Below are 144179 nucleotides of genomic sequence, written 5' to 3'. Positions count from 1 at the left end.
GAAATGTCACCAGTTAAATATGGAGATATGTGAGATACCTTCTCCACCTCTTGTAGGCCTTTCAACATAAACCCATAATGGCGGATAGTAGCTCCGAGGAAGCTTGACACCAGACAGAAGCACACACACAGAGGGACCCTCACTTTGTTAGCCAGTTTCTGAGCAAATATCAGAGCCCAGTTATCTGTAGTGTGTGTTTTATTAGAGTCGCAAATTTTTAGCTCACCTTGTACGCGCTGGTCTCTTGACATCCAGTAAAGCACTGGGCCTTTAAACGGTTCAATATGCATATCATTTAACTGTCTACAGCGCGTTATATTGAAATCCTCCACCGTAGTCCAACTCGCCAGTGATGTAGCGGGCTTCTTAGCACTACCTGCTGAAGTGTCCTCGAGCTTGCGCTTGCGGCTCATCTCAATGTCAAGTCGCTGTGCCTAGTTACTAGCGCATGGGCTAAAACATTTTAAAGTTACATAACCTCAGATCATAGATTATTGGTTAGGTGGCTTGGCAAAAAAATGTGGACACAACTGACAAGAGTACCAATTTTCTTCTGTGAGTTCCTTACCACATTAGATTAAAAAATTTTATAGGATACACCTAAGGTATGCATGCTGGGAAGCCATCCAAGGCTCGGAAATATGCCTTTTTGCAATTTTGGTGTTTTAATTAGTAATTTGAAACTTCAGAATAACCTAGAGTATTTCAAGTGGCATTAAATTATAAATTATGTCATTAAATTATTAAATATTTATCAACACATGTCTATGTTTTTAAGCTTTATTCACAATTACTCTATTAGAGCAGTCGGGCAGTCCTGTAACACAAAGATAAGCACATCTCCACACTGCATTTTACATTCACTTGAACCACAATCACTTAAAACATGCAATAATCCACCAGACCACCACAAGTAGCTATCCCTACGCTGTGTTGTGCACCAATGTGCAGTGCATGTGCACTCTCCTCAAGTATGTACGTATTCTGACAGGTAGAATCTTTAGATTAGCTTGCTCTGAAAGTGTACAATTTCCAGCCTAGGGGCCCAGATCTAGGAGTGATTATCCCCTCAAAAGTTCAACCATGTACTTGCTTATAGGAGAAGCCAGTAGAGTACATTTCATCACTTGTTTACTTATGATACAACAAGCGTACCATAACAGAAAGATAAAAACAGCAAGGAAAAGAACTAAACTCTTCTGAAAACTAATCAGTGCTGCATGGTCAAAATTATATTTGCAGGACTAATTTATTGAATAAATAATACAGAACAGTCATCTATAAAGTTCTGCTACACAGTAATAAATTACCATGACTGCTGTGCTAGTTGAATTCTTCTTTGCATGTGATTTCAGCACAGCTATCTTACCCAATATTGTATGCATCCAATTGTGCCAAACATGTCATAGTTGAAATTCTACACTTTTGATTAACTGATCGATGAAATATTGCAATTCTGTGTTCTTTACATCCTATTCTAGCATGTCAAAGTTAACTATGCGTAATTTTCAGCTGCTAAGTTTCACGGTAATGGTGAATGCAAACATGTTACACTAAAAGTTATTTTTCACTGCTAAACTATAGCATTTGATATATATACATACCTGCATGTCCAGTCAAGCTCTGGTAGCAAGGCAATTATATTTACATGTACGTAGTTAGTCATTTATACTCTACCTTTGCTCAATGAAAGCTGTTTGGAGATTCATGAAAAAAATCCATGGTGACTGCATCCCATGGTTATACTGTACTTAAACCACACTTTGCTCTCACAAACCCTGGTGAAATCCTATACATTACATATCCACTCCTACAAATATACACTTTTAGCATTAATTCAACTTGAGACTTGAGTAAAGGAATTTATCTTACGTGGTGTACAGCTGTACTGCTGCATTAATGGTATGAAGGACCTTATTGTTGTGGTCATGCATGATTTTGTGTTTATGCTGAAGTCACATGCATGCATGCATGTGACTTCAGCATAAACACAAAATCATGCATGTAGCAATAACACATATTTTCATACTAAATAACAAGAGCTGGTGTAGTATAAGCTGGTAAGTTATCAAGCTACAGCTACTTCCCAAGCAAGCACAAAATGAATTCTGTATATGAGATGTGACATCTGAATGACTACAGTATTTAATTATTTATTTATTAAGGCTTTACAGCACAAGTGCTGAAGTTCTGTAGGACACCTGGTCCTATACAGCCTGTTTAAAGTTGTTACAGAAAGTATGTTTGAAAAGGTGAAAAAAGGAGAAAAAATCCATGACTGGTCCTGGGAGCCTCAAACCTGCAGCCATTCGATTAACGCTAGAACAGGCAGTAGGACCAGACCTTCAGCACTTGTGCTGCAAAGCATTAATAGATAAATAAATAAAAAGTATTATGTAAGAGATATTTCATTTATATATCACAAACTAATTACTGCAAATATTACAGTGTATATTCATTTCCATAGTGAGCAACTATAGAGAAATTTCTCTATACAGTTTGTGGATAATACAAGCTGTATACGCTGTAAACTATAGGCGACCGGATTTGCCACATTTTACATACCAGCAAACAAAATGATGTAACACTTGACTCCTCAAACTGATTAAATTGCTCTTAGAACCAGAATGCAGCCAGATACTGTAGTTGCACCCATGGAAAATTTCAGGCTATTACATACCATGATCAAAAGGTTATGAAGCTTTAAAATGGGTCAAATTTTGTGTGTGGAAAAGGTACCTTTTTGCGGATCCGGTTACAGTCAGTATGAATGAAAAAATTACTTGTCAGCATTGAATAAAGCTTGTGAGAGTAATATTATTGTTTATCAGCTCTTGGTTTCAACACTGCATAATTTTCTCTTGCATGAAATAGAACAAAACTAGCACTTATATGGCTTGCCGATGTTGAACACTTTTTAGTTACATGACTATAAATGCTTCTATGGGAAGGCTCTTTTGAGAATAAGATGGATCCTATCAAAAAATTAAAGTTAAGGTTGTACTACATATATGGAGAAAGTTTGGTGCTATTGTCACTTGTGTCCACGTTAGTTTTAAATTTGGCTTTAAGCAACCTAACTACATATAATATACTGGGTACGTAATCTATGTTCAGATGATATGGCTCAGACCCAGGTGTTTACTATAACTTGCAATCCAGACAAGTACCTAATTGAAGCTACAGAGCCTGGGATCACTTGTATAAGCCATCAACTTCAATAAAAGTGGTTATAGCTATAAAATATTAAAATATACAGATGATGATCATAATGACTGGCTGTGGTCACTGACTAACGAGTCACTACTAATGGAGTGTTGGTCATCAAAGTGTGTTTGACTAGCTGCAATGTGTTCTAATCTCTCATGTACTTCCTTTAGCTCCTTCCTGTGTTGTACTTCCTGTATAGTGACATCATCATTATTGTGTCATGCAAGCCTCATATACTCTTACCTGATTGGTTAGATTGACTAGGGGTGGGACAGTAAATAATGTGGACTCTCCTGGGAGGAATGGTTGTGTGTGGTCTTGATGTAAGAGGTAACGGAATTCCTTCTGTCTCCTCTGAATCTCCACGAACTTTCGTTTCATCTTCTCTTTCTCCACTTCTCGTAACTTCCTATTAGAAACACGACACCTCAAGAAGTGCGACAAAGAGGGACTCACTTCTCTGTGTCGCGTTCTAGCACAAGTTGCTCCTCTTTAGCTTCCAGCAACTCAATCTTCCTCTTCAGTTCTTGAGTCTTGTGTTTGTATAGTTTACGTTGCTAATAATGGTTAGTACATAGTAACAAGACATCTCAGTAACTTTAGGAACAAGGTTTTCCTCTTCCAGAGGTAAAAATGTATGAGACTAGACCTACTGGGACCAAAATCCTTGCCCTTATATGGAGGTGATATTCTGTTAATTTAGAAGAGAAGAATCATTGTACCTTTTTGTTAGACTCTTCTAAAGATGCCAGCTTGGCTTGACAAGATCGTTGCTTGTCCTTATAATCAGCAAGTCTTGATGTTAACTGAGTTCTCTCCTCTTCCCAGGATTTCCTTAACAGTATACAAGTAGTGAATTGTGTTGTAGTGTAGTATAGTGTGTACAGTAGTGTAGTGTTGTGTAGTGTGTACAGTAGTGTAGTGTAGTGTGTAGTGTAGTGTTGTAGTGTGTACAGTAGTGTAGTGTAGTGTAGTATGTACAGTAGTGTAGTGTAGTGTAGTGTACAGCAGTGTAGTGTAGTGAACAGTAGTGTGGTGTAGTGTACAGTAGTGTAATGTGTAGTGTAGTGTGTACAGTAGTGTAGTGTAGTGTTGTAGTGTGTACAGTAGTGTAGTGTAGTGTAGTATAGTGTGTACAGTAGTGTAGTGTAGTGTAGTGTAGTGAACAGTAGTGTGGTGTAGTGTACAGTAGTGTAATGCAGTGTAGTGTAGTGTAGTGTAGCGTAGTGTGGTGTAGTGTAGTGTAATGTGTACAGTAGTGTAGTGTGTCATACTTGTGTTGGTCTATGGTCAGGGCACACTCATATTGGCTCTTCTGTAACTCCATCTTCACCATACCTACCACATACATGTACACACAAAATACATACACAATGCAAAACCTTAGGCTGCTGTATACACAGTCATGCTTACCCTGTGTGCTACTCAGGTGCTACAAGTCAGTGCAGGCAAATCCTCCTGGGGTAGGACAGGAGACTGTACCATGTCTCACAGGTGAAGGTGTGGGCACCCAAAGTCCCAACAGTACTGTATAGCCTAAATATTTGAGGGAATTTTTTTTGCTGATTTCAAAGTTTTAGGGGGTTTAACAGCAAAAATTTTGTCCTTGAAATATTTAGACCTCCTAATATAGTCTTGGGATTGTTTGCAAATCTTAATTAGGTAATATTGTTCAACTTCAAAATTTTTGCCCCTTAAAATATTTAGGCTATACAGTACCTCATCCATTGTGTGAGACATAGACAATTGACTCCTATCTGAAATCACATCACAAACATAAAATTGCCACCAATAGTGGGGGGGGGGGGGGCTATAATACTTTCCAGTAGACGCCTATGGAGAAAATTTTTGATTGGTCATATTTCAGCTGAGAAAAAAAGATACGGAGCTACAGCCAACAGGCATGGTTATAAGACATCACAAAAAATTATTTAAGCATCTTTTTTAATCATAGATTTTGACTATAGTGTAAGTTCGTCTTTGTATTATTTATAACCATACCTGTTATTTAGAGCTCCGTATATTCTGAAATACGATCAATCAAAATTTTTCTCCATAAGTGCCTGTACTCGAAAGCATCACTACTGGTGGCCATTTTATGTTTGTGATGTCATTTTGGATATAGGTAATAGTATAATACTCTTGATATAGGTCATTGGCATTTTTTGCTTTCCTAGTTAATACCAATAACCATACTATCCCATATACTAAGACTATTAACTACACTCTACACACTACACTAACCTAACTGTTCTTCCAGTAGATGTGCCATACTTTGTAGCTTATCACATTGTGACTGTAACTGGTGTGACCTCTCCACCACACTACACACAACACACAGGTACTATCACTCCTTAACATGTAGTACTCACTTGTGGTGTTCAGTTTGTAATGTGTGGTACTTCTTGTGGCTGTCCTTCAGTGAGACCAACTCCTGTGGTAGTAGAAGTGACTAGTGTAACACTTTTTGGCCACTAACTGTTAAGTACTGTATTGTCTCATATTGTGGCTCAGACCTTAATTTCTGTTGTAATGTTTCTCTACCCCTCGTTGCTAAGGTGACCAGACATTTATAGGCCGTTCAAGGCAATACATTATATTAAGTCTCAGAGCAGTAAATCTCCCGCAGTTGAATAACTCATTATTCAAAATGCACTTGACTGTTACATTGTCTGGCCGGGATGTAGCAATTTTAATTAAGGGGGCTCAAAAGGTGATAATTTGTTGGTACAATCTACACACTTTGTGTACATGCACTCAGCTGCTGCATCTAGGATTTGGGGGCATCCTCTTAGTAGTTTTTGAAAAATCAGGGATTGAATTTGGTTTCTAGGTGTTTTCTTAAGTATTTGACTGCTCTATTAGAGTGGAGTAATCTCAATCTTAAAAGGTGGAGGGGCTGAAATATACACAGAACAACAATTGACCACCTCAGTAATGGCCTCTATCTGAAATGATGTCAGAGGAAATCATGACCATGCACAAATAAATACAGGTCAGTTTAATATAACATAAAACCATTGCTTGTATATAAAATGAACATATCCCGTAACGTAATACACAGTATAGGTTGCACACCCCTAATCAAACTACTCTAATTGAGCAGTCACTGTTAACAGACAATCACCTTACCTAGCCAGGAAATTGTTCCAGCAATTTTTTTTTTTTTTTTTTTGCAGAAACAGGAAAACATTATTTTGGATGACAGACAACCCTCAGTTAGGCTAATACTCAGTTTTATTTTCTTCTTGTCCAATAACTCAATATTACAACACAGAAGGTTATAGATATACAAACTGCATGACTAAAATAGCTACTGCACATTTACTACAATATTTTGAGTAGAGGCATCCATGAATAAGCTGTGATCACATTTCAGTCGTTATGCTTTCATAGCTTTCTCCTCCTGGTGAATTATAAATGTTAAGGCAACTGTATTTTAATTTTGAAAACCACTATATTTTTACCATATTGATAGCTCCAAGATGAGCTAACTAGAGATTAGGTGGTTGGTCCTCCCCCTCCCCCCCCAAAAAAAAAGTTGTCTTGCTACAAAAAAGTCTAACCCCTCATTAAAGCAGCTCACTTGTTGCACTCCCTTCAACTGGATAGATTGCTGATGATACTGTGACCTCATCTCATCAAGCTCCTCTTTGATGTTAGACTATAACAACAGGATCACATGATCTCCTAGTTACTGCATGGTTACCTTATCAGCTAGTACTTGTCTCATCTCATCTCGATGTTTATCAGCCATCACTTGCTGACTGGACAAGTAGGTAGCGTTGTGTTGTTGAACCTTAGTGAGGTCTTCTTCTAACTGTATCTTATCCTGTTGTAGGCTAGCTATCTTACTCCACTCTTGTTCCTTCACTTGTTGTACTCTCTGCTCTACCTCCCGACCCTGTGTGATGTCATATGACATGCATACATAATCCAACATTCTCAGCCATGTGAAGTGTTTGGATGACTAGAGCCCTGAACAATCGCTTAACATTGAGGTTTGAAGATTCCCATCACTGAGTAACCAGCCAGTGGACCCAGTGGTGGTGTATCACTAACATCTTGTAGGGAATGAGAACTACAGGCTTATCAGAATCCAGACCCTTACGTCTACCTTGATTTTCAACAACTCCATATAGCCAATGAGATCCATAGAAATTTGGTATAAGCATACACCTCAACATTTCCCTAGTGTACAGATGATGTAATGACATATTATTACCATGTTGGATAAAGATGCCTCTTGCTGTTGTATGGCTTGTTCCAACACTTCAATCCTTGACCTGCAAGAGTCTAACTCTGATAGTGCCGAGTCCTTCTGTCTGGTGATGTCACTGCATTCCTGTGAGTGTCTGTAATGATAACCCTCAGTGACAGTGAGAAATACATATATTATCCTCAGTGATGTAGTACATAACCCTCAAGGGCATGGTGTAGTAACCCTAAAAGATATGGGGTGTAAGTGACACAGTGTGTAACTCGCAGTGACACAGTGTATAACTATCAGTGACACAGTGTGTAACTCTCAGTGACACAGTATGTAACCTGTAGAATGTAACCCTCAGTGATATGGGGCAAAGCCCTCAGTGCAGTGACAGAGTGTAACACTCAGTAACACAACACACACATCACATATACACACTACCTCATTGTTAGTTCACTGATAGCAGTTTTGTGTGAGTGAGTCAACTCATCCATTTGTCTACCACAACACATGACAATAAACTCGTGTCTATATCATACAACACCATATCATTCTCCACCTCTGCAATGTGGTGTTCTCTCTCTGAGCATTCATCACTTCTTCACTAAGTGACAAGTGTTGTTTATGAGTCATTGCTATCTCATCTTGTAGTCTCTTGATGTGTTCCCGTAACGTACCAGCCTCTCTGTCCAGGGCAAGGTTAGTAGCCTCTAGTTCAGCTACCTTCCTGGACAGTGACCTATTAACCTATAGCAGCCGTTACACAACACCTCCCCAACAGCTTCCACACCAACCTGTTCATTGGTCATGTTAGATTGCTCCATTTTTCCTTCCTTCTCCTCCAACTCTGACAGCAAACTCTTAATCTTCTGCTCCAACTGTAGATCACTTGACCTGTAGTCAATGACAACTGGTAATGACTAACCTCTGTGTTCTCTCGTTGTAGTTGTCGTGTCTGTCTCACATTAGCGGGGATGTTTTGTTCTTGTTTGGAAAGCAGCTCCCTCCTCTCTTCTTGATACCGGCTGATCTGTAGTATACACTGTTAACAGGTTGGAATGGTCACCTGTGTGCTCACCTCTGCTTGATGTCTTGCTTGTAACTCCTCAACTATTGTCTGGTGTTTGCTCTGTAACAGCAGCATGAGATAAACAAAACACAACACACACACACACACACGTGCACTCTCTACACACCTTGAGATTTTCATGCTCTGTTTTAAGAAACGAGTAGTTGTATCTCATCTTGTTATAGTCACTGTAAAATAACAATCCCTTGTACAGTGTACACATATTGTTAGTGTGCAAAACCCATGTAGTTTACATAAATAAAAACTTAGTGTACTGCATGGTTTATACCTGCGAAATGTCTCCAGTTCATTCTCCATCACTTGTATATGCTAACACAACACAATATTATTGTACCGTCACAAAAGAGAGAATGTACCTTCCTGTATGGGCCTTCTATCTCCTCGGCTATTCTCAACTTTATCACCTCCAGCTTCTGTCCTGTTAAAACCTGCATATTTTGCTGTAAACAATTTACTGAGGAATGCACGTGATGCTAACCTGTGCCCTCACTTCCTCACACTCAGCAATCTTATCATCTCTCTCTTGTTGTAGTTGAGCAATGATCTCCTCACATTTGCTCTTCATTACTTCATACTGCTCCGACAGTCCCTTGTACTCTGACTGCAGTCCCGTGTGTTCCTGTTACACGAGTAGTAACACTACATGTAAACCTTTGACCAGCCAATGAACCTTCTGTAGTACGATGTGTTGAGCCTTCAGCGTCTCGTAGTTGGTGCGATGCTGCTCAGCTCGAAGTTTCTGGCTCATCAGAGTGGACTTGAGGTCGTTTTCGTTCACCAATAAACTCTCCTTCAACGGAGCAGCCATTGCAAACAACTAAGGTGCGCACTAATTGGAGTATGTAGCTATAGAAACAGCAAACAATTATGGGATGGTGTAACTAACGCTACATGCACACAGTGTACATGAAATATACACTTGTGGAAACAACATGAGGAATACCGGTAATGTATTGAGGCTTTCAAAGGTCAGTTTTAGAGTGCATTGTACTTCGCGCCACCAAAATAAATTAAGCTTGACCTTAACATAAAACGCCTGCAGAATTAATTAAAGTTTATGCGACTGAGTCAAAATGTGTTTCGCGTTGTGGACAGTGGTCACTCCGATCATTATCTTACTAGTATCACTAGTCGTAGTACAGTGGACCAACTACGTGGATGTGGAAAGTGAGTGAGTGCGTGTTCACATGGCTAGCTTTGCCAACTGTACAGGTGCAGCAGTGCAAGCCTTTGTACGAAAAACAACATTTATGTGATGTTATTATATTATGATTAAAGTACTTCGTAAAGGCAGAGCCTGTATACCAAAAGGCCTGTGGGACACATGGTCCCACTGTATCACTGGTGTATGTATTATACAAACACCCTCCAAGAATTTCTTACAGCAAGGATAGAGACAATACTCCAAAGTGGTAGTCTGGCGCCACCCGCCCCTTCGCAAAAAGTAAGGGTCTGGGGAAATACAAATACCAAATCATTTCAAAAGGAATTCAATTAGACAGCGCACTTGCTGCTTGTGATGTCAGATGATTGCCCTTCAATTCGAACAAACGCATTGCGTTGCCAAGGCGATTTATGTGTGAACATCATTGGCACACATTAATTGGCTACCGCCGAATCTGGGCAGTAGAAATGATTTAGTATTTCACCAGACCCTTACTTTTTGCGAAGGGGCGGGCAGCGCCAGACTACCAAAGTGGGTGGAAAAGTCATGTAGGGTGGCTGCCACACCCCATTTAGGAAGCATTTAAGAATCATCTTAGTGTGTGAAGCACACTGGCATTCAAAGGGTGCCAATACTAGGGGGCATGTCCCTACAGGAAATCTGAATGCTTTGAAATTCAATATTCTGAGAGCATTTTCGGTAGTGTGCACATGTATACTCAGATTATAATATTATTGCTAGCATTGAGCAATACTATAATTGCATTCAACTACCGAGTACAAATACCGTTGCATTTTTACAAATAACATTTGCAAATAGTGTTGAATTTTTGCAGTACTGTTAAAACTGAGTCCTGTAACTTTAAACAGCTTTCTTGCATTATGCCAGCTTAATATTTATTGTACACTAACTGGAGCATCAATGTATCAAAGCACCATTCAAAACGGAAAATGGATAAGTGAAGTACAGTAGTATGCAACTGATCCCAAAGAAAAAAGGTACAGACATACTATGGTCAAAGATGGCAGACTCACTAGCATCCAATATGAAAACTAGTGAGTCTATAACTTGCAGTTTACCGTGACTAGGACTATATAGTGAAATTTAAAAATTAATATTGTACCAAGCCAGAGTGCTGAAATCAATGTAAGTATATGCATGTATTGCAAATTATGCAATACTGCAATTGTACCACAATACAGGGGCGGATCCAGGGGGGGTTCAAAGGGTTCCATGGAACCCCCTTTTGAAAGAGCCTCCTTACTCGAGATACTCTAATAGAGCAGTCACAGTAGTCTTTTAAGGAGCAGTGTAGCAAGCTATGTATCTAGTTATAAATTAGGAAATATAGACATCTATGGTGAGGGGTAGCAATTATCAGCAGGTGACGGCCTTTTTTTTTTCTTTTTGTCTTCATCTTACAGCTAGGCTGAAATTGCAATTCCAAAGTGGAACCCCCCTTTTTAAAAATCTGGATCCGCCCCTGCAATACTAAGGTCAAACCTCTCTAATCTGATGCTCAATGGGAGCCATAAATTTTGCTGGATTAAGGAGGTTGTTGGATTATCAAGTCACCTCTGTGTATTTGTGCAATATCTAGAATTATGTCGGATTATGCAGTACACTGTAAATTATAGATAAAATGGATCACACAATATTTCTAACATGAATTAATTTTAGAATTTGCAAGTATTACAGCTTTTATAAAATTATTGTCAACTAATAAATGCTTTGGTTGCTCAAAGATTATTTTCTGTGATTGTTATCAATGCTGCTGTTGTTCTCTGTTGGATTAGAAACATCAAAAGTAATATATTTCCAAGTCGAGGGAATCAAATTTTGTGTCAGATTATGGAGTACAGAGGTGTCAGATTACAGAGGTTGTTTTCTATACAAAAGTGTTAGTAAATGACATTTTGGTCGGATTAGAGAGGATTCTAGATTACGCAGGTATTGGATTAGAGAGGTTTGTCTGTAAAAGAACCGTACCATTTAACAACACTAATTATGGCAATGAGTATTAGATACTGTACAAGTATAGCATCATCAGTATTTGAGATAGACTTGTGCACTTGATTACTTGTAGATACTACCAGAGCTAACTTTTATGTTTCCGCTGAATGTTCTATTAGAGTAGTTATAACTGTTCTATTGGAGTATCTTTCAATATTGTGCTACCAATACCGATTCACATATTTTGCTTTCTTTTTTGCCAGGCTAGATGGAATACCTGGGGGAAAAGGTGGTATTCCATTCTTGCATAACTTTTAGTACTAATTCTACTAAATCAAGGCAAATTAAGTTGGCTAATGAGTAAAAGGGTATAATAGTTGCTGTATTTTATCTGCTGAGCACTGGAAAAGTGAAGGGGCACTGCCCCTCCATGTGGTGCCCCCTCTCACCTATAGGCGTGTTTAACAAGAAGACGTGGTCATAAAATGCACTGCATGCACAAATTACCTGCCATTTTTGTAGGGCAAAAGAAATCGATGTCAACTGGAACTTATCGTTACTTTTCAGTAAGTTTTAGAAGGTAATTTAAATTTTGCATTTATAAACCAGCTACACAGAAAAGTGACCCCGTTATTCTTTTTCAGCAAATCCCGAGTATTGATAAAGTACGACTACCAGGTTTGTATTTCAGATAGTGATTGCTTCATGCAGTACTGCAGTGTGCAGAAACACTTTGAAAACGTTTGCCCTACAATGATTTCCCGATCCTTTTGCCCTACATAAATCCAGATTGCATTATGCGAAAATGATGTAATATAGTGACACATGTTTCGTTAAACCCATCTGTTTCTCCATCCATGGCTTACAGTGATGTTTTAATATCCTTTCATAGCTAATATATCCTGGCCATTCCTAGGAATGTGGGTATTGGTTTCCTACCTGCTACCAACGTCATCTAGACTCTCTATATGTTGACATGGCAAGTTCAGTGAACTCATGGTTTGTTTAGGTACCAAGAATCAACATGCACACTTATTTTGCTGCTTGTATTTTTGGCATTTCATTAATCATGTGTGCCAGGCTATGCTCACAACCAAATGTCTTCCACCCCACTAGGTACCTAAACAGGAAGCAGGCTTATGATAACAGACAGACAATGGACACAAATTCTCCATTTTTCGACCATACAGGATTTGGCAAGATATTGTGTCCTTTCAAAAGTGCAAGGGGAAGCCTTATTCTGAGCTATGCATTACTGTTTATTCTAACTACCATTTGGTTGCTAGGAGATGCTACATTCTTGCAACCCAAGGGAGGGACCACAAATACTGTATAGCCTAAATATTTTGAAGGGCAATATTTTCGAGGTTCAGCAATGTATGTAAAAATAAGATTTGCAAACATTCCCAGAATGTAGCAGACCATAATGGAGGTCTCAATATTGCAAGGATAAAATTTCCTCCAATACCTCAAGATCAATCCCTCAAAATATTTAGGCTATATGGTCAACCCCTCTCAGGCTCTGCTGTACTGAAACCCCATAAAAGTAGCTACCGTATAGCCTAAATATTTTGAAGGGAAAAATTTGCTGGTTTTGTGGTTTTGGGTGTTACCAATATTTTATCCTTGACCTCCATATAGTCTAATATATTTTGGGAGTGTTAGCAAATCTGCAAAAAAATTTTACTTTCAGCAACATTGCTTAACCTCAAAAAAATTTGCCCCTCAAAATATTTAGGCTATATGGTATACAACAGCTTTGTGGCTGTGACAAACAACACTCAGGCTACTTGGCAGCACAATTGGCAAAGTGCTATGCATTTGTGTCCATGCAGTGTATTGGTGTGTCCAGTAAGCTTCATGTTTATTCGACCAATTACAATTTTGTCGGGAACTTTGTTCTGGCACTTGACGGAGTAGTTAGAAACTTTACATTAAAACTGTTGAATGTAGAAATGCTCAAATCGTCAACAAATTTCTTCCTTGGTATATGTTATCAGGTTACTACAAGGACAAGAGGATTATACTAACTGGAGCATCAGAAGGTATTGGGAAGGATCTTGCTATTAGACTATCTCAGTTAGGAGCTAGGTATGGTTAGTGATTGTCCAGTAATGTGAAGTTGATGTCACTGTGTGTAGACTGGTGATAGCTGCTCGTACTGAGAGCAAGTTGAAAGATACTCAAAACCTATGTCAAAAATATTCACAAGATGTGTTTGTAGTGAGAGCAGATGTTGGGAAAGAGGAGGACAACAAGTGAAGATAATCATGTAGTAGTGATTTGTGTGTGTAGTGTGATATTTGTAGGTTACTAGTTAGTGAAGCTGTTAAACATTTGGGAGGGATTGACATCTTGATACTCAATGCTGCCTATTCTCCTCCTCTAACAATGTTCACAGATTACGAGGACCCGGTAAGACCACACCCACTTCATATCAGTTATATTGTATACTATACTGTAGGGTGAAACCTTCCTTGGTGTTTACAAGTAAGTGTGATTGCTGTAAGGATTTTAGTCTAAAATTTTTTTTGAAGGCTGAAGACATCAGTTAGTTAGTTAGGTAGTTAATAGAAAATTCAGTGGCGTGAGTGATACAACTTAGAAATGTGTGCAGCCATGTAATTAACTCATATTCTTGACTGGTGTGTGTGTTTGTACAGTTCCATCAGTATGGCACAGGTTGTAGAAGAGCATTTTTTGAAGAAATGAAAAGCATGCAAAATATGAAGTATCAATGATGCAGTGATGTGTGGTGAGGTCACTGACGTGAATTGCCACAATATAATTCCAAGTGTACAGAATAATTATACTCTAACAGGTTCGCTGACTATTCTATTAGAGCATTTGATAATGTGATGAAAGTAATATTAAAAGTGTCTCATAACTAGATGGAGCACCTCCTACTACAGAAGGATCATAATAATACGGTATCGCTAACTTATGGAACTGCTGGATTTTAATATCCCAAACATTTCACCAGTTGCTATGTAAACAAATGCTCTACATATACTTCTATACAGTACTATCGTACTGTATAGTAGGGAGACAAAGGTTTGGGTATGGTCTATAAAAAACATCACCCAAAGCCAGCCTCACTTTTCCCTGACGACAATGAGGCAGTATTGGTTAGGGAAAACTAAGGCCAAACAAGCCTTCAGATTGACGCGAAATGCTTTCAACAAGTTGCTATAGAGTTTTTTTAAAACAATTATTTAACAGAATTTTTAGTGACTGAGTGACTGACTGAGTAACTGATACCTTCAGACAAGCGTAACTCGATAACGGCTAAGATTACGGACTTGATTTTTTCATTGTTCAAAGTCGCTTCGACCCGAGAGGTGCCTTTTGTCATACCACAGTACATACAATGCATTCTTCATGGACTTACCAGTGTCTTCCTTTGTGCCCCAGTCATCTTTGCTTACAGCGAAAAGTGTTGATTTGGCAGTAGCACATGATGGCTTCCCTTTGTAGTGGAAATCGTCCATATTTTTCATAGTGGCTACTTTGATTGCAGATGTGCTTTTCGAACAGTTCTTGATTCGTACTGCTGTATAATGGATTGAACATAGCTGACAACGAAGCGTAATGGATCCTTCATTTTTCAGACGATAATTGATGCGCAGCATCATTTCATTTGATGTGGTATGCGTGGGTTCACCAGTCATAATAATTATTATTTACAAAAAAAAGTTAACAAACAAGTACACAAAAAAATTGGAATTTTCAACTAGAGTAGGGACCATAGAACATAGATAAAAAGTACTGAAACAAGTTGGAGTATTACATGATATTAAATCACAATAAAACAATAAGAAGTGTTATATCCCTACTGTGCTCAAGATACCATAATGGAAATGCACAGTAGAGATATAACACTTCTTATTGTTTCACTGTGCATGTACTACTCCAGCTTGTTTCAGTACTTTTTGTTGATGTGCTATGGTCCCTACTCTAGTTGAAAATTCCAAAATTTTTTGTGTACTTGTAGTTACAGGATGAGAAGTTACAAAATGCTTACCACAGAGTCAACCTTCTTCAAGGAGTCTACCTCACCAAGTTTTCAATAGATCACTTGAGGGAAAGTCATGGTACTATACTAGCTGTATCTTCTATGACAGGTAGACACTGCTCATAAAATAGTACAACTCTTACAATGTCACCTCAGGGTGGGTGGGGCTACCGATGATTGCACCCTACACTGCTAGTAAACATGCTCTACATGGTAACCATGACAACTTAGTGACTTATCATCATATACATTTTACAGGATATTTTAGTAGCCTCAATATGGAGTTTCAGTTGAGACAAGAGAACATCTTGGTTGTTATAATGCCATTACCTTTTGTGCACACTAATAGAGCTGTTTAGAACATGAAGGTTAAATCCAACTTGATGTTTGAACCAGGGATAACTTCTGAGGTGAGTAATACCAATAGCTGGTGAGCCCTTGAGGATGAGTGTCAATGAAACTATAAAAGATATTCTACAGCTACTGTGATTAACTAAATCATGGTTTCTGACTTCTGTGGTTTCCTGCGGTGTTTGCTTTTATCTCTGTTTTTGAGATAATAGTATCACCGGCTAGACTGTTGTTGTCCTGGTGATGATATGAAGGCTACTTAGCTAACTACCTGCCTGTTTCATTTGTGTTGAAAACTCTGATCACAATTACTGGGTGAATAAGCCAGTTACAAGCAGTGGCATTAAAACTTAAGGCAATATGTTATGTACAATACTGAATTAAGGCTGTATATAGCTGGTTATTCCTCAGACTGTAGTTAGCTAGCCATTTGGTACTCACATTCTGCTGCTAAATTATTTATTTGAACAGAAAGAAGTTGGCCAGTTGCATAAGGTTGTAGGTAAACAACTCCAGCATCAAATGAAACAATATGTGTCCATCAGGACTCCCCAATTAGCTGGCTTTCAAGGCTAAATTAGTACAGTATTAGAGATCATGGAGCTTTCTTCCCGACTGATTGATGAGGTTGATCGATTAATTGATTGATCTGTTTATACTCCACTGGCCGTTCCTCCATACCGGAGTGTTCACAAAACAATACAACTGAGAACTATAGTTAGCTATACAATATGCACAAAACAAACAGCACAACAACCACCTTACAAAAGAAACAAGTAACCTAACAACACAAACACAAATAGCTAACAACTGCAGAAATTAAATCAAATCCCCAATATATCCCCCAAAACCAGCCTCACTTCCTTCATGACAGCCTGGCAGACCCCAAAATGTCTTCAGACTAGACCCCCAAACCCTTCCAACAAGTTTCTAAAAAAATTTGATTTACCTGAATTTTGTACGAACTGACTCACTGACTGGATGGCTGGCTAGCTGACTGACTGACTTATTTTTTGTGTCTTCCTCTACGACTATTGTGCACATTCCCCACTTCTTTATATGCAAGTAAGTTCGTTGCCAATGACAGGAGTCCAAAATGTCTTTATAAACATGGTAGCCATGGATACAATGCTTCCCTCTCCTCTTCCAACACATCTAGTATTGAACATCAGTTGTTTTTTTTTGTGGAGAGCTGCATTTGTGTCGTGTTCTTAAGATTCGTATAGATGCAGTAAAACCAGCTATACAGTATTTTTATTATAAGAATGTAATGTATACAGTACAAATGTTCATGGTCTCTACTATACTGTACTGTATGATATGATGACAATGAGTAAATTATTTAATAGGATTGTGCAAAGAGGATGATCAGGGGATTGTCCTTAAAGAGTTTATACTACTACATCACATGGGACACTTATTTCATCAGTCACCTCTACTCTCTGTGTCCCTACTGGGTTGACTATTATGGTACGTATTTCATGCAGATGTTTTCTGATGCCATCAAGTGACCACCTCACTTTAGTAACTAGTATATGTGTATCATCATTGAATGAAATATTTTTATTATATGAATGAAATATTTTAAGTGTTATAATATTATATTTTCTAATTTGTTAATACAGCATCTGTCTACAAAGACAAACTGTGTGAACTGTATACACATTACACACCACACACACACCACACACACACACACACACACACACACACATACACACACACACACATACACACACACACACACACACACACACTATAATCTGGTACTGCCCGTTCCTTGCATAATGAAGTATTGTAATTTGCTTTTTTTTTTGTTGTAAAATAATCTTTTTATGCAATATTTGTATGGAAAATTCTTGCACAAAAATTTTTATACAAGATCAAACTACTCTTAGTATTCACGTAAATCATACAAAATGTTTTTACAGAAAAAAAATTTCTGAAATTTTTTGTGCAAAAATAAAGCGAATTGTGGTAATGAACATATGAAGTAGGCAAGAGGCTACCATATAATTATTATAGCCAAAAAATCTTTTTGAGGTTGAGCCAGATTTACAAATTTCCAGATTTACAAATTTCCAGATTAAAATATAGCAAGAAAGGTCTGTAAAGTAAAAGATGATAAAGTTTTCAGTTGGCTAAAAAAATTGGCTATTGCGTAATGATACCAAGAGTTCGTAATAAAAAAATATTATGCACTCTTGATGGTACTGTGAGGAAATATTTTGAAAACATATAATGTATAACTATATTATGGATTGTGATAGTATATAGTATACCACATTGGAACACAAGAGGTGTGGCTGAGAAAGATACAACATGGGTGACCATTAAATAAAAATTGATAGACGTGACATTTATAATAATATTATTTTATGCTTATTACATCACATGTGCACCCACCTGATCTAGTGGTCACAGCACTTAATATATAATATTAAAGCAAATAAATATTTTGGGGTGGAGACCGAGTAATGCATATAAAGATTTTGTGCATGATTTGCATTTTGCAAACAATCCCAAATGTAATGTGGAATATTTTTCACTGTCAGCTCCCAACTACTTTGAAAAAGCAAAAATTTAACCCCTCGATATCAGCTGTATACTGGTGAATGAACTTTACGTAATTAAATGCACAGTTGCACATGTACACCTAGCTAGGCCTGTTCTATTAGAGAATTAATGCCCTGTGTCTCAGCATGTATTCATTTTCCGCTATACAAACTAACCCCCAACAAACTGCATTATTGTGATCTATATAATAATATGTGGTATGCTTTTACCACACCGACACATTTATAACGATTACAATACTAGATCTAATGTTGTAAAATAAAATTCAGTTGCATAAAATATTTTTAGTCACTGAACCCAAATAAGACTCCTGGTCCTGATAATTTGCATCCTCGGCCATTGAAGAACTGTGCAAGAAGTCTTGTTTACATATTCCTTGAATAGTGGCACACTTCCTAATGAATGGGAAAAAGCAAACACTACTCTTATTTTTAAGAAAGGTTCCAAAACTAGCACGAACAATTATAGTTTGACATCACAGATAGTCAAAATCCTGGAATCCTTAATACGTTAAAAGATAATGCACTATTTAACAGACAATGACATAGTAACTCAATGCCAATATGGCTTTGTGACTAAAAAGTCATGTTTTACTAATTTGTTGGAGACATATGAGAACTGGACCCATGCAGTAGATGATGGTTATGGTATTGATGTCATTTACTTAGATTACAGAAAAGCTTTTGACTCAGTGCCTCACTGTAGGCTTGTTAGAAAACTATAGCTGGTTATGGATTTGGTGGCAAACTTTTGACGTGGTTGACAGCTTTAATCATTTACAAAGGGTAGTCATGAATGTAGAGAATTCAGAATGGCTTGAAGTAACAAGCGGGGTCCCACAGGGATCTGTACTTGGACCGTTTCTTTTAATTTTATTTTATTTTTACGTTTTGTAAACCTCGCTGTAGAAAAGTACAAGACATAGCTATATACACAGTTATTATAGAGTCATAATATATCTTTGTATGTTCTGTAAAACAGTCCGCCATCCATTTGTGTGACCTTCTAATAGAATATTTGGTGGAATTGAATCCCATAGGTCAACAACTGCTGCCTGCCAGCTGCAACGAAAACGGTCTAAAGTATGATAGTTGCATGGGATTATCCTGTATATTATAGTGGAAGTTATACAGTGTGACCTGGAAATTTTTGCTGATGATACAAAGTTATACTCAATTATTGAGACTATTCACAATATTGCTAAGTTTCAACAAGATTTGAATAACTTGCAGGACTGGTCTAGATCATTGCTCCTAAATTTGAATTTTGATAAATGCAAGGTTATGCACATTGGCAAAACGCCACACTCTATCATGTATCTGATACAACTACACTTGGGGGTTTTACAAACTTACATGATGTATCTTATGAGAAAGATCTTGGTGTATGGACTACAAACAAGGTGGAATCTAGCCTTCACTGTCAGAAAGCTGTCTCAAATGCTAATAGATTTCTCGGTATGGTAAGGAGAAGCATGTCTAAGGATCTTTTCATGTTTTTGTACAAAACTTATGTGAGGCCACATTTAGAATACTGTGTTCAGCTGTGGTGTCCTTACCTGGCTAAGGACATGGATTTGCTTGAAAAGGTGCAAATGAGAGCTACAAAGCTTGTCAAAGGAAACGGAAGACTTCCATACACAACTAGATTGCAAAAGTTAGGACTATCTATATTCATTGTATATTGTCGACGTCAACGAGGGGACCTTATAGAAACATAATAGATTTTGAAAGGATATTACAACATTGAATGGTCACAGTTATTTGTGTTGAACCAATTTCAGCCCACCAGAGGACACTCCACGAAGCTCTATAAAAACAGCCAAGAACAACACTACGCCATAATTTTTTCACTCAGAGTCATTAATTGTTGGAATTCACTTCCTGAATATGTGGTGTCTGCATCAAACATTTCTTTATTCAATTAGACTTTTACTGGGAACATGAGTTAGGATATGGATATGAACAAAGGCCTAGTGCCTAAACTATTTATAACATAGTTTATCCTGTGTTTGTATATCCATAAACAATAATGTTTAATAGCTCTACTTTACAGCTGTGGTAGCACCACTGAGGTTTCAAAGTGGGTAGCTAACATATTTGAGACATTTTAATGTTTTAGTATTATTTGTTTACTGACACTCTCAAGCATATATAGACTATGTATTATTATATTGTTGAATAAATAAATAACTACAATATATGTATATATATATATATATATATATATATCGGTATGATAAGTTAAACCTAGGTATTGCTACTAAATTGATAATGAAGACATCTATAACATTTCAAATAGTTCAAGGTAGTGGGGTGATCATTTGATGGCATCAGAAAACATTTGCATGAAATAAGTGGCAGAATAGTCAAACCAGTAGGGACACAGAGAGTAGAGGTGACCGATGAAGTATGCATCCCATGTGATGTAGCAGTATAGTCTCTTTAATGGTAGTGTTCTGATCATCCTCTCCACACAATCCTACCAAAGCAGCTCATGGTTATTGTACATAGCAACACAAAAATCAAGGTCTATAAGTGATACCAAATATTCTCTATCAGTTGTCCTACATGATACCATAAATATAAAGGGAGTTTTTACGGAGGGTGAATAACATGGATTTGATGCAGACTAAAGCAGACCCAAGCCCAATCAGAGAAATGGCAACCTGTAGTGGCTACAGAAACATGTGGGACAGTGTGGGTGAGGAGTTCAGCACTGAACAGCCCTACACATTAAGAAGTTTGTGGACATTTGCTATACTTTGTTCGTGGCCAGCTGGAACAGGCATTTCCTATTGTTAAAAAATGAAATTAATTATTGTGCACCGCCTGCCTGGTGTCTGTTTAGAACTTCTGGGAGTAACATGTGCTCTCTGTGAGCACAACGATACCCAATTCTGGTATGCCAAAGTGGCCTAAACCAACCCAGTGTAGCAAATTCCCCATAATACACTGATGCTCAATACAAAATGTAGCATTTCATGGCAGTAATAAATTACATAATAACCTGTGACTGGTATGCATGATTAGATTCCGGACTAGATTTGGAAAGAACAGTGAATGACGATTTAAATGAGCCAAAGGAAATCAGAGAACATTAAAGCTCATTATTGTAAGGTTGAAAATCACTTTCTTATTCTATGACAAATTGAATGGCCAATATTTGCTGAATGCTTTAATGGAATTCTGACACCTACTAAATCAGTGTTACAATGAAATAAAAGCACTGTGAATTAGCTCTGCAGATTAGTTAGTGAAATTTACTGTTTTTCCATGATTAAGTACAAAAATGTTGCAAACTTCTTCATAAGAACAGGGGCAACAGAGAATGGAGGGAAAGGAGGACTGTAGCCCCTGTGAAAAAAATTATGGTGGGTTATCTATAGCTGTAATGGAGAGCCTAGCTCAATAGCATCAACAATTCAATATACTCTAATAGAGCAGTCACAGTATTCTTTAGAGGAGAAGTGTAGAGATATAGTTGTTGGAGGGAAACTATTGCCAGCAGGTAGTGACCTTTTTTTTGTCTTCGATTTACAGCTAGGCCATGGCATTACCAAGCTAGAACCCCAGCCCCTTCTTGACACGAATTACATGCTCAAAGTTGCTGGCTGTTACAGTAAAGTTGTTTTATGTATCTGGCTGGCTTGGGTGCTTCGTACATACCTCAGTATCTGTAGTTATTAATGGCTACTACAGCCATCAATATTGCTCACCTCAGAAGTTATCCCTGGTTCAAACATCAACTTGGATTTAACCTTCATGTTCTCAACAGCTCTATTAGTGTACACAAAAGGTAATGGCATTATAACAACCGAGATGTTCTCTTGTCTCAACTGAAACTCCATATTTAGGCTACCAAAATATCCTGTATAACATAATCATGGTAAGTCACTAAGTTGCTATGGTTACCATGTAGAGCATGTTTACTAGCAGTGTAGGATGCAAACATTGGCAGCCCCAGCCATCCTAAATTACACAGTAAGTGTTGCAGCATTCACAAACAGTATCTACCTGACATTGAAGATACAGCTAGTATAGTACCATGACTTTCCCTCAAGTGATCTAATGAAAACTTGGTGAGGTAGACTCCTTGAAGAACATTCACTCTGTTATGTAACAATAACGATGTTTATACAAAGTGTGTGCTGTGTGATGAATGTATAACAGGGACTTCTACATGCGTTGGTCTGCAAAAGAGTAACTGTTCTATTAGCAAATCATTTGAATACTTCAATATTTAAATTGTTCCCATATCCCTTGATTTCCCAGAATTACAATTAAATTCAAAGTTTCGTTTTCCAGATCTCCCAGACACCTCATTGTGTATGCAGCTGATGGAGTGGACAGATACATGATATAATAGCATGACTGCTTGTGAGTACATGGCTGTACAGCATAAGAAAAGCCAGAGAAAAGTAATGTAGTTAATATTATAATTGTACGTACACTATTGTAGTTTACACAGCAGGACACATGTTGCTGGTAAAACACTGCAAAATTAAAACTTCAGCTGAAGTTGGCAAGTTTCTTCTGGCTATGCAGTACTGTCACTGAAAGTGGCTATGAACACTGGGAAATGTTTAGCTGAAATTTGAAAAAATTAGTTATGCCTGATGATTACAGTGGATATATTGATTTGCAATGAATATGGTTACTATTCAAAGTTTAAACATTTATAACTATACACTAAGCAATAACACTTACTTGTAAACACCGAGGAAGGTTTCACCCTACAGTATAGTATACAATATAACTGATATGAAGTGGGTGTGGTCTTACCGGGTCCTCGTAATCTGTGAACATTGTTGGAGGAGGAGAATAGGCAGCATTGAGTATCAAGATGTCAATCCCTCCCAAATGTTTAACAGCTTCACTAACTAGTAACCTACAAATATCACACTAGACACACAAATCACTACTACATGATTATCTTCACTTGTTGTCCTCCTCTTTCCCAACATCTGCTCTCACCACAAACACATCTTGTGAATATTTCTGACATAACTTTTGAGTATCCTTCAACTTGCTCTCAGTACGAGCAGCTATCACCAGTCTACACACAGTTACATCAACTTCACATTACTGGACAATCACTAACCATACCTAGCTCCTAACTGAGATAGTCTAATGGCAAGATCCTTCCCAATACCTTCTGATGCTCCAGTTAGTATAATCCTCTTGTCCTTGTAGTAACCTGTTAACATAAACTACCAATGTTGACATGTGCGGCACAAGAAATAACTACAGTGAAGTTAACTCTAAGTACTGTATTATAATGACAGTATTGAAATTACTTGGCTAAGATATTCATGATTCATGTTTTGAATCTAGTATCTTCCTCAAATTAGCAAACAAGCTGCAAACCCTATTTACTGAACATACAAGATCATTTTCAGAATGTGTCTCCAATGGGACACTCTAAAAATCATTATGGATTCTTTTGATTTATAATTCTTTCTAGCAATATTCTTTTTTATTTCCACCAATTATTCCTAGGAGCACCAGAGCGTGATGCTACATCGACTGCCTAAACATGTTTGGAAATTTTGAAAAATTATTGGTGTAGCTAGCTAGTAGAAAATCAAACAAACAAGTTGAGGAAAAAGAAGATATCTAATAGAGCAAAAAAAAAAAGAAAAGAGAGCAATCACTTAACACACATACATGTGTTTTATGCTCGGTTTTATGCCATAATATTTTGTATGAAAAAAATGCAAAAATATTTTATATAGCTACCCCCCTCCTCCAAATCACACAACCACACATATGGTTATTGTCACAATTTAAGGCTCAAGGTTTTCTTGTGTGGGTAACTATAAATATCTTGAAGAATTTTTCACTGATTCTGAGGTTTGGAGGTCAATAGTAAAATTTTATCCTTGAAATATTAAGACTTCCATATTTGAGATTGCTTGTAAATGCACAAAATTTTTGATTTTTACATTGCTCAACTCCGGAAATGTGGTGGCAGCTAACAAACGGCTGTAACAATGTTAATGCCAATAATGCAAATTGATTTTTTGATTTGCATTGCCTGCCTCCTTGCGTTTCACTACCTTTCCACCCAGGCTTTTGAAGGTTGCACTTTTTAAACAGCTTAGCTGTTTTTGCATAGACAACTAGTAACATTACCTCTCCCAGCCTAGACTCGCTCAATCCCGGGCGCCGCGAGACTACTCCCAGCCACGCCCCGTGTGTCAATGGCGGATCCAGGATGGGGCATTTGGGGCAAATTCCCCCCCTCTCCTCACCTTGTGGAAGGAACCATCCATACTCCAAATAAACTCATGAAAATATGCACATTTTAATTACAAATCCACTTGAAACTAAAGCGAACCAAAGCTAAAATAGCTCTGAAATTGTCACCCAGAACCTTCGTGCATACTAAGCACCACTAAAAATAATTATCGTGTTGCTGTTGTTTTATTATTATTATCTACTTTACCAGTTAAGCACTGGAGGGTGTACACAGAAGGCAGAGCCTGTTCGAGGTGTTTACCCATAGCCTAGGAGCCTAAGCGAAAATCTTTGAGCTAAATATCCTAAAGTGAAACGGGACAAATACCTAGAAGGGGTGAAAAAAAGCCAACCCCATCGTGACTTGATCCGCAGGCCACCCAGATTCCGGCCAAGTGTCACGCTCGGAGCCAACTTTGGGGAGGCCACCTAAGTAGGGAAATGTTTAAGACATTCAGAGCTTTTAAGACTTCACAACCACCTGAAAAGATCAAAATGGTAAAATCAACAGTGAGACACTACTAAGAGGTGATTATTTGCTGCTTCAAAAATGCAGCAACTGACAAGAGAACTTGATCTGGCTCTCCCCAACTTGGCATGTTTGTGCCCCTCCCCTTGCCAGCTCCTGGATCCACTCTAGTCTCGCGTGCCAGACGGTTTGTGTGGGGGCGGCAAATAAACCGCCCCCACACAAACCGTCTGGCACGCGAGACTAGATCCGCCCCTGCTGTGTTCCTTTAGGTATACTGTGGCAATGCTATCACTATATGTGAACCATAGTTAAAAGTGGCTCAGTTTGTTGCCTACTTCTTCACACATTGAGTGGGCGAGGGCAAATGAATACCGTACTCACTCACTTTCCACATCCACGTAGTTGATCCACTTTACTACAACTACTGATACTAGTAAAAGAATGATCGGAATGATCACCGTCCACAACGTGAAACGCATACCCCGCTAACACTAATTTATTCTCGTGGCGTGAAATTAAAGTGCGCTCTAATCTAGATAACCGCACAATAATCTATGGTTGGTATTATCATAGATAATATTAATAGACACCCCATATTATGGTATTATCTATGGTCAGTTCTATTTCCCTGTTTATATGTGCAATATCAATAGCTAAAGTTATTCACAAGTTCACAACTAACCTCGCACATAGCAGCTGATTTAAGCAGTAACAAAACTTAGCTCAGTCTGTTGTCCTGCATGTACATGTGTTAGTGCTATATACTTCTGCCCCCTGGCTTCAAGAGCTAGGTCTCAGGTCTACAACTACATCTTGTGACTGTTGCTTTGCAAATTCATGATAATGAGTATTCCATCTTAGCTAATGTCCAGAAACAGGTGCGTATCTGCCTTACCATCTGGTTTAATCCCTGTACCGTAAAGCCCAGCAAAAAAATTGCAATAAGTCTCAATGCGAAGAACACTGACTTGAAGACCTGATACTCTCTGTCCAATCCAAGTTTCAGGTATATAGCTCTGCTGAATTGGAAAGTTCTTGCAAGACCTGGAATAGACTTCTAGTAGGATTTCTCCCTGGTCAGCTAACTATTCTCCTATGAGCTGGCTCTGATACTTTACCCACCATGCTGTCAACCTTCAGAGATGGTCAATACAATGTAATCAATTCCAAGTGCTCATTATGTGCTTCCATGCATCCAACCCACAACAGCTCATGTCTTGAATGGTTGCCCTGTTTCATTGTCTCAGCAGCACTGCACTTATTGACTTATTGTCATAATCAGGTGCTCTCTATCCTAGCTACAATGTTCATTAAGGCTTTACTGATTATTCATTTGTTCATGTCTTTGTTGACTTATATAACTACCGGGCTTGTGAAGCACCTCAAGCTACCATCCCAACATCCATTCTGATAACTTCATATTGCCCTGATGTTGTATACAACTCACAAGTCCATTGTGTTGTTATGTTGGAATTGAGATGTCCATTACACTCTGATCATCATTTACAATCAACACAAAATGATAGGAAGCAATCAAAAGTTGAATATTTGCAATTATTAGCAGAATTTGATAGGTTGAGCATCCCCAGTTAAAATGAGACCATTGAAATTTCTGCACTTGATCATTACCAACCAACTTCCATTGGAAATTGTATCAAATTTTCCTACTCTAGCTACCGCAATTATCTCCAAGTTATCCATTAGAAAATGTTTAGATAATGCTGCCTACCAAAGCATCCCAGCCTCTGAGAGGATATTGGTGTAAAAAGTGGTTGGATCCAACTAATATTAACTAACGTTTATGTATTTGTCTATGTCAACTGCTGAGGCAAGCTGTTAATCCACCTCCTCATACCTCATTTGTGGTGATTTAATTATAGCAGTATTTATTGGGAGAATGTATGTTTAACTTCTATCAACCCTAGTACTCCAGTTACGTATTTATTGATACTGTACAAGACTGCCAACCAGGTATAGAGGGGAAAATACCCCTCACGTCCTTGACAAATGATGAGAATATGATTGACAATCTTACCTATCTTCCTGGGCTGGAGAATAGTAACCATGTGAGCATTTCTTTTGATCTTATAGCTACTTCCTTTTGTCATGTTATTGATTCGGATGACTTGCCTAAATACAATCTATATGGTGCTGATTTTGATAACATAATGTCACTCCTCAGTGCTGTTAATTGGGAAACTGACATGTTTGACCTGTCTGTTAATGACTGTTGGAATTATTTTTCTGAAACCTCTGATAGGATAATGAGAGCTTGTGCACCCCTTACTAAGCCAAAAAAGTGTAAAAATATTTACATGACAAAGGAAGCTATGAGGTTGAAAATTTTTAAAAATTGATTATGAAAGCGTTATACTGAGACTAAATCCCATGATAATTGGTCTGCATGCTAGAGATTCTTTGCGATCTCTTACCAGACGGCTGAGAAGTGACTTTGAGAAGAGCTTGCTCGTAACATCAAATATAATTCTAAATGTTTTCTGGAATATGTCAAATTGAAAATGCTTCAAGTTCAGTTACAACAGATATATTTATCACTATGGATGTGTGTATTTGTGTATGATGCAATGTGGACCATTGTTCTTTCCTTAAACTTATCCATATCAATACTGGAAGATAGAGGGTTGGGAAGACTGGAAAACTTCACTTATGATTCAGTTGAAATGGCAAATGTGTTCACTGAAGCTGTCGCTCTAATGTGTCATTTCAAGGAATATCGGTTAGTCCATAGTTATAGGAATAGCAGCCGTCACTTAAACTTGTCTCATCACAGGGACACGTCTCTCTAGAAGAGAATGGCAGTAGAGTGTACCCTTCAGTGGAGATACGCCAGTATAGAGGTAATATCATGTTTACTAACATTCTTAAAATATTGTTTATAATATATAGGTGGTGTTGCCATGCCAGTGCTAGAATACAATGGGAATGCTAACTTCTCATTGGACGTTTTACAATGGCAAGGTAATGTATACTGGTATATGATGAGTGTGTTGACTAACTACTGACACTTTAGGTGGTACATCACCTCCCAGAGATGCTCCTATTCCATCAGTTATAACAAGTAGTTTAGCAGAGTGTGTAATAGCTGGTGTTATGTCTTCTATTGGGATATTATCAGCAATATTCTTCTTCATCTTTAACCTCTATTACAACCAACACCGGTAAGTTGTGTTGTTTGATATCACTTCGTTACTAGCATTACTGAAAAAGTAATTAAAGTATGTTTATAATTTTAGGGTTGTGAAGTGGAGCAGCTCCTCACTAATTTTAGTAGCAGTTTTGATAGGGTCTGTTGGTACCCTCCTACATGTTATTAAACTAGATGATGATATGTCTGAAGTTGTCACTACAACAACTAAACTAAATCACTGATTGTATTATACAACTAAGTCTTCACATATTCATGATCTCTTATATGAAGAATCAACCCAAACTTATATCATGCATCAGCTGTAATCAACCTGACAACAATACTAGCTGCCTTGTTGTCCTCTGTTTGTCAAGCTATTTTGGTAGTTTTGAAATGAATGAAGTCCAAGAAGGAGTATTATTAGTGATTACACTTCGTGATTGTTTGGGGAGGTCTATTTCATTGTGAAGTCCACCTTTTCATCATAATTATAATGATATTCATTGTTACAGATCTATATAGAGTGTATTGTCAATCATTTACTGATGAAAGAACACGGTTGTGTCATTGTTTATCTGTGTAGCTAGTAATTCATTTTATAGTGGACATTAATCTTCATTGATGAACTGGATGATATCAAGATCATTTGTCCTCACACCTCTTCCCTCATTGTGGCTCACAATATGTACAAAAACTTAGTAAAGGACACCAAAACATTAACTTAGAATAGTGACCTTTAAAACTTGTGTATTCTGTGATGTTAGTTAACTTTGAGCATTGCCTCAACAACATTACATGACATTCAATGTTTATTGTACATCACTGAACTGTGGCATGTTGCCTGAAGGTGGGTAAACAATCTGACTTGTATATAATAGCTATATGAGTAGTCTGTAGTTACTCTGTTCAAAAGTGACTAATGATGATGTTGTCTATGCTACTATTATTGCTACTGGGACTGGGACAGACACAAGGCACTTGTGAAAGAAGTATCAACGACCTTCATGTGATTGGATACTTTCCTTGCGTTCATGTAAATGATACTAGAGGTATTAGAGTGGATAATTGTGATGGGATAGACAGAATACCCATTATGAAGTTAGCTCTAGAGGAGATCAATGAGAGATGTGACCTACTACCAGGATATCGACTAGTAGTCAACTATGCTAACTCTGGTGTAAGTTGTGATGTAAATAGGCTAAAATAGCTTAACAAATAGAACTATACATGTTAGACAGTATTTATACATCAAGTAGCAGGTAAGGCCCATATACAAAGCATATTATGTATACATATGCCTAGTTGTATTATGTAAAGAATTTCTGCTATTGTGCATTGTCATATATTGTATAGTGTTCATCAATTCCACCAGTGTATCACCTCATCCAACAAACTGATCCATCACAACCAACTAAACTAATGATCCTTGGAACTGCTTGTTCTGTAGCTACTCAACTGATGGGAGAAATTGCTCAAAGATTTTTACATATTTCACAGGTAGCTAACACCAAACCATGCACATATCCGATTGCGTACTTGCTACAATTATGTGACTGCTACTGTATGGATCTAGAAATTGCTTTGCTATATTTTCTGATTACGTGCAGTTAGAAATACACCAGCACAATAAAAACCATAGTAGGCTGGAGTGGTATGCCAGTGTAATGCTAGCATATTAGTCAAAGTATGGAGCTTAATTCCATGAAAATGGATTGATACTCCCTAATAAAGCAGTCAGTGGCAGTGCAAATTGTAATAGAGCATTCAAATGCATTGTACATAGTTCCTTAGATTGATACTCTCTAATTTGTAGTGAAATACTCTAATAGAGCTCTAATAGAGTTCTAATAGAGCATTCACTGATTAAAATGTTCGCTCAGCATAACAGCATAATAGGTGAAAGTTTTGGGAAAGCATTTTGGGCATATTTTGACTCAGGCATACATGCAGTCAAATAGACACATACGTATGTCAGCTGGTGCGTGTAGGTTCCTACATACTCATGAAACTAATTTTTGGGAGGAACATGTAAATTTTACACAGCTTTGTTGTGTGACTATATCTGTATCATGCTCACTGTTGAATGAGCTCATGTTAACAATGCTCCTGTCATAATCATGATACATGTTCAAAGGTAGACATGTTTACACTACCCACTATAACATTTCTTGCTCACATGTTGTACTTACATTGCTTACTGTTGATCGACACAGGTCTCTTATACTGCTTCTTCTTCACTGTTTGGAGAAGACAAGTTCAGCTATCCTAGATTTTACCGACTGGTGCCAATAACAGAACAAGTAGCTGATGGGTATGTGGCAGTTGTGAAGAAGTTACGGTGGAGAAGAGTTGCAGTAATATCACATGATAGTGAGCTACACCTCAGCGTAAGACATTCATACAAGATCACAGCGTAAATAACATGATACAATTACTCTAGGTTGGAAGATACACTGTTGATCGGTTAACCAATAATAGTATACATGTTTTGACACATGAAAGTTTTGGACATGATCCAACTCACGTCATCAAAAGTGTTAAGGTGGGTCTGTGCAGTTGTTAATGTCATCATTACTATTCCTCAGAGAGTCAATGCAAGGATTATAATAACTTGGATACCTCACACCGTAGCTGTACACTTCTGGTGTATGGTAGGTGATATGGAATGTGATTAGTATACAAACTATTGTGTGATATATTTTCTTCTGATATTCACTGGTATTTAGTTCTAATAACATCCACTGAATTCTCAGAGGGAAGTGTAATGAGCCAAGCTAATGTGGCATTTCTTTGCTATACAAACAGTTGTAAAGGTATAATAACTAAATAAGTTAGATTTGATAAACACCTCTTGAGCAGGGTATTGTAAGACAATATGGCACTCCATTGGCCTAGTGTCAGAACACAAAATCGCATGGATTCTGCTTTGTTTTTCTCAGTACTAGTTCAGCTCTATGTATAATACACTTCAAATTTGAGCTGATTGGCTCAGACTGGTGTGGAGCAGTATAGATGTGTGGGTTTGGTTCAGAGTCTAAATAATTGCTCTTGAGGTGAACCTCTGCAGTAGCTTGAAACGTAACTATTCAACTTGTCTAGCTACAAGTATTAAAGTATTATATGCTAAGTACTATTATTCCTTGATTATTAGCTAAGTCACATTTTATGCCGCCAGAAAATCATGTCATCTTCTGTTTCTTGAGTGGCGCAGCAATATACTATAATAGAACAAATATATTTCAGGTAGAAATACAGGATACCGTGGATACAGTGATTCAACTTTCATTTTGGGACTAATCTGAAGCACGTTCTGTATAATATATTCCAGTTAGCAGCAACCAGAAAGAAATGTAAAATGATACAGTAGTGCAGCTAATATTGTAGCTAAACTTTCTACACATCACTCACATCAAAAGTTGATGTCTGAAAATTTTGGCAAATTAATTTGACCAAGTACTTTGACAATAAATTGAATTATGTATAAGAGAATTGCAAAATTTTGATATGGAGGCTCCTGTTAATGATTGTTAATTTTTATTTTATTTTTTTGCTTTACAGTAATCAATCAATATATTCCCGCAGGTAATCAGGGAGAGGTTAGCAGGACCAGATTTTGTATGGTTTCTACCTGGATGGTTTAAAGCTAACTGGTGGAGTGCAGGAAATGACACTTCATGTTCTGCTAACAAAATAAAAGCTACTCTAGAGCACACTTTAGGAGGTCTTGGAAACAGTCTACCTGTAACTAACCTGTCTAGAATAATAGTCTCTGACCAGGTAGAGATGTTAATAGATATGATGTGGTACAATTTATTGCCTAGCTACACCATTCATTTAGAATGTGTCACAATTTGAGGAGGATTTGATTGAAATTGAAAATTCTTCAGGATCAGTCACAACAGATATATTTCTCAACTATGGTTATATATATGATGCAATGTGGACCATTGCTCTTGCCTTAAACTCATCCATATCAATACTGGAAGATAGAGGATTGGGAAGACTGGAAGACTTCACGTATGATTCAGTTGAAATGGCAAATGTGTTCACTGAAGCTGTTGCTAACGTGTCATTTGAGGGAATATCAGTTAGTAGATGTATAGCTACCATTGTGTATGCTAATGGTATAATATTACATACTTACTTGCAGGATGTGCATGAATACGCATGAGGGTGGTCTGTGCAGGGCCAAGAGTAAATACAACTATACCAATAATTATAGTAACCAAGATCTTCTATTTAACAAAGTTCTTATTTATTACTCTTCTCAGACATCACATTTAGGTCTGTTCATGATTCACAGCAAAACACTTCTCGCTAAAACAAATAGCTACATTATTGCAACTGTACCACATCAGTGCTTCTTTGTAGGGAACAGTGTCATTTCAAGGAAATGGGAACAGAAACAATCCTTCAGTCCATCTAATACAATACAGAGGTATATTGGATTACACACATGTGAGGATGATGACTACATGTGCTATAGATGGTGTGGCAGTACCTGTGATGATCTTTGACCCATCAAATGGTTTAGTTGAACTACCAGGACAAACTCTGACATGGCAAGGTAACCTGTACAGTACTACAATTAACACTTTAATATGCAGCTACACGTCCTGCAGGTGGATATACTCCCAAAGATGGTCCCAGTCCCATATTGCTACGCAGTCAGGCTGAAGTCATTGTTGTAGCAATCTTTACCACACCTGGAATACTGTCTGCATTTTGTTTCCTTCTGTTCACTGTCTACTACAGGAACCATCTGTATGTACAAAATCTATACTGGAACATTTGTATTACAGTACTTGTACATTACTATGTAACTGTAGTTCATGTGCTGGCTATACTGTAAAATGGTGATCATTATCTACATGTAGGGTTGTAAAGAGAAGCAGTCATCTCCTCAACTCTGTAATCTTAACAGCAGTTCTAGTAGGTTTCATTGGAGTTGTACTACACACCATCATTCTCACCCCTACAATGAGTACAGCTGCAACCACTGCTATTTGTAATGTGAGTACCGATAATATAATATGCTGTACTAGTAAATGATGTTGAATACTCAGATAAGATATTGGATGACAAAACTAGCTTTCTCAGTAGCTCTTGGCACAATTATCATAAAGATCTGGCAAAACTCTAGAAAAATCACAAGTATCTTGAATGCACTGGTTTACAGGGTAAGTGTTTGAATCATTCAAAGATGTGATAATTTAGTTTGCCCGTTTGTTCCATACAGAAACACCTTAGTGAAAAATATTTGCTTGTACTGATCATGGCAATAGTGTCACCGACTATCTTGGTGCTGATCATCCAAGCTATAACAAATACTATCACTTTACAATCTGAAACAAGTGTTGATGAGGTAATAGTCTTGTCCATTGCAACATAATAATTTTCTTCACAGTTAATTTAAGTGCCTAATGCACCCTCAACAAGAAATATGTGCCAAATTGATGACTGTTCTATTAGAGTATTTTGATCCTGGGTTTTGTCTTATAACTCTACAGCTGTTACTCTAATTTCTTCTAAACTGCAAATACCTTTACAGTGGTCCCTATATGTGCACACTGGGTTTAAAGTTGTTCTCATAATTCTGTAGCCATGATGAAAATTCTAGGCTGTACCAATACCAATATATCTATATGCATTGTTACTGATATCATACGGTGTATATCACCAATATTTCATCTGTGTAGTATAAGTACTGTCATAAGCCGTTGTTCTTCTAGTTATGTTCTCTATCAAGATCAAGAACTCTCCATTGTTACTGTTAGTGCTGTGCAGTAGATCTGCTATCTATCTATAACTTGCAAAAAGTGTCCTCCAGAATTTGGTGGCCATAATTGACACCATGTGACATGCAGCAAGTTATTGCTGCATATCTGGTGACACACTGCATAGCAATCATTTCTCTGACCATTTGCTAATCATTGATAATAATCTGACACTAAGGTACTTCAACCAATTATTGCAATGCAGCAATGCATCAGTCAATGTCAAATAACATTCTGTCACGTTTAAGCATCATTGGAGTGATATATATTGAGCTGAGTCTTTGTTGTGAGCTAGAATCATTGACCTGCGACAACATGCTTGCTTTCCCTGTGCCCCAGGCTGACAACTTGTTCATCACCCAGTTCAGTAGTAAAACATTCCAAATATTACTATACAGAGGCATATACATCTAGAGATATTCCGAGATAAGGATGGAGAAAGAGCTAGAATATTCAGGGTATAGTCCTTCAGCACTTGTGCTGTAAAACCATAATAAACAAAATAAAATATCATGCATCTTTCTCAAAGTCTCCTCACATAATTACAATCGGAGGCAAAGAAGCACCGAAAATATAGAGAGGGGAGGGGCTCAAGGCTACAAACATGTTTTTGGCATCATATAGCTGAGGTTGGGGAGGGTATACTTCCAGGTGAAAGATTTTGTGCGTAGTTAATTGTTTTATCTAGCATCTGACTGCTTTATTAGGGTACTGTATAGAGATTTTCTCAAGGTGCATATATATTCAATTATGTTGAATTTATTTTGACTAGATGATAATATCGACTGCTCGTAACAATGTAATATTCCATTACTGTAGGATGATCCTACTCATGTGAAGGTCCACTTTACTTGTAGAGGAAGTCATCAATATGTGTTTGATTCTGTACTGTTATTTGGAAGAAATATTTTGCTATATTCAAGTATTTTTTTGGCATACCAGGCAAAGATGTATTTTCCTGAGGATCGGAAATATGAGAAATACCACAAATTTGCTGTCATTAAGTTGATTACAATGCTAGCAATATTACCATCTTCATTGTGTGAAGTGATTGTCATCATTCTTGAGGTGAACAATGCACAGGTAGCTCTGCTAGTTATGGCACTTCGTGAATGGCTCTGGTTATACCCAATAACCTTTTTGTTATTTGCACCAAAGGTTAGCTAACATGTTATAACTATGTATACAGAGCATATGCAGTGGACTGTATAATCCATATATGTGTAGGTATGTATGTATGTTGTGTGCAGAATTCGTGTGTATGAATGTGTGTGCGCACACGCGTATGTGAGGCAGCATAGCCAAGTGACTTCATCATCAGCCTGGTAATCCAGGTTCAATTCCTGGTTATGCAAAATTGGTGTTGTTGCTGTTTCCTTGAGCGCAAAACTTTACTCACACAGCTCCAGTCTTCCCAGCTGTTAAAATGGGGACCTGGTGGCCTGGTGTCAACTGGAGAAGCAGCTCACCCAGCTGTAACATCAGTGGGTACCTGGTGTAAACTGGGGAAGTAACTGCTCAACTGTCCATGTCTCGCATAGTGGCCTGGGTGAAGGTCCAGGTGGGGCTTCGGGTGCCCACACCTTCAACTGTGGGACATGGTACAACCTCCTGCGGGAATTACCAGTCCTGCTACCAGGAGATTTGCCTGCAATGACTCCTAGGTGTCCCAGTGCTGGCTCACTGGGTGGGCGTGACAGTAACCAAAGGTTTTGCTTTGCTTGTGTGTGTAGTGTGTGTGTATGTGTAAGTACATACTGGGGTTAATCTTTGTGTAGTGTGTAGCACACCGCATGTGTGCACTCTATGTTGTTTACAATTAGTTTTGTATTTGTACAATATTATAATAGTTTAACAGGTAGAAATGGTGTCACACAAACATTCCAAGAGTACATACATGCATGCAAAGTCAAACATAGCTTTATGATGAGGGATATGTACATCATACTATCCACTGTACAGGTATACAGAGTCTACTGTGGGAAGCAGCTATCAGCCACTACACACAATGATGATACAACTAACAGTAAGCTGGCCACATGTTATCATGACATCATTGATGTTGATCACCAGATGATGGCCCTGATGAAGTGGTCACTAATGCTGAGATGGTGTTGGAGAGTGATATTGACCTCTAAATGAAGTGCTAAGAAATGTTAACAGACTACATATCCACTTGATGGTCTAATATTCTATATAATGCACATTGTAGAATTATGCACATAGCACCTGCAGTAGTATTATCACAAACATTTCAGTATCTAATGAATGGAATAGTCCAAATGTCATTGTGAGCACTTTGTTATCAGGTCATGTACTCTGTTGTCTCTCAATTGTACCTACTCTGCTAACAATCACTGTGAAAAAAGCTCAGAATAATAAGGTCTATAACAGTCTTATTATGTTAGTATTGGAATGAAATAGTACAGCATATATTAATAGATTAGGACTTTACTATAACAAGCTTATTGAATACATTTAAGACAGTCATATATTAGAGATTAAATCACTAGTATAGTGCGGTGTATTATCAGACTATACTAAGCCTATTTCAACCATATATTGGTTACTATACTACTGTACTTTTTTACTTTCCTATAATCTGTGGCTACCTTAATTAAATAATTTCTATAATTAGAATTTAATTCTGTAAATATGTTAAAACCACAATAGGTACAGCTAGTAAATCAATGTCTCCTTGGCCATGACAGTATCAAATCATTTATCAGTCTTTATCCAACTGCAGCAGGTAAGACAGTAAATACAATTCACAAGCTTCATTACAAATTACCTGTATTATCATCACTATGTAGAACTCTATGACAATCTGTTAGCCGTCTGGTAGAACTGTCCCACAGCTCTAATATAAAGATGGTAAATATAATGTTTATTCTGGACAATTGTTGGGACTTACAGTTTGTAACAATAAGAATCTCATAAAACCGAGTCCTTGTCTGGAAACCTAGCATTACCATGTAGAACGGCGGCTAGGTCCCACAACTCTATTAAAGATGGTAAATATAATGCATATACTGAACAATCATTGTACTTACAGTTTGTAACAATCTTTTAAAACTGAGACGGACAATCCATGTACAACTAAGACAAGTCTGATAAAACCAGGTCTCACAACCCTAAAAGGAGGCAAACATAATTCATATTCTGGATTACTTGGTGTACTTACAGGTGTTATCAGTGAGTCTAACCAGACATAAAACAGCCACTTAGTATGTGACTTTGTTGGGCTAATGTGTACGTAAGCTCACAAGAAGCATCTGATACACTGATAACCAAGTCCAAGAATCTTGTAATCACTAAGTACAACTGAAACAAGACTAAATATAATATAATTTGCATACTCTCAGTGAACTTACTTTTGTTAGCAATACGAGCATGGTCAGTGAAATAAGGACAAACAAGATGGAACAGGTTCTTGAAAGCACTCAACTCATTTACAGTGCCAGACGAGGTAGCAGCCGTCAGCTGTTGATGAAAAACATGAAGAAATGAGACCGGTTCCCAAAAGAAATGATCCACAAACCTAAACGAAGGTAAATATAAATTGTATACTGGACACTCTCAGTGTACTTACTTACAGATGTTAGCAACATGAAGAATCTCCTAGAACTGAGACCAAGTCTGTAATTCCTACCCTATTGAAAAGAAAATGAATAAAAACACAATCAGGCTTAATGCACTTACAGCTGTAAGTAATTAGAAGATGACGTTGAACAACTCCGTGAAAAAAGACCAAAAAGTCCACACATGGTCGCTACCAGATTCTTTAACGGAAGCAGCTGCCATTGAAGGAAACTAACACTGCAGATGTTGTACACTGACAGCCTGTAGAACCAAGAGGTTCGACAAGAAACTGTACCTCTGAAGAGATAATATGCAAAATCATAAGAGCAGACCATGCATACTCTTACCGTTGATGGCTGATGAACTGTGTCCACTCATCATCGGCCATAAGCTGAGATAACAGGATATAAAACATCTAATACGTACACAGCAACACCAAAGTTGAATCATTTGCAGGCCATTGTCATACAATACACAATAAACAATTTAATACGGCTAAACCTATCGTACAAGCTATCATTTTAGTCTAATACTTACTCATCTAGAGCTGTTTTTGATGGCTGCCATTGAAGGAATTGTCCACTTGACCGCGCCACTTCACCACTACTGTAACAGGCCAGCAGAGATGTACAGTTGTGGTCCATAACTATCATCGTGGTGATGGCGCCGATCGCGCACACTCTCTCCGCGAGATACACCGTCCGAGCACACCACCATATCACTCACATTTACAACCTATGATACAACAATAGCGACAAAGATGGCGACTTAATTGCATTTAATACGCATGCGCACACCACTGACCCCTTCAATTTTAGACAAGCATTACTACGAAGTTTTGCAGGTGTGCTAACTGTGCAAGAAAATCTAGATTTGTATGACTCTTAGATTGAATAATTAATTTTTCTGGTATTATATGCTTTGCCATATGAAAATGTGTGTGTATGAAATTATCACAACAAACTGAAGCTAGTTAGCTATAGATATAGTGATTAACAGAAGTGTAGCTACTTATTGTAAAATCATCATGACTTTGTTTGGTACAGTAAAAAAAATCTTAAGTCACATGGGATGGTGAAGCTATAAAAATAAGACAATAATGAGATCTGATGGTGAAGCTAAAAAGTTATTACATTTAGTTAAGTAAACAAAGCCATACGAAGAATGTGTATTAAACTAAAGTATAATCTGTTTCCCATAATATAAGATGGGGTTTATACTAAACTATAAGATAGTTAGTATAATGCAAGACTATACTGAGATTATTTGTATAGTTTAAGCCATTAGATATATCATCTTATATTCCTCTTTTTTCACAGTGAATACAGTGGAACCTGTGTATAACGGCCACCTTGGGACCAGACATTTCTTTATACAAGTGGTTGTTAGAGAAAAACCTGTAGTCAGCAGCATTGTAGTGGCTATGACCATTATAAAATGGTAATTAATTAAAAAGATGAGAATTAACAATCTTGACAATTCTATAGTTTTCTGACATAACATTAATATTATGTTGTAAACACTGTTAACACACTTTGATAGATGTACACACTAGTGTAAACAATTTAAAAAATATGGGTAATAGAGATTTTCTTGCAGGGATAGTATAAGCATTATGGTCACTATAACAGTGGCCATAGCAAGGTTTTGATAATTGAAAGCATAGATTGAGCCAGACGCGACCAGGAAGTACAATATAACACTTAAAGCATCGCCTTGCTTGTGTGTACGAAAAATACAGTACTCGGGGGTGTCTCAAGGTGAAAACAAAAGAAACCAGAGTCAAACAAGTCCTCATGTTAAATGTATGTGCGAATATTATATACATGTGCAGCTCTGTGATCAGTAGACACCTGGTCTGAATATACCGTGGTTAAAAGGTAATGATATTAGGTTTCCAAATGAACATGACTTAAATAGATTGAATATTTATTAACATATTGGGGTTCCGCTTGCAACAAGTAAGGCTTCACTCTTTAGATCAATGGCAAAGTGAACCTACAAGTAGCAAAATTGCTTGAGAATAAAATCAATGTCATTATGCACTATAATAGGTTATGGACATGAAGAACGACACACATAGGAAGGACAGCAATGCAGTGTTTATCCCTGTGAACAGATTTTCTGTATTGTCAGTGAAGAAAAAAATAACTAAATGATGGCAATTTCAAAAGTACATTTATTGGTTCCTTTTGACTCCATATAATTATATACTAAAAGGCCTATATTTCTTCCAAATTAATTTCTAAAGCTTCTTCTATGGTTGGGGGAGCTTTCTAAGGTGGTGTTTAGGTGAGTGTACGTGTGTTATAAGGATCATAGGAGGTTTCTATTATAATACTGCTACAAATGAAACTTACAATTGTCACCACTACCGATGAAGCTTTTGCGAATTTCGTGAGTAATGACAGCTTCGTGAAAATATAATCATGAAACGCTGAGATTGCATACAGCTATATATTACCAATGTGCAAAGGTTTTCTAGATTTTCGTGAATTAAAAAAAGTGAAAATTGGATTTTAATTTTGTGAAAGTTTCGTCCCTCATCTTATCACAAGGATAAATGAAGTATTACAGTTCATCCGGCAAACATGTTTCCCACAAAAATTTAGTGATGTCTCCCAAGCCCTCGTGTCCACCCTTGATGTTATTTCTATATAAACAATCTGTAAACACATAAGGTACAACATTACAGCCACTGCTTCAATCCTGCTATATGTGTGAAGTTTGGTCACTATAAGTTGGGTATGTGTACTATAAACATGGAGCTACCATACTTAGCTTTTTTTGTTGCAAAATAATTTTTGTATGCAAAACTTGTACAAAAATTTCTTACATGAATAAGATCGAACTACTCTAATAGAGCAGTCATTCACATAAATCTGAATCATATGAAAATATTTTTTACATGAAAATTTTTTGCATGAAAATAAAGTGAATTATGGTAAACAGTAATGCCATAAGGAGCCACCTTGTCCACACATGCCAAAACAATAGCAACAACCAAACATTTTTTCTCTTGGTATGGTATTCAAAATACATTCCTATGTTAATTCTCTGCAAGTGTCAGGTGTGTGCATATATCTACATGTTAACAAACTGCATGTCACTCTGAACACTAGAGTTTTTCATAGGTTTCAGAAAACATCTTTCCAAATATTGTGATGGCGTAGTCAAAGCAGTAAGGACACAGTGAGTAGAGGTGACCAATAATGAAACCATCCCATGTGACGTAGTAATATAAGTTCTTTAAGGGTAATCCCTTGAGCATCCTTTCTACACATTCCTATTAAAATATCACATCTCATTACAACCACAGATTTGCTGCTGTGGTGGAGCAGTACAATATCACCCTCCATCCTTACACATCATTAGCAAAGTAGTGGGTCATATTTAAATGTCTCACCTTAGAAGGTATCCCTGGCTCAAACATCAAACCTTTTTTAGGTTTCAAGTTGCCAATGGATCTGGCAGTGTGCACGAAAGGTAATGGCATTATAACAACCGAGACGTTCTCTTGTCTCAACTGAAACTCCATATTGAGGCTACTAAAATATCCTGTACAATATGTATATAATGGTAAATCACTAAGTTGTCATGGTTACCATGTAGAGCATGTTTGCTAGCGCTGTAGGGTGTCACAAACGGCGCCCCCAACCATCCTGAGGTGATGATGGTTGCTATGATTCATATTATATTATACAAGTGGTGTGTGTACCTGCCAAAGAAGATACAGCTAGTATAGTACCATGACTTTCCCTCAAGTGATCTATTGCAAACTTGGTGAGGTAGACTCCTTGAAGAACATTCACCCTAATGTGTTATAAGTGATATTTAGTGAACAATTAGCTTAAGCCACATAATACAAACACACATCCCTCCACATATAAAATTGACCAGACTTTGCACAATGGCATAGACACACTTTATAAATTGTCTATTTACAATTGTAAATCAGGGGTGTAGGAAGATGCTTAACTAATGGGTGTCATACTACTAACAAGATCAACTTGATTTTCTCTTCAAAGAATTTCTAGTTATAGCGGTACTGAAAAGTTAATCAGCAACTATCGGTATTAATTGTGATAAACGGTGAAATGTCTGCATATGATAACACTATACTCACTGTTTTATTAGAGTATATGACTGCTCTATTAGAGTATCTCAATCAAACTTGTATTCCATCGGGTTTCTATTATTTTAATACTGCACCTTTCTTCAAAGTCTGTGGACTATGGTTGAAGCCAGGTCAAGGCAGATGAAATCACTGACAATTTAGAAAGGAAGGGTGAGTGCTTTTGATTCTGGTTAGAAATATTTATTGGTGCCTAAGTATCCATGCTTGTACTGACCTTTCAAGTGATGCATAATATATGGGATATCACCTTAAACACGGCTGAAAAGTCCTTAGACAAAAACTTTAATATATATATAGCTTTTACCTGTTTCTTTCTACAGCCTGCTCTTTCGGTAGCTTATTGGTCATGTTACTTGAGTAATGATCACAGTATTGTTACTGGAATCAATACCAATGGTGGTGTGGACACCACCCAGACAACCAGCACCCACAAATACTTTAATGCATGCTCCTACCAAGAATTGCCTGGAAGTTGTAGGCTGTTGTAGCAGAGATTTTATAGTTCTAGACTATTTGATATGGTGTAGCACTATTCATTGTTTTCTCCAAGGACCTCTGGTAAGTTTACAGGCTTCTCATAGCTTTTAATGGATATTCAACAAGGAAATGGTAGTATACTTTAGTGGATACGTTTAGTATGTTTGAAGACATGGTGATTCGGTATTGAATCGGTAGCTTCTACAGAAAATCGGTTCAACCAATTTTGCTTTAATTGTGCAGATCGGCACCAATCTGATATTAGATCAGTACACCTCTACTGGTAACAACAACTGGACGCAACCAGACATGGAACATGCGACTGTGTGTGATCAGTATTTCAAAAGTTGATTTATTGAGCAAGGTGCATGGGATTTGTACTTAAAGTTGTAGAGAAATCTAATAGGATCATGAATACAGTAGATGGGATATACGAATGATGTTCCCATACAACACATATGTGAATGGGTCTGACAAAACCTGGTCTTATTGCCCATGATAGCAACTTTAAATTTTCACCACAAACACAAAGGTACATGGATACACCACCAAATATGATGGTGAAGAGTAAAGTTCTCTACCTCGATTTGCTAAACTTCCTAATCCAGTGGTGAGCATACAAATGGTTCATGAAGTCTTGGTGGACATGTTGCTGTACAGTTATGTGGTGTTGGATAAAATACCTGCGCTGTAAACTTTATTCCTCTTTCATTTTGAAAACAATGCCTTCCCAGCCACCCTCTGTCCACTACCCCTACTGAAGCTCACCTGATACAGCCAAACTGATGAAAAAAGCTATTAAAATGACAGGAAACGTGGATGCTCTGGAAGGTAAGGAATTGGTGTAAAATGTGTGACAATATTGCACATGTGGCAATAGCAATTGCTGAGCTACACCACTCTGAATAATTTGTTATAGCCAGCATTTCTTAATACTTGCAAATAGGCATTAAGACTGGTTTTCCCAGAGACAGTTATTTTAACACTTACTTGTACACATAAAGGAAGAGTTCCGCCTACAATACAAGATAATATAATGATATGATATGATAATAATTGTACCGGATCATCCCGATCAACAAATGCTTTAAAAGGAGGAGAATAACCAGCATTGAGTAACAAGATGTCAATCCCTCCCAAATGTTTAACAGTTTCACTAACTAGTAACCTACAAATATCACACTAGACACACAAATCACCACTACATGATTATCTTCACTTGTTGTCCTCCTCTTTCGTAACATCTGCTTGCACTGTAAACACATCTTGTGAATATTTCTGACATAACGTTTGAGTATCCTTCAACTTGCTCACATTACGAGCAGCTATCACCAGTCTACACACAGTGACATCAATTTCACATTACTGGACAATCACTAACCATACCTAGCTCCTAACTGAGATAGTCTAATAGCAAGATCCTTCCCAATACCATATGATGCTCCAGTTAGTAGAATCCTCTTGCCCTTGTAGTAACCTGATAGTATTTACATTACACACTATTATACCATATAGTAGGTTTCTATAGATAGACATTAATATTAGCGTGGGAATATTTGCTAAAATTTGTATTTAGACATTGTGATAAGTGTTACCATACCTTTAATCACTAAATTTTGCATAACAATAAAAGTAATGCCACAAATACACATACACAAAACGAACAGTTTATTTTAATGATTTAATGAACGGCTAGTGAACTAGAAAATATTACACCAGAATGACAGTAGCAAGTCCTAGTGATGTCATGGAACATATTCAGTGTGTCATATCTTTTCACACTGCAGTAGATCGGTATGTTAAAGTTTTTTGAATATAGTGATGCTACACAAAATTAAACCACATGATTTACTCTACTGCTACACTGGACCGACAAAAAGTTGTTTGCACAAGCATAGTCTACAAACTGTCTGTGGATCAAGTCACCACCTGGTCTGGGATTGTTTCTAGTTTTAGTAACATGTTTCTGACTCCCTGCTACACAGGCTTTTAGTAGCCTTCTTTGTAGGTCTCACATGCAGCCTACAGCACTTGCAAACTAAAGTTTCGTCCTTTAACTCATAACTTGGTGAAGGACCAGTTTTCACCATCTGCTTTGGCTGTCCTTTAACTATAAGGTAGTTGCAGTCCCATTTTTGTAGACCAAGTTCTGCACAGTAGATTGAGACCATGTAAAGTAGAAATTATTGACCACTGGTGATTGTATATTTTATAAATTATCGACCAGGTGTTAAAATGCACTAACTGAAAACTCTGCCCTTCCTCCCATAGATGATGTAATTCAGTCTGTAACAATGAAGATGCTCACCTCAATCATGTTATTGGAACATGAAGTATAGCCACAACCAGTTTAATAAAATCATTGATACAACAACAATGGAGCAGTTTGCTACATTACACATACTAAAGTCCTTGGAAGGCACCTGTAGTTTTTGTTCCTAAAAATTCAGGTTAGCTGATTACAGAGAAGTAACACTGCGTTCACATTAGCACGGTTCAGTTTGACTCAGTTCGGTACGGCCCAGTATTGCCTCTGTTCACACTATGCAGTCTCGCTCGCTAAGTCATCTGGTTTCCATAAGCGCACAATTAAATATTATTTAGTTTACTTACTAAAACTGGATGCAGTTCTTGCCCTTCAAGCCTCTTGTGCTGACATTCTTTCATTTCAACTAGATAGGTGGCCGTGTAGCTGAAACTGTGACTGCAGAAATCATGACGCGAATCAAAGTGAGTGAAACAGTAACTGCCACGACGACAAATAGTTTATAACTGTCGTTAGGGTTTCTTCCGTGCTGAATCTAGTGTCAAACAGTGTTCCTGAGCCCTTCTTCATTGCATGTTGAGTTTATAAAATAATTATTTTGTGCGCCTGGTGAGTAATAATCGTACCATACCGTGCTGACCTGGTTCAATCGGGTGGGCTGGCTCGGTTCGGTTGGGCCCGGTACGGATGGTGTTCACATTGCACTTTTTGTCGAGCCGTACCGTTCCGAACCGTGCTACTGGGCTAGTGTGAACAGGGTGTAACAAACGTACCCTTACAGGCTCATATACACTACCACTGCCAGACACAGGTCCATATCTTCTTAACCCTTAACTTGCACAGTCAATTTCTAGTAAATATAGTAGACAGCAGTCTTGCCAACCTTTTTTTGGACATTTGGTCAGGAAAAAAAGACATCTCCTGACCAAATGACAAAAGAAAAAATACAGGCTGGCTGGCGAGACTTAAGCACATGGGAAGAAAACAACTTTTAGCTTGGTCCTGGTATGGAACTAGGGAAATAAGTCGGTCATCAGCAATTGGCTGATACAGGTTTTTGCAATTGAATTTGTCACCTTTGCAATTGACTACGTCCCGTTTGCAGTAGAGTTTGTTGCTTTTTGTAGTAGAATTTGTCCAGTTTGCAAATGAATTCATCGGTTTTGCATTAGAATTTGTACAAGAATTTGCCACAAGATTGATAAACACGAAAACAAGATGTAGCAGCTGCTTCATGGTCTTACAACTGTTGTAAGCAACTCTTTATACAGTAAATTCTTCTGCTACAGCTTCTTCAACAGCACTCACAATTATGCTTCACCATTGGTGATGGTTGTAGTCACCCACACACGAACAATTAACTCAAATGGCTTCATGTATAACCAGCTCCAGTTACCCTGTAGTGTCTCAAGTAGTATATTCTCCATGGCGAAAATGATTCACCTTGTGAGGAGCGGTTGGATTATTGCAGTCAATGTAACTATGTCGAATTCTAATGCAAAAACTACGAACTCTACTGCAAATGGGATGAAGTCAATTACAAAGATGATGAATTCAATTGCAAAAACCAACAAGATTGTTGTCCATTTCATTTCTGTTCAGATTAACAAAGACAGATGGGATGCAATCTATTGTGTCTCACCACCTGTGTTTACATAGTCAATATAAAGCTATTTGTTGCTAGGTGATAAATTAGATTGCCCTAAAGTGACTTGAGGTCAACTGGGTTATTACTGACTGATATCTCCACTCCTGGGGACCACATGAATTTTACAGAATACCATAACAGGTGCTCCAAGCGTCCAATGGACAAGACTGTGGAGGGGTTGCCATTTGCCACCATGTATTCCAACCATGCAATAACATCTAAGGGTTATGTTCCAATGCATTAGAAATGCAGGGTTAATAATTAGAGGTGCTACCATGTCTAATGTATAATGCCATTTGGGAAATGTATTTTCTAAAGGTATGTGTACGTGTGCTGATCCCAAGACATTACCGACTAGCCAACTCCAACTAATATTTCTAGTATTGCTATGCTACTCTATGATGCAAGAGGATATGCCATTTTCATGGGATTTAAAACATGGAAAGGCCTTCCAAACTTTAAAACCCATTTAGTACAGGCCCCTGCTCTTGTTTTGACTCTATTGCTGAAGAATTTGTTCTACAAACTAGGGCTGAAATGATCGTGGACTTTTAGCTACTTGTAGTCATACCATGTGACATGTTTTATACTGGGTCTCATAGATGTAGAATCAGAGATTAAAGCAGCTGTGGAAGCTCAACTAGACCACTGGAGCAACTGTCTGTCCTTCCTACTCCCTTTTAAGCAAGCAGCACTAAGGCTGAGTCATGATGTGCCTTCAGCAGGCCATCAACGGATGGACAAAACCTTAGAGAAGTTGGACAAGAAGGATCAACGTGGCACAGTGTGTTGAACAATACTACACTACTTCTCAGCAGTCCAAATTTAGCATGCTACCATTCTGAACATCCCAATTAGTCAACCTTGGCAGATGGTCACTGTAGACATACCACAAGTTCCCTTTCAACCAATAACAACTATGCTGCAAGATTATTTACTAACTAGGCTGATCCAGTCACTCTAAAGTTTTTCTGCATGTATGGTCCACCACAGATGATTCATTATGAGCAAGGGCACAATTTTGAGAGCACTATTTTCACTCAGGTCCTGTAGGCATTAAATCCCACACCACCCCATATCACCCACAGGGTGGTAGAACGGTTGAACGTTTCAATAGGACATTGCTGCAACTACCAACAGCTTACAGAGTATGTTACCTCACTGGGAAACTTACTTACCCCAGGTGCTCTATAGGGGGATGGGTTGTCAAGTCAATAAAAAGTCTATAGAGATTTGTGATGACAAGTGAACTAAAGTCACATCATTGTGTTTGAGCCTTCGAGGCAAGGACACTGCCACCTAGGCTCAGCAAAGGGATGTTGCCAATGATGACTGGGAATCAAACATTTAGTTTTACCACCAGCTGAAGATTCCCTGGAATCAGTGTGCAATGCTACCCTTATAGACAACCAGGCAGATACCACCATGACGAGCCTTAATTGGGAGGGACAGGTGTAACATTACACACTAGACATAGTTCTGTAAACATGAATACATACAATAATTATAGTGTATCACATGATGGTAACTGTACATTTTTGTGGTGTGAACACGTGTATGAGTAGTTGTTCATCTGAGCCACATACTATTGTATGGAAAATTGTTACATATACTGGTCGGCGATACATACTGGTCGACAATACATACTGGTCGACAATACATACTGGTCGACAATACATACTGGTTGATAATCGGTTGCTTTCTTTGTGTGAGTGGTGGCAACTATTTAGCCTGAGAAAATAAAAAGCCATTTTCCCTAGTCTGTCCATTAATTAGAAATTAAGGGTCTGGTCTGTCTAGCATCACATACTTGTGTAGATGGAAGGCATTTGTTGAGAACACTTTTGCCAACCTCTTGACTGGGAAAGACCACAGATCTTATATTCTTCGAAGAATATACTATGGAAAGACATTCTATTGTGCGCTTGGCATTCACAATGGATATTTTGACATTGTCGCTATCATAATGCCGAGGGGTCCAACACCACCCAAAAATCGCATGCAAGATTCCGAGTCTCACCATTTATTTTTTGTTGCATTCCAAATTTTGAAATTTACATAGCTAGCTATACATGCTACAGTATCACTTTTTATGTACTCTTTCCAATTGGATCACTATAGTGATTGGATCACTATAGTGAGAGCAGAAATGTGTTATTGTCTGTACAGCCTGTAATTCAGGAAAATTTTGGCACAGAAAATTCTAGTCTATTAAAATTTCGACGCAACAAATTTTTGTCACTGGCATAATCGATGAAAATTGGAATAACTACATGTCAATATAAGTATGTGCAAAAATTTTCGTAGTTAAAAATAATTTTGTCATTTCAAATTTTGTCGATACAAAAATGTTTGACGACAAACTTTTCCCAATTTACGGTACACAGTGCTCATGAGACTAAACTGATTGCAAGACAACACGAGATAATTTACAGTATAATACCATACCTGTTTCAGTGCCCATACAAAAGTCTCAATAGTAGCAGTGAAATTTATCCCGTATTTCACTGGTAGCAGTGAAAAAGTTGTAATTGCAATTTCATTGGCTAGAATTTATGTTAACAATTAGTGTTGACACGTGTTTAGTACATAGTGACAAATTGCGTACATGGCAACGCTAATGCACAGCATGCGTACATGCAGCGAGTATGGTATTAACTGGGAATAGCATGGGTAGCAGTGAAATTTGGGATAAATACCACTCTTGTTGTATTGGAAATGGTAAATTTCACTCGGCTTCGCCTCGTGAAATTTATCCCCATTTCCAATACAACACTCGTGAAATTTATCCCAAATTTCACTGCTACCCATGCTATTACTAGTACTAATTAAACGGAAATAACAAAGATTCCACATTCCATTTTAGGATTCTAAGTGGTTTGTGTTGGATTCAAGTTGGTATAAGACCTCTCGCATAATGCGCAAGAAAGTTCATACGATTTCAAATCTGATTCGCGTTGCACCGTTCTCGCGAGTCGAACCTACGATTAGATTATCCATTTTTGTCAAAAGACATGGGTACGCAAATGTCAGACCCTCTAATCGAAAAGGCGGCTGCCCAAACTACCCTTTCCCTACGGCTTATAGAGATGCAATAAACTTTAAAATCAATGCCTCGACTGATTTTTGTTCAACCGTCACAGTCGGTCTACGCACTCACTCACTCACTTTCCACATCCACGTAGTTGATCCACTTTACTACAGCTATTGATACTAGTAAGATAATGATCGGAATAATCAACTTCTTCCACAACGCCATCTTCTAGAGGATTGCAGTCCCGTGCCCGAGGTGGCTCTCCTCTGTCAATTAACACTCTGATTGTTTACTTAACCATTCACGTGACTATATATAGTATAGCATTATGTAACTTACAGCCTAACAGCACACATGTGCAAATCACAGTTAATTATTGGTCTGCATGTTGAAGGCATTATTATAGTTGATTGGTACAAAGGAAAGACAAAGTTTTATAAAAACCAAGTACACAGGGGAGGATCCAGGAGCTGGCAGGGGGGGGGGGGGGGGGGGAGGGGGGCAAACAGGCTAAGTTGTAGGTGGTTGGGGAGAGCAGATTCTCTTGTTAGTTGCCGTATTTTTTAAGCAACAATGATCACTCCTCAGTAGGTTTATTTTTGTCATTATATCCTTTGCAGACAGCTGTGAAGCCTTAAAAGCTGCATGTTTAGCTAATAATCTATGGATTCTATATGTGTACAGCACTGATGATCAGTTAACTATATACCTAAATAAAATAAAATCTGCAGTTGTACAAAAACAAATCTAATTGTCTTAAAAATAAGTAGATTAATAAGGTGTGAATACAAGATCAGGGGGTGAAAGTGTTCCAATCGTTGAATGATTCTCTGTGAAAAACTATCTTGTAGCAAATTAGTCAAAAAGACTCAAATAGAGATTTTACTCAATGTAACCATGAATATTCCAGTAATCCTTTTTGTTTTGTGGGTTTTTTCAGCAATCCCTGTTCGCTATTTTAATTTTTAAATATATGTCTAGTTTTATAGTACAGTTTTAAAAATTCATCATTAGTATGGATTAGTGCTTTGCATAGATATAGAGGCTCATTGTAAGGAGAAGAGGCTACTATCGAATTTTATTTTCGGCAGGGGCGGATCTAGGATTTTTTGAAAGGGGGGCTAAGCTGGACAGGGACATAGGTAACTAGCCAGACATTAGAAGATACCAAGCCTCCTCACAAGTAAGTATTTATGGTCAAATTAGCTATTTGGAATAGTGACTACATTAGTGTGCTTTGCACACTAGCATGTGAAGCATGCCAACCTAGGGGGTCTGGGGGCATGCCCCTCCCAGGAAATTTTTGGAAATTAGGCCCTCTAAAGGTGAATCTGAGAGTATTTTTAGCAGTTTTTCAGTGGAAAATAATGGAATTTCAGTTTATTATACTTTTCCATTAAATCTATATGCATTGAGTATAGCTATCATGAATGCATGATAACAGGGGTGTAGCTAGAAATTTTAAATAGGCGAGGCAGGCCTTGCAATGCTTTATGTTTGCCATGTACTCTATTCAGCTAGGGGGTCTGGGGACATGCCCCCAAGAAAATTTAAGAGTTACAAGATTGAATCTGGAGGCAATTTTAGTCCTACTATTATGGTAATTGCAAAGAATGCACATTACCCTTGGAAGGTTAGACTATCTGAGATTGATTGTGAGAGCAATTACAAAACTATTATGTTAAAACTTTTCTTGACTGTTCTAATTATTAGGGTGAGTGCTCTATTACAGTATATCGATCTTGCTTGACCAGTTTCTGAAAACCTCAGTAGCTAACCCCCTAGAGTTGCCCCTGGGTGGAAACCTACAAATTGAACTAAATAGCATATAAACTTTGTTAATGTAACCTTTCAATGCATCTAAAAGATCCAATGTAGCTCTGAGTTCAGTGACTTCAGTCACTAATATTTAGTGAGGTAATTTTAAATGCCTCACCTGGCTACACCTCTGGATAATCTTTTCATTTGTAGCTACTAAGCATTTAGATATAGCTAGTATATACCATAATGCATCAGCTCCTCTTAGTCATGCTCTAATCAGCTAAATCTGTGAGGCAGAAACATGTATAGCTAAGTAGTAGTAGTGGTGTTGAACGTCACAATTATTAGTATGCATGCTCCTTAGCCTAGTAACACTTTGTTAGTCTTAGCACCAATAAAGTGTACTGAAAAGCAGAATGCAGTGAAGGGTATACTAATAGCAATTAACTAGTCCACTGGCAATCCTTAGCAAAGTGCAACTATATTAGCATTTATGGGCTTTCTGAATTTGTTGCTGTGATAGTCAACTGATTATATCTGCCGGTTTATGAAGACTGAACTATAGGCTAGCTACAAATGCCAGCTCCATAACCCACAGTTTGGGGTCATATCAAAAGGTAACTGATACAGATTTTACATTCAATGACAAAAGTGGGTGAATATGCTATAGCTGCCTTATGAGAATGCAAATTACCAAAAGGCTACAGTTTGCTAAATGACTGGGTTGGTAGCTAGCTACATATTACACTGAAGCTGATAAATCTAACCAATTAAACCAACTAACATTTTTTGAATCATATAATTCATTTTTAAAATATATATTTTAAAAACACACTAATCACCTCTTATAGCCATAGTGGAAAACTGCTAATCATCTGAATAAAGCAAAATCCACAATTAAAATATTTGTAACTGGAGATGCAACCCACAATTGAAACTTGTTTTTGAAGAACTCTTTTATTTATTTATTGTACTGGGCAGTCAGCACAGCTGGTAAGTGCCCAGGAAAAAAAAAGAAAACGAATTACAAAGCATGCGTATACGTACTCTTGAGGAAAAGAAAGCTATATTCTCCTGGAACAGAGTTGAACAATAGGTATAGTTACATAGACATTATTTGTGTTGGTAGAGATGCATATAGTTCCTGAAATAAGTCTGCTTTTGATACACATCAAAGATTTAGGGTTTTGTTGGCCAAGTACTAACTTGGAAAGGAAAGGGGGGGGGGGGGGGGGGGGGGGTACAGCCTTAACCCCCCCCAAATCCACCCCTGCTGTGCCATGACTATCAGATTAGAGATACATCAAACAATTATATAAGTAAATTTTAGAGACAGGTAGTGACTGATTATGCTACTGACTTAGAAATTAGACTTCCAAAGTGGACAGTAGAGATACTAGAGAAGACGATGATTTGAATCTCCTGTGCACATCAAAGGAAAAACAATTAATTCTATCAGGTAGTATGAAGGTTGTTTGCAAATTGTGGGTAGACTATATGGCACCGTGCATAAATGCAATAAAGATTAATTTCCTGCAACTCTTTGGTTTTGTGTGAAAAGGAAATGGTTTATAGAAATCAGATTCATTCAATAAGTAGCTATGCTGGTATCACTGGCCACTAGGATGGTTATAAATCACTGATCAATGTAATATATTCCACCATAATAGAATAGTTGAATGACTATTTTGGAGATAATAGCTATATTCATAATTAAACATTTACATGTGTAGCTATTGCCCAAATGTAGTGTAATAAATTTCTGAAAGCAATGTTGTACACGGGTGCATTGATTCACTGGACTGGACTATATGGACTGGATTACTGGACTCACATGAAGTTTGCTCAAACACCTTTTCCAACTACTAAAAGTGATTAGCTATATGATGAATGCCAAATACTCAGGTTCTCAGTGCTTTTTAGAGGCACACATGCAAAGCTATGTACAGCCATAGTTTAGTTTTAGCAATCTATTTCATGGTATGATAAGGTGATATCTAATAGTTTAAGCTCTCTTTGTGTACACTACATATATATTTTTTAAAGTTACAAATATGTAGCCTTACCTGCCTGTTTCATTGGGAAGCATTTCTCTGGCTAACTGAACACTGCACACTTGTTGCTATTGCAAGCAAGAGGAGCTGGAAAATCTATATTACATGGATTGCCGAAAGGCTAGGCAATGCAAGTGTAAAGCTGACTGAATTTTATGTCATTGTGTGCTTATTTTACAAAAGAATGGTAGAGAAGACAGACAGATGCATTAGCAGTGTTAATAATGCACAGAGCTTGCGGTGAACAGTGTTGATTTTTTCTGTGGTTACGTTTCGCTGTAGAAGGCAGGTAAGCAAAAAAAAGTTTGAGTCCAGTCCGGTAATCCAGTCCAGTAGTCCAGTCCAGTCCAGTGAATGGATACACCCATTGTACACAACATTAAACTACAGGTGTAATCCTAATACCAAGTTGTGGAGAGAAGATTATCTACAATACAAATGATCCTCTGTGTTATTAACTGCTAATACAAATGTGACTCTCTGGCGAGTGAAAACCAGACTTATTGTGTTTTCCTTGCACTTCATTTTATGACTTTTGTTGTCTAGAAGGAAATAGTTGAAAGTTTCAGCCTTATTTGGTAAAAGCTTTCGGAGTTATAGTGTTAGACGACAAGAAGAGCAAAACAATTGATTTGTACAGTACATATATGCAAAAATTACAGGCGCTCATTTAATCAATCATAAGTCTCGAGTACAACAGAGTTGGGACTTGAGTCATTCTATTCATGGGCATTCATCAAAGTATAGTTTTTGGCCTAAAACCATGCTATCAAACAAGAAACCTGTACATTTTACTGCAATGTAAACAAACACATGTAAAGCATGTTTGCTTAAGGTACAGAAATGAAGCAAAGATATTTTTACTCTTCATGAAGAAGCAAATCCATTAGTATATTAAAATCATGGGAGTGAATACAACTTCTGTAAATCATTTTAAGCTAACGTTTTTTTGTTTTTCAGTTCTAATTTATTTTCTGTAACTGTAATTTTTATTGTATGTGTGTGTTTCTTTGTTTTTGTAGCTGTTTGTTTGGTATAGTTGTATGTTGTGGTGTAATTTTGTGGGGAAGCACCCTGTACAGGCTTATGCCTTTTGTGTGACTCCTATCATTGACAAAAATTGATAATAGATAAATAAATTAACTACACCACAATAACATCTGAATGTTTTAACAAATGATGAATGTCTGGTTCATGCCCAAAATAGTCATTCCAGTACACTGATTTATAACCACCATGACTGAGTGTACTTTTGTAGCTGATCGAAGATAAACTCGCCAAGACACTATACACAATCTTCTAAGAAGGAAGAGTGCTGTATTTATATGTTTCAGGACTGAAATTTTTTGATTTAGAGTAGTTTTGTTTGTGTCTAAACCATGATAACAAAACATGTTTTGTAAGTTGTCTGCATTGATGAAGAGTTGCATATAGAGATCGGTTACAGTCAAGCATGTGTTGAGTTATGAGCCTATTATACAGAATGACATACAAAGGAACAAGTTTTCAAGAAAAAAAAGAATTCTTGCAGTCTATATAGCTGAGTGTGCCCTTGCATGGGTTAGTGCTGCAGATGCAACTGTGGAGGATTTGCTGACTGTTCTATTAGAGTATTTGACTGACAGCTCTACTATAACACAGTATCTCAATCTTTGCATGAAAGTTTTTAGGGAGGGTGGTACCACCCTCTGTATCCACCACTGCTTCTGATATTATCTTTTCTATCTCACTAGCCTTTCATGAAGTTAGTATATAGCATCTCAAATTTCCTGCAAAATAATAAAATAAGCTACACAAAAATTAGTAATTAAAATTGCTTTTTATTAAGACACGTGCACAAATACAACAAGGAAAACAGCTTTAAATAAGTACAAACCAGCTATGTTTCAACTAGCAATTATTCAGTGAAAACAAATAAATTATGCAGCCATGTCTTCATGCATGCAACTGATGCATCACTTTGATTGTCTGAGATTTTATCCTAGGCTTTAAGAGAGAGTCGACCCTAAGGGTACTAAATTGCAATCATTTTTAATTGGGTCACTGATTGTTAGTAGTCCGTGTGCTTTTGAATCACATGTAGCCTTTTCTATTCATACCCTTTGCTTTGACTTATGGATACAGATTTGGTTGGACAAATGGCATGTCTCCCCAGAATGCTTAGTAATGGAGCTTGTGACCTTTGCGAATCGCACAGTAACATTTTTATTGCAATGTCAAAATACTTGCAAATTAAAGTTTAGAAAATAGCCCCAAATGCTAACATTGTCTTGCTATTGAAACCTGCTGTATGGTATAATAGTGTGTAATGTAATTGCTAACAGGTTACTACAAGGGCAAGAGGATTATACTAACTGGAGCATCAGATGGTATTGGGAAGGATCTTGCCATTAGACTATCTCAGTTAGGAGCTAGGTATGGTTAGTGATTGTCCAGTAATGTGAAGTTGATGTCACTGTGTGTAGACTGGTGATAGCTGCTTGTACTGAGAACAAGTTGAAGGATACTCAAAAGTTATGTCAGAAATATTCACAAGATGTGTTTACAGTGAGAGCAGATGTTGGGAAAGAGGAGGACAACAAGTGAAGATAATCATGTAGTAGTGATTTATGTGTCTAGTGTGATATTTGTGGGTTTCTAGTTAGTGAAGTTGTTAAACATTTGGGAGGGATTGACATCTTGATACTCAATGCTGCCTATGCTCCTCCTTTTAAAGCATTTGTTGATTGGGAAAATCAAGTATGATTCATAAGTGGTGGAGACGGGGGGCCAGGGGCCATGCCCCCCCCCCCCCCCCCCCCCCCCCCCCCACACACACTTTTTTGGGACACTGTTTGCAAGAAAAGATCGAGATACTCTAATAGAACAGTCAGGATCTGGATACTCTAATAAAGCAGTCACAGTATTCAGAGAAGCAGTGTAGCAAGCTACTTAGTACGTATGTGTAAGGAGATATAATTGGTGGAGAGCAGCTATTGTCAGCAGACTGTGTTTTTTTTTTTTTGGTCTTCAACTTTCAGCTGGCCTGGCCCCCTCACTCTTTGGCATGCTCCACCGCCCCTGTGATTTAGTATATCATATCGTATCATTATATTATCTTCTGTTGTAGGGAGGTCTGTTCCTGAACGTATACAACTAAGTCTGTACCTGGTGAAAAAACTTGTAGTTTGGCAATGGTTAATACTGTCACACATTTTACACCAATTCCTTACCTTCCGGAGCATCCACTTTATATGGAGCCCATAGCCAAGTGTCCTGCCATTTTAGATCATGTTGGCTGTACTGGGTGAGCTTTAATAGGGCAGGTGGTAGGAAGAAGATGGCCAGGAGGGCCAAGGACTGTTTTCAAAATGAAATGAGTGGAAATTTACAGTACAGGTCCTTATCCAACACAACAAGAGCTGTCCAGGTCTTTATCAAGGTCTCAGACCACTTATATGGTTTGTCACTGGGATAGCCAGCAAAAATATACCAGTTTACTCTCACAGTAATCTACTGTGTTCATGTACTTTGTGTTTGTGGTAATAAGACCGGGTTTTGTAAGACACATATACTTTGTATGGGAACATCATTCCTATATCCCATCTACTGTATTGATGATTCTATTAGATTTCTCTACAACTTTAAGTAGTATTCCCATGTGTCCGTTGCTCAATAAATCAACTTTCAAAAATATTGATCACGTTCCATGTCTGGTTGTTGCAGTTGTTGTTACCAGTAAGAAACTTACTAACACTGGTGATTCTAGAGCTGACTTGCAGGGTGGGCACTAATACGTATGATTTTAGGATGGCCTGGGGTTACAACCCCCAGAAGCAATAATAAGCTTCCTTAGACTTTTCAAACTTATTTTTAGTATGGTGGAAGACAGGGCCTCCTCTGTGCTTACATTACTTCATTGATGGAAGGATGTGTGTTTGTAATATGTATTGATGTGTGGCTCTGTAACATTAGCTGATGTTCCCTTACAACACGACAGAGTAAATGTTCTTCAAGGAGTCTACCTCACCAAAGATCACTTGAGGGAAAGCCATGGTACTATTATGTATACTAGTGGTATCTTCTTTGGCAGGTACACACGCTACTTGTATATATGAATCATAATAAACCATCATCACCTCAAGATGGTTGGGGACGCCTTTGGTAACACCCTACACTGCTAGCAAACATGCTCTACATGGTAAACATGGAAACTTAGTGATTTACCATTATATACATATTGTACAGGATATTATGGTAGCCTCAATATAGAGTTTCAGTTGAGACAAGAGCTAGAACATCTCAGCCGTTATATTGCCATTACCTTTCGTGCACACTGCCACATCTATTAACAACTTGATACCTAAAAAAGGCTTGATGTTTGAGCCAGGGATACCTTCTCTGAGGTGAGACATTTAAATATGAAAATGGTATATACTTTAGCTATGCTGTGTAAGGATGGAGGGTGATATTTTACTGCTCCACCACAGCAGCAAAGCTGTGCTTGTAATGAGATGTGATATTTTAATAGGAACGTGTAGAGAGGATGATCAGGGGATTACCATTAAAGAGATTATATTTCTACGTCACATGGGATGGTTTCATTATTGGTCACTTCTACTCACTGTGTCCTTACTGCTTTGACTACGCCGCTACACATTTTGGAAAACTATTTGCTGATGCCTACGAGTAACTCAGTGTTCATATTGACATGTAGTTTGTTATCATGTACACCTGACACTTGTCCAGGATTAACATGAATATCATAGCATTATAGGTGTTTATATTGTGTGACCAAAATTAAGTATTCCAAGTCATAGGCGGTGGAAAGGGGGGGGGGGGGGGGGGGGCTGAAGCCCCCCCCCCCCCCCCTCAGAATGATATCACGCCGAAATTCTTCTTCTTGGAGTGGGGCTTAAAACCGTGATAAAGATCGAGATACTTTAATAGAGTAGTCACTCTAATAAAGCAGTCATAGTGCTATTTAAGGATTTTTATATAGTTTATCAACTATAAATGCGTAGCTGGTAAGGTTGGTAGCTATATATTGTGAGCTGGTTGTGACCTTTTTGTTTTTGGTCTCACCTTAAATTACCAAACCAGAGACAATGTAGTACCTCAGTTCATTTCTGCCCCTGGTCAGCCCCCCTCATATCAAGTACTTCCTCCGCCACTGTATCCAAGTACGTACTTAATTAACTTTATAATGGTTGAAATTGTTAATCAATACCATGAATTACTACAAATTCTGAGAAATAATCTAACAGGTACCAAACTGTCTGTAGTAACACAGTGAATTGTAAATTTCTAATTATTTCGTGCGTGACATTAAGACTGGTTTCTCACAATTATGGTTTTTGCCAAAATCCTAATAGAACACTCACCTAAAACACAACCTTAGAAAGTTCCGAAGTTTATGTCTGTTTGTGAATATGGAGTCAACAGGAACTGATAGAATTATGGAAATATGCTCATATTTGCTTGAAAATCTGTTCAATTTTTGGGGATAAAACTGCATATAGCCTTCCTCCCTATCTATGTCTTTCTTCATGTCCATGACCTATTTTAATTTGCATAATTATGCATATTGCAATGCAGAACTGCACATGTATGAGTACAAATATACCCAGAAGCACCCATTGGTAAACAATACATACCATTCGTGGTTGTCATGAACCACTCAACCACAAGATGATAAGTTAGTTGTGTGTGTGATAACTAACTTATCTTGCAGTAGCAGAGCCACTCTGTCTAGCTGTATGGTAGCAGCACGGCAACCTGACTTTCCCACGTACTGCATGGGATTTAAATACAATGTATATATCAATCAGTTGTACAGCATTCAAGTTAACAACACCCATGTGTTGTTTCATTGCAGTTGAGTATACTTTGCTTTGTAATAATAGCTTTAATCTATCCAATAAGTAGTATACAGCGTTAAATAGTAAACAACACACCAGTACAGTACTTACCAGGCTTGTTGTAATTACCCAACGAAAGTAATCAGTACAATTACAATTACTTTTTGAAGCCAATCTAATGATTACAATTACAATTACTTCAGTATGTAAAATAATGATTAATAATTACAACTACTTTTCATTACTACTGTATGTGTGGGGTTAGAGCTGGGTGATATACTAGTATTGTTAATAATCTGTGATATTTAAGTCATACTGGTTTTGACACCGCCTGCATTTTTTAATACAGCCATACCATCTGGGCACTATGGCCTCCCTGTGGGCTTGTTTCATCCCATATTTAGAAGGTAACCAGACATGTGACAATTAATGTTTGTAGGCAGGTGCTGATGTAGTCAGCTAACCAAACTATATGTAAACAAGTTTGTTAGTGGTAGTTTGTACCTGAGGCTTGCTGAGCTACCATGGGTATTTGGTGCTTTTGTTGTGGTAAATGGCAGTTACCAATAGCTTTTACATTAATACTGTGATACTCTTTATGGAAGGTATACTGTTTGTTATTTTTCCATACCGCCCAACACTAATTGGGATACAACAATAACTTACTTACAGTTCTCCAGCATTAATCTTAAGGTACGTCTATTAACTCTTCAAACTTTTTTGGTAATAGTCTACATATATTTTGGTCTGAGAACAATGCCACTATGGTTGAATACACACTCAAATGGTGCAAATGTTGCTGCTATTCTTTGCTATTGTACTTAAAATGGGGTATTTATTTGCTTTTATCTTCCAAAATTTTAAAGGGCTTTCATCCTTTGTAAACTGTGTGTCATCCAGATACATTTAAATGTTTCTCTACTATTGAACATTATGTACTCCATGGGTATCCCATACTGTACATAAAATGTTTAACTATATGGTCAACAAATACATGAATAATGTACTGTAGCTACATGGGCCACATGTTATACACATGGGATTGTGTACATAGTATAGTCAAGTTATGGAGTAGTACTTTTATATAGCATAATTTTGATTACTTAAATTTAATTACATAATGATTATTGACTGAACAGCTAATTACAATTACAATTACCATTACTTTTATGCTCAGTGAGCAATTACAATTATAATTACAATTACTTGAAAATTGCTAATGATTAGTAATTAATTACAATTACGATTACAATTACAACAAGCCTGGTACTTACACTTGCAAATCTTGTAGTAAAATGTCTTATTCCTTTACACAGTGGCAGTAAATGTACTATTGCGATGGATGTCAAGAAACTGTCTGTGTCTATATTTTCAGTTGCTCTGGTGATCAGTCCCAGCAATGTATGGTGATGAATAAATCATAATTATCACGATGACTGAACAATTGCCTAGAACTCCTTGATAGCTAGCTCCTCACCCACACTGCTCACATGCTTGTATACCCACTACAGGTAGGATAAATCTGTGTATGATAATAATGATGATGTTTCTTTTTCAGCTGTAGCCTATAGCTATAGGTATGTTTTTATTTTTTAATCTTCACAACCAACTTCACTGTACAGCTGCTAACATTTAGTCTGCTACCAATGAAATTACAGTATGTTGATGAAAAGTACATGTATGGGCACATGCAATAATTGTATCCTGTGTCATCTATGCATGGTACCAGGAGAATGTTTGGTATCAAGAGCACTACCATTAAATAGCCGATTATCATCACATGGGATGTATACTTCATCAGTCACCTCTACTCATTGTGTCCTTACTGGTTCGACTATTATGCTACTTATTTCATACAAATGTTTTCTGATGCCATCAAGTGACCACCTCACTACCTTGAACTATAAAAAGATGTTATAAAGATCAGTGTCTTCAGTAGTTAATTTAGTAATGGCTACAACTAGGTTGTAATCATGATATTATAATCCAACAAGTGAATGTGTTACAGTATATATAATACTCTCAATATCACCTTGACATATTATTTTGAAATACGTCAAGCGATTAGCCAATAGAATTAGTATTACACTTGTTTGTCAAGGTCCCTTAACAAAAACCTGTAATACTAATTTGATCGGCTAAAATAGTGTGGTGTGTTTCTATTAGAAGTAAATGTCCCACTTGACAACTAGTGTTACCATAGTGATAGATGCCCCATGGCATAGCAACAATGTGGTTGCTAAGGTAAACATCACTTTGAGACCATCACAACCGTTGCTAAGTGTGATTGGTCTTTTGCAGTATTTATTATTTTGAATTTCTGTTGCCTAGTAACAGTTGCTATGGTTGTTGGCAATAGGACGGATGGCTGTGGTATTCTGGATTAATAGTTCTTGCATTGTAAACAGGAAGGAAATAGTGCTCGGCTTCGCCTCGCACTATTTTACTCCTACCTGTTTACACTGCTTGCACTATTAATCCCGAATACCACAGCCATCCATCCTATTACATATACTAACATGTAGATAGCCTGAGTAATATAATTTTATGCAGCTAGTGATGCTACCACATACATTGCGCAGCTTTTATTAGCTATTCGACTGAAATTGTACATGTTTTCACCCATGTAGCTAGCAAAAGTATTGCTTTTTATTAGTTCCTCTGCCATGGTAATGGATGAATTTCATAATAACAAAAGTTGCCCCTAGCAACCTGAAGTTTACAATATTTGTTGGGGTAAATGTCTATAGTAACATTTCCAAATTTTTAAAGGACAGCATATATAGGTCATGAGATATAACATTTTAAAGTTTGTCGTTTTTCCATAGATTGTCTATGAGAGGGGGCAACAGTTGCCCCTTCTGGGCAATCACATAAATAATGTTTGGGAAAACAACAAATTCAATTAATATCATTTCTCAATTTAACATTATTTGTAGGTGTGAATCTCACAATTAACCTCTCCAAATTTTAAAACGATAGAGTATATAGATCATGAGACATGACATTTTGAAATTTGTGGTTTTCCATACATTATCCATGTGATTGCCCAGAAGGGGCAACTACCCCTTCCCATAGATAATGTATGCATGGGAAAACTGCAAACTTTAAAATGTCATATTTCATGACCTATATACGCTATCCTTTTAAAAATTGGAGATGTTACTTTAGACATTCACACCTACAAAATAAGAGAGAGAGACATCTTGTTTTGTTAAGAAAAATTCAACATAATTACAGGGGTCTAGACTAAGGGGTACCAAGCACTGGATGGACAGTACAGGAACCCTGGCAAGACTCAGGGGCGGATCTAAAAGTTGGGGGGGGGCTAACTCAAGGTGCTAATCTCTTGGATGGAGCAAAGCATGCTGGAACTAGGGGGTCTGGGGCATGCCCCCCAGGAAATGTTTGAAAAATGGATGCTAAAACATTACAATTTGGACAAATTTCCGCATAAAATGCATATTTCTTCTTATGGATATTTTATTATACTGCCTTTAGATATACATGGCTCTCTGCAGCATTTGTAATGGAAAAGTTCAGATGACCAAGCACATGATGCACCCTCTCACAATTGCGTGAATGATAGAATAATAATGTAGGAACTGGAAAATTTTGAAATTTGAATGATACGAGATTGAATCTGAGAGCATTTTTAATGGAAATTGTGTACCTGAATTAAGTATACCAGTACCGGTAATAACTACACAAGTAGATGAAAAAGCTTTTTAAACAGACCAATGCACTTCATTGTATGTGTAGGCACAGGAAGATTTGGAAAAAATCCATAACAGAACCAACTTTTATGCTTACATTGAATGTTCTATTAGAGTAGTTAGGTGACTGTTCTATTAGAGTATCTCGATCTTATACACCTCCAATGCTGATCCGGGTCTTTGTTGCATAACCTTTAGCAAAAATCCACTGATGATGCCTTAGAAAGATGTTTATAAGGTGGGTTTATGAGTATTTCTATTAGTAGTGATCATATAATTACAAAATTTCATTATAATCCTTGGCATATTGGTCAAGTAAAGTCTAAAACTGAAGGGGGGGCTTCAGCCCCCAAAGCCCACCCCCTAGATCCGCCCCTGAGACTTACGCTGTTAAATTACAATACAAAAATAGTAATTATAGCATGCAGAAGAGTTCAAACCGATAGATCCCAGTCCGGGAAGGCTCTAAAATAAAAAAAATTCTGTATGAGCAGGAGACAGTAATGCAGGCAGCCTGCTCAAACAGGGATCTTATGGTCTTCTTTGCCACTTCACAAGCATTGGCTACTTGGGCAATTGTGTCTGGCATAAAATGGCCTAAACAACCAATCTCAATGGAAATGAGATTGACAGATAAGCCAGAAAGCTGAAGGTCATATTGTAAACACTGAGCTATACCAGTCTTCCTTCCTAGCTCTAGCAGCCAAAATAATATTGCTGGGTATTGGTGGGAATAGTGTTTAAACAAACAGATGAAATTATTGGAAACTAAAACCAAGTCAGGTCTGCTAAGGGTGGAGGAAAGATTGGTTGGAATGGTGCTGGGAGGGCAGACACTAGCAAGATATCCTGGAAGGTCAGCATAGAGTTTAAAACTGTCAGGTAGCTAAGTGTTGTTGGAGTCCATGAACGAGAACCTGTAGGATTGAATCATGTCTCCAGGTATACCTTCCTTGATCAAGAGCAACAGGACATCCAGTTAAGATATGGTTTGTTGTGGGCTGGGTAGCTAGGCAAAGGGCACATTTAGGGCTAGTAATGATGTTCCACCTAGCCAGGTTCACAACCAGCACGTAGCAAGAAGGACAGCTGTTTCTCAGGGAGGCCGTACATCAATCTCTTCCATAAAGGACAAGCTTCCCTAAAATTCAGGTTGCTAGGGGAAACGGTTTAAAATTTCTTATTATGAAACGCCAACTCGGAGCGCAGGCGCTTATAATATATACGTACTTTTTTCGCGCGGAGAACAAGCTGCGATGTGTTTTGCGTTGTGGACGGTGATCACTCCGATCATTATCTTACTAGTATCAGTAGTTGTAGTACAGTGGACAAACTCCGTGGATGTGGAAAGTGAGTGAGTGCGTAGAACTGACTGTGCATGGACAATTTAACTAAATTTTCAGAGGCCATATTTGAATGTCTGTAATGTATTTACTTGTACCTTGTAGGACCTAATCAGAGCCTCGGCTGTCTGCCCTATTTCACCTATAATAATAAATAATAATAATAATAGCCGGATTCAATTTACCTGTGAATGCTATACCACTAGGGACCTGTGAGAAGTCTAAAGCCTGTGAATACAGGGAGTAAGAAACATGTAACTAAAACGTTGAAGAATGCAGAAAAAAATCCCAGACCCAGTAGTGACTTGATCCCCAGCAACATGCAGTCTAGTCATGCAGACGTACGTCACACAGTTCAGTATAAACTCTTGACAATACTTTTCTGTAGACAATACTTTCTGTAGAAATAGACTGTTTGGTGGTAAGCCTACCTCATGAAGGCAGGTGGTTAATTACCAGCCCGGTCTGGTGGGAGGGTGTGTCTCGGTGTGACTAAACTTATTTGGTAGCAGGATCCATATACATGTACTTAATTTTCATTTTGTTCATCATAATCATGATGGTGTTTAATAAAACATAGCAAACTGTGACAATAATTGTTAAGGTTCTCGACATTAGTCACAAGGGTCAAACTATAGTCATCTATGACCACTTCCTGTAATAATGATCCAGCACAATAGTTGATTTCAATTCCAGGGGCGTGTCTAGGATTTTTCCACTGGAAAGTAGATGCAGGGGTGTGATGACAACTTAACTGGTTGTCAATAACCAGTAGTCTGACTGCACTAAGCGTATAATATGGTAAATTTTAGCCACTGAACTGACTTATATAATTATTTGCCTGATCTCACACACACATGCACACACACACACACATACTACACACACACATGCACACACTACACACACATACTACACACGTACGCACACACACACATACACGCACACACACATGCATGCACACACACACATACACGCACACACACACACATACGAACACACACACACACACACACACACACACACACACACATAGCTGCAGGTATAGATGCCTTGTTTCATAGTTTTTTTTATTTCTATGATCCCTACTCAAATGCAACATGTTTTTGATATTCCATATATAGCTACACTTATAGAGAACATGTCTGAGTTATGGGCACTTGCTTATTTATATCATTGTCATTTCTTTGTTAGGCCTCTATTTGGTGATTATTAGTTTCTCATCCACCGCCCGCATCCTTCTTAAGCTACCGCACAGTAAGCCATTATTTACTCTGTGCATGCTCAGAACACGTAATACCAAACTGTTATAATTTTTTATTGATGAACGCTACAATGCGCTATATATCGCCAGGAGAACTGTTGTTTTCCTTAGCAAATTGCTGCAGTGCCAGTTGCAATCGTGCTCTATCGACTTCATCAAAGCAGGCTTTCAGTTGAGTGTCGAAAAACAGTTGGCGATCACAAAAAGTAGAATCAGCTGGTGAAGGAAATGTTTGTAGTAAGAAAGAAAGACAATTTGGACAAGGTCTGTACATCAGTGTGTTAATATTATAAAATAATGGTATAATGGTAATACCCTCCCGCCCGCACCATAATAATTAGAAAAGCTGGATGGGAAACTAATAATCACCGAATAGGAGCCTTATAGTGGCCTTAATGAAGCACCTATAATCTATGCCTGAGTTATGAACAAACTTCTTGCTGTTTCAACTGTCTAGTGCTAAACCTCCAAGACTATTTAACAAAAATGCTACACCCTTGATCACAGAGAATCAATTTGAGGATTGTGTGAAAATGGCATGCAGGCTTTTGCTCAGTTGGTTGCATATAGTAGTGAAAACAGTATTTGTAAGCGAATGTGCAGTCATGCTACACATTCTTATGCAACATTCAACAAGTGTGCAGCTACAAATTGAGTGACAGATAAAATCTTGTTTAGTACTGCTATTAAAGGGTATACAATTTAAACAATTGTTTTGTGGGTCATTTGTGACTGGATTTTGGACAACCAATCTCAATCATACAAAACTGCTCTAATTCAAGCTTGTCAAGGGTAGTGAGCACATTTAGGAAACATACACAAAGGATGCATCGATTTATTACCATTCAAAACATTTCCGTAGCTGCTTATACATTTCCTGCCGAATAAGAGAAAATCTGATGAGAAAACTCGCTATATGGTGTAATAGTGTGTAATGTAATTGTTAACAGGTTACTACAAGGACAAGAGGGTTATACTAACTGGAGCATCAGATGGTATTGGGAAGGATCTTGCCATTAGACTATCTCAGTTAGGAGCTAGGTATGGTTAGTGATTGTCCAGTAATGTGAAGTTGATGTCATTGTGTGTAGACTGGTGATAGCTGCTCGTACTGATAGCAAGTTGAAGGATACTCAAAAGTTATGTCAGAAATATTCACAAGATGTGTTTACAGTGAGAGCAGATGTTGGGAAAGAGGAGGACAACAAGTGAAGATAATCATGTAGTAGTGATTTGTGTGTGTAATGTGATATTTGTAGGTTACTTGTTAGTGAAGCTGTTAAACATTTGGGAGGGATTGACATCTTGATACTCAATGCTGCCTATTCTCCTGCTCTTAAAGCATTTGTTGATCGGGATAATCCAGTATGATTAGTCTATCATGTCATATCATTATATCATCTTCTGTTGTAGGCGGAACTGTTCCTTGATGTGTACAAGTAAGTGTTAAAATAACTGTCTCTGATAAAACTGGTCTTATATTGCTTATTTGGAAGTATTGAGAAATGCTGGTTTAAGTAACTAAATGGTTTTCAGAGTGTTATAGCTAAGCCTGCATGTGTAAAATGTTCACATTTTTGTACCAATTCCTTACCTTCCACCTTGTAAGTATCCCATAGCCCAGTTTCAGGTAGTTTTTTTGTCAGGTTGGCCATACTAGTAGGGGTGGTGGAAAGAGGGTGGTGGGAAGAGCAAAGGATTGTTTTTGAAATGAAAAGGTATATTGTGTAGAAGTGAATAGAAGTGAATTAAAGTGGGTGGGAATTTACAGCACAGGTTTTTATCCAAACAACAGAGCTGTACAGCAACATCCAGCCATCTCAACAGTGGCCAGAGCTTCATCAAGGTCTCAGACCACTTGTACAGCTTGCCACTGGGCTAGAAAAGTCCAGCCAACTAAAGTAGACCACTTAGTTCAAGATATTTGATTACAACAGTAATCCCACGCCTCTCACTTAGTAAATTAACTTTTGAAATATTGAATCTATGATATTATCACACAGCCCCAGTTTCCATGTCTGATTGCGTCCAGTTGCTGCAGTTGTTGTTACCAGTAAGAAACTTACCCACGCTGGTGATTCTAGAGCTAACTTACAGGGTGGCATTAATGCTGCAATATGATTTAGGATGGTCTGGGGGTTTACCCCTCAGAAGCTACAATTTTTTACAATTTAACTACTTTAGAATGACTTGTATGAAAAATGTTAAATCTACAGTAGCAATGCCAATGTATACTGTAACTTTCCCTGGAGTTTTCAGTCTTATTTTTAATAGGGTGGGCAGACAGGGCCTCCCTTATACTTATTATATTTATGTGGTTAAACGCTGGGATCAAGAGTTAATCATTAACTCTTGCTGGGATGTTTATTACCTTAGTTTCAAAAATCGATGTGGCAACTAGCGTAAATCGGATGGCTGCAGGTTCGAGACTACCTAGGTCCAGTCATGGATTTTTTCTCCTTTCTCCAACTTTTCAAACACACCTTAAGTAGCTAAAGTCTTTGAGCAGGCTGTAGGACCAGGTGTTCTACAGACCTTCAGCACTTGTGCTGTAAAGCATTAATAAATAATAAATAAATAAACTATTCAAAATTGATGCTGTTCAAGCCTTTTTTTTGAAATCGATTATGGCACTACTTAAGTGCAGCTACTACTGGAGATGTGGTGTTTAACCAAGTAAATATGCCAGTTTACCCAGCTGTGAGGACCTGTATGGTATTAGCTAAGGAGCTGTGAGGACCTGTATGGTATTAGCTAAGGAGCTGTGAGGACCTGTATGGTATTAGCTAAGGAGCTGTGAGGACCTGTATGGTATTAGCTAAGGAGCTGTGAGGACCTGTATGGTATTAGCTAAGGAGCTGTGAGGACCTGTATGGTATTAGCTAAGGAGCTGTGAGGACCGGTATGGTATTAGCTAAGGAGCTGTGAGGACCTGTATGGTATTAGCTAAGGAGCTGTGAGGACCTGTATGGTATTAGCTAAGGAGCTGTGAGGACCTGTATGGTATTGGCTAAGGAGCTGTGAGGACCTGTATGGTATAAGGAGTTGTGAGGACCTGTATGGTATTAGCTAAGGAGCTGTGAGGACCTGTATGGTATTAGCTAAGGAGCTGTGAGGACCTGTATGGTATTAGCTAAGGAGCTGTGAGGACCCGTATGGTATTAGCTAAGGAGCTGTGAGGACCTGTATGGTATTAGCTAAGGAGCTGTGAGGACCTGTATGGTATTAGCTAAGGAGCTGTGAGGACCTGTATGGTATTAGCTAAGGAGCTGTGAGGACCTGTATGGTATTAGCTAAGGAGTTGTGAGGACCTGTATGGTATTAGCTAAGGAGTTGTGAGGACCTGTATGGTATTAGCTAAGGAGTTGTGAGGACCTGTATGGTATTAGCTAAGGAGCTGTGACAACCTGTATGGTATTAGCTAAGAAGCAAACACCACCTCATCTTGTCTGACATTGTCAGTGTGGTTTAGTGGGATGTCAAGTTCCTCAGATTTAACCTGTGACATTTTACTACCTACTAGGCCTGCCAGATAAGGATTTGTGTGTGCTAGCATCATGAAGCCCACCAATACACCGTATTCTCTGGGCAGCAGCATTGAAGTGTCACAGCTACTGAGGCTGTGTCTTTACATATGTGTATTAGGGCTGAGCGATACTACCGTTTTATCAATATATCGTGATATTTTGAAAGTATCGATATTGTGATATTTTGTTATTAACTATCGTGATACCATGCCTGTACATTATTGTCATTAAAAATCCATTTGTTATGCAGTACTAGGCTTGTAAATGATAAAGTCCACCCATCTGGTTTCCCCTGCAGAGAGGTGTGAACACCATAACAACCTCAAAGCATGTGTTACAATAACTGTTACTGTAAACAAGGATGATAGTGGCTAGTTTGTTATCACCTATAAGGACTTCCTGCAGGAATGCTGAGCAATATGCTATGTAGCACCAGCTATGATTGACTTATTTGTAAGTATTGTGAACTATTCAGTATCGTGAATAGTGGCTTTAGTATCAATCGTGATACTAAAATGGTAGTATCGCTCAGCCCTAATGTGTATAGTTTGTAATATGTCACCTGATTTGTGTTGTCTTTTTGGCACATCATAAAATGGCAAATCATTAAGTTAGTGCACTATCTTCTCTATCCATTTACAGGCTAATTTATTCTTAAATTTAAAGGGTCTGCTTTCTTGGGCTGGGCGATGGTGGATTTTTCAATGTCCGAACAATAGTAAGACACTGTTCACGATAGATGAAAGTGCAACGATAGTGAAAATTCACTTTTCTACTTATTATCTTCAAAGAGATATGCAAGTAGGGATGTTACTTATGGATATGTTTTCACTAAGAGACTAAACAGCCTTTTTAGGTTAATTTTTGCTCCCAAATATTATTTTAAAAAGCATTTTGCTGTAATATCTGCATATTTTTACATCTTAATTACTGTCTGATAGTAATTTTTAAAACGATAGGCAATACCGAAAGTGATGCTATCCCAATATTCTGATATGTTCATACTATCCCCCAGCCTCACTGTTTTCTACGACCAGACGTGTGAAAGCCGTTACTGCTTTCTTGTCTTTGGCATAAGCGGTGTATGGCTTGAATAGCATTGCAAAATTACCATGGAGCAAGCGTGTATTGTGTTAATGCTTGCAATTGTTCTGTGGAGCTTTGCCAATGCCACCTTTGTCCATTTTGGGCCCTACTTTGCTTCTCCCACCCTTCAGTCAGTGTGAGACTGTTACTTGCACTCCAGATACTCTGAAAGCTATACCTTAGTGAAAAATGAGTTGTTAATGAACCTCTTAATAAAGTGTATCTATTCTGTTGTGCAAAGTATGGCTACGTTTATATGTTGAGAGATGTGTGTTTGTATTGATGTGTGGCAAATTTTCACTTGTTACATGACAGAGTGAATGTTCTTCAAGGAGTCTATCTCACCAAGTTTTCAATAGATCACTTGAGGGAAAGTCATGGTACTATACTAGCTGTATCTTCTTTGGCAGGTACATACCATTTGTATATAACCAAAATATTAATAAACTATCATCTCAGGATGGTTAGGGATGCCGATGGTGACACCCTACTGTGCTAGCAAACATGCTCTAAATGGTAACCATGACAATATTGTGACTTACCATTCAGTGGTATGTATATTATACAGGATATTTTAGTAGCCTCAATATGGAGTTTCAGTTGAGACAAGAGAACATTTCAATTGTTATAATGCCATTACCTTACGTGTACACTACCACAGCTATCAACAACTTGAAACCTAAACAAAACTTAATGTTTGAGCCAGGAATAACTTCTGAAGTAAGAAATTTAAATATGAGTCCACAACTTTGTTAATGATGTGTAAGGGTGGAGTGGATAATATCGTACTGCTCCACCACAGCAGCAAATCTGTGCTTGTAATGAGATGTGATATTTTAATAGGAATGTGTAGAGAGGATGATCAGGGGATTACCCTTAAAGAAATTATATTACTACATCACATGGGATGGTTTCTTTGTTGGTCATCTCTACTCACTGTGTCCTTACTGCTTTGACTACATTGGTACATATTTTGGACAACTATTTAGTGATTCCATTGCATAACTCAATATTCAGATTTGTTAACACGTGGACATACACTTAGTATACTTGTAGAGGATTAACCAACTTTACAGAAAATGATCTATAAATAAACTAGGAAGTATTTTGAATGTCAAAGCATAAATGTCATCAGGAGAAAAGAATTTATGTTCTATTGTATGGTTACTTTTTTGGCATTTGTAGACAAGATGACGTCCTTATGGCGTTACTTTTTAACTTTGTGTTTATAGTGCATACCGTGATTTGCTTTATTTTCGTACAAAAATTCTCATAATAAAAATTGGTGTGTACACTGAACAAAAGTTATTTTACGTGAATGACTGCTCTATTAGAATATCTTGATCTTGTGCACAAGTCTCGTGTAAATAATTTTTGCATACGAAAATCATTTTGCATTGAAAAAAGAGAGCAGATTACAGTATATCCAACTTGTAGTGAATGAACTTCACACATATAGCAGGATTGAAGCAGTGGCAAATGTTACACTGTATATGGATAGTAACATTGTCTCACAATATAGTGCTTGGGGGATATCAAGAGTTTTGTGGCCAACATGTATGTCAGATGGACTGTAACACTGATGGGTGTTACCTTACTATTATTGTGTATTGTATAGTCCAGTGGTAGAAACTGTCACTTTAGCATATTGATATACACACTATAAAAGTGTGTTAACATTGTACGCACACACACAAACGTGCACGATTCACCTCTCTTGAGATCATCTCCGCCCCAACCATTGATGGAAGGTACACACTCACTCAACCGGGGAATGCTGAATAAACCATTTACAAGCCATTGGATTTTAGCTAAGAGAGAGAACTCACCTAGCCATGGGATTCTGGTCTCCAGGGGACTCCCTTGCATCAGTATTTCAAGACTTCAAGCCAGCAAGTAGATTTCCTCTCATCTGGCCTAACTTGTAGGTTACTCAGGACACAGCAGAATCAGATACTGTACACATACACAATCACAGACACACAGACAAGCTGCTTTTTGCTTTGCTTCTTTATGTTCACACCTACCCAGTGAATTGTACTCCCTCTTCTCTTGCTCTCTCATTCCCTCCCTCCCTCCCTCTCGGAGCAGGACTAGTAAGCCCCAGGATGACTGTCTGGGTCTCACATAGAGAAATTATGGAACCCAATTAAAGTTCCACAACAACCCCAAAACTGCCAAGTGAAACAAGGACAGTTAGTTAGGTATTTGCTTCCACAGTAAATACCATGCAGGTATCCATTGATGACACTGCTGCGCTGCATGGGTGGGTCGCTTCCCCAGTTGACACCAAGCCACCAGATCCCCATTATGGGTACACTGGAGCAACGTGAGTAAAGTTTCTTGCTCCAGCAGACAACAACACCAATTTGCATAACTGGGCATTGATCCCAGAACTTTAATTGATTACCAGGCCAATGCTCTAGCCACTTGGCTATGCTGACTCACACACACACACACACACATGCACACAACTACCATCCCTCCAAAACAAAGTGTCTATACTTTCACTCCCAAAGCAGCTATTATTCGACATTGATGATATAACATTTGAGCAGTGTTGGGCAAGTTACTTTGTAAAAGAAACTATATAGAGTTACTGATGGACATTAACTTTGACATCATTCCTGAGTCACAACCCATGAAGCCTCTCTTAGATTCCAATAAAGCCATGCCCCTGGAAGAGGCAGGCAAACGCTGCCTTCATGCTCTCTTGGAGCTTAAGACTCCAATTATCAATCCCAGGTTTGAGGCCACCACCCCACAATTATACCTCTATACATGCATACTGTAAAATATGTCCTGTTCATTGCACACACATGCACATACTATGTAGCTAACCTTTGGTGCAAATTGTTAGATATAACCAGAGCCATTCACAGAGTGTCATAACCAGGCTAGTGTTATCAGTTTTAATAATGGTATGGAAATTTATTACGATCAACATAGCAGTAAATTAAGTCATTATAAAAACTGTTCTTACAGTCTGGGTATGAAACAGTTATCCTCATACAACAGTCAACCATAACTAAGTATCATTAAATTGACCACAATGCTAGCAATGTTACCATCTTGAGGTGATTGTCAACATTCTTGAGGTGAACAGTGTACAGGTAGCTCTGCTAACAGCACATTTGTGGTATTTCTCATATTTCAATCCTTAGGAAATACTTCTTTGTCTGGTATGCCAAGAAAAAACACTTGTATACTTCTTCCAAAGGACAGTACAAAATCATGACTTCCTCTACAAGTAAAGTGGACTTTCACATCAATAGTACAGTAATTAAAGGTTACATTGTCACTATTGTTAAGAACAATACCTCATCAAGATTGTAAAGTGATCACCAAGGTGACACTATTGCCATGATTAGCACCAGCAAATACATACTTGTCACTAAGGTATTTCTGCCTAAATTATCACATCTTTGAATGATTCAAACATGCACCTTGTAAACCAGTTGTGTATTCAAGAGGTTTGTGATCATTCTGTAGTCTTGCCAGATCTTTATGATCAATGTGCCTGAGAATGCTAGTTTCATCATCCAATACCTTATCTGAGCATTTAACTACTAGTACAGCATATATACTAACTATCGGTGCTCACATTACAAACAGCAGTGGTTGCAGTTGTACTCATTGTAGGAGTGAGAATGATGGTGTGTAATGCAACTCCAATAAGACCTACTAGAACTGCTGTTAAGATTACAGAGTTGAGAAGATGACTGCTTCTCTTTACAACCCTACATGTAGATAATGATCACCATTTTACAGTATAGCCAGCACATGAACTACAGTTACATAGTAATGTACAAGTACTGTAATACAAATGTTCCAGTATAGATTTGTACATACAGATGGTTCCTGTAGTAGACAGTGAACAGAAGGAAACAAAATGCAAACAGTATTCCAGGTGTGGTAAAGATTGCTACAACAATGACTTGTGTAGCAATATGGGACTGGGACCATCTTTGGGAGTATTTCCACCCGCGGGACGTGTAGCTGCATATTAGAGTGCTAATTGTAGTGTACTGTACAGGTTACCTTGCCATGTCAGAGTTTGTCCTGGTAGTTCAACTAAACCATTTGATGGGTCAAAGATCATCACAGGTACTACTGCACATGTATAGTCATCACCAGACCCTTATGTGCGTATAATCCAAGTATTAGACGGACTGAAAGATTGTTTCTGTTCAGATTTCCTTGAAGTGACACTGTTACGTACATACAAACACAGTTGCTATAATGTAACTATATATTTATTTTAGCAAAAAGAGTTTTGCTGTCAATCATGAACAGACCTAAATGTGCAGGGTGTGTAATGTCTGAAAAGAAATGTTCTGTACTTCTGTATTTTCTAAATATGATAAAAAATCTTGGTTGCTATATTTACTCATGATACTGTCCAGGCTGCCTAATGCACATCTTCAGCTGGTGGCGTACGTATATCTTAACACACACACAATAGTAGCATGGTAGCTATATATCTACTAACTGATATTCCTTGAAATGACACATTAGCAACAGCTTCAGTGAACACATTTGCCATTTCAACTGAATCATAAGTGAAGTCTTCCAGTCTTCCCAACCCTCTATCTTCCAGTATTGATATGGATGAGCTTAAGGCAAGAACAATGGCCCACATTGTATCACACACATATCCATAGTTGAGAAAAATATCTGTTGTAACTGAACTTGAAGCATTTTCAGTCAAATCCTCCTCACATCGTATCTATATACCTAGTCAGAGATGTACTATTCTACATATGTTAGTTGCGAGTAGCTAGTTGTTTCCAAGACCTCCTAAAGTGTGTTCTAGAGTAGCTTTTATTTTGTTAGCAGAACATGACGTTCTGTTCTTGTATTCTACCAGTTAGTTTAAACCATCCATGTAGAAACCATACAAAATCCGGTCCTTCTAGCTTCTCCCTGATTACCTGCAGGAAAATGTTAATCAATTATATACTGTGGAAAAGTCTTAGAATCTAACAGGGGAAATTTCAACAATTTACATTTCAGTTTGTCAAAATTTCTCCTCTCAAAATGTCACATTTAGTGTATCTTTTCAGGAGTACTTGGATATTCAATTCAGCAACATTAAGTTTTTGTGCTATGTGGTAGTTCAGTATGATGTGTATAAAGTTTAGCCAATGTTGGCTGCAATATTGTATCATTTTGGGTGCTGTATTTCATTTTGGCTGTCACTAAATTACATGGGATATACAGAATATGCATCAGTCTGATTCAGTTAGATATTTAAAAGTGATGCGTGGACAAGCATCACTTTTTAAATCTAACTTTAGACATGACAACCCTTGCATGTACCATTTTGTATACCCATGCAGTAGACTCCCTGATCCGTAATTTTAATGAGTAAGTAATTTAAGTAATTGTGAGTTATATTTTTCTTTAAATGGCTACTACCCCAGAGCTTCAGTACTGTACCCCCAATACCATTGATTGCAATTATTCTGTTCCTGTATCCAGTACATAAAGTCATTATCAAATCAAATATGTCCCAAAATGAAAGTTGAATTACCGGCTGTGTTTCTACTTGTAATACTCATAAGTATCCTCTTATACAGCTTAAGCATATTTCATCAAAATGTTACTTGGTCATTCAACTTGTCAAAAATGTTCTGACGTTTTTTGATGTTTGTTCAGAGTTAAGTATATCGCTGTGTCACTCAAGTCATAATATGATTTTCTGGTAGGAGAATAAATGTGACTTAATCATCATGGAAGAGCATATAGTGCTTTGATTCCGTCCTTGTGTGTGACAAGCAGTAACCACGGGAGGCATCCGATCAAAATCTAAGCCTTACACATATATGTACTTTACAACTGCTTGTGGAAAAGAAACATGAGAAATGTCAAAACAATCCCATTACACCTTGCTCTGAGAATTGGATGTTATTAGAACTATCATACTGAATATAGTGCATTCATGAATATCAGAAGGAAATATATCACATGATACGTAGTTTGTATACTAATCACATTCCATATCACCTACCATACACCAGAAGTGTACAGCTACAGTGAGGTACCAAAGTTATCATGTATTATAATCCTGGCATTGACTCTCTGTGGAATACAAGGGCGGATTTAGGGGGGTGCTTGGGGTGCTCAAGCACCCCCCTTCCAAAATTTTACCATGAACAAGCTAGAAAGCTTCTAGAAGTTGCAGTGTAGATGCAATTGCATCTTATACGATATGCATGGGCAATGAAAAGATGGAAAGAGAAAGGAGAATAGCTAATCTTTACTTAGAATTACTAAGAGGGGTTGAAACTATACTTTTGGTGTGAGACTTAACCTAAAAGCTGATAAAAATCGAAATACTCTAATAGAACAGTCAACTACTCTAATAGAACATCCATCATAATGTGTTTTTTAAAAAGAAGTTGCCAGGGCGTTTTCTTGACCTGCATGTGCACTGCTAACAACTTCTGTCAAATAGTTTAATATTATAGTGGTTATTTTCAATTGTTGCTACATTGATGCTTGGGTTGACATGCTTAAGTAAAACAGTTAATTTCTTAGCATGTATACAGTTAACAAGGTCACAGTATCTGAGAACCCTTTGTTTTTGCTTTATCAATACCAAAGTTCCATGCTGCAGTTATCTGAATCTAGCATCAATTGAAGCTAATAAAATTTAATGTCATGCAGGGTTTTCACTCCCAAACCCCCTTAGTGAAGCTCAACTTTATAAGCTCAAATGATACCACAGCATTACGCTGTCACATTATAAGGGGGTTAGTTGTGGCCAAAAACTAGTTGTATATTTAAGTGATTTTGGACTCTGGTTGTAAAATATTAATATGGTGATGGGGCCATATAGTTGTAAAAAGCCAGATTGAAATAGTAACAGAACAGTCTGTGGCTATATATACTACAAAGTTGAAGTTATTTTTGTGTGCATTTTAAATCTCTACAATGACCTTAATTAAGATCCAATCCTGTGTATGTCTTTGACAATCCACTATTATGTATTGCCTTATAATCCAATATATAGCATTTAAAAGTGTAGTTCTGTTTTTCTAAAATTGCTTACAACTGAACTCATCCATCTTGTACCCCCACAATCTTTCAGTACAATAGAGTATTTGGTTAAAAATAGCTTCCAGATTCAATCTTGTGATAGCTATATTCCAAAAATTTCCAGAGGGAGCATCACCCCCGACCTCCTGTATGCGTACTCTACACACTACATGGTGAGTGTATACTTGCCCTCTCTAACCTTCCCTTCATTGTTGCTGTTTGGACGTTATAGTTTGAGCCATGAGACTGTAAAGCACACTAGCTATACAGTACCTTAAGCCAAGCAATACACTATAAATTTAGCAATCTTGTATATTGGTGAATTCACCATATAAATTTTATTAATTCGTGAATTGATACAATCAATTAGCAAAAAACCAAACTCTAAAATTGCTAAATTTAATGTACCACTAAATTAAGGTATTTCAAACACAAAATTAATGGCAAGTATTGATCATATGTGTAGCTGCATCCTTCTCCTTCCTGTTCTTGTAAAGAATATATTTTTAGGTACTGGCTGTGGCTGTATATGACATGCAGCTAGTAGCTGTTACAACTGTTCTGGAATAATGGTGTCGTTTCAACGTTATTACACTTATAAATTAGGTGACTCACAATGCTTTAATTACAAGCATTGTGAATCACTTAAACAAAGTGGTATCATTTTTCAGTCAAAATATTGCCAAATTTTAATACTGAATAGGCTAAATTTGCAAAATTTTCTGTGGGGGCATGCCCCCAGACCCCCTAGATAGAGCATGCTCTGCATGTTGAGTGTGCTTTGCACACTACAGCTAGTTGTAACTAGTTTCACTTTTCTTAGCCAACCAACCATTGTTAGCATCCCCCCTTCTGAAATCCTAGATCCACCCCTGGAATAGTAATGATGGCACTGCACTGACCCACCTTAACACTTTTGATGACGTGTGTTGGACCATGTCCAAAACATTCATGCGTCAAAACATGTATACTAACTATTAAGTGTATCTTCCAACCTATATAGAGTAATTATTTACTGCAATCTTGTATGAATGTCTTATACTGAGGTGTAGCTCACTATCATGTGATATTACTGCAACTCTTCTCCACCGTAACTTCTTCACAACTGCCACATACCCATCAGCTACTTGTTCTGTTATTGGCACCAGTCGGTAAAATCTAGGATAACTGAACTTGTCTTCTCCGAACAGTGAAGAAGAAGCAGTATAAGAGACCTGTGTCGATCAACAGTAAGCAATGTACAGTAAGTACAACATGTGAGCAAGAAATGTTATAGTGGGTAGTGTAAACATGTCTACCTTTGAACATGTATCATGATTATGACAGGAGCATTGTTAACATAAGCTCATTTAACAGTAAGCATGATATAGATATATGTAGTCACACAATAGAGCTGTGTAAAATGTACATGTTCCCCAACAAATAACTAAGACTAAAGTTCATTATAATTTTCAGCATATTGGTCAACTAAAAGTGAAGGGAGCTTCAGCCCCCATATTAGCCCCTCTCCTAGATCCACCTCTGGCTGGGATTGATAAACACTACATATAAAATATGAAAAATGTACAATAACAAAAATACTGTTCTTTACATACTACATAGGTATAGACATATGTACATACTTATGCATGCATTGTATAAGCCTGCTACTTGATGTACATGTATATATACTGCCTATTATGTGTATAGTTGTGTTATAGCTACTTTAGCCTATTTGCATCACAACTTGTGCCAGAGTTAGCATAGTTGACTACTAGTCGATATCCTGGTAGTAGGTCACATCTCTCATTGATCTCCTCTAGAGCTAACTTCATAATGGGTATTCTGTCTATCCCATCACAATTATCCACTCTAATACCTCTAGTATCATTTACATGAACACAAGGAAAGTATACAATCACATGAAGGTCGTTGTTCTTTCTTTCACAAGTTCCTAGTGTTTACAGTAATAGCAGCATGGACAACATCATTATAAGTCACTTTTGAACAGAGTAGCAAAAGACTACTCATATAGCTATTATTATTATACAAGTCAGTTTGTTTACCCACCTTCAGACAGTTCAGTGATGTACAATAACATTGAATGTCATGTAATGTTGTTGAGGCAACGCTCAGAGCTAGGAATACACAAATTGTATGTAGGCCACTAAGTTAATGTTTGCATGGTGTCCTATTCTGTGGTTATTATGGAGGAATTGCACAATAAATTATGTAGTGATAATCAAAAATTGTATGTATACTTACACTGTTGTGTTGAAATATTTGTGATCTTATTAGCATCCTCTCTGTGTTGAACATATTATTATTATCATGGTATGTTTCCTATGTACTACAATGTCTTGAGTTTTGCTACTAATGTGGTGACTACACTGGTCAACTGTGGGAGTTGCATTAAATACATCACCAGACTCTGAGACAAATACATATAACAGTATTATTAATTTTGCACTAGCTTACTTGTACTTATGTTGTGACTTTAATGGTCATTTGTTAGTTATGTATATTATATGTGCTGTACCCCGAGTAATTAAACAACCAACATCCAGCTTTTTTGAAACTGTGCAATATTTTACTATGTAGCGAACCATTCTGTAGGTATTGTTTGATACATTAACATAAAATCGTCTTAAAATGTTTGGATAAATATAATGCATATATGCAGATACATCATGTCCTACACTATAGCTCTAAATATAAACATAGATACTAAACATAGATACTGCAAAAGGACTATCCTTAAACTGCAGTGCTTTTGTAAGTGATGAGCTTTGGAAAAGTGGGCTCTTCCAGTAGTTCTAGATAACGCTCACTGCATAGCATATCAGAGCCTTTCATGCTCACATGATCAGAAATCCTCTTAACTTGTGGCGATTGCTTTTGAGCAGTGTTCTCTTCTTGTTGGTCAGTAGTCTCAGCTTCAAAGTCAGACACTTCTTCATGTATGGGTGAGAACATGACTTCTCGTTTGGGCACAAAAATACTTGCAGTAGTAGTATCAGTGTTATGAGAGAAACTTGGGTTTGGGTCAGATGTGATGCTGACATCAGAAAATCGTCTCCCAGCCAAGTAGGTAGTTAATGATGACCGTCTTTCTGAGAGGACACTAACAGAGGAGCCTCTTCTCCCAGGCAGTGAAGAAGAAGATAAACGTCCACCATAAAATGGATTGCTAGCTACAGATAAATAATGAGACAACCTCGTTTTCTCATCAGTAAATGGTCCACGATACACTCTGTAGATCTGTAACAATGAATATCATTATAATTATATGATGCAAAAGGTGTGTACCTTTGGAATAAACAACAAACAGATCATTGGAAACATCCACAGACAATCACGAAGTGTGATCACCAATAATATTCCTTCTTGAACTTCATTCAATTTGAAAATTACCAATATAGCATAACAAACAGAGGACAATAGGACAGCTAGTATTGTTGTCAGGTTGATCACAGCTGATTCGTGATACTTGTGTAGCTTGTTGTACTTGGGAACATGTTTCTGAGTCTCATAAGCCACTGACATACTCAACAAGGCTAGTATGCAAGTTTCACCATAAGAAAGAGCTAAGAATACAAACTCATTTGGTCCTCTACATTCAAAATAAATCTCTTCAGTGGAAAAATCACCCTAGGAGCACATGAGATGAATCACACAAGCTTACTAAGCATCCTCAAACCTCATTGGTGATTGTGTCAGTATGTAATGTTAATGGAAAAGCTGCACCTTGAATGATTAGGATCAGTAAGGTGGGTGTTGCTATAGCTGCCACCATCAGAAATAAGTATTTGTCTGACAAGTATTTCTGTACAGTTGACAACATACATAACCACAAACTATCACAAATGTCCAAGTGCTTACTCGATGAACCATTCTCTTATTAAAGAAGACTTTGTACAGTCTCCAAACTTTAGCAAATAGCGTGCCAAATGCAACTACAAATGCCAGTTCATTAGTCCACGTCCTTGCCTATGTGAGGACTACATATAGTTGTATATTACAATCAGTGACTTCACTTACATTGCAAATAGTTGTAGTGACAACTTCAGACATATCATCATCTAGTTTAATAACATGTAGGAGGGTACCAACAAACCCTACCAAAACTGCTACTAAAATTAGTGAATTGAGTCGGTAACTGCTCCGCTTCACTACCCTAAAATTAGTAAACATTTTGATAGCCTTTTCAGTCATGTGCTGGTAATATTAAACAACACAACTTACGGGTGTTGGTTATAATAGAGGTTAAAGATGAAGAAGAATATTGCTGATAATATCCCAATAGAAGATACAACACCGGCTATCACACACTCTGCTAAACTACTTGTTATAACTGATGGAATAGGAGCATCTCTGGGAGGTGATGTACCACCTAAAGTGTCAGTAGTTAATGAACACACTCATCATATACCAGTATACATTACCTTGCCATTGTAAAATGTCCAATGAAAAGTTAGCATTTGCATTGTATTGTAGCACTGGCATGGCAACACCACCTATATATTATAAACAATATTTTAAGCATGTAAGTAAACATGATATTACATACCTCTATACTGGCGTATCTCCACTGAAGGATACTTTCTACTGCCATTCTCTTGTAGAGAGACATTTCCCTGTGATGAGACAAGTTTAAGTGACAGCTACTGGCTATTTTTAAAACTATGGACTGACCGATATTCCTTCAAATGACACACTAGCTACAGCTTCAGTGAACACATTTGCCATTTTAACTGAATCATAAGTGAAGTCTTCCAGTCTTCCCAACCCTCTATCTTCCAGTATTGATATGGATGAGTTTAAGGCAAGAACAATGGTCCACACTGCATCATACACATATCCATAGTTGAGAAATATATCTGTTGTGACTGGTCCTAATTCACTTTTTGTCTCTAAATCATCTTTAAACTGAGATACATTCTGAGAAGATATTTCAGATCAATAAGAAATAGAATGATAAACTCATACCTTATCAGACACTAATAACCGAGATTCATTACTGTCAAGCACACTGTCACCAAGGCCTCCCAAAGTGTGCTCCAAATATGTCATCATTTCGTCAGCAGTGCAGCCAGTCCCATCCACAGCTTCCCACCAGTTAGCTCTGAACCAACCAGGAATGAACCAGACAAAATCTGGACCTGCTAACCGATTTTTAATAACCTACAATTATTAGTTTGTAAATTCATAAATTGTATTACTATTAGTACTTACCATACACCAGAAGTTGATGGCTATATTATGGGGTATCCAGGCTATGATGATCCTGGCATTGACTTTCTGTGATCAACCATTGATTTACTAGACAGTACTAGTGCTGTACATGTGTAACTACTCACCTTGACCTGGTTAAGAACAATGGTAGGATCGGTGGTAAAACTTGCTGACATCAACACTTGTATGTCATTAGCTTTTAACGTTGTAACTGTATGTAGCTGCACCTAATAGTAATAATATGAATAATACATACAAGACTGATGGTTTACATGACTTATGTAGTGGTTTGGAAACCAAGCTTGAGAATAATGGTATTTTAAAGCAGGTTTGCTCCCATATCAGCCAGCTGTGCATGGACATTCGTTTGAAATTGGTTTGGGAAAGCCATGTGTCTGCATGTCTGCCAACACAACCTTGTCAGCAAACAAGCTTTAAGCCACATAGAAAATAAAGCATCATTCAATGAATACAGGCTGGTTTTAGTGTTTACACATGTTGTGTAGTAGGTGAGCTTCTTTTTAAGCTGTATCCATTACGTTTACTTGAAGGGAACAGATTATAACTAGCTTTCGTTGATCTGACATTATACTCAAAGTTGATCTGACATGACTTCATTGTATAACAATACATGCGCTTTCAGCAGTGGAGCATGCCAAAGCTATGGGGTCTGCAGCCCAGGAAAAGTTTGGATTTTAAATGCTCTGAGATTGCAAATGATGAGGATTGACACCCAAAACTCCTTCAGCAACCATGCGCTGGATCATTTTAAAGCCACACACATACTGTATAATCCACCCCAATGCAATGTTTTGTGGCCATAGACTTGATAGACTTACACATACAATTATTAAAACTGAATTGTGATTATAGCTAGATAGCTAGTTATCAAATAAAAATACTACTTGTGTCATTAAAGTCGTGAGTACTAGCTAGCTATATCTGAGATGGAATTTTGAACAGTGGCAGAGAAAATGTTAAGTGTATGAATCATACTGAAATATAAGGAAGTGAATGAACATAATTATTCTAGCTAACAATTATGATCCTGCTGCACAGGGGCGTAGGGAGGGGGGGTTCCGGGGGGTTCAGGAACCCCCCCTGTAAAATTTAGACTTCTGCAAGCAGGATCCTAACACACCATTTAGTGTGGCAGGACAAAATGAGTGAGCAATATAGTATAATGGCACAGCACAACAATTGATAAAACTTACATTCATCTCTCAGGGAAGGATTTACAGAGGTAACATGAGCCCTCTTCAAAACTTATTAAAAAGATCGATATACTCTAATAGAGCAGTCAGGTATATACTCTAATAGAGCAGTCAGGTATACTCTAATAGAACATGCATGTGAATATCCATGTCCATATGAAGTTTTTCAGACATTCCAACATTAAATGCAAAACTTAGCATGACCTAATACTGCTATAGCTTTGGTGTGCAGTGTTTAAAGATATAGAGCTCCAGTAATTTATCACTTGTGTTATGCAAAATGAATTCATGCTATGCATATTTGTATAGTTATATTGTTTTGATTGTCATTTGTATCAGTGGATTCATGGCTCCTATACCACAGTGAGATATAACCATCACTTACAGATTACTATATGTGTCTCTATGTGTTATGCTGTCTGTTTCCACTAGGTGACTTTATCTAGTACTACCTTCATCCCAGGGGCACTTAATGCATCATAATTAATGTACTTTTTGCATAAAATATAGCAATTTGCTGAGTTTTGATTTATTAAAATATTGAAAGTCTCTCAGCAGCTGGGGGCTGTGCCCCCAGACCCCTGCTTCTAGTAACTCAATGCTGGTGCTGGAACCCCCCTTCAAAAAATCCTGGCTATGCCCCTGCTGCAGAACATTCAAAGTGGCTGTTGAAGGAGAATGTGTGAACTTGTAATAGTAAGGTGCAGAACAGTGAAGAGCATGCGTTTGTTTCCCATAACCTTTCAAGTGCACCTTTTGTGCTATAATAGCTCTTTATGCCCTCCAAACTTGAAAAGAATCCAATAAAGCTTGTGTGAGTTACGGTAATTTTTGTAAGTGGTGCAAAAAGAAAAATTAACACAGAAGATGAAGAAAAATATGAAGGAAATAAGAAGGATTGCATCTCAAAGATGGCTGGACTGATTTAGCTCAAATTTTGTACTGTATAGTAAAAGAACTTTGGTGGTAAAAAACTTTGGCAAATTTGGCAAACAGCATTCAATTCGCCAAAGTTTATGTTCGCCAATTATTTTAGATGATCACATGAGCACATTGAATAACTAGAACTTGAGATGAAGGTCAGCTCATACCACCATGCAATAAAGATCGAGCTGACTTTGGAGATCCTTGAAATGTGTCCCACAGTTTAAGCACTTCAGCCACTCCTTGGGATAGCATTTCAAACTGGCTTCCTGTTCACACATCAACTAATTCATCGTCTCATGATGGATTTTGCTAAATACTTTGATTTATGTGATAACCTCTGCTACTGAAAAAAGTAAATAATTTATGGCCACTCTCGGCATCGCAGGAGATAGCGAAGCACGTCTCTCAGTCTTTGCTAGAACGTTGTTAGATCAGTAGCTACAAAAGTACTGTTACAAAAGCAATGTTAGCTACTTATACACTTACTACACTACTTAACTGATGAGTTGACACCTTGTTGTTACCTTACGTACCATCGAGTAAAAACTTTGGCAAATATTATTTCAATCGCCAAAGTTTTTTCCACCAATTTTTTCAACAGAGGGGTTTTGTCACACTTTTTTACTGTCAAAGTTTTTTACTATACGGTATGCAAGATGTTCCACCCCGAGGAATGTTGTACAGAAGGAACAGGTTATTTTTCTTCAGCTATTACTGAGGCAAAAATGCATGAAAATAGTGCTTTCTTGGTTCCTGTAAAATACACACTTTTCTGTTGCTCATCCAGATGCATTGACTTTCCTTGGCCGCATGACACACCACCATGTGTCCTGATTGGTTGTAGTTTGCCAATGGCTTAAGTTGATCCCACCAAATTTTCACCATGTATGGAGCTATCCACAGGTATCTATTGTATTGGAAGAGTACATTATACCACCTGAAATTTGTGTATTTTCAAAGGGCTTTTCCAATCCGTTATTAATATTACAAGTGGTAGTACTACAAGTGGTAAGTGGTAAACTTATATAGGAGCAAGAAATAGAGTGAAAAGCTACCAGGTTCAGTTTGAAGTCAGTGGAGGCTCTTTATCCACTGAGAGCACCTGTGACAGTTCCTGAGAGCATCCAGCCAACTGCTGCTACGTATCTGTAGTTCCAGCACAGCCACCGAGTGGTATTAGAGCACCAGATCATTGATCAAATATTCATGCAGGGCTCCAAAAAACACAGGCACACCAAAGCAGACCCATGCAGCAGAGTGGCAGAAGGATAACAGTAAAATTTATTTGTAATAGCCTACTGTAGTAAACTGTTTGTGACATTAAATACAATTTGATTTCTGTGTGAAAGGACAAATCAGGTCTTGTATAATAGACTGTGTGTAGATGTGCTTACATTAATATTGAAGTCATCATCATGTGATATCACTGCAACTCTCTTCCACTGTAACTGTTTGATCAGTGCAATGTATACATCAGATATTTGTTCTGTTAGTGGTACCATCCGATAAAATCTTGGATATCTGTGTCTCTCTCGTGCAAACTTTGAGTCAGACGCAGTGTAGGCCACCTATCATAAGGAAAACAAGTATGGAGAACAGTGATAACTACATAGTACTAAATGCATAACTTTACAATTTGATACCTCAATTGTATTGAGATTGTGATTGAATGACAAACCACATAAACCACAAGACCATTATTGTGTCTTATAATAGTATTTCATAATGAAAAGAATGAGATACAACACTCACTTGTGTAATGTTTAAATGTCTCTCGGCAATTTCTCCCATCACAAAAGAAGCCCCAGAACAAGCAGTTCCAAGGATCATTAGTTTAGTTGGTTGTGATGGATCAGTTTGTTGGATGAGGTGGTACACTGCTGGGATCGATGAACACTGTACAAAAGTGACATATAATTGTTACAAAACCAATCAAATCACATATCAGGCAAAATCAAACTAACACCACCAGTGGATAGTTACACTATCGTGTTACTAGTTTTGACCCTCAGTACTACTCAACCATATACTCGAAGCTGGTTTTAACAGACATCTTTTCTGGGTGGTGTGGAGAGCTCAAATGGTGATTTCAGGCCTTGTGCCCGGAAGGACCTGGCTTGGCAAGAATCAGTGGTTTACTGGTGGATGGCCTGATAATGTTGGCCAAACGATTTTTTTTTGTGATGCTGCATATCAGCCACTAAGAAGCCAACTGTAATCATGTGTCTGGACTTCAAATGTGGTCTGCCTCTATTGTGAAGTCCACCCAGCTACCCCCACCCTCCTCCTCATGATACTATCTTATTTGGTGGGAAACTCTACAAGCAGTTACAAGTACTGTAAGTGGTCTGAAAGGTATATAATAGATTGATACTTATCTTGTGTAAATTTCATGCTATCCTTGGCAAGTTATGCTGACTTGAATTCTTTAGAACCGTTTATCCCAAAACTTCTAAAGTGCAATTTGGAACATTTTTCAAAAATTCAGTCACAATCAATGGCAAACTATGATGTGTTCCATATGATGTACACAGACCATGTACATTAAAATGTTTAGCTATATTGTCTGCTAAGAACCTACAATAGTTGCTCTATTTAATCTGATTGCCAAAGTAACTGAGGGCCTGGTATATGTATATACCTGGCATTGGTTTACACTGATACCTGCAAATGCCAGTGATGCAGCTACAGTACTATAGTATGTTCACGTTGAGCTGAATCCTGAAAAAACAGCTAAAAATTAAAAGTGGATTTTTTCTCAACAGAGTTAACATTTCAGCAAACCAGATGATTATTGGTAACAGCAAAGGTGTCAACAACAGACACGTACGGTTTGGCTCCATTACAAGTTCGGGAAAGAGCTGTAATGGACACTGTACTTATATAGCTTCCCCATAGGAAATGTATTGTAAAAAATTTGATTGGCTGTAAGTATTATGTCAAACATTTGAACAACAAGATTTTGAAATATTTTTAGCGGGTCAAGCAGTACTACAAATGAGCCAAATTTCAAGATCGTGTGTAATTGCATCCATGAATTATTAAATGTTTTTGAGGATTCAGCTCAACATGAACGTACTATAGTTTGTTAACATATTTTACATGGAAAAGATTGAAAGGTTTGTGAGGATTCTGTTAACTGATTGACATTGTAGAACTGGCTATAACTTTATAATGGAATTTCAAGAAACATACACAAGAGGACATGTACACATTGTAAGGTGATTCATTACATTATTGGGAATGTACTGTATAGGCCCATATAAAAATACCTTTCCCACATATATTATTATTAAACATATTGTACTCTTGCATGACTTATGGGTGGCATATGATGTAATGCAAAACCAAAGCACTAAGACAAACAGCAATGGGTAATGTGAACCATATGTTGACATGCAGCTCCCACATTGTGGAACAACATGTCATGTGACAGAGTGAAACAGAGTGTAACATCCACCCACATTAAAACAACAAATGGTTATGATATCATGTGTGGTCTATTATACTAGAGCTGTAACCGTAAGAAAAATTTTCCATAAATTTCCCAATAGAATCCTGGCACATAATAACAACGTGAATGATTGCTTCATCATCCAAGCTCCTATGTAGCTACATGAAATTCTAACTCTGATATGCAAGCACTGACCATCGTGGAAAATTGTGTCCATTACAATTGTGTCTTTAAACTTACTGACAGACAGAAGGCGTAGAACTAGTGCCTATATACTTTATAGTGGATTACTTTGATTGGGATAGTGATTTTAAGCTACACAACAATTAATTTTCTGATGGTTGTGCAGAGTTCTAAATAATGGTGGCCATAGGCTATTTTCCGTACAATTTAGGCAAACTGCCACACAAAGTTGACTTTGGGTGGCCACATTTACTGTACATTACTGACTACAGTGGTGCTCAGTAAATGACATGGTAATTTTGATAATGGCCACTCAATTTCCATCTCTCATTTTGAACTCTGCATGGTTGTGTCACCAACTCAAAAGCACTATATAAACCACTTCAAAGTGTGCATAACAATACCATAATTGAAACCACAACTCTGCCTTAGGTACTGTTGCATCACATCCACTTTAGTTTATGCTAATTGTAACTTTCAATGAGATAGCCACTTATATGGATATCACCATTGTATTGACAAGTGTGCAGTGGATGAAACATACTGATTTGCTCACAACAATTAAAGGCTATAGCTACAAAGATTACTGAGATCCAGCAAACCCTGAAGAGTTACTCTCATTTCATGTACAAACTTGCAGCTAGAAGCAACTGAAATTTCAGGTTATTCCTAATGTTAGCTATAGCCAGGGCCAAGGTTCATAGTATTAACATAGTCATTCATATAGTTGAGCAGTGCAGTGGTCAGTTGAACCCCCGCTCGGCTGCACGCAGCCATCAACTCAGAAAAGGGGTGTGGCAATTCAATACTACTAAATGGTGGAAAACGCTTGTTCATTTTTGAGTGTACTTTACACTAAAACTGTAAAAGGGCCTCTCCAGGGTATGTACGTAGCTAGCATACGGGACAATGATCCGGAGCGTCACTCTCCGAACTACAAAAGTGCGGCTCCGTCATACTCAAATTATGCCATGTATATAGTCAAATCATGCATGCGAAACTTACCGCGGAGTTAGCATAGTCGACGACTAGTCGATATCCTGGTAGTAGGTCACATCTCTCATTGATCTCCTCTAGAGCTAACTTCATAATGGGTATTCTGTCTATCCCATCACAATTATCCACTCTAATACCTCTAGTATCGTTACTGGCAGTACAGGGGAAAAATCCGATTATGTGAATATCAATTGATTCATTTCTTCCACAAGGATCGTCCAAAGCACCAGTTAAACACCAGGTGACTAGCAAAAAGAAAGCACGCATTCTAGTGCTGCAGCCGGCCTTGTTACAGGAGGTGGGGTATATTTCACGGAACGAAACGGAAATGTACGGAAAGGAAGTGGTATAAAACCGCTAAAAACACAACGACACAATTCCGTTCCTCCTTGTTGCCTGTTGGAGAGTGATACAAAAAAAAATTAATTTAATACTTTAATTATAGATACTGAGTAGTTATAATCATAGATATAGCTATAATGCATATATAGACTATATATTAAAGCAGTACTATACAGTTTCTGTGTAAATTGACCATAGCTAATCGTTACATGTAGTTATATCTTAAGGCAAGGAGTTCCACAATCTAACTGCTGAGGGGGGAAATGAATGTTGGTAAGAATCACAAGTACATTCAGTGTAGTATTGTAGATGGTATTGGTGTCCATGAGCTATGAGTAGCTAGCAGATCTAAAATTATCAGGGCGTATACAATGAATCAAATTCTTACAATCATAATTAAATTTAGTTTAAGTATGACCTTCTAGTTTCAAGGGTTAACCAGCCAAGAGACTTCAGCAAGCTAGTAACTCTGATGTTGTTCTGATACTTGTTATACACAAACCTAAAGCAGCTCTGCAGTCTTCTCTGAAGCATATTTCATTTTATGAATGTCTTTGGTAGTATGAGGAGCCCACATTGTGGAGGCATATTCTATTATAGGACACACAGGTGTCTTATAGCAACGTTCTTTGATATGACGTGAGCATGGTCTCAAGTTGAGACATAAGAATGCTAGAGCTACATTAGCATAGTTTATTAATCATGTAAACACTAAAACATTCGAGATCCTCCATTGAATTTGGCAGGCTATTCCATAACTAATCAGTGGATGGCAAAAAAACTAAATTTGTGAATGCAAATTCTTTGAAAATGGCCCGGAGTCTCCTGTTATAGCCTAACTACATAGTGACAGTTTCACACATGACTAACTATACCGAGCCCTCATCAAGGTGCCCGCTTTTGCCATGGGAACTGAGGGTTATTGCTTTACAATACACTAATGTACTGTATTGATGGTTTGCCTGTGTTGGCATCCAGAAAAGTAATCAAACTTAATTTTAAAGTACTGAGAAATTATGTGAGATATACCTACATTATAGCAACTACAACAAAAATGACATGTGCATGCAAGGATTGTTTTGCTGATAAATTTTTAAAGCACATATGACTCACAGGACAACAACAGCAGCAGCAGCAATCCCAAAGTAGTGTCGCCAACATACTATACTAACATGAGATCAAGTCATGCATCATGATGGTGTATGTTGACTTAGCTTTCATGGAACCACCAAGTTTCTTACATGCATACACATGCACTCAAAAATGCTGTTTTAAGTGCTGTATATGTAGTTTGATAAAATTACTGGCAAACTCATTAGTATTGTCTCACCTCACAAATTTGTGTGGGGTCCCAACATAATTAGAAGGGTATAGTAGAGATAGCAGTACATACATGCTAGGAATGTATCTATATATACTGCTATAGCAGTACATACATGCTAGGAATGTATCTATATATACTGCTATAGCAGTACATACATGCTAGGAATGTATCTGTATACTGCTATAGCAGTACATATATGCCTAGCAAAAATCTTACATCCATATAATAATATATCGTATCAACATTAATTACAATGACAGGATCAGCAACATTGTATCTTCAGACCACTCATACATAAGCCACACACCTTCAGGCAACATGATACAGTCCAGTCATGTACTGTAAACATTGAATATCATGTAGCTAATGTTGTTGAAGCAATATACTCGGAGCGATAACATCACTAAATACACAAGAAGTATATATCCTGCCCTGTTGTTGTTTTGGAGGAGGTACCCAACAAAATTAAATGCAGTGATGTCAAAATTGCACACTGCTGTTCTATATATATGGTGCACCATCCTAGTCAATGTTAGGGAGTTGCGTAAAGCCGCTGGTATAGCTGCTAGAGCACCTGAGACATAAAATTAACTTTGTGCAACCTTGTTTGCTTGTATATTGTGACCTTGAAGGCTAAAACTGCTAATTTATTGGTCATAATATTATATAAACTATAGCTGTTTTGAAGCAATGCAATAATTTGCTGTGTATGTTGCAAACATATTAATACCATGTTTACTGCCATTAGTCTAAGTCTTATCTTAAATATATACAGAGATATGTGGAGATATATATTAAACAGATATGTAGCTAGATACATGCCATAAACTAGGATTAAAAATATAAACAAATAGGGCCATCCTTAAACTGCAGTGCTTTTGTAAGTAGTGATGAGCTTTGGTAAAGTGGGCTCTTCCAGAAGTTCTAGGTATAGCTCACTGCAAAACATATCCGAGCCTTTCACGCTCACTTGATCAGAAATTACAGTAATTTGCGGCAATTGTTTTTGGGAAGTATTCACTTGTTGGTCAGTAGCCTCAGCTTCAAAGTCAGACACTTCTTCATGTATGGGTGAGAACATGACTTCTCGTTTGGGCACAAAAGGACTGGCAGTAGTAGCATCGGTGTTATGAGAGCAACTTAGTTTTGGGTCTGATGCGATGCTGACATCTGAAAATCGTCTCCCAGCCAAGTAGGCTGTTAATGATGACCGTCTTTCTGAGAGGACACTAACAGAGGAGCCTCTTCTCCCAGGCAGTGAAGAAGAAGATAAACGTCCACCATAAAATGGATTGCTAGCTACAGATAAATAGTGAGACAACCTTGTTTTCTCAACAGTAAACGATCCACGATACACTCTGTAGATCTGTAACAATGAATATCATTATAATTATATGATGAAGAAGTGTGTACCTTTGGAATAAACAACAAATAGATCATCGGAAACATCCACAGACAATCATGAAGTGTGGTCACCAATAATACTCCTTCTTGAACTTCATTCAATTTCAAAATTACCAAAATAGCTTGACAAAGAGAGGACAACAGGACAGCCAGTATTGTTGTCAGGTTGATCACAGCTGACTCATGGTACTTGTGATATTTATTATACTTGGGAACATGTTTCTGCGTCTCATAAGCCACTGACATACTCAACAAGGCTAGTATGCAATTTTGACTATAAGAAAGTGCTAAGAATACAAACTCGTTTGGTCCTCTACATTCAGAATAAATCTCTTCAGTGGAAAAGTCATCCTATAGGAGCACATGAGATGTATCAGCATTACAAAATATTTTCAAACCTCATTAATGGTTGTATCAGTTCGTAGTTTTAATGGAAAAGCTGCACCTTGAATGATTCGGATCAGTAAGGTGGGTGCTGTTATGACTGCCACCATCAGAAACAAGTGTTTGTCTAACAAGTATTTCTGTACAGTTGACAACACATGTAACCACAAACTATTGTAAACATCAAAGTGCTTACTCGGTGAACCATTCTCTTATTAAAGAAGACTTTGTATAGCCTCCAAACTTTAGCAAATAGCGCACCAAATGCAACTACAAATGCCAGTTCATTAGTCCATGTCCTTGCCTATGTGAGGACTGTATATAGTTGTATAATACAATCAGTGGTTTAACTTACATTACAAATTGTTGTAGTGACAACTTCAGACATATCATCATCTAGTTTAACAATATGTAGGAGGGTACCAACAAATCCTACCAAAACTGCTACTAAAATTAGTGAATTGAGTCGGTAACTGCTCCGCTTCACTACCCTAAAAGTAATTATAAACATCTTTTCAGTAATGTTGGTAATATAGTGATATCTAACAACACAACTTACGGGTGCTGGTTATAATAGAGGTTAAAGATGAAGAAGAATATTGCTGACAATATCCCAATAGAAGACATAACACCAGCTATTACACACTCTGCTAAACTACTTGTTATAACTGATGGAATAGGAGCATCTCTGGGAGGTGATGTACCACCTAAAGTGTCGGTAGTTAGTCAACACACTCATCATATACCAGTATACATTACCTTGCCATTGTAAAATGTCCAATGAGAAGTTAGCATTTGCATTGTACTGTAGCACTGGCATGGCAACACCACCTATATATTATAAACAATGTTTTAAGCATGTTAGTAAACATGATATTACCTCTATACTGGCGTATCTCTACTGAAGGGAACACTCTACTACCATTCTCTTCTAGAGAGACATGTCCCTGTGATGAGACAAGTTTAAGTGACGGCTGCTATTCCTATAACTATGGACTAACCGATATTCCCTCAAATGACACATTAGTAACAGCTTCAGTGAACACATTTGCCATTTCAACTGAATCATAAGTGAAGTCTTCCAGTCTTCCCAACCCTCTATCTTCCAGTATTGATATGGATGAGTTTAAGGCAAGAGCAATGGTCCATATTGCATCATACACATATCCATAGTTGAGAAATATATCTGTTGTAACTGGTCCTAATTCATTTTTTGTCTCTAAATCATCTTTAAACTGAGCTACATTCTGAGAAGATATTTCAGATCAATAAGAAATAGAATGATAAACTCATACCTTATCAGACACTAATAACCGAGATTCATTACTGTCAAGCACACTGTCACCAAGGCCTCCCAAAGTGTGCTCCAAATATGTCATCATTTCTTCGGCAGTGCAGTCAGTCCCATCCACAGCAGCCCACCAGTTAGCTCTGAACCAACCAGGAATGAACCAGACAAAATCTGGACCTGCTAACCGTTTTTTAATAACCTAAACACAAACAGTGTATATAATTCACAATCAAAACAATAATTTTTACTCACAGTACACCAGAACTTGATGGCCACACTGTGGGGTATCCAAGCTATGATGATCCTGGCATTGACTTTCTGTGATCAACCATTGATTCACTATACAGTACTGTTGATGTGTAATATACTCACCTTGACCTGGTCAAGAACAATAGTAGGATCAGTAGTAAAGCTAGCAGACATCAACACTCGCATATTATTAGCTTTTAACGTTGTAACTGTGTGTTGCTGCACCTAATAGTAATAATAAAATGTTAATAATACATGCAGAGATAAAGTACTGATGGTCATGACTTATGAATACATCTCCTAGTTTGATGATCATGTAAATTTTTGTGATAAGTGTAAAGTAGTAGCATCTTCAATTGCCTGAATTTTTATACTTTTCCTTTCTATGTACATATTTTTTTACTGTAACAATTGAAGTTTAATATTATCAGCATAATTATGTGCCCCAATTTACTAAGAGGTACGTATATTATGTGTATTTTTGCACATTGTACTACACCAATTAAGATATACTGGTGTCAATGCAATCAATCATCATACCTCACCAGTGACTTTTTAAAGTTGATTTTCACCATGTATGCAGCTATAAATAGTTATCTCCGGAATACAAATAGGGGCGATCTAGAGGAGGGGCTATTGGGGCTGAAGCCATCCCCCCTTCACTTGGACTTTACTTGATAAATATGCTGAACTTTTGACTTAGCATAGTTATAATAGTACAAAATACCCACCTTATAAAAGAAATTATCACTGGATTTGTGCTAAAGGTTATACAACAAGGGTCCGAATCACTGGGATCAGCATTGGAGGTGCACAAAATTGAGATACTCTAATAGAGCAGTCACCTGACTACTATTCTAGAACATTCAGCTGATATATAATAGTTGGTTCTGCTATAGAATTTATCCATATCTGTCTGCACCTAAAGATGTCTCTATACATACTAGTGCTGTATGATAATCGTGAATAATTGATTTTTTGTAAAAATTCATTATCATTATCGCAAAAATTTTTATTATTGCATTATCGTGATAATAGAAAATTTCCGGATACTTCTGTAAACTACATGTGGCCAACCTGAAATGAGAAATTTTACAATTCCAGGTATAATTCTAATGAATACTTTCAATTTTTTTGTCATGATACTGGTTTCCAGATATACAGGTAGCTATAAAGCAAGCACAATTGCATAATAAGTGACACAGGGAAAATTTATTTATATAGTATTACGTGTGCAGTCAAGTGTCGTGACAATCGTGACAATTGTGATAATCAGGTACATTATCACAATAATAAAATTTTCATTATCGCACACCCCTAATACATACAATGATGTGCACTGATCTATTTAAAGGCCTTCATTAATAATTGATTCATCTATTTGTACAATCATTACGTATGGCAATACATGCCACCGAAAATGCTCTCAGATTCAATCTCATATCATTCAAATTTCAAACTTTTCCATTTCCAATTACATTATTATTCTAACATGCACCTGTTGTTGTGCAATTGTAAGAGGGTGTTGGTTGTGTAAACTATTTCATTAACAAATACTGCAGAGCTATACCTAATCTAAAGGGCAGTACATAAAATATTTATAGGCAAATTATAAGCATTTGTATGTGGAAATGTCTCCAACTTGCAGTATTTTAGCATCTACTTTTCAAAAATTTCCTGGGGTGGCATACCCTAGACCACCCTAGTTCCAGCATGCAAATCATGCTGGGAGGTGCGCTTTGTATACCTTCACATGAGACATTAGTACCTTGAGTTAGCCCCCTCCCTCTTTTTAAATCCTAAATCCACAATTGACAAATATACCATCCAAAAATTTGGGCATTTCCAAAGGCCTTTTCAATCTGGTAGCAGTGCTAGGAGTGGTGGGTGAGTAACTTATAGGAAAAGAAATGGAAGGAAAAGCTTCCAGGCTCAGCTTGAAACCAGTGGAGGTTCTCTATATCCACCAAGAACACTTGTGACAGTCCCTGAGAGTGTCCACTGCTACATTTCAAAAGTCACAGAGTAGTATCAGAGCAGCAGATCACTGACCAAATATTTACACATACAGGGCTCAAAAACATAGCCGGGCACACCAAAGCAGACCCATGCAGCAGAGTGGCAGAAGGATAACTAATAGCCTAGTTAAAATGCATTTTGTGAAACCGAGACCTTTTGCAAACCAGGTCTTGTATAATAGACTGTATAGATGTGCTTACATTAATATTGAAGTCATCATCATGTGATATCACTGCAACTCTCTTCCACTGTAATTGCTTGATCAGTGCAACGTATCCATCAGCTACTTGTTCTGTTAGTGGTACCATCCGATAAAATCTTGGATATCTGTGTCTCTCTCGTGCAAACTTTGAGTCAGACGCAGTGTAGGCCACCTATCATAAGGAAAACAAGTATGGAGAACAGTGATAACTACATAGTACTAAATGTATAACTTTACAATTTGATACCTCAATTGTATTGAGATTGTGATTGAATGACAAACCACATAAACCACAAGACCATTATTGTGTCTTATAATAGTATTTCATAATGAAAAGAATGAGATACAACACTCACTTGTGTAATGTTTAAATGTCTCTCGGCAATTTCTCCCATCACAAAAGAAGCCCCAGAACAAGCAGTTCCAAGGATCATTAGTTTAGTTGGTTGTGATGGATCAGTTTGTTGGATGAGGTGGTACACTGCTGGGATCGATGAACACTGTACAAAAGTGATATATAATTAACATACTATCCTCGAATATACTAGTAACTGCTATGGGCTATATGATAGCTATTAAATGTCTGCAAAACTATCTCAGGCCCACATGTCAGGATTATGATGGACATGTTGGTTGTGAATACAAGACCATACACAGTACCCGGCATTGATAACTGGAAATGCTTCTGTCACACAATTATGAGAAATAACAAATCATGCAATATTAACTTTAATATAAGAAAGATCAAATGGTTTATTAAGATGGTGCAACACATTATTAGGAGGCCATGTACATGTACAGATCATCAAGTGATTCATTACACTAGGGAATACTGTACTAAATTTTCAACATTTTAAAATGACATAGCAAATGACTTCCACTCTTCCAGGACATATGGATGGCATATGACGCAATACAGTCCACAGAACAAAACAATGAAGTAAATGAATGTGCCCAAAATGATACCAAAATTGCAATAACTTACAGAGAATAACAGAGCTAGATGCTAACAACTCCCACACTGTGCCACAGACACCAGCACAACAAATGGCTATGATGTCATATGTGGTCTATACTCTGATAGATATATATATATAGCTAAACAGTGCTTGACCTTGTGGGAATACTGACATTCTTTTAAGACATATATACACGTATACCATATGACCTGGTTGTTTATTATTTTCAAGGAATGTTCACTCCAGCCACCAAATAAGACTGGCAACTGTGTACGAGTCCAGTGTTACATATACAAAAAGGTATCCTTACCTAATTTACAATCCTTGCCTTACCATTGTTCATATATTTAAAATGAAAGACTAGAATGCTTTTACTTAATCGTTTATTGCTAGAAATTATGATTGCACTAGATGGCTAGTTGAGATCCACTGTTTTGCTATGATTTATTTCTGTTGTTACACTGAAGACTAAATGGGACCAAGCACTGGAGGCAATGTGCTTAATTGTTCTCCAATAGAGTGATTTCTACCACACATTGGAGACCACATCAGTTCATTATTACTGTGTGTTTTGACTGTATTTTGTTTCTGTCTATAGTCCCTGCTGTGTCACATTTTTCTTATAAATTATGACAGAGATGTCTACTATAGTTAAAATTAATGCTGTTGGTCCTACCAAGACTTCAGAATATTTGAACACTTTGTCCCATAACAATTCAAGTATTGATGGACTGCAGTACATGTGTGAACTGTATAAGCAGTGAACAATGAACATCAGCTAATGTAGTTTATGTGGTTTGTAATGGAATTACATGGTCCCACTACAACAATGGCAGTATGTAGTTAGAAAGTACAAGATGTGCGTTAATTAATTGATAATAAGATCCAAACATTGTTGAGGATCACTCCCTAGAGAACACACCTTCATTTTGTAGTACTAGACCATACAATTTAATATACTTAATGCACAGACTAGCTATTGCTGGGATTATTTTATACATTCAATAGTTTCAGTGTCAAGATTGTGACTCTCTGCTTTATTGTTGTTATATTCTTATTACTGCTTTACAGTGCCTAGCATTGAAGGTCTACAGCAACTTGTGCTTCAGCCTTTCAGTTACCTAACCTAACCTAATACACAGGACTTAAACACATTGATGTTACTTAAAATGGCTAATAACATGAGACGGACCAAAAAAATCCCAGGAATCAAACTGCAGGCCACCCAATTACTATAGTCAGACGCCACACTCAGTCTCCTCCAGGAGGGATGAATTTTCTTCCTTTAACCTAAGTATTAATTTTAGCCCTTTTGTGACCATGCCAGTACTGTTATAGTGGGCAGTAGTTCTCAGCTATCATGGGTAACCAGTACGTAGCTACACATTGTATGTGAACTTTCAGTAGCTGCATGCATGTATCAGCAGTTGTGTGAACATGTGATATGGCCCCAGATCGAGCTATAGACAAAACACTTTAGCTGCAGCTAAATAGAAATGGAACACAAATCAGTTCAATGTGAGTGATGCGTACAGATAGCCAGGCTCAAGCCGGTTGCCAACTTCCACACATACAGTAAGTTGAGAAAGCTGTTATTGAAGGGGGTGTGGCAATTCAATGCTGGAAAACCCGTTATTGCTCAGCCTAGCTGGACTCACTTTTCAGTTGCGGCTAAAAGAATTTATAGCATACGGATAGACGGGCCAAAGACCCCGACCGTCACTGTACTGCAGGCTGTGTAGCTGAATGACACGGCGTAGCTACGTAGCTATACAACTTACTGCGGAGTTAGCATAGTCGACGACTAGTCGATATCCTGGTAGTAGGTCACATCTCTCATTGATCTCCTCTAGAGCTAACTTCATAATGGGTATTCTGTCTATCCCATCACAATTATCCACTCTAATACCTCTAGTATCGTTACTGGCAGTACAGGGGAAAAATCCGATTATGTGAATATCAGTTGATTCATTTCTTCCACAAGGATCGTCCAAAGCACTAGCTAAACACCAGGTAGCGAGCAAAAACAGCACACGCATTCCAATGTTGCAGCCGTAACAATTAGTCTGGCAGCCTTCCTAAACGTGTGTTAAATCTAAACCAACCACTTCCGTTTTGTAGTGATCAGGTTTTTACGAGCGGAATCCGTGGGGAGTCGCTGTGTGTGTGGATATAGCAATTACTATATTACTGCGGTTTTCTAAGTTCTTGCAATGCAAAGCGTCATGCGTTATTATTGTGTCAGTATGCGCAGTTCTTTAACTACACCTGTAATGTTCTGAGGCTGTCGATTTGTATGCGTAGGCATGCTTGAAGTCCTGTGAGGCAGTAGTCGTCACTGAAAATCCACTGTTGAACAACCGCGCACGTACATACTTGTATAGCGCATGACGCTTCGCATTGCAAGAACTTGGAAAACCGCAGTATCTATGGTGTGTGTGTGTGCGTGCGTGTGTGTACGTGCGTGCGTGCGTGCGTGCGTGCGTGCGTGTGTGCGTGCGTGTGTGTACGTACGTACGTACGTACGTGTGTGTGTGTGTGTGTGTGTGTGTGTGTGTGTGTACGTGCCGTGTGTGTGTGTACATGCGTGTGTGTGTGTACGTGTATGTACGTGTACGTGCGTGTGTGTGTGTGTGTACGTGCCGTGTGTGTGTGTACGTGCATGCGTGTGTGTACGTGTACGTGCGTGTGTGTGCATGCGCGTGTGTGTGTACGTGCGTGTGTGTACTTGTGTGTGCGTGCGTGCGTGCGTGCGTGCGTGCGTTCGTGCGTGCAATAGCTGCATGAACAGACAAGTCCTAAAGTGCTTTATCAGTCACAACAGGGAAAGCTTGAGTGATAGATAAATAAAAATCACAGAATCATTGCTAGATCTGAACACCCACACACTTTTTAAGGTGCAGTGAGGCCAGGCTGGGTTTGAAAAATTAAAGTAGACAATTCATAATGATTCATCAAATTTGTTATCATCAGGCTGATGTTTTGTTGTGAAGCAATCCCCCAGTGCAATTTTTGTATATCTACTGATCTAATTGGGAGTAGGCTCTTAGCACCCACTGCTAGTATTCATAATAACACATTCATCCTGTATGAAATAAGGAACCATACTGTAATTATCACATAAACTGAAACAGTATCACAAATCAAAAGGTCCAAACATGGTCGTCACTGGTGTTTGATAATTTTTGCAATTGCTTGCTCATAGTTACTGACTTGTGGTTTGTTCCAATTTACTTATAACCAGCTACTTGTTAAGGTAGTCTCAGCCCATTGTACTGTACTGAGTACATGTAAAGTCACTGCTTGTTGTACCTGATATAAATGGGTTAGACTACATAACAATGTTAAGCTTAGTGAACCTTGTTACGGTCTAGCGGGTGTTAGGGTGGTCAGTGAATTATTGTGTGTAGCAGACATAAGCTAATAAGATTTTTAATTAGAGCCACGTAGCTATAGCTATCCTCAAATATTGTTGTCATTGACAGTTGGAATTTCTATGTTCTTTCTTGTCAACAAAACCATCACTTGATGCCAAGGTTTCATATAATGAGTATTATATGGCATTGTTTAAAGTCAGCATTGTTTAACTTATACAATAGTGAGTACATCAGAGACCTCATTTGTGCACATAACAATCTTATGGGTTCACTAAATGTCGGGTGTGTGTTATGCATGTGCCATTAAGAAGATCAAGTTACCTTCATTACATCATCATCCATTAAGGACTAGCTCTTGTGTGGTTTAGGTTCATAATGATCATCACTTAATTATTGTAATTATAGTTTGATTAACTATAATAAATATTTCACAGCTGCAGTTTTATGAAAATCATGTTGTCTCTTGTGGAAAAGAGGATCTGTTCCACAGATGCATGACATCCTTGTTTATTCAGTTGACTGTACAATCAGTTAAAAGACAACAGTATTATTATCTATGTCAATGGAAGAAGTCAAAGCATATATCGTCTGGTCTATTGATAGATAGTATAGTTACTATATATACATGTTCTATAGCCACCCCACTGAAATCAAAACTACAGTTTACATGTGGTATAAGTGATAAATAAACAGTGGTAGTTTACATGTGGTCAACAATAGTAAATGATCTGACATCCCATAAATGACTAATGTTTTTGTAACAATGTTGCTTGCTTTTGTGTCAGGAATGTGTGTGGTGTACTCAGTCAGTAATCAATATATCTTCAGTATGACGGCACCCACACATTGTTGTTGAAATGATCACTTTGACAAATGTGTTATGAATATTGTAGAGTGCACAGCATGCATGCCTTATGGCTGTAGTATCATCCCTTGTTGTAAGTCATTTCTGCTTAATATAGCAAGCAATCAATTATGTTGAATCCTATAATGTATATATGTACACATGCAACTGGGAACAAGACCTACTGATAATAGACCGCACAAGGTAACTGCATGACTGTAATGTATTTTACATATCTTTAGTACAAAATGTAAAATTAATTGTGTTGGCTACACTGCATGTGTTACTGATACATACGTACATGTACAGTTTGGAATGTGCAGTTACTAAACTGTAGTAATTTTATAATAATGCCAAAAAGGCAACTCATTTTCAGTCTGAATGATATGATCTGGTGATTTATCTAGCCCATCAATTTGGTCCTCTGATTTTGGTCTTGTGTCGGAGCTGTTGTCATCCTGTAATACTTCAACACTGGGTGACTTGTCCTCCGCTATTATTGTATTTCTTCTTAAAGAGTATCTTCTGGCAAAGAAAGATGTCGAAGAGTACACTAAACTAGTAACAGAGACTCGTCTCATTTGCTGTGGTGAGTGGCGGAACACTCTATAAACCTACAAGTAAAAATGTAAGCTGCATACTTATATGGACAATGTTAATATTTGTCATACCTTAGGAATAAACAACAAATAGATCATTGGAAACATCCACAGACAATCACGAAGTGTAATCACTAATAATACTCCTTCTTGAATTTGATTTATACGAAGAATGATCACAACAACTTGACAAATAGAGGACAACAGGACAGCTAGTATTGTTGTCAGGTTGATTACAGCTGACTCATGATATTTGTGATATTTTCCAAACTTTGGAATATGTTTCTGTGTCTGGTAAGCTACTATTACACTGACGATTGCTAGTAGGCCATTTTTAGTGTAATAAAGGGGTAGAAATATGAACTCGTGTTCTTCACGACATTCAGAGTATATTTCCTTTGTTGAAATGTGATCCTACAATGAAAACATCAGTAACTATGATATACATACAACAGAAACAGAAAATCAATGTATCAAGGTATATTCATAGCCAAAATGTCTGATGCAAGAGTGTTGTATGTGAATGTAACTATTTTGTGGTTGATGATGTATTGTAGTGTGACAGTTACATCATTAATGAATAAAGTAAATCACAGACACTTGCATTGCTAAACTGATGTGCACCAATGTTATATTTCATTTAGAACATAAAATTCAATCTTATTCTACATTTGGGATGACAGGAAAGGCATTCCCTTCACCTCAATGAATGTTTGTTAGATATATGGTTACTAAGTAGTTCTGTGTACTGGATTGTAAGTATGGCAATTTGACCAGTGGTCCCTGAGAATTTGGTCATGAATGGGTTTAAAATTCCTTGGGTTTGAGAGAAGTTAGTAGTGTAAGTTGCTAAATAAATGTAAAGCTAAAACTGTCCTTCCTTGCAGAGGCAACAGCAGAGACAATACAATACATAAACAAAATAACTACAAAAAACAAACAACAGTAAACACAACACTAGACAACAAATAACTATTATACAGTTAATCTGGTTCATCCATTGCAAACAAGACTAACAAAACTATTAAAATGGCATCTGGTAATGGTATCATGAAGGGAAGCCAGTGCACTGTTCCACCAATAGAATGTATTATTCAGAGGCTTTAGCCTTCTCACAGGTCCCTGGTGGGATAGCATTCACACACTATGTCTAACGAAACACTGTGAGAAGGTAAGATTGCATTAATTTTGGAGACACAAAAAATGGCTTAACCTTGTATGATAATGAGTTTGGTTTACATGTATGATCTCAGGGATTATCAGACAAGCATTTCTATTTTGAGTTACAGCAGACATTGTGATGATTGTTGAGTTAGAGAGGGACCCCAGAGCAAAATATAGGTGAGAAAAGATAAGAAAATCAATTAATAGTTTAGAGCTTTCAGAGTCCACTTGTGTCAAATGCTACCAATAGGTTGCTACAAAATTATTTTTAAAAAACAAGTGTAAAGAAAAAGTTACGGCAAGGAGGAAACAAGGAAGATTGCCTACACCTGCAGATATACTAGTGAACATGATCCCTAATCAAGCTTAAAATCCTAATATTTCCTTATACTGGTTTGTTTACTTTTTTCTTAACATTGCTATGACTGGTGAACCCATACATACCGCATCAAAAGAAAGAATAGCACCAGAGTTAATGTTTTCATCTGAACTCACGCCTTAGCTATCAATAATATTACTGACTTGAAAAGTGAACGACTATTCCACTTTACTTTCAGCTATATGTTCAACCCATTACACAGCGTTACAAACAAAGAATGCCTCTGTAATCATCCAGTCACCATGGGAAATCCACCCATTTACAAACAGGTAGCCATGCATCGTGTTACTGCAAATTGACACTTTGGGAAGTCGAGCAAAAAGAAATGGGACACAAAGGAGGATAAAGGTAAGTACATGATGTGTACATTTTACATACTGCAGTATGCCAAAAAGCTCATCTAGGGATGAAGCAATGTTGAAAAGTTAAAAAAATCAAGCCTGTAGCCTTAGCCAATATCGAGTTACACTTGTCTGAAGGCATCAGTAGCATTACCATAAAAAATAATCAGGCAGTTAGTCAGGCAGTAGAAAAAAAGTTGTAGCTACCTATTGGAAGCAATTAGGATCATACTGAAGGCACGTCTGGACTTGGTTATACCTAACCAATACTGCCAAGGCACCAGGATGGTATTGTGGAGCTGGTTTTTGGGTGATATTTTTGGCTAGAAAAAACCAAACCTCCATGATCCCTAATTTACAGTACTATTGTACTGTATGATTATTCAGCACAATTTTCTACTGACTAACTAAATACCTGATGCCTTCAGACAAACATAACTCGATAACAGTTAAGGTTGAATTAGACATCACTTTGGCTTGGCCTGTGCTTTTTGGCATACTGCAGTACGTACGATGCATGCATTGTAGGCTACAGTGCATACATCATGGACATAGCGCATGATGGCTTCTCTACATTTGCAATGGGAACCATCCATATTTTCTGTACTGAAGAGGGGCTTCTTGTATTATTCTTTTCTTGTAATGCAGTGAACATAGCTGAAAATGAAGCACATAATGGTAACTTCACTTTTCTGTAATTGGTAGATGAAAACATTAAAATTAATCTGGTGTCATCTTTCTTTTGATATGGTACTGGTTCGCCAGTCATAATGTTGTAAACAAAGATAATTATAGGGATTTCAGTTTGATTAGGGATCAAGGGAGTAAAAAGGGTGACTGGTTTGCCAGTCATCTACTAGTGGACATAGACTGAACTAGGGAATATCCACTAGTTATAGATGACCTCCTTGTTTCACTATACATTTTATGTCTGTAAATTAGGCTTGAGCCAATTAAGCTTTTGAGCAGTGCTAAAAAATCCAGCCTATTATGCTCAAAATTATGCTTTCAAATGCTCTAGAGTTGGGTGTTATATTATAGTAAATCCTGACTGCTCTATTAGAGTAAGTGACTACCCTATTAGAGTATCTCGATTTTATTTCTGACGTACGTATGAATAATCAGCAAAGAAACAACAACATTGCACATTTTTGGTATAACGTATTTTTGCTGTATTTTTGGTGCACGCATTGTGCATTAATTAAAAATCTTGAAAATCATCCTATTATGCTGGGATAATGCTTGGTGCTTTTGCTAGCCTATTATACTCAAAATTATGCCAGAATAATTGGCACAAGCCTATCTGTAATCGCTAATCAGACTTTATTATTTTTGTATTTTAAAATTCCTAGTTAAAGTATTTTTTATCGCAGCATGTTGTAGGGTCAGCAGTGTGTAGCCCAAGAAACCACCTGTGTGGTATTTTTAACAGAAACAACATTTTTATACATGCAGAGTAACTTCTCTAAATATACAACTGAAAGTCCCTGATGGGTTGGGTAGTTCACGTGACAAATTTGGATTAAATTGCTATAGCCATTCTTACAATAAAAATTATACATAATAATAATAATAATAATTGATAATTCTTTGCTTTTCTGTGCATCATTTCAAGCACATCTTTATTCTTATACCTTCCAAATTGGCAGTCAAATAAATTGCTGATTCTGTCACAGTTAACTTATTGGAATAATATGTTAACTACTTTGTGGCTAATTAAATAAAATGAAGCAAATGGAACAGCTACAAAGTCGTAGATTGAGATACTCTAATAGAACAGTCATGATTATAAAAGTAACATGTGTTTGAACCAGGGGGCTCCACACTTGCTGTAACTGCTGAGCTACTGCTGCAATCTATCTCACTTATTAGATAAAAAACATAATCAAACAACTGTTCTTATAGAGTGCAAATTGTGCAATTGATTGTTGCATTAGAGTGGTACATTCATAAAGGTATTAATAACCAGTTTATACCATAACACAGTTAAGCTGTAACCCTTAATAGTTTCTCATCCACTTTTGTAAATAGCTAGGGTAGACTATTCTGAGTGGTGTGAGCTACCTAATTAAGCTATCTAGTACTAAGAACACAGTATACATTCTCCTGAGTGTTGGAGGATAATTGGCCTTTATAGGAATTAAAGGTAAATGAAACCAATGTCATGTTAACATGAAGGCTACACTTTTTCACAGCTTAACTGTTGTCAGTATAGATTATCTAAGTTCTGAACTGTCAAATACTCTAATAGAACACACAGCAGCTTTTTACCTCACTAGTTTTTGTGGAGCTTTGCCATGTCAGTGGAAATGCTGCAGATTGAACAATCAACAACAACAAAGTTGGTGATACTATGACTGCTACCATCAGAAAGAGATAACTATCAGATAGATATTTCTGTGTAGCAATAAATGATGGTAAGTTGGCATAGCTACATAACAAAATGAACGCACACTTACATAATGAGTCAAGTTCTTGTTGAAGAATAACTTGTACAGCCTCCAAACCTTAGTAAACAGTGCACTAAAAGCGAGGACAAATGCTAAATGACTAGCCCAGTTTCTTGCCTGTGTACATGAACTAGTTAAACAATTTTTTTAAAATCAGTGATTCAACTTACATTACAAATAGTTGTAGTGACAACTTCAGACATATCATCATCTAGCTTAATAACATGTAGGAGGGTACCAACAAACCCTACAAACACTGCTATTAAAATGAATGAGTTTAGCTGGTAACTGCTCCGCTTTACAACCCTAGTGATAAATAGGTAGTGGTGATATGCATCCTTAGAAATTTAGAATAGGTTTTTTTTATGTGACAATAACATACAGCTAACAGTAGTATTCTGTGATATTCATGCGCGGGTGTATTTAATGGGGTACAGGGTACAATAGAACTCTCTACAGGACCTTTTAGCAAAGGACTCTGTATAGTTAGCCTCTCTCACAATGTCTGTGATAATTGCCTCTACTTGTAAACTGTGTCTTTGAAAAGGACAACCTTAAGGTAATTCTAATGTACAGAGCAAAGCACTGCAATTACAATACAATTCCTGTCTTCAAATATTAAATAATGACTTACAAGTTCTTGTTAAAATAGACGTTAAAAGCAAAGAAGAAGATTGTTGATAATATTCCAATAGAAGACACAACACCAGCTATCACACATTCTGTTAAACTGCTCATAATCATAACTGGAGTGGGACCATCAATGGGCTTAGTACCTCCTAAGAAGATGACACAATGTTATAGTGGCATACATACATACACAGTTGTTCAGTACCTTGCCACTCCAATGATTCCGACTCATTTATTTTACTAAGTTTATCATCCGTCACTGATGGGTCAAATATCATCACTGGATGTATACCATCCGGATGTGTTGTGTTAACTGAAATGATTAAGAGCATGTAGACATCAGCTAATACATGCAATTGCATTATTTAGTTATTGTGATTAGGTTGTGGTAACTGAGCCTTCTTGGGTTGAATACTACACAAAAATTATTCCAAGGTGAAATGCTGGCAACCACTGTAATAGAACATATTATTGGTAGTAAAATTTCATTGAAAATAAACATGTCAAATTTTGAGAACAGTGGATTTTAGAAATAAATTGGTGGACAATTGTACAAACACACACACTACACACACACTACACACACACACACACACACTACACACACCACTACACACACACACACACTACACACACACACACACACACACCACACACACTACACACACACACTACACACACACACACACACTACACACACACACACACACTACACACACACTACACACACACTACACACACACACGCACACGCACACGCACACACCCACACGCACACACCCACACGCACACACACACACACACACACACACACATACACACACATACTCACACTACACACACACACTATACACACACACACACGCACACACACACACACGCACACACACACACACGCACACACACGCACACACACACACACACACACACACACACACACACACACACACACACACATACTCACACTACACACACACACAAAAATCCAAAAGCAAAACCATTAGCTGATACGTACATTACAATGCGTGGCATACTCAAATGCAATTAGCTAATGCACAAACTTTATTTATTGTGTTAATTAGGCAAATGGAATGGTGAAGCCATCAGACACCAACAGTGATCACAAATACATCATAATGAATTAATCTTGCCAGTTTCTGTCACTGTGTTGAGATGTGTATTATTAATAGATGATTTCCTGGAAGGAAGTATGTTGTGATAGGCAGAAACATTACTGAGTTTATTGTTTTCAACAATCTGGTTAAACTTAAGGCAGATGAACAGACAGACAGACAGAGACAGACAAGCATGCATTACACTACGAACACACAAAGGCCTGCACACTACACACACACCACACACACATATATACACACTACACACACCACACACACACATATACACCTACACACCACATACACACATATATATATACACACTACACAATACACATAGCTACCTCTGTACTGAAATATTTGCAGGGAGGGATTTTTTCTGTTTCCATTTGTTTCATTAAATGACACTGTACCCTGTAAAAGCATACACATCATATTTGTTGTTACGGCAACAGAATACAACCACAAACACCAGTGGGGTACTCAGGTGGACTATTAATATCACAGTATACTGACTGTCACATTAATTACTTTCCTGTGATTATTGTTACTATAGATAATAAATGTCCTCACTGGAGGTTAGGGTTAGAAACTTGCACTCTTTAAACTCATATAGCTTGCACAATTACATATATTTGACATTCTCTCATGTTAGTGACATATGATGCAAGCAATGAATGTAAAAGTAATTGGAATTCTGAGTATGGTCTATTAACAAATAACTATATTATCAGTAATTCATTAGTTAAGGAGACCAATAGTCATCAAACAACACGTGTATGCATACAACACTGGTACTAACCGATATTCCTTGAAATGACACATTTGCAACAGCTTCAGTGAACACATTTGCCATTTCAGTTGAATTATAAGTGAAGTCTTCCAGTCTTCCCAACTTTCTATCTTCCAGTATTGATATGGATGAGTTTAAGGCAAGAGCAATGGTCCACATTGCATCATACACATATCCGGTAGTTAACAACACATCAGTTTTAATGTTCCCCAATTCCTTCTCCTTCTTTGATAGATCTTCCATAAATTGTGACACATTCTGTAGACACAAAACACTTCTATGAGGTAATTTTGTGCTGAAAAATGCTTTACCTTGTTTGATGTTTCTAATAATATCCTTGAGCGATTTCTTGTGTGCTCACTATTTCCTCTAAACCCTAAGGAGTGCTCTAGAGCATTTCTCATTTTTTCAGGGGGACACTCTGTGTCAGTGACATTCCACCAGTCAGAGTTAAACCATCCAGGAAAGAGCCACACAAAATCTGGTCCAGTTAGTTTGCTTAGAATGGCCTAAAATACACACCACATCAGTTAAATGATTAATAGTGCCACTACTTGGACACACTGGCACACTTTCCTAAGTACATTACACAATGTTAATAGCTACCTTGCACCAAAACTTTCTGAAGTTTTTAGGTGAAGAGGGAGATATCCAGGCTATGATTATTCTGGCATTGACTTGCTACATAACACACATCATTCATACCAATACCCTATTGTTGTGATGGTCACCTTAATTTGTCTGGTGACTAGCTCAAGTTCAACTTCATCATTAGCAAAACAAGTATCCAGTATGACATCTATCGACTCCTTTTTTAGAACTTGTACAGTGCGGCTATTGAGCTATTCAGAGGGTAACAATTGTCACAATAAACAGACTGATGTTGACATGTTCGGCGTGCGTTGCAAATATATTATGTGTTGTGAATTGTCTTGACATCACGAGCTAGCCAGTAATTTGAGTAGTTAACATCAAGGAAGCATAAAAAATTTAGGGGGGCCATAGCAGGTGTGAAATGAAAATTGTGCAACATGATATATCAAAGTTAAGATGGCATGTGTCCCATAATACTATCAGCATTCACATAACAAATATCATATTAAGAGATTTGCTACCATCACAACACCAAACTCCTCCACTACACTAGGCACAAACTTAAATGTAATTTAACGTGTTATAAAAAAACATTGTGATATTATGATCTAGAGCTACAAAGCATATATGCATGTTAATACATGTGAGCTTTCTAGTATGAACTTGGGAGCAATAAGCTGTTAATCTAGTTGGTCAGTCATCCCCCATGTAAAATATACCACCATCACCCTATCACTTCCTCCACTCCTTACTTCTTAAATTATAATACTGTACTCCCACTGGTCCACTCCTTACTCAATATACTTCCCTACTAATAATGGGCAGAATAAACGCTAGCATGATGAGGAAACAAGTCAACTCATATGATAAACAGCATCTAACTGTGGCTGAATAATCACACACCCAACACACAGAGCAAATTCATTAAAAAGACTTTTGCAAGCTAAATCCATCTGTTATATAATTTCATCTGTCTTGCTGCATACATGGACTGATAGATCATGCTTATAATCGCTCAGTATGATCACCAGTAGTCAGTGGTGTGTAAAATTATTGTCTAACTACATGTACCCACACACATACACACATGAAACGTGGACACGTGTATTAAAAATATTTTGACATGACAAGTGATGCTCAAATTTACATTTGAATATGTCACGTTTAATAATTGCCTACATGATAATACTAAAAAGGATCTGTCCACTTAGCTACCTACATGTATAATATTACTGTCACAAGTTTGTTCATACTGGTATCAGCACTTATTAATTGCTAAATTAAAGGTGACCGACTATTCAGATAGCAATAGTAGAAATACAAGTAAGCTTCCCTCTAGGAAATGAATATCTACACAACATTACCTACCACTTTTGTAAAATCATCGATGGATGATATTACTGCAACTTTTTTCCAGCCCTGGTTCTTAATCAGTGCAGCATATCCATTAGCAAATTCCATAGAAATTGGTATCATTCGATAAAATCTGGGGTATTTTGTTCTATTCTCAAATGATGAAGATGAAGCTGTATAGGAGACCTGTTAACATGGATACATAATAATTACAGGAACAAGCCAACCACATTGTTTATACATGCATTCCAGAGAGATATTTGATCCTACACATACCAGCACAGAGGAAGTTAGTATTAGAATATAAAGAAACTCCTTCTTCTAAGAACTATATAGTAATCAACAGGAAGATAAATGGTGACTCATAACATTTGAATCTCTACTGTGTGAACATGTACACATAGCCACTAGCTATGACCATTATATAGAAAATGGTTCTCTATTAACAGCATACCACAGTGAGTCAGAGTGTTTGTGTGTCATACACTATTCAGCCCTTACTTGTGTAATGTTTAAGCGCCTCTCAGCAATTTCTCCCATAATTGTGCTAGCTGTAGAACAAGCAGTTCCAAGGATCATTAGTTTAGCTGGTTGTGATGGATCAGTTTGTTGGACAAGATGATACACTGGTGGAATTGATGAACACTACAGATGCAGCAATACCATAATAATCATGACATCTGGTAAAGGTGATTATTTAAATTACATAGCAATTCATACAAAGGAAGCCACATAGTTTACATAAAACACAACTTTAATAATATTATGGTAAATAATTGCTATCATTTTGTACAGTACACCCAAACATTGTGAGTACTATGCTAATTACCAAAGAAGATCAGTAGATCATTACTATACAAAGTCAGCTTGCATTTCAATAGACATCACAGAACATCACATACCTAATGTTGGGATAGTTAGACATTCTTCTACATCCAAGCGCACTATAACTGTTTCCTAAACTTTGTACATGCACAGTAAGTAGATTACCAACTAGTTAGAGATCACATGAGGTGTGTAGATAGCAGAAGATATTGGAACCTGATGGAACATAGTGGCGAAAGGCAAGAATCATCACAGCAAGCAGACAGACATATACCACACCAGTTAGGGCAAGAGTTTTTAAATATTATGAACTCTTGGTTAGGATAACTCATATTTCCACAAGTATAACATGACAGAATGCTTTCGTAGTCATACTCAAATTTGTACTATCCAGCTACTGAAACCCTGCGCTGCAGCAAGTTAGAATTTTAACACTAAAACTATGTTGAATGCAGAAAACAACTTAGTAATTTTTGTTCCCAGCTGTGCCTTTGCCAGCTATGACAACACTACAATATAAAGACATTCACTTTACAAGCAATTGACAGCTAGTAACGGGTCACTGATTCTACACATTTGCAAGGTATGCACTCGTACGTTACACATAATAACAATTGTGAAGTGTTATTTTATCACCACTAGCAACAGTTTAAGAAACATGCATGAGTCTTGAGATGTGTCCTCTGGGCTGTAGGTGTGCAGGTACGTACGTTATTATTTGTATAGCATATAAGCTATTGTAGCTTGCAAGTTAGTAGTCTTGCCCACGTGAGGAAGCATGGAAGTGGTGAAAATGTTTAGCTACAAATAACAAAGCTGATAGTTACTCTGATTCATCCGTGCCAGTATTATGATAATCACTCAGTATAGTTACTGCCCTGCACGTGCACTTACTGCGGAGTTAGCATAGTCGACGACTAGTCGATATCCTGGTAGTAGGTCACATCTCTCATTGATCTCCTCTAGAGCTAACTTCATAATGGGTATTCTGTCTATCCCATCACAATTATCCGCAGGAGTCCTTCTTGCGGTATCGTTACTGGCAGTACAGGGGAAAAAGCCAATAATGTGAATTTCGATCGATTCATTTCTTCCACAAGGATCGTCTGAAGCACCAACTAAACAACAGACAAGAGATAGCAGTAGATACTTTGGATCCATAGTTAGCCTTCCTCGCTAAAACAATGACACTTGGCGGGACACTCAGCTGGTATTAAATATACTGGCGGCCAGCGCTGACGTCACAAACGTGTGTCATGCTTAATTTTTTTTTAACACGTGCTGTAGCATCCTGAACTGAGTACTGTATTGTAGCCATGCTGGGGGGGAGGGTGGATTTTTATGTTACAGTAACTAGATAGCTGAAATATATGTTATATATAATGATCATTACTAGATAATAACTATGTATGCACCTGGTGATGGCACATCAAAGTATGTATCAGCACCGTTAAATGATTTTAAAGGCTGAATAGTCATGTAATTGATCATGAAATAAATCCAAATTAGAGAGTCTTCACTGACAACTAGATACATATATCATATATAGAGATACATCATTTGGCTCCTATCCTCCCTTTATCCTGTGATTCATTTAATCCTTTATATTGTCAATCAGTATTATCGTAAGCTATTCTTTCTTGTCAAGGGAAACTCATACACTAGTGCAGTATACACCCACACACAGTTACACAAAGGATACACATAATATACAACCATTACAAAATCGTAAGCAAAATAAGACACATCCCTCATTGTGTAGATTGTATATAGTGTGTGAGTTGAAACAATCTCTCACCATCTGGGACTTTGAATGTGTGTCATTTAGTGTCAACTGTATTCAGATGTTTCATGTAACTGCATTTTACTAGTCACAGCTACTGACTTGCATCATGTAGATCCTTGACCATATGCATGGTCTTTAAAGTCATTCTCAGGTGTGTAACATGCTGCAACAGGCTGGCATGTTTATAGTTGATAATCCTACCATTATCCTACTTCCAGCTGTTCAACAATGCATACACAGTCAGTAGCCATCAATTTCCTGATGACACTGGCATGGGTAGCTAGTTCCTCTAGATAGATAAAATTCTTCAAGTTCCAGCCTGCTTTTAATGTACTGGGACAGAACAGCATCCCAAAAAATAGTATCCTGTTGCTAACCAAACATGACTGACACATTTGTATATGTATTGAGACAGTGAGATGAAGTGCCTTGTTAGAAACTCACCTGGAGACTCAGGATTTTCAGAGAGCACTTGTCACAATTGCACTTATGTAACAACACATGTGTCAGTAGTATACTGGACATAGTATTGAATCTTCAAGGAAATGTCCATAACTGAAACCAGTCCCATATCCAGAATGAAATGTTTCAAGTGGTAAAGTGTAGGCTCTATGTTTCTTGAGAAATTTACTTGTAGAAAATCTGGAGGAAATATACCAGTCACTGAAGGAAATAGCTAACAGTGTGGGTTACATTGACTAATCAACTAACTGTCTAAAATAAACCTGATAATGACAACAGTCAGCGTAGTTGGTATGCTGAGTTATAAGAATTTAAGAACATATATTATTACAAATATATGCTCTTTAGTGGTCATGTTCCAGTCAATATGGTCATGGCTCTTCATGTCGCATTTCCATTGTAGGTTTCATTTATCATTCTCATACTCAAGAAAGAGTGTATATAATGCTAAATCCATGCACACATCATACCTATAGCTTATTTAGTTTGGCACACTAATCCTACAAACTCTGCGTATTACACACGTGTGCTTATCATTCTATTATGGTGACATCTGGAGATTTATGCATGCACAACATGTACAGTATATACCCTTAATGTGTTTGGCACCTGCTAGTCTGCTACATATATCTTGAGGGCTGTATATATTATGATACATGCCAAGTAGCCATACTGTATGTTATAACAAGTCAGTGTTATGTTACACATTTCACAAGCAGCATTAATGAGGTTTTAAAATAAATATGTGTAGTCTTAAACTTGAATGCTGTTACAACAGTACAACTAATGTCTCACTACAATGGCCTCATTCCTACAATACAGTGTAGATGTTGTATACATACCACAAAAAGTGGACAGTAGCCATCAGGTCTGAACTTCATAATTTATTATACATTGTGCTACAAGCAGAGCTTTGGCCAGGAATGAAAAACATTAACTCCTATCAGAGGTGAATAGTAAACTACGCACATTCTAAACGTGTCATGGAAATTGCAGCATGATTAGGTACTAGCTAGGGCTGAAGTGACGTGATTGGGAAATTTTGCTTGTAGGATGCAACATATCACGATTATGATAACTACCATGATGTTATGGCTTTAATTTGCATGCATTAGTAGCATCAAATAAGCACACCTTCAAATTCAAGTGTTAAAACAAGCTAAAATTGTGTACAACTGTTAAACACATGTATGACAGTATAATATACAAAGTAGGCTAAGTGCTTACAACTATATTGCTAGATATTTCTGCTGCAGCAACTCATCAGGTGATAGATTAAGTGGACACTGTAGCTAGGGTTAACTACATGGCTTCACAAACAAAATATGTGATAATTGTAATACGTATTCCAAGTACTATGAATACAGTATTAACCAACATGATGGATACACTCAATTAATTTTTGTCATTTTATGTTGGCTCATTTTACAGGAGGCTATGAATAGCTACATGTACAAAAAGAGATGGAGTACTTATTTAGCATCATCCATGAAACTAACTAAATGACTTAATAATTCCATCAGATATAGGCCAGTCAGATGTTGTGTTCATAATACTGTTTGCATCTACCAGTTATATATCACAAGTACACAAAAAATTTGGAATTCTCAACTAGAGTAGGGACCATAGCACATTGATAAAAAGTGCTGAAACAAGCTGGAGTAGTGCAAGATATTAAATCACAGTAAAACAATAAGAAGTGTTATATCCCTACTGTGAATCTCCATTATGTTATCTTGAGCACAGTAGGGATATAACACCTTTTTTCAATGTGCAATGGTCCCTACTCCAGTTGAAAACTGCAACTTTTTGTGTATTTCTTTGTTAACTTTTTAAATTATGACTGGTGGACCCATGCATACTGCATCAAAAGAAAAAAAACAGTGTCGCGTGCCCCAACTACCAATTACCGTCTGAAAAGTGAAGTATCCAATACGCTTCGTTGTCAGCTGTTACACAGCATTACAAATCAAGAACTGTTCAAAAAGCACCTCTGCAATCAAAGTAGCCACTATGAAAAATACGGACAATTTCTGTTACAAAGGGAAGCCATCATGCAAATCGACACCTTTCATTGTCAGTCAAGATAAATGGGACACAAAGGAGGACACCGGTAAGTCTATGAAGAATGCATTGTATGTACTGCGGTATGCCAAAAGGCACATGTCCGGCTGAAGCAATGTCGTACAGTGAAAAAATCAAGCCTGTAGCCTTAGCTGTTATTGAGTTGCACTTGTCTGAAGGAATCATCAGCCAGCCAGTAGAAAATTCTGTTTAATAATTTAGAAAAAATCTATAGCAACTTGTTAAGCATTTCAGGTCGATCTGAAAGCTTGTTTGAGCTTACTTCCACCTAACCAATACTGCCTCATTGTCGCCAGGAAAAATTGAGGCTGGTTTTTGGGTGATATTTTTGTGGGCCACACCCAAATATTTGTGGTCCCTACTATACAGTACTGTTGCACTGTATGATAAACAGTAATGCATAAGATGCTATTATGTTGACAAATCAGTAAAAATTAAACCAAAAGAAACAGTTTAATAAAATTTGTATGGTTGCTATGCAGCTTGGTTGCCATGGCAAAATTCACAATGCTGACACCTGTCCAACAGGTGGAATACTGCTTTATGTGTATAGGATAATCTAAAATTGCATTAAAATAAGCTATAGATCATTTTGCAAACTTCATCCTGCTGTCTGCTGGACTAAGAGGTTCCATTGTGAGTATTTCTGGATGGCTAGTTGCCTTAAGTAGCGTATACAGTATGGATAAATACATGGATCAGGTCAGTGTTCTGCATACTCCACCTTGGACATTTTAACTAGAAGTGTGTAAGACAGTGTTTTATAAAAATTAAACATGAAATATACAAAAATTAAAGTACACAAGGTTTAACACAAACTCAAGGTTATAGCTACCTAAACTACTAGCAAGTAGAAATAAATAATAAGGATTTCTTGATTTACTGTAACTGAACACCATTTAGCGTATCAGTGTTATATGACATATTCAATGCATTCCATTTTGAGAATTGTGATTTTCAAACACAGTTGAAAATGTTACTTCAGCGAGTGCAAATTTGAAATTGAATCAAGAGATGCTTCTTGCGTATTTTCATTGTGTATTAGACAAGCATCTGAACTTCTTCTGTGGAGTTCAAAGTCTGTTAGGTCTACACTCTTCCTGCTCCAAAAAGTGTTTGCTACAGACTCATTAACTTTAATAATGAACTGGAAAGGCATTTTCTTCACTCTGTATACCTGTAAGAAATGGTGTGATCACTAACATGGTAGTTGTAATTTCACAAAGTAACTAATCACTGTTTTATACGCATGGCCCTAAGGACACTTAGTTATCCCTTTTTTCAGTTTTCCTTTTCTTGTTTTAGAAAGTGTATCTGATTGTAATTATACATGTTTACATTGTATGTATATTAGCTAATATATAATATTTAAAAGTGCTAAGGCTACACCCCTTAATGATCTACCTCCATAATAGGAAATAAAGTATTGTACCATGTCCCCCCCCCTCCCCAACTAATTCTGCTGTGTAGCTGAGTAGTGAAATCAAAATACTCTAATACAGCAGTCACAGCAGCACGTCTATTTATAGCTATGCTCTACCAAAACTTTCAATTAATTTACAAATGAAGCAGGATTAAAGTGATACAAAGTAGTTAAACAAGAGATATGGTAGCTACTGTAAGAGGGAAAATCCCTACTTGGCATTGTAGCAGTGTAGAAAACTTTGGTATTGAAAAGATGGTGAAAAACATACCAATTTAGGGATTTTCCCACATTGTTACAATGCTGAGTGGGTTCCTTCACTACTGTTTAGAGCATTTTGCAATTGTACCTTAGGAATAAACAACAAATAGATCATTGGAAACATCCACAGACAGTCACGAAGTGTAATCACCAATAATACTCCTTCTTGTTGTTCATTCAAATAAAAAATGATCACAACAACTTGACAAATAGAGGACAACAGGACAGCTAGTATTGTTGTCAGGTTGATCACAGCTGATTCAAGATGTTTATGATAAACACCAATATTTTTCTGAGTCTGATAAGTTACTAGTATACTAAACAATGCTAGTAGAACATATTCAGTGTAACAAACTCCTAAGAATATGAACTCATGATCTCCACTGCAATCTTTATATATCCCAACTGTCACAAAATCATCCTGGAGCAATAGAAAGAAATTAACAATGTTAAGCCAAGTGCATAACTGTGTGAAGATGTCTTTTCACAAACTGTGACTGGATCTGGGAAAACTAGTCTTATTGCCCATGTCAGCAGATTCGATTTTTCACCAAGAACACAAAGCTACATGAATAAACTATCGAACTTCACAATCAAAATCAGCTAGACTTGAGTGGTCTGCTTTTGCTGGATGCTTTACCTAAGCACAGTGGTGACGCAGTGTGGGGTCTTAACGGAGCTCTGGTCAGCCTTGGGATGGCTGTATGTGGCTGTACAGCTCTGTGGTGTTAATTAAAGAGATCTACTGTGAATTTCCTTTCATTTTAGCCAGTTTTGAGACCTGAATGGCTCATAACTTGGCCTAATTCATCCCTATGTCTTCCTTTTCAATTTTTTAAACAGCCTCTTGCCCTCCTTCTGGGTCCCTGCCTCCCTCCCCTTTGGAGCTCGCCTGATGCAGTCAACCATGGTTTAAAAACTATCTAAAATGGTGGGAAACTTAGCTGTTGGCTACTGGTGCTTTGGAAGGTAAGAAATTGGTATGAAACGTGTGAAAATTTAATACACATAGCTTCAACCATTGGTGAGCTACAACACACTAAATTCTTAAAACCGGCATTTCTCGACACTTTTAAATAGGTGATCAAACCGGTTTTCCCAGACTGGGTCACAATTATATTAGAAGAAAATATTACCTCATTTATAATCTCATGTCGATGTAACTTTAGTGGAAATGCTGCAACTTGGACAATTAACACTACTAAGATTGGTGCTGCTATAACTGCTGCCATCAGAAATAAATATTTATCATCCAAATGTTTCTGTACAGTATAATAATTACATACTATACTAAATAAAGATCGCTAAAGTAACACTTACTTGTTTCGTCAAAGTCCTGTTGGAAAAGATTTTGTACAGTCTCCAGATTTTAACAAACAGTGTACCAAAAGCAACTACAAAAGCTAACTTGTTAGTCCAGTTTCTTGCCTGTGTACATAAACTAGTTAAACATGCAGATTATTTTCAGTGATTTAACTTACATTACAAATTGTTGTAGTGACAAGTTCAGGCATATCATCATCTAGTTTAATAACATGTAGGAGGGTACCAACAAACCCTACAAACACTGCTACTAAAATTAGTGAATTGAGTCGGTAACTGCTTTTTCTTACAGCTCTAAAGAAACGGAATAGTTCAAGTTTTTTACTAGGTGATACACACATGCCATATATAGTATGCATCATATGTATTATTAATACAAGTACACAGAAAAATATGGAATTTTCAACTAGAGTAGGGACCATAACACATCGATAAAAAGTACTGAAACAAGCTGGAGTAGTGCGCGATATTAAATCACAGTAAAACAATAAGAAGTGTTATATCCCTACTGTGCATTTCCATTGTAGTATCTTGAGCACAGTAGGGATATATCACTTCTTATTGTTTTACTGTGATTTAATATCGTGCACTGCTCCAGGTTGTTTCAGTACTTTTTATTGATGTACTATGGTCCCTACTCTAGTTGAAAATTCCAAATTTTTCTGTGTACTTGTTTGTTAACTTTTTTTGTAAATAATTATTATGACTGGTGAACCCATGCATACTGCATCTGAAATGATGCCGCGTACCCCAATTATCATCTGAAAAGTGAAGTATCCATTACGCTTTGTTGTCAGCTATGTTAAACTTGTTACGCAGCATTTCGAATCAAGAACTGCTCGAAAAGCACCTCTGCAATTCACACATATCGAAAGAAATGGTGCCGCACGCCCCAGGTTATATCAATTATTATCATCTGAAAAGTAAAGTATCCATTATGTTTCATTATCAGCTTATGTTCAACCAGTTACACAGCAATACAAATCAAAAACTGTTTGAAAAGCGCCTCTGCTATCAAAATAGCCATTATGACAGATACGGATGATTTTCGTTATGAAGGGAAGCCATCATGTGCTATTGCCAAATCGACACTTTTAGCTGTCAGCAAAGATGAGTGGGACACAAAGGAGGACACTGGTAAGTCCATGGCGAAGGCATTACACGTACTGCGGTATGCCAAAAGGTGCCTGTCAGGCTGAAGCAACATCGAACAGTGAAAAAATCAAGCCCGTAGCCTTAGCTGTTATTGAGTACACTTGTCTGAAGGCATCAGTCAATCAGTTACTCAGTCAGTCAGTCAGTAGAAAATTCCATTAAATAAATTATTTTTAAAATTCCATAGCAACTTGTTGAAAGCATTTCGGGTTGATCTGAAAGCTTGTTTGGGCTTAGTTTTACCTAACCAATACTGCCTCATCGTTGTCTGGGAAAATTGAGGTTGTTTTTTGGATGATTTTATTTCGTGGGCCACGTCTACTCCTTTGTGGTCCCTACTATACACTACTATCGTAGTGTATGATGTACAGATTGCTTTCATAAATTAATATTGCAATCATTACATGCAGGAGTGGACAGTAATCCAAAGTGGGAGGCAAGTCATGTGGGGTGTCTTTCAGTTACAAAATGTTACCATTAACTGTACCTTAGTGTGCTTTGCACACTAGGAATAGTAGGGGGTCTGGGGGCATGCCCAAACAGGAAAATTTTGAAGTTTGAGTGCTTTGAAATTGAGTGATAAATGTGTACTTGTATTTTAGATAGACTCATGCAGTTGATTATGTATAGATACATCTGTTAATGGAGACAGATAGAACAAGTATAAGAAAAAAATAGGAATTTAAGAAATAAACAGTAGTGAAACAAGAGGTCACCTACGCCTGAAGATATACTAGGGGACATTAAATACCCATGACTAAATTAGGGATTAAATATTCTCTAGTATATCTTCAGGTATATCCCTTGTGTTTCAATACTTTTTATTTCTATGATCCCTAATCAAATTCTTATACTTGTTTGCTTGTAACATTATTGTGACTGCTGAACCCGGATTAGAAGAAAGGATGGCAGCAAGCTTATTGTTTTCATCTCCCAATAATCAATATTATTACTGAAGTAGCAAAGTGACCATCATGCTTCATTTTCAGCTATGTTCAGCCGGTTGCACAGTGTTGTATACAAATGAAGAACACTACAAGAACAATGTCTGCAATCAATCCAGGCACAATTAGCAGAAAACTTGGGAATTCCTGTCAAAAGTAGGGAAACCATCACATGGTGCTACCGCGAATCAACACCTCGTGCTGTCAGCAAAGATAAATGGGACACAAAGGAGGACACTGGTAAGTTCATGAAGCATGCATTGTATGTACTACGGTATGCCAAAAGGCACCTGTAGGGTTGAAGTGACATCAAACAATAAAAACATCAAGCTAGCTGTTTTTGAGTTACCCTTGTTTGAAGGCATTAGTTAGTCACTCACTCAGTCATTCAGTCAGTAGAAAACTCCACTAAATAATTTTGAAAAAATTTGTAGCAACTTTTTTGGAAGTATTTCATGTTGTACTAAAGGCACTTTCGGGCTTGGTTATATCAAGTGTTCATAATACACTGAGGAGAGTATCCTACTCTCATATACCCCTGTAGAAGAGCGGATCGTGAAGTTATGATGTAACAAGGTGCTGTGGTTTGTGACATACGAGCAGCTGTAAAAGTGCAAGAATCATTAGCATTTTACCACACTAGCGATGCTCAGGAATTCCCTATTTTCAAAAGACCTGGCAAGAAATGTCTATGCAGTTGCCCAAACCCATACGCTTGTAGTTCAGTAAGAAATGCTGAGAGCTTGAGTCAATTTAGCTGCTAGCAACATTGTTAGGGTCATGTTCAACTGATATTATGTTCAATTAATAACATCATTAATTATGCAAAGAGAAACAGGTGAACTCGGAATTGTAACATCACAACTTCACAATATGCCTTTCTACAGGGGTATATGAGAGTAGGATACTCTCCTCAGTGTATATATTTTATAAACTATCAACCAATACTGCCAAGGCACCATGAAGGTATTGTGAGGCTGGTTTTAGGGTGATATTTTGGCCAGAAAAGCCCAAACCTTCATGATCCCTATGCTAGATGACTTACTGGTGTTTTCTATAGTAGAGGTTAAACATGAAGAAGAAGATAGTTGATAATATTCCAATAGAAGACACAACACCAGTTATTATAAATTCTACCAAATGGCTTTCTCTAACAATTGGAACAGGAGAATCTCTGGGTACAACTCCACCTAGGGAGATGATATCAACTGATAACAGTTATATCATTATAGTTGTACATACCTTGCCAGATAAAGCTACTGTTGTTTGAGACAAATTGTAACTTGTCAGAATCATCAGTTTGTAGTAGATTGAAGATCAATATTGGCTCAGGAACACCATCTAAACCACATGCATCATGATGTTAATCATATTAGGAATTCTACAAGCTCCATAGTAGTAGGGATTGAAGAGTACTGAAACGAGGGGATGATCACCTAAAGTGCAAATCCAATACTTTTAGTGATCCCTACTATGTTGCTTGCAAAATTTCTCACACTTGTTTGTTAACTGGTCACAATACAGTTCATCATTATCAAACTTCTATATACAACCACATTAAAGGAATGAACAATGCCAGATACATTTGGTTATAATTACAACTTGCAAGGTAAACGAGCACCCATTACTGGCAAGTAAAGTAATCATTTCACTAAGTTCTGTGTTTTGTCACAGCCAAATGTAACCAGTCTGCTCACTTAGACTGTACTTTGATAATTCTTAACTTGTGACTGGGTCTGGGAAAATCAGTCTTGTCGTCCATGACAGCAGATTTGATTTTTCACCAAGAAAACAAAACTACAAGAATAAACTATCAAATTTCATTATGAAAGTCGCTGGCTGCTTTTTCCAAACAGTGACGATCTGTACAAGCTGTCTGGGGCCCTAATGGAGCTCTGGTTAGCCTAGGTATGGCTGTATGTGGCTTTACAGCTCTGTGGTGTTGAATAAAGACCTGTGTTGTAAATGTCCTTTCATTTTAGCCTGTTTGAGACCTAAATTCCCCATAACGTGGCCTAAATGCTCCATAACTTGGTCTAATCCATACCTACGCCTTCCTCTTTAACTTTTTACAAAGTTCCTTGCCTTCCTCCGTACCCCGCCTCCCACTCCTTTTGGAGCTCACCTCCTACAGTCAACCTCAGTTTAAAAACTAAATAAAATGGTAGGAAATTTAACTGTTGGCTACTGGTACAGTGGATGTAAGAAATTGGTGATATGAAAATTTGTAATTATACACGTAGCTTTATCCATTGGTGAGCTACAACATTTAACACACTGAATACTTAAAACTGCCATTTCTCAATACTTTTTAATAAGCGATAAGACTAGTTTTCCCAGACTGGGTCACATTTTGTTCTTATCTATCAGTGGTGAATCTACTGTAAAGGGGAACAGGGGTATGTGCCTTCCTTCCTCCCTCCAAAAAAGATATTCTAATGGAGCAGTCAGTCTAATATAACAGTCACTGTATGTAACATTATTTTAAATTCTCTATAGTCATTGTTCTGCTGAGTATGAAAACTTGTATCTGCAGCACCATGCAACCCACGAACACATTTAGCTACATAGCCTGTAGGAATATTTTGTACATTATTTACACTTACACTATTATCACATTTCTTAAGGCTCGTATAACTGAACTCATGACCGTTACTGATCCCTACATGCAGCTCTTGATCAATGTAGACCACTTAGAAAGCATGATTTATTGCTATTACGTATATAAGTATTTCGGTCCTGAAAGATATAAATTACTCTGCACCCCTGACTGCCTACTACTCTGATCATGGTGTGCCCCCTTACCAAACCCTGGATTTCCCCAAGCTAATATGATAGATACACATGAAACAATTGTTATGTTTAGTCATATAGTAAGATTTATTTTTAAAATGCATTGGAGGCAGTTTTTCGGGATTACTATGAAAAGCACATTTGGACTTGATTTAGCCAATTAAGCTATTATGAAGGAAAAGTTAAACTGGGTTTTTGTTGATCTTTTGGCAGGAAATGTAAAACCTCACCAAATACTGTGCTGTATCATAGACCCTTTACATGTTAATTTTCAGCAGTAACTTAAAAAATGCTTCACATTTTAAAGTACCATGGCACAGGACTTTCAGACCACTGCCGTATTAAAACTCCAAAAATTCTTGTGATTTAAAGCTTACCTATTAATTTAAAAATACGTAACTAATAATTTAACACTTACTTCGGTACTGAAATACTAGAAGAGAAGCAGGTTGGCTGGGGTTGCCATTTTCAAAAGACACATTTCCCTAAAGTAATATTTCAGATGATTAGTAATACTATGTGTTAATACTGACACAACAATACATAGTTTACACCTAAAGGTAACTAACCGATATTCCTTGAAATGACACATTAGCAACAGCTTCAGTGAACACATTTGCCATTTCAACTGAATCATAAGTGAAGTCTTCCAGTCCTCCCAACCCTCTATCTTCCAGTATTGATATGGATGAGTTTAAGGCAAGAACAATGGTCCACATTGCATCATACACATATCCAATTCTAGATCCAACATCTACATCCGTGTTAACACTATATAAAGTAGTTTTATTCTGTAGATCCTTCTTAAATTGTGACACATTCTATTAATATGATGGAATAAATAATAATCACGTACTATGATCATATAAACCTCACTTTGTTAGATACTAACATCCTTGAAGCATCATTAGTAAGCTCACTGTTATCTGCGAATGATATTGAGTGTTCCAGAGCATCTCTCATTTCTTCAGCATCACAATCAGAGTCAGTGAGATTCCACCAGTCAGGTAGGAACCATTCAGGAAGGAGCCACACAAAGTTGGGTCCAGCTAGTTTGCTCTTAACAACCTAAGAAATAATATTATCTCAAAAGTACCTGGTCGAGGAACTGAGATACATAGTGTAGTATTGAGGTGACAGTACACGTGGGGGCTGTGAATGACAGCAATTACTAGTAAACCATATACATGCAAACTGTAAAAAGGGGTTTGACCTTTAAAAGCCTGGGTGGAAAAAGCCACGAAATGGCTGCAATGATGTTTGCTGTATACCATTTTTGTAGTTTGGTAGCCATTACATGGATTTCACTTCTTTTTGTGTTTTAAATGCCCCATAGTTGACCATAAACTGGCCTTGACTCCAATTTCTTCTTATCTACAGATACAATGATGATAATGAAAGCTGAAAGAGTGTCATATTATAGACAACTAATTTTGCTGAAGATGTGTATGTGTTTTAAAGTCATCTAATAGAACACACATACTGTAGAATGCTCTAGATTCTCCATTGGTAGATCTATGAAATTATAAACTTTTACATTAAGTAGATTCAGTCTAGAATTGTCATTTATAAGGTAGAGCTGACCAGATGACAGCAGTGGATTAGGGTACGGGAAATGAGTATAAAGGACCCCGGTTCATACCCTGGACAATTCTTTTTGACAATTTTCATAATTCTCGGTGACTGTTGTAATTAAAGTATTTTGACCCCACAATTTTGCACCTTTCTCCTTAACTTCTGTAGCTGTTACTGTGATTTGTATTAAACTTTAAAAAGTATGAGCTATGATGGTTAACCTATGCACAGTCCAATTTTCAACCTATTCCCATAAGTGGTTTACCCTCTTTTAATACAAATAAATTCTACATAACTCTGCATGTGAACATCCATCATCAGATTTTCCAAACTTAATGTAAGCCAAATTTCAAGGCAATTGAGTTGTGCAATTGCTTTCATAATAGTTTTGGAAAGTGTGCAACAAAATCAAAACAAAGAAGAAATTAAACCAAACTTTGCGAGCTCATATTTCATGGACACACATGACAATCTTGTTCACATTTAGTATGTGGAAAACTGAATTGTAAAACTAATTCCATTTAGAGAAGGTGCATATGTATGTAAATATCATGTTCCGTTAATATGCCCATGGTCTAGTACACTGGCTTTCTTGGCCGTATAACATTTCATTACTTTATTAATTTTATCACTTTAGAAGCCCACATCTATTTCTTATAAGCAATTTAGTATTCATATTTGACATTAATGAGCCCTGCAAGCCCAGGTGTTAATTCCTTAGTGTGCACAGGGTGGTAATGGTTAGAGCAGGGGTGAAAGTGCTTATATATGTATAATAAACTTATAGTTTAAAATCTTCACTTGCAACAATGAAACACAAAGTGATTCACATTTATCTGATGTTATTATAGAACATGCCAACGTATCCTAAGCCTGTAGATATATTATTGCTTTGAAAGTAGTTTTATATGGGCTGTGTTGTCTTGTATATGTATTCCAGACTCAAACAGGAAAATCTACCGTATGGAGGCAGTAACAATTCACAGCCAATCACAGGTATTTATACAAGTAAATGTAATCCACACAAAACAGCCCAAGCTGTATAAAAATGGTGCAGCCTTCAAAAAGTCTAGTGAACAAAGTTGTGAAATCAAAGGTGGCAGCCATGAAATAGCTGCAATGATGCGGATGATAAATAATAGTTATACAGGCACAATGTGGAGTCTGAAATTTATAAACCTGAAGGCCTGGGCTGTAGCACATGAGCGAAGCGAGGGTGCTACTAAGGGTCTGAGGGTTTATAAATTTCATAGACTCCACATTGTGCCCGTATAACTGCTTTAGACTCTATTTCGCATTACACTCAGATTACTTACCTCATCCATGGCTGTTTCTGCTGTGGGCTTGGCAAAAGTGGATGGTTTTCTTGCAGTGATACTAGTGCCATGGCAACTGTGCGTCCTCACGTGACAAAATAATAGCGTTCGTTAAATTACTGCACATGAACAATGCATAGCGATTGGATAAACCTGGTTTTGAGCAGATGTTATATTGTGCCTGAAGGCGTGGGGTATATTAGAAAACAAGGTGGAGTATATGAGATTTATTACCCACCCAAAACAGCCTGAATAAATCTTAATAATGGTTTTGTGCTTTAATAAAATTTAGTATGATCAACATCATTGCAGCCATTTTATGGCCGCCACCTTTGATTTCACAACCTTTTCCATCCAGACTATTTGAAGGCTGCACCCTTTTTATACAGCTGGGCTGTTTTTGCATGGATTTTACTTCTTTTTGTAGTTTAAATTTATACCCAAAGCCAACCATAAACTGGCCTTTGAGGTTTGCTTTTACACAAATCATTGTTCTTCTTATCTATAGATACAATGAAGATGATATGACAAACTAGTGCTCTACCAATACAGAAAAATAGCTACCTACTGATCTGATACTAAAGCCAATTTGTACTGATATAATTTTGTGCTCAATTGTGGCTATATAAGGTTGCAATATACCTGTATTTATTTGTAATAGTGTTTTATAACAAAGTAAATTCTTTCCAAGTTAGGTATACTATTTGTCTATTTAAGATTTATCAGTGACTGTTCTATTAAAGTATCTTGATTTTTCATGCAAAACATGATACAAAGCAAATCCCACACCTTTTAGGCTAGAATACAATTTGCAGCCAAGTTTTATTAGCATAGCACTTATGATGATGACGATTGGTGCAAATAGGTCTTAATAGTAATGTACTACCCCGCTGTTCTGTAGCAAAATGGCTATAATATCAGCTTTGATTCAATGGAATAAGTACTAGAGAAGTTGTAATAGTATTGTTTTATTTGATTACTTGTGTAATGCTCTAATAGAGCACATACTTTTTGAGGATTTCTAATAGAACACACATAGAATGTTCAAGATTTTCCATTGATAGATTTATTATTAAATGCTATCCCACTAGAGACCTGTGAGAAGGCTAAAGCCTGTGAATACAGGGAGTCAGAAACATGTAACTGAAACGTTGAAGAATGTAGAAAAAAATCCCAGATCCAGTGGTGACTTGATCCCCCACAACATGCAGTCTAAGCACGCACCAGACGAGCCACAACAGCTGGGACCTGTGATCTTCTCTGCAGTCAACCTCTACTTAATCATTGACTTCTCGCTAGACCTATGAAATTATGAACTTTTACTATTGAGTAGATTTTGCTAGAATTTTCATTTATAAAGTAGAAATTAAGCAAGGTAAGTGAGGTTATCAGCTGTGATAACAGTGGCTCAGTGGTTAAGGATTCGGGTGTTCAGCATGGAAGTCCCTGGTTTTACATTTATATGCACCATGGTGACTGTTCTATTAGAGCATTTCAACCCCACGATTTACAGTTGTTTGGTTTTTGCCTTGTAACTCTATAGCTGTTAATGCAATTTCTTTTATACCACAAAAGGTTTGAGCTATGATAGTTAACCTACATGCACACTGATTTTTAAGTTATTCCCATAAGTGATTTACCTTGTAGCCATGACAACAAGATGACATTTTTAACGCAAATAATTGTCCATAGCTCTACGACTTTTAATCAGATTTGCACTAAACTTGGTATGTGTGCCACAATGCATTCGTAAAGTGTACCAAAGCTCAAGACAATTGAGTTACACATTTGCATTTTATAATGGTTTTTGTAAAGTGTGTGAAAAGAATAATCTAAGCCCCCAAACCTCCTAAATGAAGAAATAATTAAGCTGGATTTTGAAGGCTTATATTTCACGATTGTGTTAGGCAATTTGCTCAAATTTGGTATGTGGGGTACTGAAGGTGGAGGGCATTTGTAGTATAAAATGATTCCAACTTGAGAAGAGAGCATGGAGCTACACATACGTGAAAATTGTATTTTGTTTCTTTCTGTAAATATACTCACGGTGTGGTGTGCTAGCATTCTTGGCCACACAACACACTATGGTGTGTCTTGTAAAGTGAGTGGTGGGTGAGTATATAACTAGGTTTAAAGAATGGTATTCGCTAGCACAAATGGTGTTTGGTGGCACAAGGCACAAAACATTCACATTTCCTGATAGTGCATCAACTTCATGATGGATGGTATGAGACATTTGCAGTTTGCACCTATCGGTTGATTTGCAAAATCTGGTCACAATTAATGAAAGTGAAAAGTTTGCAACATTATACAATGGTTGGTTAGTTTTAGTACAGAATTTGCTATGCATCAGGTACACTGTAACTTTGTGAAGCGGCATGTGCTTTAATTGGAAACAAACTATTGGTGAAAGTGAGAGGACTCATACTTTTCTTAAGCATCACTGAACAATCACCCCTGTCAATTAACAAGCTAGTATTTTGATCACTGGGATTCAAATCAACATAAGTACACATCGTAACAACATTACATAAACTTACCTTACACCAGAAGTTAACCAGTAAGTTTACTGGTGATGGAGGTATAAATACAGACACAATTCTAGCATTGACATTCTATTAACAAAAGAAGCACTATTGTTACAAGTTAGTGTTACTACTGTGTATTTTGATCACCTTAATCTGCTGAATAGCATAATCTTCAGCTCCTTCACCAAATATCAAACTCAAAATTATCTGAACTCCAGAATTGTTCAGGTACTGTACAATATTTTCTCCAATCTTTAAAGAAAGAACAGTATGACTTTATGAGGCAAAAATGACACGCAGTGATATTGAGTTTGTTAATGTATGGACAAAAATTTTATGACATTAACATACTAGCAGCTTATTGTGGCTATAATTAGCAATCATTTTACTGTGAGTGAGACTGAAAGTGACATAATGAAATTGTACTTAACGTACACAGATATGAATTAAAGGTTGTTGCTAATCAAGATACACATAGTAATGTGTTGTGTGGCCAAGTAAGCTGGTATGCTAAACTGTGGATATATTGATAGGAAGAAAGAAAATGCGATATTCACGCTTATGTAGCTTCATGATCCCTCCTCCAATATAAATAGATTTTATACCGCAAACATCCCGCTACACCTTTGGCATACCACATACAAAATTTGAGCAAGGTTGCATTAAATACAAGCACTCAAAGTTGGATTTCTTTGTTTTTTCTTCACATGGGGGCATAGGTTATCTTTTTTACACACTTTACAAGAACTATTGTAAAAAGCCTCAATTGTCATGAAATTTGGCCTACTGTTAAGGCTAATAAAGTTTGGTACAAATCTGGCAAGATGTTCACAGAGTTATAAAGTTAAAAATGATCAATATTTGCCACTTAAGAAAATAATTTGAAAATTGGTCTGTGCATACAGTAAGTTAACCATCATAGCTCAAATTACTTGTGGTTTAAAAACAATTGCAGCGACATCTATAAAGCTACCAAGAGAAAACCAACTTGGTGTAAAACTGTGGGGTTGAAATACTCTAATAGAACGGTCAACCAAGAATTTAAAAATGTCTAAAAAAATTTGTCCTGGGTTCGAACCAGGGACCTCTATATCCATTTCCCAAACCCTTCACCACTGAACCACTGCTGTCAGCTGATTAACTTATTTAAGTTTTACCTTATAAATGAAAATTCTATGTCATAGCTAATAGTAATGTTTATTATTTTACAGGGGAATTGATTGTGTTTTATGTGTGTTCTATTCCTTAAAAAATATGCACTCTATTAAAATTAGAGCTGTACCAATACCACATTTTACATCCGATACCGATATCTGATATTTATTGCCTATTTCTGATAAGGTTTATAATGAACCGATATCATATACACAGCTGATACTTCAAAGCCAAAAAACCGAACCGATATGCATTACAGTATAACAGAGTATGTAGCATGATCACTATGGCTGAGTTAAATTACTACAATTATTATGCTTTTCAACAATCTGATCCTTTTATTCGTTGGTGCTAATGACTGTTCACAAAAGGATTTTATCCAAACTTGTCAGTGCTATTAAAGAAAAAATCAACCACCAAAAAAAACCAAAAAAGTGGTGCAACAAATCCTCAGAAAAAGAAAAAAAAATTGACCAACCTGGGATTTGAACTTAGGCCATCTCTTACTAGGTAAAAGTGGAACTTCAGAGTTTTACCATTTGACAACTATGGTATCAGAATATATGTTTTCATCTAAATGTGCGTCCCAGCAATCAAAAACTGCTTCGAAAGTGCAGATGCCATTACACTTTGCTTTCAGCTATATTTGGCCTGTTACACAGCACTACAGATCAAAAACAGTAGAAGAAGTGCCTCTGCAACAATCCAATTACCACAAAAATACAATTCGTGTGCCCTCAACTACCAATTACTGCCTCGAAAGTGCAGCGGCCATTATGCTTCGCTTTCAGCTATGTTCAGCCCATTACACAGCATTACCAGTGTTAGGATTGTCTCTGCAATCAGTCCAGTCACCACAGGAAATACGGATAATTTCTGTTTACAAACATACTGTAGGGAAGCTATGCATTGCGCTACTACGAATTGACACCTTGGGCTGTCAGCAAAAAGAAATGGGACACAAAGGAGGACAAAATTAAGTCCATGATGCGTGGATAGTATGTACTGCAGTATGCCAAAAGACGTCTCGGGACGAAGCTACATCAAACAGTGAATATATAACTTGAATGAAATATCTGTAGACTTGCAATTGAGGTACCAATATAATATCAGTATCGGTACAGCCCTAGTTAAAACATTATTTTTAACAAATAGTCAAATAGAAATAATCATCACTGTATCTGTGGATAAGAAGAAATTGGGTAAAAACAAGCCCCAAAGCTTGTATTGAAACTCAAAAAGAAGTAAAATTCATGCAAAACAGCCAAGCTGCAAAAAAGGGTGCAGCTTTCAAAAGCATAGTGAATAAAATAAAGTTATAAAATCAAAGGTGGAAAACAAGAAATGCTTAACATCATTTCAGAAATTACTTGGCTGCCACCTTTGAATCAACAACTTTTTCCACCCAGGCTTTTGAAGGTCGCATCCTTTTTTAAAAGCTTGGCTGTTTTTAACATGGATAGTAATAACAGACATGTTATGATGCTGGCTTGTTTCATGACCTAGTCATGACATAAGACATGTCATTAGTACTGGTGTACACAGAATTCAACCACTACCATCTGCAACCATGGGGAATGATCAAGTCAAATGTATGCATTACTTTGTGGTGTTTCATTAACACACATGTGTATATATATACCAACAAATGCACATAACCAGAGTCTCACATACATTCAGTGTAAATTCGTCATCGTAATACACTACTGCTACTCTTTTCCATTTGAAGTTCCTTAGAATTGCACCATATCCATCAAAGTACTGTGTTATGTCTGCTACCACCCGGTAAAATCTTGGATATTTTTCTTGATTTCCAAGCAATGGAGAGGTGGCAGCATAAGATACCTGAATGGATTAATTACATGGAATGGTTACACTAGTAGGATGCTATGTGTGGAGAAAGCTAGGAGAGAAAGAGACTAACAAAACTAATATTTCATATCTTATAATACATCGAGTTATGTACTTTTGTTGTTAATGTAAAAGTGACTGTTCTATTAGACTGTATTCTATAAGAGTACTTTAGTATTCTCTATTTACAAAGGATGGGTTGGCCACCTCCCACACATCATATTGTCATGTGGGATTGTACATCCAAACATGACACTTTGTAACATAATTGTGAAATCCTTTTGTCATATTCACAAGACGTATGCATAATGCATAATTAATTTTTAGCAGGACAGCTACAAAACGTGTGAGGAGGGCCATGGGAGCAGTGATTTATCAACATACACTTTGCACATTGGTATATCAATGCTAAGGTATCAGGAATGAATGGGTTGAGATGTTTGATGGCAAGTGATCAACCTGTATAAAATGTGTCAATAAATTCAACAATTTTCTGACACAAATAATTATATGGCATGTAGCTATGTAGTATTTGAACAAGGACAACAATGTGTTAGCTATAGGACAACAATGTGTTAGTTATAGGACAACAATGTGTTAGTTATAGGACAATAGTTATAGGATAACAATGTGTTAGCTATATTTAAAGCACCACTGTGCGTGTGTTCACTTCGTGCTGTATTAGCATCTTGATATCCCCCTCGCGCTGTATTTTTCATATGGCAGTGCTTTAAATGTTTTATTGTACTTCCTGGTCGTCTTGCTCAGAGCGATTTTGTGGATACCCGAATTGCTTCAATTTTCAGCAATCAGAAGTTATCTAATTTTGTTGTTGAAGAGCAATTTGGTAGGATTAGTTTGGCTATAGTTGTATTGTTTGACAGTGTCATGTATGTGATCCATCATACTGTCTGTGTGGGACTGTTGCTTCAATTTTCCATGTCAGACTATCAGTAATTAGACTCTATTTAGGCTGTTTTGGGTGGGTAATAAATCTCATATACTCCACCTTGTTTTCTAATATACCCCACGCCTTCAGGCACAATATAACATCTGCTCAAAACCAGGTTTATCCAATCGCTATGCATTGCTCATGTGCAGTAATTTAACGAACGCTATTATTTTGTCACATGAGGACGCACAGTTGCCATGGCACTAGTATTACCGCAAGAAAACCATCCACTTTTGCCAAGCCCACAGCAGAAACAGCCGTGGATGAGGTAAGTAATCTGACTGTAATGTGAAATAGAGTCTAAAGCAGTTATACGGGCACAATGTGGAGTCTATGAAATTTATAAACCCTCAGGTCCTTAGTAGCGCCCTCGCTTCGCTCGTGTGCCACAGCCCGGGCCTTCGGGTTTATAAATTTCATAGACTCCACATTGTGCCCGTATAACTATTACATGTTCATGTAATCTATTTCTAATCATAGAACCAACTGGTAGGATTAGTCTGGTTACTTTTAGCGATTTACAATGTCAAGCATCTGATCAATCATGCTGTCTGAGTGGGGTTGTTTTTGTAACATTCCTTTCACTGCATAACTGTACTGTGTTTTCCCAAGCTTAGCATACTATATTATCCGCATAACTGTACCATATTTTCCCAATTAGCTACATAACTGTTGTATGACTCATACAGCACAACTATGCAGCTAATTGGCACAATATGGAAAATAAAGAACATGTTTGATTCTCCCACGCAAAGTAGAATAATTAAAGACAAGCATTTTATACAGATAAACTATACTTCAACATAACTGTTTAGTTGAAATATTCTACTGTGTGTTTTGATGCATAATATGACAACAACAACAACAACAACACACAATCATACTTGTGTGATGTTTAAACGTCTCTCAGCAATTTCTCCCATTATGATACTGGCTACAGAACAAGCAGTTCCAAGGATCATTAGTTTAGTTGGTTGTGATGGATCAGTTTGTTGGATGAGGTGATACACTGGTGGAATTAATGAACACTGTGAAGATAAGATGGTAATCACAGTTATAACACATAATTTATACGAAATATTTCACTGATAGTATCATAATAGTATGGTAGTACTGTGTAGTAAGGGATCATAGAGGTTTGGGCTTCTTGCCACAAAATATATATCATCTACATATTAGCCTAACTTTTCCCTAACAACAGCTTGGCAGTATTGCATGGTTAGGCATAGCCTAGCCCATAAATATCTTCATAGTGATGCCAAACCCTTCCAACAATTTTCTAAAAGAGGCTCGTTCTACTAATTGACTAACTACTTGATTCCTTCAGCTAACTATACAGACTTGATTTCTTCACTGTTCAACTTTGCTTCATCCTGAAAGGTATGTTTTTGCCAACCGCAGCAACTGTAATGCATGTATTGATGTAATTACCTATTTGCATTCCATTTCTTTCTCCACTACTATGTAGGTGTTGATTCATGGTGATGTGCTGTGCAAGCTTCAGTGCTTTACCTTTTGTGAATTGATTGTAGAACTGCTTCTTGTACTGTTCTGTATTTGAAACACTGTGTAACTGGTGAAACATTGCTGGAAATAGCCTGATTAACAAGTAAACAGTACAACTACCAAGTAAACAGCACGACTAGCAAGTAAACAGGATGACTAACAACTAAACAGTACGACTAACAAGTAAACAGTGTTGGGCAAGTTACTTTTTAAAAGTAACTAGTTACATATTACATATTACTTGCAACTGAACTATTTAGTTACAGTTACATATTACCCATAAAATAAAGTAACTATAATAATATTACATATTATATTACTTTGTGTCCACAGCCTTAAGCTGTCACATGTGAAACTACCACCTTATCACGTGACATGAATGCATTGTTGGACAATGTGCAAATCTTGGTTATAAGTAAGAAGCTGGTAAATAAGCTTCATTCAGTAGGCTTCATTACTTCGTTGTGGCTAGGCGTTACACAGTGGATTACTAACGAGATTAGTAACTTCGTTACTTGTAGTAGTAATATTACGTAATATTAGTTTGTTACAGTAACTATATTACTTAGGTAACGTGTTACATTTGTAAGTAAAGTAACTTGAATTATATTACCTGTTTTTATAGCGTATTTCGTTATATTACTTAGTTACCAAAAGTAATAATATTATGTAACGCGTTACTCCCAACACTGAAAGTAAACAGTACGGCTAACAAGTAAACAGTATGACTAACAAGTAAACAGTACGACTAACAAGTAAACAGTACGACTAACAAGTAAACAGTACGACTAACAAGTAAACAGTACGACTAACAAGTAAACAGGACAACTGACAAGTAAACCGTACGACTAACAACTAAATAGTATGACTAATAAGTAAACAGTACGATTAACAAGTAAACAGTATGATTATAAATTAAACAGTACGACTAACACGTAAACAGTATGACTAACAAGTAAACAGTACGACTAACAAGTAAACAGCACGACTAACAAGTAAACAGTACGACTAACAAGTAAACAGGACAACTGACAAGTAAACCGTACGACTAACAACTAAACAGTATGACTAACAAGTAAACAGTACGATTAACAAGTAAACAGTATGATTATAAAGTAAACAGTATGACTAACAAGTAAACAGTAAGTAAACAGGACGACTAACAAGCATACAGTATGACTAACAAGTAAACAATACGACCAAAAAGTAAACAGTATGACCAACAAGAAAACAGTATGACTAACAAGTAAACAGTATGACTAACAAGTAAACAGTACGACTAACAAGTAAACAGCACGACTAACAAGTAAACAGTACGACTAACAAGTAAACAGTACGACTATAAGTAAACAGTACGACTAACAAGTAAACAATACAACTAGCAAGTACGTACCAGGTGTGTACTGGCTTACTGTGCATAACGTATGGGATGATATAGGGGTTTTATATAGTACTTCCTGCAACACAGAAGGAAAAATTTATAAACCATTAAGCGTTACATGACTTCTTTAATTGACCAAAGAATGTTGTTCTGTAGTTAATGTTGTTCTGTGGAACAGTAAATTACATAATTATCTTTGTGGCTAGTTAACATGCAAGAAACCATGCCATGCTCTATGCATTTGTTGCAAGAGGTAATAAATCCCCTACAGACCCTTACTGGGTTTCCTATATTTACCTCCGCACAGATTAACATGTCCTGTGTCTTTTGTTTGCTAATTCCCCCATCAGTAGTAATGCGTATGTAGTGATAGTGTTTTTTTACTTTGTACATGTCATTAGGGACCCAATGTTTTAGAAAGTGGTCTTATGGAGAAGCAGATATGGATGTGTGGCAGTTGAACTTTAACATACTTTCCTATAGGAAAACTCATGATAATGTTATCTAGTGATTGATATGAAGGCAAGAGAAGAACTACAATGGCCAGATTATTATTATTTTTATTTTATTACTAGGACCGCGTCACATACAACCAAGTACATACACCAACGTGACAGCCCCCTGGTGAGGCTATTAGGTGGTGAATGCATTATCTCCAAATCAACTCAATATGTCACAGTAGTGACAGATATAACACAATAGTGGCATCGTAACTAAAGGCCACCAGTAGCTAAGTGCCAGTACATCATTGGTGTGGTAATGGCACAGTGATGTGTACAAAGTATATGTATACAAAACATACAGGAGAGAACTATACATTATTGCAGTATTGTATGCAGCAATATATTATAGGCAACATCACCATGCAGATAAAAATTATTAGCCAATATACAGCAATGCATATCAACATCAACTAGAGCTAAGTAAGGTTCATCAGTGATGTAGCAATGGCACAGTGATGGGTGACACACTATAGTTATGCATACACAACTTTCAGGAGATAGCTACACAATGCTGTAGGCGTATGCAAGCCAGATGAACCAGATAAAGGAAGACAGCCAAGCCACTAGAGCCTAGTAGCTACGCCAGGTGAAGGCAAAAAAGATTAAGCACGTATTGAATTGCCTGACACCAACACAAAGAAAGTTCGCCATGCCAGCTGCACAAGACAAAATTGTTTACTTGTATTTTATATGTAACTGTAAGCTTATTGTAAAGAGCATGGCATGTGTTTTAATGTTTTCTTGTATTGTTTATTTACGTGAATGAATCCACTGGCAGCTGGCATGGAGACTTGAGATGTTACAAACATAAAACTTACTTGTAATCTTCTTGTTTACACAAGTGGCTTCTGGCTCTCCTGCACGGGCATCACTAATCTTCTTCGCGCAATATGTAAGTAATTAAGCAAGGGTGTGGTACTGGGCGCTATATAGAATTACACGTATGGTCAAGTCATCAGCACAAACAGGAGCGATGATTATACGTTTGTGCCTTCATTCACAGGCGAATCTATCCCCGGTTAGTTCATGTCTCTAGGCCTCGTAGTTTTCTCAAACATTAATTATTAATTAATTATTTATTTATTTAATTATTTATTTATTTATTTATGACGTAATTTTAACCGCGTTTCGTATTATTCTTAGTACTTGGTTGTATAATTATTAGCACTTTACAGTGACCAGCACTGAAGGTCTGACAGCAACATGTGCTGCAATGAAATGATGCTGATAATTGGCAACTTATAGAAAGCAAATTTGTTTAGCATATTTAATATAATTATTACAAAGATTAAAATATTTTTATCTGAGGAAGATAATACGTACTATTGAAAAGTTTAGAGAATGTTATGATAAAATTACCAGAATAGACATCATACACAATCTATGCTGTTAGGCCATATAAACTTATAACATCAGTTCCTCATCTGCACCTAGGTCACGACTTCCCTTTACTGCAAATAATGAATTTTTGTACTACCAGTGGCAGATTGTAGTTATTAAGCAGATGGCATCTGCATTATGAGTTGTGAGAGTTCAGGTATCTATCTAATTCAGGTATCTATAGTTAATAATAAAGTAATCCTCTCACCCACATTGCTATTTTGAGTATCGGCAGATGAGAAACTATAATTAACTAGTGTAACAAAATAATGTATTACTTTAAAAATGAAGTAGGGTTACACCGATAAAAAGTAGTGAAACAAGAGATGAGGGAAAATCTCTATTTGGAATTGTAGCTTTGTGAAAAAATCCCTTACTTGGTACTTTTATCGCTGGACCCTACTTCATTTTAATAATTTTTTATTGTGTTAGTTTGTTAACTTTCTTTTGTTAGAGCTAGCTATAAAATACACTTCACAGTGGTCCTTACATCACTGTGACTGCTGTAATAGAGTGCCTTGATCTCGATACTCAGCTACGCAGTAGATTAAGCTAGATGGTGTGGTACAGTACCATATTGTCTATGGAGCTAGATCATTGAGGGGCATGGCTTCAGCAAAAGGTGTCGTGAGGTGTTTTGACCATTTAAGAGGACATGGCCCATTGCAATTGTTTTATATTAGCTGCAACCTGATACTGCCAAGGACACTACAGTCCTCAGATAGTTTTGTTGCAGACATTTGTCGGAATCATAAAGACACATCCCACTCCTGAGTTTGTTGTTGTGGCATAAAATGGTGGCTGTGTGCTGCCTTGTGACTGTGGTCAGGCATTCAATGAGGCAAGCAGACTAAATTACAGGTTTTGACGATTTAAAAAAAAGCTATTTCTAGATGCCTCAGCCTGTTAGTGTTGTCTTGTTTTCAACGTTGGGTTTGATATTGAATGGAGTAAGACTACGGTATTCCCTAAAGATGGTTTTTGTTGCATATGGTTTTTCTGTGATGCTTCTGCAAGGGAAAAGGAGCACTTAACATCTGTTAATAGTCTCTGCACACTGTTGGTGAATTTCAATAGTCACCAGCTTAATGCACAGTGCCTTATAAGGATGGTTGTGAATTGCATTAATGCATTACCATGGTTTCATTAGTCATAACACTTAGCCAGTGTCTTTATAAGTGCAACTCCATAGAGCACTTTAAGATGTAGCACACTTCATCACTGCTGTACCCACGCCATTGGACAAGATTAGCTGACAGTTTTATCAACATTATACAATGGTTATTGAAGCCAATAAAATGCACCACAAATTAGATCCAATTATTGGTTTGCTGAATATGGTAATGGTAGCTACAAAAAATCAACAAAAGTGTATTTAGTCACTTTAGGGGGAACCCTACCACCATAATGTAAAAATGTCGTTATTAATTTGAATATCATTAATATCATTGGCTGCCATCTTTGATTTCACAACTTTTTTTTCATCCAGGATTATGGATTTTTAAAAAGAAAATGCAAGGGAAATATACTAGAAGATGGGCTGGTGTTATTATTATGCATAAAATACAGCTGTGCTGGTTTTAGCACTAGAATGCTCAATACATTTTACTCTCACTATTCTCTGTAGACATTTAAAATTTCTAAAGTGTCGGAATCACTGGCAAAACCTGAGTAAAGAATTTAGACAGCAGCACCACAAAGTGCATTTGCACGATAAGCTTGCTTGGCTCATGGTAAGCATTTCTCGAGGTGTTTCTATCAATTGTCCCCTTGGTACATGCCAACTAGTAATTAATTATGCATCAGACTATCAACCTGGGGTTACTAGGGAATTGGTAGGAGGGTCATTCCATGTCAAATCAACAAGGAATTTTGGGTCACCTATCGGATTTTAACGAAACTTGGTGTGTTTGTAGTACCTGTGGTGCTTATCACTCATGCAAATTTTTAGCTCCATACATTCCATAGTTTCTGATTTATGACCACAAATATTTTGAATATTTCATGAAAATTTGGTCCATCTCTAGTTACAAAATCAACTGCAATTTGTACTGTGAAAATATTTTTAAACACAATTTTCACTGATGGAAGACTGTTGATTGACCTTTCCAGTGATCCCTAAATTATGGGATATCTACTTAATTATGGTTCAAAAATACTTCATTGAAACCTTTAATCCTTTATATTTTGAAAAATGCTGCTTGAAAATTTTCAAATTCTTTTGTAAATAATGATTGGATCATAGTTAGGGACCCGTCGATTTCGCCAGCAAAATTTTTGGCATAATGGTTGGGTAAAAGTAAAGAGCAAAATGCTGGCATAATACGTGCAATTTTTGTGAAGTGGACATAAAAATTGCACAAAAGATCGAGATACTCTAATAGAACAGTCAGACACGCTAAAATATCGACAATGCATAGCTAATTGTTACAAGAACAACAAGTGACAATCGAGATACCCTAATAAAACAGTCGCACATGTTAAGCAATATTAGCTGGCTTCTTGCTTTACATGTTAGAAGTAATTTCTGATCGAGATACTCTAATAGAACAGTCACTTTAAGGCGAAACTGTAGCTTTGCACTTGGAAATATTCAATTAACAAAGATCAATGCTGAGCAAAATTACAATTCTTGAGCAAAATATGGAGCATAATAGGTGAAAAATAAAAGAATTGCTGGAAAGAAAAATAGGTAGAAAAAAAAGCAAAATAGACTGGTCCCTAATCATAGTCTATGTTTGATAAAATTTTTGTGGTAGGACCACAATGGGCTCAAGTGATATATTGAATTATGTTGTGGTATGCGGTGGAATTTGCAGGATATTATTGCTGTATTGGAGTGTACACCTCCAATAACCACTCGCAACAAGGCCATGCCAAATTTTTCTTACAGAGTAAAGGTGTCTAGGTACATTTCAACCTATATTAGTGACCACCTGTATTGAAAGACCATCTATAAGCTGTAGCTAATTTATACTTTAATTGGATCTTAATGTATAGCACCAAAGCATCAATCTTTTCTAGCAAATCCAAAAATGGTCCTTATTAGACAGGTTGACTATAAATGAGATCATCATGCATCCATAAACACATTAATGTTGTACCATCTCTTCAGTTATACCTTGTTTATTAAGTAAAATCTTGCCGTAGTGCACTTACATACGTATCCCCACTCTACACTATTCAAGTTACATACATGGCTGCATAGGTACAACAGACCTCCTCAAAAAGGTACCTTGATAGCCTCATGATCTCACTTTATAATTGTACATATGTTTTGGACCCAAGACAAGTCTGTGGTTTCTCAAAAATGAACACTTCATCAATGGTCCAGGGAATAGAAGAGTTACACTATATACAGTAGATGTATTACTTGTACCAAGAGTTTTTATATTATTAACACTTGCTTGCACTTCAATGCATGATTTATATCACTGTAATTACTAAAATTAATGGTGTTTCAAAGTATTTGTGTTTCAAAGTATTTGTGTTTCAAAGTATTTGTGTTCACGTTTTGAAGATCAGTGCAGGTAAATGTTAAATATGTGGTTAACATGTTTACTTCCTACGTGAGTATGTGTATGAATTTATGACTTGATCTTCAAGTGGTCGTGAATGTAAAGTAATGTAGTAATTAATTTTCACACATTGAGGTACAATTAATTCATGTATATGGTAAAATCCCTCCATTGCTAGGACCATAATAAAGTGCTCATATTACAGAAGCCACAGAAATATCTTGGTCTAAATGTATGTGCACCGCTAGAGTGGGAGTACAGTGTATAAACAGGTGTCCTGGTCATCAAGGTATCCAGGTATCCCTTCTGAGGAGTTCTGTTGTATGTACCTATGCAGCCAAATAAATATGGCTAAGTCCACTACAGTGGGATTCAACTTAATAAAGAAAGTATAGTGGACCCTCGCAAATCTGACCCTCTCTAATCCGGATCCTTGGATAATCCGAACGGGTCATGTAGCTAGCAAAAAAAAATCTAATTAACGCCAAGCAATAAACGCGTTTTTAGCGAGGTTAAAGAGTTGAGGATATGGCTGAAGAAAAGCAAAAACGTGTGACCTTGTCAATTGAGCAAAAGTTTACTATATTGAAAAAGATTACTAGAGGAGCAAGTTTAAGCAACATTGCTAAAGAATATGGCATTGGCAAATCAACTGTAAGTGACATTAAAAAGAATGAAGATATACTGAAGTGAAGAAGTGACTAGACTAAGTGTTATTCAAACACTTGGTATGAATGTCAAGATGAGTGCACTACCCCATCACTTTCAGTAATGCTAAGCAACTTACTCTTGACACTTACTTTCATTCAACTTAACTGCAAAAACGTATACACTGTACTGTAAAACTTGATGTATGTGAAGACCTCTTATATACTTATTTAGTCAATAAAACTTAAAACTCAGTGTTAATTGATGATTCACAAATCCGAACATTTCAGTAATCTGAACAGCCTTTGGTCCCAGGGGAGGTCGGATTTGTGAGGGTTCACTGTACTTGTGAAGAGATGGTACAACATTTACATGATGTTTATGGACACATGGTGGTCAGATCTATAATTTAAAATCATCCTGTCTAATAAGGGCCATTTTTGCAATTGCTAGAAAGGGTTGATGCTTTGGTGCTACATTAAAGAAGTATAACTTAACTGCAGCACATAGAATACAGGTGGTCACTAATACAGGTTGCAATGTACCTAGTCACCTTCACTCTGTAAAACAAACTTGTTGTTGTGAGTGGTTATTGGAGGTGTACACTCCAATACAGCAATAATATCCTGCAAATTCCACTGCATACCACAACATAATTCTTGAGCCCATTGTGGTCCCACCACAAAACTTTTATCAAACATAGATCATTATTCACAAAAAATTTCAAGCAGCATTTTTCAAAATATAAAGGATTAAAGTTTTCAATGAAGTACCTTTGAACCATAATTAAGTAGATATCCCATAATTTAGGGATCACTGGAAAGGTCAATCAACAGTCTTCCATCAGTGAAAATTGTGTTTAAAAATATTTACACCGTGCAAAGTTGCAGTCAATTTTATAACTAGAGATGGACCGAAATATTCAAAATATTTGTGGTCATAAATCAGAAACTACACGGTGTATGGAGCTAAAAATGTGCATGAGTGATAAGCACCATAGGTACTACAAACACACCAAGTTTCGTTAAAATCTGAGAGGTGACCCTAAATTCCTTGTTGATTTGACATGGAATGACCCAGGAGGATTTTGGCCCAATATGATCTGAGATTCTGCCCCATTTGACTGTTTGAAATTTTGGCACCTGTTCAACTTGCAAGCTGCATACTGTTTCCTATAGACATGCTATGTAGGCATTTGCTAGATTTTCCCCCATGGTGGAGAATTTGATTTTCAAAGTCAAACCCTGGAACAACAATCGGTACTCCTTAGCTACTATATATGCTGCTGAACAGTTAAACAAGTAACCTTGAAACAACTACCTAAATAAAATACTTACTGCGGAGTTAGCATAGTCGACGACTAGTCGATATCCTGGTAGTAGGTCACATCTCTCATTGATCTCCTCTAGAGCTAACTTCATAATGGGTATTCTGTCTATTCCATCACAATTATCAACTGGAATACTTCTAGTATCGTTATTGGCAGTACAGGGGAAAAAACCAATTATATGAATGTCGGTCGATTCATTTCTTCCACATGGAATCTCGCTATAGGCTGCACAGATGACAAGCAATACAATCAGCAGCTTAGTCATGATCCGGTCATCCGTCTATGAACACTTCAACGATCAGCACTTACTAAAACAACTGGAAGCAGTATTATCTCGAGTATTATTTCGAGTATTATACGTATTTCTCATCGGCCACGCCTACACATTTGTTTTGCTTTGTTACAGCGCCCTGAATATCCGGACATCGGATTCTTCCGTGCAAGCTTAAATCGACGTATGGAGGAGTTAGCGGTGTCTATGACCAAGTATTAAGTGATTTTTTTTTTCTCAGAATGATATAGATTGATCTCTACTGACCCACAATTATATTATAGACTAGTAGCTAGCTAGCTAGCTAGGCAATTGCATTGGTAGGCGGGCATGCAGTGGCAAAACCTAAGGCTGCAGCACATGTTGCTGTCAGACCTTCAGTGCTGGTCACTGTAAAGCGCTAATAATAAATAATAATAAT

General features: G+C 37.2%; 11 protein-coding genes across 13 annotated transcripts in view; 3 read left to right on the top strand and 8 right to left on the bottom strand.

Annotated features, from left to right (window-relative positions):
* Positions 1–441, bottom strand: part of LOC136266393 (deoxyribodipyrimidine photo-lyase-like) — a 7412-nt gene extending 6971 nt beyond the window's left edge. The window contains exons 1-2 of one of the 2 annotated variants that reach the window (XM_066061408.1): positions 227–441; positions 39–184 (exon numbers count right to left, since the gene is read on the bottom strand). In XM_066061408.1, coding sequence (XP_065917480.1) covers positions 39–184; positions 227–413 — 333 coding nt within the window. In that variant the 5' untranslated portion in view covers positions 414–441. The remainder of the gene's footprint in view (positions 1–38; positions 185–226) is intronic. The other variant, XM_066061409.1, reaches the window with a different exon arrangement.
* A 2770-nt stretch (positions 442–3211) lies between these two features.
* LOC136265923 (centrosomal protein of 83 kDa-like) lies at positions 3212–9370 on the bottom strand. The gene is made up of 20 exons (XM_066060873.1): positions 9178–9370; positions 8986–9126; positions 8864–8935; positions 8776–8816; positions 8614–8674; positions 8496–8546; positions 8343–8447; positions 8212–8295; positions 7977–8164; positions 7859–7915; positions 7436–7565; positions 6920–7114; positions 6797–6874; positions 5583–5644; positions 5455–5534; positions 4485–4548; positions 3933–4044; positions 3667–3767; positions 3454–3619; positions 3212–3401 (listed from the first exon to the last, which is right to left on the bottom strand). The coding sequence occupies exons 1-20, from the start codon at positions 9313–9315 to the stop codon at positions 3267–3269; spliced, it is 2061 nt and encodes a 686-aa protein (XP_065916945.1). The 5' UTR covers positions 9316–9370; the 3' UTR covers positions 3212–3266.
* Positions 9371–9535: 165 nt separating this feature from the next.
* On the top strand, positions 9536–17579 carry LOC136265922 (hydroxysteroid 11-beta-dehydrogenase 1-like protein B). The gene is made up of 9 exons (XM_066060872.1): positions 9536–9674; positions 13626–13716; positions 13767–13883; positions 13935–14040; positions 14090–14115; positions 15655–15749; positions 15797–15853; positions 15899–16050; positions 17341–17579. The coding sequence occupies exons 1-8, from the start codon at positions 9581–9583 to the stop codon at positions 15997–15999; spliced, it is 687 nt and encodes a 228-aa protein (XP_065916944.1). The 5' UTR covers positions 9536–9580; the 3' UTR covers positions 16000–16050; positions 17341–17579.
* Positions 17580–20711: 3132 nt separating this feature from the next.
* On the bottom strand, positions 20712–25802 carry LOC136266096 (hydroxysteroid 11-beta-dehydrogenase 1-like protein B). Its single transcript, XM_066061058.1, has 9 exons — positions 25668–25802; positions 23677–23767; positions 23510–23626; positions 23353–23458; positions 23278–23303; positions 22585–22679; positions 22483–22539; positions 22287–22438; positions 20712–21049 (listed from the first exon to the last, which is right to left on the bottom strand). The coding sequence occupies exons 1-9, from the start codon at positions 25759–25761 to the stop codon at positions 20888–20890; spliced, it is 900 nt and encodes a 299-aa protein (XP_065917130.1). The 5' UTR covers positions 25762–25802; the 3' UTR covers positions 20712–20887.
* A 4086-nt stretch (positions 25803–29888) lies between these two features.
* Positions 29889–32601, top strand: LOC136266528 (gamma-aminobutyric acid type B receptor subunit 2-like). Its single transcript, XM_066061536.1, has 7 exons — positions 29889–29927; positions 30644–30817; positions 30871–30972; positions 31016–31081; positions 32013–32207; positions 32269–32517; positions 32581–32601. Exons 1-7 carry the CDS (start codon positions 29889–29891, stop codon positions 32599–32601), a joined length of 846 nt encoding a protein of 281 aa, XP_065917608.1.
* An 8182-nt stretch (positions 32602–40783) lies between these two features.
* LOC136266095 (hydroxysteroid 11-beta-dehydrogenase 1-like protein A) lies at positions 40784–49656 on the bottom strand. The gene is made up of 9 exons (XM_066061057.1): positions 49487–49656; positions 43791–43881; positions 43624–43740; positions 43467–43572; positions 43395–43420; positions 41508–41602; positions 41395–41451; positions 41196–41347; positions 40784–41075 (listed from the first exon to the last, which is right to left on the bottom strand). The coding sequence occupies exons 1-9, from the start codon at positions 49575–49577 to the stop codon at positions 40908–40910; spliced, it is 903 nt and encodes a 300-aa protein (XP_065917129.1). The 5' UTR covers positions 49578–49656; the 3' UTR covers positions 40784–40907.
* A 14279-nt stretch (positions 49657–63935) lies between these two features.
* On the top strand, positions 63936–71230 carry LOC136265422 (hydroxysteroid 11-beta-dehydrogenase 1-like protein B). Its single transcript, XM_066060269.1, has 9 exons — positions 63936–64073; positions 66281–66371; positions 66422–66538; positions 66590–66695; positions 66744–66769; positions 70259–70353; positions 70403–70459; positions 70512–70663; positions 70787–71230. Exons 1-9 carry the CDS (start codon positions 63980–63982, stop codon positions 70946–70948), a joined length of 900 nt encoding a protein of 299 aa, XP_065916341.1. The 5' UTR covers positions 63936–63979; the 3' UTR covers positions 70949–71230.
* An 8320-nt stretch (positions 71231–79550) lies between these two features.
* LOC136266099 (gamma-aminobutyric acid type B receptor subunit 2-like) lies at positions 79551–89272 on the bottom strand. Its single transcript, XM_066061063.1, has 15 exons — positions 88985–89272; positions 86095–86238; positions 85737–85910; positions 82327–82428; positions 82202–82267; positions 81956–82150; positions 81662–81907; positions 81537–81603; positions 81412–81483; positions 81212–81359; positions 81008–81143; positions 80849–80956; positions 80667–80792; positions 80276–80617; positions 79551–80227 (listed from the first exon to the last, which is right to left on the bottom strand). The coding sequence occupies exons 1-15, from the start codon at positions 89240–89242 to the stop codon at positions 79724–79726; spliced, it is 2688 nt and encodes an 895-aa protein (XP_065917135.1). The 5' UTR covers positions 89243–89272; the 3' UTR covers positions 79551–79723.
* A 2117-nt stretch (positions 89273–91389) lies between these two features.
* LOC136265396 (gamma-aminobutyric acid type B receptor subunit 1-like) lies at positions 91390–99189 on the bottom strand. Of its 2 annotated transcripts, XM_066060229.1 has the most exons (15): positions 98931–99189; positions 96547–96690; positions 96189–96362; positions 94093–94194; positions 93973–94038; positions 93725–93919; positions 93431–93676; positions 93310–93376; positions 93189–93260; positions 92989–93136; positions 92785–92920; positions 92626–92733; positions 92444–92569; positions 92055–92396; positions 91390–92007 (listed from the first exon to the last, which is right to left on the bottom strand). In XM_066060229.1, the coding sequence occupies exons 1-15, from the start codon at positions 99186–99188 to the stop codon at positions 91504–91506; spliced, it is 2688 nt and encodes an 895-aa protein (XP_065916301.1). In that variant the 5' UTR covers position 99189; the 3' UTR covers positions 91390–91503. The 2 variants fall into 2 exon arrangements, with proteins under 2 accessions (XP_065916301.1, XP_065916302.1); XM_066060230.1 differs by lacking the exon at positions 91390–92007 and having other exon boundaries at positions 92199–92377.
* Positions 99190–101583: 2394 nt separating this feature from the next.
* Positions 101584–112803, bottom strand: LOC136265404 (gamma-aminobutyric acid type B receptor subunit 1-like). Its single transcript, XM_066060247.1, has 15 exons — positions 112507–112803; positions 111289–111432; positions 110803–110973; positions 109572–109682; positions 109447–109521; positions 109152–109349; positions 108850–109098; positions 108392–108461; positions 107139–107246; positions 106938–107082; positions 106474–106609; positions 106313–106420; positions 106125–106250; positions 102042–102383; positions 101584–101984 (listed from the first exon to the last, which is right to left on the bottom strand). The coding sequence occupies exons 1-15, from the start codon at positions 112771–112773 to the stop codon at positions 101697–101699; spliced, it is 2538 nt and encodes an 845-aa protein (XP_065916319.1). The 5' UTR covers positions 112774–112803; the 3' UTR covers positions 101584–101696.
* Positions 112804–116680: 3877 nt separating this feature from the next.
* On the bottom strand, positions 116681–143878 carry LOC136265408 (gamma-aminobutyric acid type B receptor subunit 1-like). The gene is made up of 15 exons (XM_066060251.1): positions 143495–143878; positions 134106–134249; positions 132093–132263; positions 129411–129515; positions 129276–129350; positions 124721–124912; positions 124414–124665; positions 124263–124329; positions 122294–122392; positions 122097–122241; positions 119111–119246; positions 118950–119057; positions 118766–118891; positions 117718–118050; positions 116681–117122 (listed from the first exon to the last, which is right to left on the bottom strand). The coding sequence occupies exons 1-15, from the start codon at positions 143750–143752 to the stop codon at positions 116922–116924; spliced, it is 2412 nt and encodes an 803-aa protein (XP_065916323.1). The 5' UTR covers positions 143753–143878; the 3' UTR covers positions 116681–116921.
* Positions 143879–144179: the final 301 nt, after the last annotated feature.

The sequence above is a fragment of the Dysidea avara genome, chromosome 9, assembly GCF_963678975.1.
Source record: "Dysidea avara chromosome 9, odDysAvar1.4, whole genome shotgun sequence".
NCBI classification, from domain to species: domain Eukaryota; kingdom Metazoa; phylum Porifera; class Demospongiae; order Dictyoceratida; family Dysideidae; genus Dysidea; species Dysidea avara.
The sequence above is the reverse complement of the archived record's forward strand: the minus strand, read 5'-3'. Positions and strand labels throughout refer to the sequence as shown.

Coding starts and splice junctions, on each gene's coding strand:
- LOC136265408 (XM_066060251.1), bottom strand. CDS start 143,752: ATGACTAAGCTGCTGATTGTATTGCTTGTCATCTGTGCAGCCTATAGC. Junction 129,516..132,092: donor ATGACGAATTTACACTGAAT/GTATGTGAGACT, acceptor CTTTCTTTAAAG/ATTGGAGAAAATATTGTACA. Junction 124,330..124,413: donor TGTCATTTCAAGGAATATCG/GTTAGTTACCTT, acceptor ATATTACTTTAG/GGAAATGTGTCTTTTGAAAA.
- LOC136265923 (XM_066060873.1), bottom strand. CDS start 9,315: ATGGCTGCTCCGTTGAAGGAGAGTTTATTGGTGAACGAAAACGACCTC. Junction 7,115..7,435: donor AGGCATCTTTATCCAACATG/GTAATAATATGT, acceptor GACATCACACAG/GGTCGGGAGGTAGAGCAGAG. Junction 3,768..3,932: donor TAGAAGAGTCTAACAAAAAG/GTACAATGATTC, acceptor AACCATTATTAG/CAACGTAAACTATACAAACA.
- LOC136265404 (XM_066060247.1), bottom strand. CDS start 112,773: ATGGATCCAAAGTATCTACTGCTATCTCTTGTCTGTTGTTTAGTTGGT. Junction 109,522..109,571: donor TAGTCACCAGACAAATTAAG/GTGACCATCACA, acceptor TGTGTTATGTAG/CAAGTCAATGCCAGAATAAT. Junction 106,610..106,937: donor GTCTATTTTAACAAGAACTT/GTAAGTCATTAT, acceptor ATTTATCACTAG/GGTTGTAAAGCGGAGCAGTT.
- LOC136265396 (XM_066060229.1), bottom strand. CDS start 99,188: ATGCGTGTGCTGTTTTTGCTCGCTACCTGGTGTTTAGCTAGTGCTTTG. Junction 96,363..96,546: donor GACATTTAAACATTACACAA/GTGAGTGTTGTA, acceptor TCCTTATGATAG/GTGGCCTACACTGCGTCTGA. Junction 93,377..93,430: donor TGTCATTTGAGGGAATATCG/GTTAGTCCATAG, acceptor GTCTCATCACAG/GGACATGTCTCTCTAGAAGA.
- LOC136266528 (XM_066061536.1), top strand. CDS start 29,889: ATGGGAGAAATTGCTCAAAGATTTTTACATATTTCACAG. Junction 29,928..30,643: donor GATTTTTACATATTTCACAG/GTAGCTAACACC, acceptor TGATCGACACAG/GTCTCTTATACTGCTTCTTC. Junction 30,973..31,015: donor ACGTCATCAAAAGTGTTAAG/GTGGGTCTGTGC, acceptor ACTATTCCTCAG/AGAGTCAATGCAAGGATTAT.
- LOC136265422 (XM_066060269.1), top strand. CDS start 63,980: ATGTGTTTTGCGTTGTGGACGGTGATCACTCCGATCATTATCTTACTA. Junction 64,074..66,280: donor AAACTCCGTGGATGTGGAAA/GTGAGTGAGTGC, acceptor AATTGTTAACAG/GTTACTACAAGGACAAGAGG. Junction 66,770..70,258: donor CTGTTCCTTGATGTGTACAA/GTAAGTGTTAAA, acceptor GTTACATGACAG/AGTGAATGTTCTTCAAGGAG.
- LOC136265922 (XM_066060872.1), top strand. CDS start 9,581: ATGTGTTTCGCGTTGTGGACAGTGGTCACTCCGATCATTATCTTACTA. Junction 13,884..13,934: donor GGGAAAGAGGAGGACAACAA/GTGAAGATAATC, acceptor TGATATTTGTAG/GTTACTAGTTAGTGAAGCTG. Junction 15,750..15,796: donor AGCTGTATCTTCTATGACAG/GTAGACACTGCT, acceptor ATGTCACCTCAG/GGTGGGTGGGGCTACCGATG.
- LOC136266099 (XM_066061063.1), bottom strand. CDS start 89,242: ATGCGTGCTTTCTTTTTGCTAGTCACCTGGTGTTTAACTGGTGCTTTG. Junction 86,239..88,984: donor TCGACTATGCTAACTCCGCG/GTAAGTTTCGCA, acceptor ACTTTTGTACAG/TGTTCATCGATCCCAGCAGT. Junction 80,793..80,848: donor ATAAGAGAATGGTTCATCGA/GTAAGCACTTGG, acceptor TCAACTGTACAG/AAATACTTGTCAGACAAATA.
- LOC136266096 (XM_066061058.1), bottom strand. CDS start 25,761: ATGCGTTTCACGTTGTGGACGGTGATCATTCCGATCATTCTTTTACTA. Junction 23,768..25,667: donor CAACTACGTGGATGTGGAAA/GTGAGTGAGTAC, acceptor TTATGTTAACAG/GTTACTACAAGGACAAGAGG. Junction 23,304..23,352: donor TCACAGATTACGAGGACCCG/GTAAGACCACAC, acceptor ACTATACTGTAG/GGTGAAACCTTCCTCGGTGT.
- LOC136266095 (XM_066061057.1), bottom strand. CDS start 49,577: ATGGCGTTGTGGAAGAAGTTGATTATTCCGATCATTATCTTACTAGTA. Junction 43,421..43,466: donor TTGTTGATCGGGATGATCCG/GTACAATTATTA, acceptor CTTGTATTGTAG/GCGGAACTCTTCCTTTATGT. Junction 41,603..43,394: donor CTCTTCCTTTATGTGTACAA/GTAAGTGTTAAA, acceptor ATAACACATTAG/GGTGAATGTTCTTCAAGGAG.